Genomic DNA, 119,999 nt, shown 5'->3' with positions numbered 1-119,999 from the left:
GAGAGAAAAGCCAGGGCAGACAAACTACGCGAAAAGCACACGCAAGACCAAACCGCGGTCTTTGTCGATGCCGCCAACCAGGGATACAACACATACACCCTGAGTGCCGTGGACGGAAAATCTAGAATTGTAAATGTGGCCTCAACTAGAGCCGTATCAATCAAAGAGGCCGAAGTAGTGGCCATAGCGCTGGCCATCATGAACCCAACTACCCATACTGTCCTGAGCGACTCTAAGAGTGCTATTCTCAGCTTTATGAGGGGCAGTGTGGGACTAAATACAGCCAAGATCTTGGAAAACTTTAATCATGACGACAGAACAAAAATCAATCTTGTCTGGGTCCCCGCTCACTCGGGAAATCCCGGTAACGAGGAAGCGCATAGAGTGGCCCGAGGGTTAACAAACCGGGTCGCGCTCTCCTTGGAACCGGACCCCCCGATGGGAGAGGTAGTGACTTCCTACAACGAACTCACCAACCTATACAAAGAGAACAGGAGAATATACCCAATACCACACAGCAACCTTACAAGAGCGCAGGCCACTGTCCTCCGCCGAATTCAAACTAACAGCCTTATCACTCCTCATCGCTTAGCGATCTTCACAGATGGGGAGGTTGACCCAATATGCCAAAACTGCGACAACAATGCCATAGCAAACCAAAGGCACATCCTCTGGGAATGCGAGGGTCTTTCCCCACCCTGAGAGCTTCTGCCAGCTCCCTTTGAAACGACATGGGAGACCCTAATACGGTCTCCTGAAGAAAAGCTACAAAAAGGAATCGTTGCCTGGGCGGAAGAGGTGGCCGCAGACAAGCGGCCACCTACAACGCCCTGAAAATTTTTTTTATAAAGTTGTTTCCTCCTCCTCCCACGGTCAACGAGAACACATACGCATCCTAGTTCCAAGAGACCCACGTTGGCGTGAAAAAAAGGTTAGATACAGGTATACAGATAGACAAAGGAAAGTGGGTGAAGTATTCAAAGAATGCTAATTTCATTAATAGGACTTGTTAGTATTGAGAACGTATAGGAATTATGCGACCGAAAGCAGATACTGTTCATATGGGGGCCACGGACGTGAATATGCGGATATAGCGCAGTTTTGGAGTTAGATCGGAAAGGCATAGACTGCCCAGTCTACTACCCTATACGTAAGCCGTTTGAGATGAGAATGAACGAGAGATGAAGACATGAGTTTAGATTATTTACTTGCACTACACACAAATCGCAGGATGTCTACAGCCGGCCACTCAATTATGTCACCTTCGGGTGCTGTAGAAAAGCTCGTATGACTTTCTTTCCTGATGTGTAGTTAGGCAAGGCTCCCAGGACATTTCATATCTTATTTGTGATAACTAGAGAAGATATAAGCATTATCCATCTGTGAAAAAAGCTTACCTTACCGATTGCCAACTAAACTCGCGACGAATGGACTTACCGAGTCGCACACGGGAGTATCTGCGTGAGAATCAAGGATGAAGGACTGCACAGCTACACAATTTACAAAAACAAAGAGGAAGAAACAAAAAAAAAAAAATAACTTGCGTGTATAGGCACCGGGCGCGGGGTGAGTTTGGACCGGTGGCGCCTTCATGCGGCGGCACCGCGAATGTAATGGCATGTGACGGCCGGGACGGGCGGCAACACTCCAATTGCTAGTGGATGCAGCGTTCGATCGCTGGCGCCACGCTGCGCCGCTCGCGTGTACCGCGTTTCTAGGTGGTTTCTTTCGTCGAGGGCGCTCGAACGCAATCATATGGTTCGCATGAATGCGAGCCTTGGAAGCGTGGCTGTATGGCTAGTGCACAGCACCATCTTACAGCACGCACTGCAGACGAACATGTCTGCACCGAAATACCTGCAACTAAGCGCCCTGCATCGTGCAACACGGTTACGAGTGAAGAAAGTGACTCAACAAGCGGTCCTAGACAGTCACGTCGTCGGAGAACATCAAAGCATTCTGGGAAGTGCAGACGCTCGAGATCAAGGAGACCTGGAGTTGGTACGGGGGAGGATTCGCCTCCGCCTTCCCCGCCAGATCAACGCATGCAGTAATGAGGCATACCTTGTAGTTACCATGGCGCTGTCCCATCAACTTATTTTTGCAACGGTTAGCGTATGTGGCCTCCGGTCCCGCCAGAAACAGGTGCAGCTACGCCGGTTGCTGTTCAGCAGATACTTTGACTTTGTAGCCGTTCAAGAAACGAAGATAGACAGCGATGAGGACACTGAGAAGGCTTTGAAGCCATTTCTCTCTGTATTTCATGTATTTGTGTCACATGCTGTGGGCCTTTCGGCGGGCTGCCTTTTGTTTCTCAGGAAGAGTTTCCCATATTCTGCTGTCGCATTTAATGTTGACAGTGAGCGTCGATTTATACAATGCGATTTTATGTTGTATGGCTTGCCATGGTGGCTAATCAATGTATATGCCTTTAATGATGCACCGCGACGCATTAATCTTTTTGAGAACATAGCTACCTTCCTTGACTGTGACCGTAATGTTGTGTTCATGGGCGATTTCAATTGTGTGTGCAATCGAAATGACCGTACTGGGCCTAGTCGTAGTGATAGGAGTGCTGAAGTGTTGTCTCTTATAGTTGAGAAGGCTGGACTGATAGACACAGGGGCATCGAGTAGCCTACCCTCTTATACACATGCACAAGGAAGTACCCACACACGACTTGATCACATTTATGTTTCATCGGTTCTTATATCCCCTGAAATATCCTGTAAAGCAGAACCTGTTTCTTTTTCAGATCACTGGATTGTTACCACGCAGATTGGAAAAAACACTCGTTCAAATTTCAGACCGAACTGGGCGCTCTGGAAACTTAACTCTTCACTTGTGAATGATGGGGACTTCATTTCTCGTGTGCGGGTGGCACTCAAAACTTGTTTGGCAGCTGATATGCCTTTATTTGCCTCTTGGGAGCTTTTCAAAGAAGACGTTCGGTCAATCGCGATAGAAATCGGGTCTGTGAGGTCGTTCTATAGAAAATTAGAAGAAAATACTTTACTGAAAAGTCTTAATAATCTCTCTGATCTAGAATGTGAGGCACCTGGCTCTTATGTGGACGAAATTACTAAAGCTAAATTTGCACTTCAGGAATATGACGCATTACGTTACAGAGGTGCCCGTGTTCGATCGCGTAATAATCGTACTTTACATTCTGAGGAACCCACACGTCAAACTTTACTTGATGAATACCGCAATGCAAAAAGCAGGCTAATACCAGATATTTATTCGAACGGGTGTCTGGTCTCTAATACAAAGAAAATAATGTCGGAACTTGAGTTTTACTACACGGCATTGTTTAACGCCCCTTCTGATAAACAAAATGATAATGTGGTAAGACGCTTTGTATACTTTGTAACCCCTTTAACTGAAGAAGAGTGTTCTGTCATTAGTGGTTCTTTTACTCAACAAGAAATAGAATTAGCTATTGACCAATTACCGATATCAAAGACGCCGGGTCTGGATGACATTTCTGGCGAGTTTTATAAAGCCTTTAAATTCCTACTTTCTCCCGTGTTACTCAAGATTTTCAAACTTGCTTTTGATCTGGATACTATTCCTCAGTCATTCACTAGAAGCCGCACTGTGTTCATTCCAAAATACACTGACAGAGAGAAACTGCGATCTGTTGAAGGCTACAGACCTATTACACTGTCTAATGTATACTATAAAATTTTTGCAAAGGTATTATTAAACAGACTACAATTTGCAATGTCTATTCTTATTGGTTCTCACCAAACCTGCGGCCTGAAAGGCCGCTCAATACAAACAAACATACACATCGCCCGTACAGTATTGGAACATTGTTCCAGTTCTTATGATCAGCCAGCAATGCTACAAGTAGACTTAGCTAAGGCTTTGGACAGGGTTCGTCATTCTTTTCTCTTTTCTCTTCTCGAGCATGCTAACGTAGGCTCCATTATATTTAAAGGTGTGAAATTGTGTTATAATGATTGTTCAACTCGTTTGATTGTCAATGGTCACCTGTCCAAGCCTGTGTCAATTCATTCCTCTGTGAAGCAAGGTTGTCCCTTGTCGCCATTGCTTTTTGCCCTTTACTTGGAACCAGTTTGTTTAAACGTTATTCACTCTACTAATATTCATGGTTTCAGTGTTTTTGGAACAGAGGTGAAAGTGCTGGCATATGCAGACGACCTCGCTTTCTTTTGCACGGACAAGCCCAGTATCACAAATGTGGTGTCTAAAATAGAGGAATTTGGAGCAATTCCTGGTGCACGAATGAACTGTGCTAAAAGTTTGGGGCTTTGGTTTGGCTCATGGGTCTTTAAACCGACATATTTTGCTGGCATTCAGTGGACTTGTCAACCACCAAAATACCTGGGCGTTCCATTGGATGCATATAAGTCAAGTGCACATTAGTGGAGAGAACGTGTACCAACCATAAGACGCTATGCCCAAACATTCGTTCCACATAATCTCTCAGTATTTGGCAGAGCTAAAGCGTGCAATTTATTTTTGGCAACAAAACTCTTCTATGTGCTGTAAATAATTCATTGTTCCAGGGTTTACATACAGCAGTTTCACCGAATATTTGCAACCTTTATTTGGTCATCATCTTATGAGCCAATGAGGCGCGACAATATTTTCAGACCGGTTAGTGCAGGCGGTCTTGGCCTGTTTCACCTTTATGTTAGACAATTAGTGTCTCGTTTCATCTTTTTCCGAGACTGTTCTCATCCATTACTTCGGGAATTCTTGCAAGTTAATCTCGTCAACGTTTTACCAAATTTAGTAACTTCGACAAATTTTGCTTCACATCCATATTTGCAGGGATTCATGCGTGAAGTGTGCCTCTCAGTGCATTCTCTTGCAGTGCGGTTCTGAAATGAGCACTTATTCTCTATCTCAAGTAAAAATCTGTATAAAGATCTAATTGATATGCTTTTTAAACCTCCGTTATACCGATCGCTGTACATCGGCTTACCTGGAGATGACGTCCTTACACGGGTCTGTAAAATGCCTATTCCTCCTCACACTAAAACATTCTTCTTCAAAGTGCACACTGAAACGTTACCTGTTAAAACCTGGTTAAATAGGAAAGGAATCTTTGTATCTTCGATAAACTGTCGTCTCTGTAATGTACCGGAAACCATAGAACACTGTTTTATTGATTGCAAGGATGCCATATTGTTTTGGGACGTTCTCCAAAGGACTTTAAAAAGTGATCTTGATATAAATGCTTATACAATACGATATCTGATACCACCTCAATGTGACGATGTGCTTTTTGATATGCACAGTTTATGGAAAACTCGCATGCTAGATCGGAATGCAGAACCAATTGTATCTTCGAAGTCACATTTCATTCAGATGATTTCACAGCTGAAAGACTTTTATGATCAGAGAGACTCCCAACCAGAGTGGTATCCGTTGTTGTTGAAGTGTATCCTTTTGCCTCCCTTTTAGAGAACTCTTACCCTAATAATTGTACTGTCAGGTGTTTGTTTTGTGCTTGTAGACGCGGCTGACTGTTTTGGCCGCTATGGAAATATCTTACGTATTCGTAATAAATACCGTGAAAGAAAAAAAAAAAGTCGCTGTATGGCTGAGTGGTTACGACGCTCGCTTCGGGATCGCGCGTTCGCTGGTTCGAATTCCGCTCCAGCTGGATTTTTTTCTTAATATCACGCTTTTTCTTTTTTTCCCTCTGTTTGCCAGCGCGGTCGTTTGAACCCTGGTGCCACGGCGGCAGCCGTGGTGCCGGGCGCCGACGCGAAGCGGCGGTTGTTAGGCTGTTGCGGAGCGCAGCGTAGCAACATCCCAAATAAAAAAATACTGCTCTAGTCAGGTAGACTGCTCCCTACCTGATAGTGAGATTATATTTGGATCATTAAAACAGTGATGCGTTTATAATACCACCGATCCCAACAGCAGGCTAGCCACCACCAGCCCAGTGTTTTCTCCGTCAACGCCTCCTCCGTTCCAACGGCGGCGGCTAGAAACATGGTACGCGCGAGCGGCGCAGCGTGGCGCCAGCGGTCGAGCGCTGTATCTACTAGCAATTGGAAATACGGGTGTAACAAAGGCCATCGGGTGTAACAAATGCGGCCATTACACGGTCCAGGTGGTCGACAGAAATCGGCGAATATCCTGAGCGGAGGTCGGTGGATGAGAAGTAGGTAGATCCGTGAAGACTGTCGAGGGCGTCATCAATACGTGGCAGTGGGTAGACGCCCTTACGTGTTACTTTGTTCAAGTGACGCTAGTCGACGCAGAAGCGCCAGCTGCCATCCTTCTTCTTCACTAGGAGGATAGGTGGTTCCCAGGGACTACAGGAAGATTCAATGACGTTTTTGGCGTGCATCTTGTCGACCTCGTGCTGAGTAACTTGCTGCTCAGCATGGGACACGCGGCAAGGACGTCGTCGGATGGGGCTGGCGTCTCCAGTATGAATCCGATGAGTTAAAACGGATGTCTGACCCAAAGGGCGGTCATCCGCTGCTCTAGAAAAGCAAGTAGCACAGCCGTGGAGCGGTCGGTGACACATATGCGCACTGAGCACATCCCAAGGACAGGAAGTGTTCCACCATCGGCGACATGGACTGTTGATAACGAGGGCGGTGGGAGGACTTTCTTCAAGCGATGACGAAGCTCTGAAAACATCACAGGTGTCTGTGCGCCCTTGTCAACGAGAGCAGCGACAAGTACACCGTCAACTTCAACGTCAATTAAGTTGGGTCTAGTCGGCAAAGTTGTCAGAGGATTTTGTAGGCCAGTCGTCAATGCGGCTTCACGTCCGGGAGCTACATCGTCTAGTTTTCCGGAGGCAGGCGTGCAGTCGGCGATTGAGGGCGGCAGAATTGTGGGGAGCGAGACGATGGGCGACGAGACAACAGCGAACGGAACTGGTCACCACGCGGAGATGGGGTAAGACGGTACGACATGGTTGGAGCGTCTTTACCGTTGTTCTGAGGGGACTCGCGAAAAGGCTGGATGCGGTCAGGATCGGTTGGAGGGTGAAGGTTATGAGCATAGGGCGCATGAGGCCAAGACCATCGGTTAAGTCAATAGCGGGCGACATGACCAACCCGAGGGCAATTAAAGCAAATCGGCTGGTCGTCAGCAGTCCTCCACTCGGCTGGATTGCGGGTACACAGCCTCTGACCTTGGGTATACGAAACTGGGAAACGGTCAATCGGGCGGAAGGAAGCGATGGCGCGCACCGAGTCGAGGCCAGCATTGGATAGCTCCTGACGGACGATGGCTTGAACAAACGGTACCTATATAGAGCTAGACTCACAGATGCGGGATCACGGAGAAGCAGGTGACAATGCCTCATGTCACGCCGTATGATCTTCCTGACGTGTTCCACGGTTAGCGGCAGCTGTGGCGCATGTCGATGGTGCTGCCGTGTGGGGAAGTCGAGTGAACTGATGGGTAATACGTCTACTCTTGGCATTTTCAAAACGCTTGCACTTCCTTATAATAGTATCTACTTTGTCACAGTCCTTGGAGATTAGCAGGTTGAACGCATCATCTGCTATTCCTTTTAGAACGTGTCGTACTTCTTCCGACTCGGCCATAGTGTAATCCGCTTTGCGGCAAAGGGCCAGCACATGCTGTATGCAAGACAGGTAAGATTCCGTCGAGGTTTGGGCACGTGATGCTAGCTCCTTCTTCGCCGCGATTATTCGACTAAGAGACTTGCCGAACAGAGCACGCATCTTTTCTTTGCAAGTATCCCAGCTTCCAAATTCCTCTTCGGGATTCTGGAACCACACCCTTGCTGTCCCTTGAAGATAAAATAGGATGTTGGCCAAATGATGGTATGATCCCATCAGTTGTTCTTACTTGCACGCTCGTAGATCGCCAACCGCTATTCGACGTTGACATCTTCAGTCCCACAAAACATGCATGGATCTCTGGTCTGGACAACGAAAACCGTTAACGTTGCCACAGTTGCGATGGGAATCGTCTCTTTGGTTATTGTGGAAAGAGCCAGGCGTAGGCCGCTGCGGAGCTCCGTTGTATCGAGTTGATACCCCGCACCTCCACCAACAATGGAACGGGGATAATAGTAAGCAAATCAAAAGGCAAAATGTATTGACGGGATATATGCAGAGCGAAGCCGAGATGGCGGAACAACAACCACATGAGCACTTCTTCTATCGTCATCTTAATCCCTTTGCTGGCGCCTTCTCCAATGTAAGGGAATGGCTTGTAACAATAAGAAATATCTGAAATTCAGCATTGCCAATAGTACAGTCAACGACACACTCTACCACAGTACTCATTTCTTGTGTGTTAAACATCTCCAGCATGCAGACGCTAAAGCATTCTTTATGTCTTCGATGACCTGTTCCGCTCTTTCTGTTGCCCCGCTAGCGAGAGGGTGCGACCGTTCTGGGATACAAACTGGCAATGTCAACATGACAGTCATAAAGAGCCCTGAGCGTGGAAATGCGATATTTGCTGAGTGCCGTAAAGCATTAGGCCTTACAAGACAGATAGTTTCTAGCTACCTAACCACGTACGCCTAGCTGTGCAAACGCATACTCGCGACTTCACGCTTGAGTCTGCAAATGCGTGCAATGAGTGGTGTGGCGGCGACTTGTCGGCGTCGTCATTTGTCGTGTAGTTTTTTTTCTATATGTGCCAACCTATGTTTGTACACTGGATGCGGCTACGGAACGGAAGGCTACAGACTTGGTCGCTATTTGCGACCTCGAAGCCGTTGCCAAAATGATGACTCCGCGCACGCTCGTCCAGAGAACGATTCAGAGCGCGTGGCAAGGCGAACGGACACTGATCCGGTATCTAAAATTGCAGAACCAGTAAATAGAAGGCTCCGAATAGAGTGGGAGTGGACCGCACGAATACATATACAGAAGCGAGTACTTGCTCTTAACAGGTTTCGCAGTGACAGCAAAGCATGTGCAAAATTGGGCATTTCACCGAGGCGTTTATGAATAGTTGGGTCGCATGCTAATGGCGTTCCTACAAATAGGGAAAATGGTGAATTAATTTTATAACCGCTAATTTCAGGGGAGCTGTAGTGTGCTTAAAAATCCTTCAGAACAATATAGCCCGCGGCAGTGGACGCGGATGACGATTAATAATAAAAAAAGAACTTCAGTTTTGTTGTGTGTTAATTCAGCCGCAAATTGAACATTGAGATGCCCCTGCGTAAACGGATGCCGAGTAGCGCGTGTGATATCACTTTGTGTTGTTTCTAAACTAAGAAACATTTACGAAAAAGTTGGTGCTCTAAGCGAGACCAAAATTTTTCAAGTGGTCCCCACGAGCCTCAAATATGCATCTTGCGGCGTTTTCCCCGCTTGGCGCCAAATACAAATTGCATGGAATGAAGGCTACCTGCGCCGCTCGAAGGGTGTCTATAGGAAGTGTACATCGCTTCTAAGTTGTTTCCTTCATCACTTCAGGTGTTACGAACCACCTGAGTGCAGCAGAACTATACTGGATTGTACTTAGCCACATGTCGCTGTCTGTTGTGGGCATGCTTGGCGTCTTCCCAGGGCGGCACCGGGAAGCGCTTCGACGTCCATGTGTTCACTATATGACTATGTTCGGTACAACCGTAAGAACTGGAAGGACGCAATAATTAACCAAAATTCAGAGCCCTTCCCCTGTCGAGAAAATGGGGGTAAGCCAACACCACCTAGATAGGACAGGCCTACGCACTCCGATCTATGACATCATGCTATCTGGCCCGAAATCTCCATTGCCAAGGCTGGCGTGACGAAAGTGGTGACGTCAAAATCACTGTTGCTTGCGCGGTAGTATCCTATTAGATTCTATGGCTGTCGGGCTAGTTAGCCACAGTTGGATCGTCATGGATCGGAGTGCGTAGGCCTCGTTCTATCTAGGTGGTATTGGGTAAGCAAAGCTTTTGGTAAGACTACACTGTCATAGGCGTTCCGCTTCGTTTGCCCTAAACTCTTAGTCGGCGGCTCTTCGCCTATGTTTCGCCTCAACATCGCGCTCCCACAACTCGGGGTCCGCAGCTCTTCGATGACGTTTCGTCTGGGCATCTGAAGCGTTCACGCTAGAATCGGACGACAAGCTTCGCTTACCCTCATTTCTCGACAGGGGAAGGGCAGGTGATTTTGTCTTTTTGGGTCCTACGTGTGACAAGGGTAGTTCAAGGGCGCGGTACAGGTCCCCGAGTCCATGAGGGGGGGGGGGGGGTGCAATTGAGCTTGGACCCTTTCTGCACTATCACCAGGATCGGCCCACGTATCAGCTTTTTCAGCCTGACACCACCACCACCGCCGACACTTGTGAGCGTATACACTTCGCTTAAAGAAGAAAGATTAGATGACTAATTGTAGGAGTCAACACAGTTTCGCAGACTGTGTTGATTTCATAAGTTAGTATAGTAACGGCGCAGCCCTTGTTATACTAACTATCGACATCCCGCATGTTCAGTGTATGACTATGACCCGCCGCGGGGGCTCAGTCAGCTAAGGCATTGCGCTGCTGAGCACGAGTTCGCGGGATCGATTCCCGGCCGCGGCGGCCGCATTTAGATGGAGGCGAAATGCAGAAACGCCCGTCTGCTTGCATTGTAGTGCACGTTAAAGAACCCCAGGTGGTCAAAATTAATCCGGAGCCCTCCACTACGGCGTGCCTCATAATCAGAACTGGTTTTGGCACGTAAAACCCCAGAAAGAAAAAGTATATGACTATGTTCGCTACAATAGTAAGAACTGGAAAGGACGCAATAATTAACAAAAAAAATGAGATGACTGATTGTTGGAGTCAATGGAGACAGCCTCGCAGACTGTGTCGATTTCATAAGTTATAGTATAACAAGGGCGGTGCCCTTGTTCCCATTTGTTCTTTTTGTGTCAGGTGCCGAAGACAATTTCCGCGAATAGCAGAAAACATCGCTTAAGCAGTGAACTCAGTGCATCTGTAGTAATCTACGTATGGTTCAATGCCTGATGAGAAACACGTGTCTCCTTTTTATAAAGGAGTATAGCGCTCGAGATGTCACCCGTCCCGTGATGTGAATTTCTCACGCGCTAAGTTATCGCGAAGCACAGGCGTAGTAAGAGCGGTGTCCCCGACTTCCTTGCGCTGCTCCCCGAAATGTCCGTTATGGGCGCCTTTGCCCGAGCCGCAGTTGGGTCGGGATTCTGGTCTTCATCGTAAAATCTGTCGCGAGACTGATGTTTCCCGTCCCTCTTTACGACCGCGTCGGGGACGCGCTGCACGACCATTCTCACGTGGGGCGCGTGCACGTGGACGATTTGATTCGTTGCGTTTTTATATCGTAATAATGCATATATACCGTAGATGCTCAATGTACTCCCTAGCTGTACGCCGTTTCGACGCCTCCGGTTACCAGTCCAAACAGATGAGAAATCCGCGGTCTTGAACGTGGGAGTCCGCGAAAAGCCGCTGATGACGTATAGCGAGGCCTCAGGAACAACCGTAGCATGAGAAAAGAGGGTCGCAAACTCTTTAGGATCCGCTGGCGGATATTTCCGGCGCAGAAATTTAGTGCTTTAGAAGGATGAGTGCAACCACCCTAAGGACGACACCTAGTTTAGTGGAGCCCACGGGCTTCACCCTCTCTCTTTGCTGAATAAACGTTTTCAACACCACCACTCCAGTGAAAAGGACGAGGACCAGCTGTCAATTATAACAGACCTGCGCTGCACTTGTGAATATTGCTTTGTAAGTAGTATTTAGTGTAATTAGTACCCTGCTAGCGTAATATTTTGTGGAGGTACGCATCGCCAATCCTCCCATTGGAAATGCACTAACTCTAAACAAATATAGATTCAGAGAAGAAACATCTTGTTAATATGCAAATGTATTTAGTTGGTGATTTTATTTATATATAATCTCACAGACGAAGCTTTAGATTGAGGTGCCGGGGCGTTTAAGGTGAATTACAAATAGAGAAGCCACGTTATGTGAAGACTACACAAGAATACAAAAAAATACATGTTAGTAATGGTTTGTTCAAAAGAAGTTTAAAATTATCGGCGCTGAAAATGAAGTTCCTCCGCAAGTAGTCAAGTGCGCAGTTTGCGTTCATGGCAATATAGACAGCAGCAACTTGCCAGAAAGCTATCAGATATGCTAACATTGAGTTGTTGTAGGAGCTTAAACTGACTCAAACGAACGCTCTTATATGAATACAAGGCACATTGTGAAAGATTCAAGGTGACACTCTCATGGCTTGCACTTAGTAGTGCTTATTTCGTTGCATATGAATTACCCCATGCCGAAATATTAACGAAGTCGGACTCTTGAGCAATGTCGTGAAATTAATGTTTCATCTAAGTTAATTGAGTTGCGATAATCCAAATAAATGAAAAAAAGGTATAAGTACAGTGTTATTTCTGAGCACACATCACACATTTGCACCTCACATTGGAAAGATACCATAAACTTCCTCACGGCTGTTTTTCTAGCTTTGCAAGTTAGCATTTCTTTTGGGTATGTTGATTTTAACTTGACGGCGTTAAGGGCCCCTTGTCGCAGAAAATCCGGCGTCAACGTCGGCGTCCACCGTCGGCGGTGTTGTCCGTCAAAAAAAAAAAAAATCATCTCGAACCACAACCACGCAGACCATCCGCGTGGCGCAGAGGCGTTACTGAACTAATTGAATATCTCAAATTAAAATGCGTCAGAAAATTCGTAAGTACGACTTAGACACAAACTACAGACATGATAGTGTCGGATTGTCATTTGACTAGGCGGGAAATGATGTTTCTGTTACGCGGAAACTCACACAAAATCCCCTTCTTGCTTGCAAAGTGTCACTGCTTACGTCCCTGCTTACGTCACTGCCTTACGGGGGTATGAGCCATTGATTGCTTCTCCCTGCACTACAGCCGGGGTCGGCCCACCACTGTTTTCTGTCGACGTTACATAAAGAAATTCCGGGATCCTAGCCACAGACAGCTGCGCTTTGAAAAGAAAGGAAGCTGGGCCTGCAGGCCATGTAATGCGTAGGGCAGATAACCGGTGGACCATTAGAGTTACAGAACGGATGTCAAGAGAAGGGAAGCACATTCAAGGACTGCAGAAAGTTTGGGGGTGGGGATGACACGAAGTAATTCGCAAGCTCAACTTGTAACCACCTATCGCAATACTATCGCGTTCCACTCTTCAAGGCGAAGCTTTAGTGTCCTTTCAGTTCTTATTCTTAGAATTGCTTTCTATACAATCAGAACGGCGAAAAAAATTGGTAGTCTCAGACGAAGGGCGAAGCATTGACAGCGATTTCAAGGCTTAGCGTTGCGCTTGAACGTCTCACAACGCTGTCGTGGTGAGGAGCGCTGCCAGTAGATTTCACATGGTCGCATCTCGTTGGCGCTATATATTTATATAGAGATTAGTTCGACTGGAAACCGTTGATTTGAGCCAGTGCCCAGCGAAATATTAGGATAGTTGTCGAGCGCGTACATCGTGCTCGAAAATTATCTAATATTTCCCCTGGCGCTCCCACAGCCGAACGCACACTGCTTTATTTCCATTACTCTCCGATGCAGGCCCACGTGTGAGGCAATTAACACAGGTGTGTTACGTGAGGGCCTGCGATTTTGGTGGCCCCAGGCTCGCACTCACGTGGTCTTGACGCTCTCCGCGGAGAACACCTGGTGGCATATATCAGAATAATAATGTCATGCTTCACGGCCTACACACCGAGGCTCAGCAGTAAGGCTAGCGTGCTTATAGTGGGCGTGCGCACAACTTTCATATTTAGGTACGTTCATGATCGCTTCTCTTTGGCACTGAGCAAGGCAAAATAGTCGTACTTGTATCATTGAATTCAGAGTTTCGAGTTCCTTTCACCGAAGCAGAATTGTTGCGCGGGAATGTATAGTTATTTTTGCATTTAATTCTTACTGGGAGCCTCTAATTTCCCGGTATTAGTCATAATACCATTTTTTCTAGCAATGATTATTTAGAAAGCAGCTCTTAGACGCCTGTTCCTGCGGTGAACGTCAGCGTCCCTCGTAACCGAGCGAACGAGCACACTGGAGGATGAAAGACGGCGATAGCGGAGAGAGCACCGAGAGGAAAGCGGAGGAGGATTGTATAGCTAATGCGTGAAAAGAAAAGCGTAGTGCCACGAAAGATGGGCTTTGCGGTGACGATGGCTACGAGATCGTGGCGGAGTAGCTCGCGTCGTCTGTATTGAAACAAAGTGGTGCTTTAGCGGAGGTTGTATGTGTCGGCTGCTGATAATCGGGCCCACGCGTCACCCACGAGCTGCCGCTCGCGATCTCCCAATTAGCGAGGCAGTCGCGCCACACTTCGCTCCGTTTACAACGTGGCGCGCAAGACAGATTGTACGCGCCAGCCAACATACGGCCAAATGAAAACACGTATAGAGCTGAGCTAAAAGTTCGCATTAGGGGGTATCCTAATTGTTTTTGATTTTTCATTGCGTTTTTATATTTCTTTGGCACAGACGTATCTAATTTTGTTTAAGTACTGCACAACAATAATAATTGTTCCTTATGTAGTTTTTTTCTTAAATAAGAGGTCACATGTAAGAAAAATTCACGTTTTGTAATAATTGAGTCGAAAGTAAAATCAAACCTTTATTATCCCCTTTTACTTTACTAAAAGCATAGTGAGACACCTGTTTTAGTAGCTATCGGGCACATAATCGTCTATATGGTTAATTTTCCTTTCCTGTGCTTCCTGTGTGGCTATCCGGGCCTATTTTGTCATCAGTCGTGCCGCCCACTCAGCAAAGCAGAGTCGGCGCCGGCCACTCGTTGTCAACCATTGCGCTCTTAAGCGGCCTGGTAAAGTGCCCGTGGTTCACGGAGCTGTATTTACAAGCTGTAACTTTGAAAGATGCCAAAATGAACGACGCAGCACCTCACAAGCAACGTTATAGCAACGCGCTCCATGCACTTTTTGCTGCATTTCGAGCTTGGCAGTTACTTTCTTATCAAAATCTCGTTTTATGCATTGAAGCACAAAAGTAACTGGAACGCCAATGCATTTCTCTGCAAAGTTCGGGAATTAATATCTCGAAAGTGGTGTCCCCCTGAGAATTTGTTCCAAGTGGATCCGCCTTGCGAACTCCACGGCTATAATTCGTAAGTTGCAATATGGGCCATAAGGTAATTAGTTAAAAACCTAATTAGTGAGTTTTTGTTAATTAGTCGATTATGCATTTCAATTTTTTGTGGACGTAATGTCCGCCTCTTCGAGTAGACCAGCTTATGAACTAGAATTGTGCTATCTGCCAAAGGCAACCTTTAAAAATATTTGAAAGTGTATGATGAAACACCCGTATTTATACGTATGCTGAAACGCCCGGTATATATACGATAGAGTCAAGGTGGTTGACTAAAGATGTAGATGTAGATGTAGAGCCTAGATGGTAGTAGCACATACCCACTCTGGGGTATTGGCCAATAACCGGGTAGTTCGATATAACAATAGAAAAAAAGAATTATAAGGTAATGCAAACAAGATTTGGGAATAGGTACGTATATGAGAATAGATCGTCGTCTTCTTCAGTGTCGTCTTCTTCCTTCATCGCTCCGTAACAGGACCTCTGCGGGCTGGTCTCGGCGCAAGTCAGGCGAGGAGCTAAGTATGGCTGCAGCTGTGAAACGTGTCACCTCGTGGCGAACTCGAGGAAGAGATGAACTGCAACCGGGAAGTCGTTTAATTTGCATCGTTAACTTGGAGTAAGATTGTGTAGCGCCCTGTATAACGCGGCAGGAGTTTCTTGGAGACCGACACGACGATATGGCTACCCAAGGAGAACCCAGGATCCTGGAGTCAACGTAACGTTGCAATGCTGACAATCATAACGGACCTGTCCTGCATCCTGTCTAGCATCCTTCGCCGACCCAGTGGCCCAAGCTGTCTATCCGCTTGGACCACTAAGTATGTGCCAGTAGCCATGATGCCGTCGTGGTCTTTCTATCGTCGTCAATAAACTTTCGTCATGTGACTCTCGTAAAGTAGTCGTCGTCACGCCTTCTACGTCGATCCATTGGCCCAAGTTGTCTAATACCTTTGGCCGCTAGTTATGTGCTTGTGGCCGGGATGGCGTCGTGCGTGGTCATTGCGTTGTAGTCCTTCCAGGTTTGTCTTCTGACTCTCGTCGTGCCGTCACCGCCACGCAATCGTCGGCATGCAGTCGTCATGCATTCTTTGTCGTGCCATCGTCTTGAGACCGTCGATGTCTTTTATCGTCGTCATCAAAGTTTGCTGTTCTAACTCTCGACATGCAGTCGCCGTCACGCCTTCTATGCAGACACAGTGACCCAAGTTGTCTAATAGCTCGGGCCACTAGATATGGGCTCGTGATTGCAATGCCATTGTAGTCGTTGCGTTGTTGTCATTCCAGGTTTCTCATCCAACTCCCGTCTTGCATCGTCGTTATACTATCATCGTTATGCAGTCGTCGTGCATTCGTTGTCATATACCGTCACCGCGAGGCCATCCTGGTTGTTTCACCGTTGTAACTCCAGCTTCGACATTCGACTCTTGTCATGCCGTCGTCATTATGCCACCGTCGTCATCCTAGTGGCAAGCCATGAGCGTCATTGCGTCCCCACCATACAGTCTTCATCATGGATTCGGGGTCATACCATCGGCGTTACGTCATCGTGGTCGTTCTGCCGTCGTCATTCAAGTTTCGTCATTTCGTCGTCATCATGCCATTGTCGTCACAAAGCCATCGTCATGTCATTGTCTTCAAAGCCGTCGTCATGCCATTGTCCTCAGGGCGTCGTTATCACGCGATCCTTTTTTTCTCATTGTTATCACATCAGGAACGTATTACAATATAGCGAACATGCCGTTGTCGTTATAACACCTTTGTCGTTCTATCGACGACGTTCCTTCTTGGTAACCCGCCGTGGTTGCTCAGTGGCTATGGTGTTGGGCTGCTGAGCACGAGGTCGCGGGATCGAACCCCGGCCACGGCGGCCGCATTTCGATGGGGGCGAAATGCGAAAACACCCGCGTGTACTTATTAAGTGCACGTTAAAGAACCCCAGGTGGTCTAAATTTCCGGAGTCCCCCACTACGGCGTGCCTCATAATCAGAACTGGTTTTGGCACGTAAAACCCCATAATTTTTTCCTCCTTCTTGGTAACTCTGTCACAATCATGCTGTCGTCATCAGACGTGATTATGTTGCTCTTGCCTTGTCATCTTTATCAGACAATAGCTGTCATGCATCCGTCGTCATAACATCGTGATCATGCCATCGTCGCCATTCCAGATTCGTCATCCGGTTGTTGCCACGACATCTTCATCATACGTACGATGCACGTATGATGAAGGGGATGGCGACGACTGTACAGTCGTCGCCATCCCCTTGTCTTCACGGCGTCGTCGTCACGCTGTCATCGTATAATAAACAGCGTCATTTCATAATCGTCATGTCATGGTCATCATGCCGTCGTCGTCACAGCGCCTTTGTTATTCTATTGACGTCATTTCGTCACTGTGCCGCCATCATGCTCATGGGCCACCTTGGCAAGCGAGCACCATAGCGAAGTGCACTGATACCGGAGACAGTGTATACGTCGCAAGCAGCTGAAGCAACGCAAGTCTAAGAATGACCACTACTGATTTTAAATAAACGTCACTTTTGCAATACGGTGCGTCGCTACATTGCTTCACGTGCTAATCACATTGCTTTCGACAGTCATCGTGGGATGGGTCCTGCCGTATTTTTCAGCACTGTCGTTAAACATGGACAACTTTCGGCGCGTGCTGCCTCCACTTTCCTGCACGCGCACGATATGCACTGAAAGAAAGCCGATGCGACGGGAAATCAACATCAACAAATACAGCACGCAGTAGAACAACACTGTTAGGCCTACCGTTTCAGGGATGACCAAAAAATTTGCGTAGTTTAGCACTGAGTCTTCGTGAAATATCTTCCGTAACATTGTGTGAATTTTATTCACAATTACTCTATTCATCAGATTTTAATGAGTTTCAGTTCTGTTATAGTGTAACAAAGGTCACAATTACACTACAACAGGATGCTGCTGTAAGGAAAGAGAAATATTGCTTTCCACAGAACGATGAAGGTATTGACAACAATGACATAAAAGGTCGTTGTTTTTTGTGACTTCTCGTCAAGTGTGACAGTGAAATCATTATTTTTTTCTTCACACACGACATGTTTTGAGTTCACAATTTGTCTGGCGCATTATCCCTGTTTCTTCACTCACAAAAACTGATGGTGCGTGAGAAGTGGAAGAATCCCAACGCGTATAAAGTAGCTGACACTTGTTTCCAGTGTGTCGTAGTCGTGAGCAAAGATTTTGTTTTCGAAATGGCTTTAATACTTTCCTTGATGCACCCGTAAACAACCCAAGTAGAGCGTGCTGGCGCGAGTCTCTACCAATAAATCATTTTTCTCTCTCTCTCTCTCTTTCTCTCCAAAAGTTCGATGGTCAGCTATAAACTGAGGCACCTTTTTTCAACTTTCTGTTTAAGCTATTGATTTTACTTTGTTCACAATGATCGATCGTGAACTAGGAAATGCAGTAATGAGTGCAGTTACTGCTTTTAGATCAAGTGATCCGCACCGAAAGAAAACGCGAATAACAAAGTCATTAGTTCGATTTTGGCTGCCTTCGTGAGAGGAGTCCAGTTCGGGGAAAATTTCAGGGCTACTCTGCGATCGTTAGCAAGGCACCCGTAGTCACGGATAATGATCTCTCAAATCAGCATCGATCTCAGACACACAAAAAAAATCAATACAGCGTTAAAGCCAGGAGCGTATTTAAATCAAGAACAGGCCCGCTGCAACCCCATGGTTGGCTCGTACGTACAGGTTTTTAAGTGCGTTCGTATTTTTGTAGGTTCTCTGTTTTTTTTCTCTCTTTTTACTGAATTGTCCAGTCAAATGGGATGTTTTGGTAGCACACTCGTGAAGGGGACCCTTCTTCGATATTCGCTTGAATAAGACTTTAAATTGTGGGGTTTTACGTGCCAAAACTACCATCTGATTATGAGGCTAGTGGACTCCGGATTAATTTCGACCACCTGGGGTTCTTTAACGTGCACCTAAATCTAAGTACACGGGCGTTTTCTGCATTCGCCCCCATGGAAATGCGGCCGCCGTGGCCGGGATTCGATCCCGCGACCTCGTCCTCCGCAGCCCAACACCATAACCACTGAGCAACCACGGCGGGTTTGAGTAAGACTTTACATGTCAAGTTGTCTTCTATAAGTAAACTCCATCGTTGTTGATACTTAACCTTCGTTTGTATTGCCATTTCTCTCGCTGACCAATAGGAACAGGTGTCGTTGATCGAGGGACAGCATCCGTCAGGATCCCCTTTAGAGCGCTTTGTGTGAGGAACACATTTGATGAGCTTTCTCGGTGGCCTTGATGTGCTCACTTCATCGCAAGACAAATTTAACACAGCGTTACCGCGTTACCATTACCGTTTACAATATTAGCGTCCGCGACCACGCCTGTGCGGACTTATCGGGGTTCCGGTAAGTTCACCGGAGCGGCTCCCGTCGGCTGCCGTGACAGCGTAAAAACATGGCCTTGCCCAGGATTCCCGTTCCGACCCTTATTCAACCGTGTTACTTGCTTTCCGTCTTAACATCAAGACATAAATTATAAAATGAGCCAGGCACGTTATAGAACCCCAGGTGGTCCAAATTTGTGGAGTCCCCCACTACGGCGTGCCTCATAATCAGATCGTGGTTTTGGCACGTAAAACCCCATAATTAAAATAAAATGAGCCATCTCCCAGTCTTGTCTCAAGACGAGGACGAAATATAAGCGCGGATTTGTTGTTATTACTAAGATCAGTTGCTTGTTTTAGCGCTGTTAGGCCTTGAAAAACGGTGCCGAGGTTGGGAATTGGGTTGATTTTCACTTAACAGATGGCAGCACCACCCTGCACAGTGTTTATGAACGCTAAATGCACCTGTATTCACAAAATCTACGGACTGTACCTTGTTTATTGAGCGCAGTGGAAACAAAATTTTAACGGCCATGATTTTATGTAGGGATATGAATATTAAACAAAGATACCTATACCCCCTATATTGACTTTAAATTGTGCCTATGAAAGAGAGAGAGGGAAAAATGAATAATAGAAACGCAGGGAGGTTAACCAGGGGTAGTTTTGATTGCTATACGTTGCACGGGGCAAATTCTGAATACGCCAGTTCTCGTGCATATATGCATGCAAGATGGCACGCAAAGTCTTCCCTAATCGCCTTTCGTGATCTGTTCCATGCACCGTATGTCTGTCCCATACAAATGGCCATTTATATATTCCGTATAGTTGTATATTCCGTTCTAACAGAAAAAAGTCAGCAATTTGCTATGTATAGCTTCTCATCCGTACATATTTCACTGCATAACGAGAGGGTAGTATAGTTAAAGATTTCAAAGTGATTATCACAAACCGCACCGCCATTCTGTAGGTCACTAGCCATTATCAAGGGACGTCGTGGGGCAGCGCCGATATGCCAAAGTTGCCGCTCTAGCGGGAGCCGCTGGAACGTTCTGGCGTATTGCTGTTAATTGTTTTCGCCGCTCATTATACTGTACATATATATACAAGAGAAAAATGCTAGACAGGCCCTTCACAGACACCAAGCGCTGCGCTTTCTGAATCCCTCCCGCGATCCTAACATTCCACGTCGTTCTTGCAGACTCTGGCTTCCTAACGCGTAACGCGCACACCGAAAAGCATACACCCGAGATCCGTGCGGTTATTAACGCGTCTCATGTGGCTCGTGTGCGCAGAAAGAATGGAACGCCTGCGGCCGTAATTATCATTAGCGCGAGCAGCAGCGAAGGTCTCGTCTCTTCGTTTCCATATTGCGCGGTGTCCCGCCCCTTTCAAGAGTCGTTTCGTACACCCGGCCTCCGCATATTACCCCGCGGAAAGCAAATAATAATAAAAAAATTGAAGAGAACTGCCGCTCTTTTGATGTGCGCTTGCTTGCTACACGGACTCTATTACGCGAGAAGAGGCCGCCGCCCCGCTACTCATTCGCTGGCTCATGCACGGATATTTCTGCGCGCGAGAGATTCCTTTGGCGCCAACGACGCGCCGAGGCGCGAAAGATGAGAGTACGGACGCGCGACCGTCGAGCCATCGTCATAACTGAGGCCGGGATAAAAAGCGTGGAAACGTTACAGCGACGCACGCGGTCGCATTGCTCTCTGTGAATCCCGCGCTTTGATTAGTTATTTCTTTTTTTTTTGTCTTGCAGCTTGGTTGTACGAATCGAAGCTCCAAACGATCGACGCGACAGAGCTAACAATCAAAGATTCTTTGTCGACGCGTTCTTGCTTCTAGGAGCCGCGGTGATTGCATTAGGTGGAGATGGGCGTGAAGGAATTTTTTCCCCCATATGATGTTACCTTCTCCCATATATATTTTCATTTGCTTCTAGCAGTGGAAACTTATGGTCCGCCAATGCAGATAAGCGCAATGACATTCTACAAAATGGAACCTTACAATTATCGGTGTTTACTTTATTATCGAGGTAAATGTATGATACTAGTAATGCAAACAATGTTCTGGAAGCTCAAGTCTCATTTTAAAAATGTGGTCAAATTGAACGTCGATGATGAAATAAGGATATATGACTATGATTGTAGTCACATGCGCTGCTCGAGCTGCCATTACGGTGTTACACATTATAAAGGAAGCAGTTCACCCGCGCGCTGACTAAGCCTCAATCCAGTTAAGTTACGGCATATTGTCACGTTTAATGAAGAGGCGACTTCTAAAAGAGGCCGTTAAGGTAAGTCCGAGTCGCCAAAGGGGCAGCGCAGCACCGACAAAAGACCAAGGCGCTAGCTCGTGCACAAGACTGTCCTCGTCTTCTTCTGGGAGCAAGTGGCACAAGCGCGTGGCATTACCCCTCCTCCCAGAAGAGCATCGACTCGATGCTAAACAAAGCATGGACGGGCAGAAAGACTTGTCCCAGGAGAAACGTAATTGTCCGGAAACCACGACTATTGTGGTGTGCAATATGGTTTTAACCGCACTACGTGCACAATCTCGGGCCGCGGTTGTCGGCGTCGTGCTGGCTGGGTGCCAGTCAGGAAGGACTTCATAATTGAGGTCACTTACTCGCCGAAGCACTTTGTAAGGGCCGAAGTACCGACTGATAAGTTTTTCCGAAAGGCCTTTACGGCGGACGGGGGTCCAAACTAGCACTTGGTCACCCGGTTGGTACTCAACTTGTCGGTGGCGAAGGTTGTAGTGTCGCGCGTCAATACACTGTTGTTTCCTGATGTTCACGCGAGCCAGTTGGCGTGCTTCCTCGGCACGTTGCACGAAACGCTCAGTGTCTTCATCAAGATTGTCAGAAGTGTCACATGGTAACATGGCTTCTAACATCGTCTGCACTTCACGACCGTAAACAAGAGCAAAAGGCGTGAAGCGTGTGGTCTCTTGCGTAGCGGTGTTGTACGCAAACGTGACGTATGGTAGGACTTCGTCCCACGTCTTATGCTGCACGTCTATGTACATCGACAGCATGTCGGTCATTGTTTTGTTAAGCCTTTCAGTCAAGCCATTTGCTTGAGGGTGATAGGCAGTCGTCTTTCGGTGCGTGGTGTAACTCAGCTGAAAAACTTCTTCAAGCAGCCTTGCCGTAAACGCCGCTCCTCGATCCGTGATGACACAGGATGGGGCGCCATGACGTAGTACGATGTTCTGTACGAAAAACTGTGCAACCTCAGAAGCTGTGCCTTTAGGAAGAGCCTTTGTTTCAGCATAGCGGGTTAAATAGTCCGTGGCGATAATTATCCACTTGTTTCCGGAAGTAGACAACGGAAACGGGCCCAGGAGGTCCATGCCGACTTGATCGAAGGGCCCTCGAGGCGGTTCGATAGGATTCAGCAATCCCGCAGGCTTCACATTCGGCGACTTTCGGCGTTGGCATTCACGGCAGGCTTGGACGTATCGTTTAACACAAGTGGCGAGTTTCGGCCAGTAGTACGATTTTCGTACCCTGGCAAGGGTTCGAGTGAAACCCAAGTGGCCAGAAGCAGGCTCGTCGTGGCATGCGAACAGGATTTCATCACGAAGCTCTGTGGGTACGACCAAAAGATAGGTGTTGTTGCTGGCAGCAGAATTCTTCTTGTATAGGATGCCCTGCCGTAAACAAAACGACGACAAACCTCGAGCAATTTGCGGGGGCAGAGTGACGTTGCGGCCTTCTAGATGTTCAATTATGGGGCGCAATTCACAGTCTGCTCGCTGCCGTGTCGATACGTCTGTCCCGCTTATGGCGCCAAGAAAAGCGCTGTCGTCTTCGATGTGTTGATCGGCAGATTCAACAGGTGCGCGCGACAATGTGTCGGCATCGTCGTGTGTGCGGCCGGACTTGTACACGATGGTCACGTCGTATTCCTGCAGGCGCAGGCTCCACCGTGCCAGTCGTCCAGAAGGGTCTCTTAGGTTTGCCAGCCAGCATAAGGAGTGATGATCCGTCACGACCTTGAATGGGCGGCCATAGAGGTAAGGTCGAAACTTGGCAAGTGCCCATACGACGGCAAGACACTCTTTCTCCGTGGTAGTGTAATTGGACTCGGGTCGTGATAGGGTGCGACTGGCGTAAGCTATGACCCTTTCGTCGTTCTCCTGCCGCTGTACGAGCACCGCACCCAGACCGACGTTACTGGCGTCGGTATGAATTTCTGTTTCGGCGTCCTCGTCGAAATGTCCAAGAACCGGGGGTGATGCCAGGCGATGTCGAAGCTCGGCGAAAGCTGCTTCTTGTTCAGAGCTCCAGATGAACGGCGTGTCGTCTCTAGTGAGACGAGTAAGTGGTGCAGCAATTTTAGAGAAATTGCGTATAAAGCGCCGGTAGTATGCGCACAATCCCAGGAAGCGTCGAACGCTTTTCTTGTCTGTAGGAGTCGGAAAAGCAGCTACAGCGGCAGTTTTCTCGGGATCGGGACGGACGCCTTCTGCGCTCACGACATGACCAAGAAACTTCAATTCTTCATAACCGAAGTGACATTTCTGAGGCTTTAACGTGAGGTTAGCCGATCGGATTGCCTCGAGCACTTGCCGCAGTCGCTTAAGATGTCCGGAGAAGCTGCCTGAAAATACGACCACATCATCCAGGTAGACGAGACAGGTTTGCCATTTTAGGTCAGCGAGCACCGTGTCCATCATCCGTTGGAAGGTTGCCGGAGCAGAGCACAACCCGAACGGAAGTACTCGGAACTCGTAAAGTCCATCCGGAGTGACAAAGGCTGTTTTCTCCCGGTCACGCTCGTCTACCTCTATTTGCCAGTACCCACTTTTCAAGTCAAGGGAGGAAAAATACTTGGCTCGCCGTAGCCGGTCAAGAGAGTCATCTATGCGCGGCAACGGATAAACGTCCTTCTTTGTGACGTTGTTGAGTTTTCTGTAATCAACACAGAAGCGGAGAGTGCCGTCCTTCTTCTTTACCAGGACAACCGGTGACGACCACGGACTGTTTGAAGGCTGGATGACGCCATCGTCAATCATTTCCTTGACTTGTCGTTGAATTGCTTCTCGTTCTTTCTGCGAAACACGATATGGCTGCTGGTGAATAGGACGTGCATCCTCGTAAGTAATTATCCTATGCTGCGTGATGGGTGTCTGACTGATTTTCGACGATCGAGCAAAGCAGTCCTTGAATTCACGCAACAGTCCCCGCAGTGCCGCCTTATTGTCCTCCGACAGCTCGTTATTGATGTCGATATCTGGGACGCATTCTTCATCGCTGTCGCTTTCTTCACACGCGAAACACTCAATGACGTCCTCCCAGGCTTCAGCGTAAGCGACGGCAGTGCCCTGGAAGAGGTGTCGGTGCTCATTTGTGAAATTGGTGATCAAGACGTCAGCTTGGCCATCCCTAACGTCAATGATTCCTCGAGCCACGCTAATTCCGAGCGTAAGTAGAAGGGAGACGTTACACTCTGCGAGGACTTCGCCTTCACGTATGCCCTCGGACGTTACCGCAATCATTACACTAGCACGAGGTGGTATCGTGACGCTGTCGTCGGAAATTCGAAGAGCGGCTGTGCGGCGGCTGGCATCTCGTGTCGTCGCTTTCTTTGTAGAGAAAGAGATACAGCGTCGGCGGAGGTCGATGATGGCGCCATACTCTCGAAGAAAGTCTATGCCGAGTATTAATTCACGGGAGCATTCTCGGAGAACAAGGGAGCTGATCGGAAATGTAGAATTTTGAATTTGCACCCGAGAAGTGCACACACCAAGCGGTTTGACGACATGTCCGCCAGCTGTCCGTACGTGCGTCCCTGTCCACGGCGTAATGACTTTCTTTAAATGGCTTGACAGTTTTCCGCTGATAATCGAATAGTCAGCGCCAGTGTCGATTAAGGCAGTAACATTTCGACCGTCGATCAGCACAGGTATGTTCATGGAGAAGTCTCCAGCCTGAGATACTGGCGTCGTCAAGTCTCCGTCGGTCTGAGGTCGCTTCGATTGGAGGTCTTCGGCACGTCCAGTATCAGCGGCCTCGCCTCGAAAGGTCGCTGACGTTAGTTTTCCAGGCGAGGGCTCGGAGATCGTCCTTGCGACATCCGCCTTGCACCTCCCGAATAGGATGGTCGTGGTGACGGCGATCGCGACTGGCGCCTTGATGACGGTGGCGCACGCTGTCGGGCGAGAAAATCTTCAATCTCGGGTGGCCGTTGTCCGAAACGGGGTCGGGGTGAATTGACAGGAAACCCCTGGAGTCCAAGGCGGCGGTACTGGCACTCTCGGTATAAATGTCCCGCCTCACCACAGTGGTAACAGAGCGGTCGACGATCAGGCATGCGCCAAATGTCCGATTTACGCGCGGATGGCCGAGCCTCTCCAAAATAAGGAACCGCCTGCGCTGACTGAAGCGTCGCATACGGGGTGACGGCAGGTAGGGGCGCTGGTGCAGGGATAGGGGGCCTGAATGCGTCGGCATAAGCCGCACGCTGGTAGTCGCTCATGGTAGGAGGCGTCACCGGCGACGGGGCGGTGCATCTTAAAACGTCAGCGTATGTTGCCCGTCGAGGTTCACTTGATGTTGTGAAGGCCTCAACTGGTGGAGCGGCCTGAAGTGCTGCTTCGTAACGTGGTGCGCCGAGCGCATGCTGCACTTCGTCACGCACGACGCTAGCGATGAAGTTGGCTGAAGGCTGTTGCGTCTGATGCAGCTGTCGCAGCTCGTCGCGGACTACCGCTCGGATAATCTCGCGAAGCGACTCGACGTCGGTCGTGAGAGCTCCTAGGCCACTGGTAGCAGAGGAGAGATTCACTTGCCGATCGTATTGGTGCGAGCGCTGGTGCAGGGCCTTCTCCATGGCGACGGCGTCAGTGAGAAACTCCGCAACCGTTTTGGGCGGACTACGAACGAGTCCACCAAAAAGCTGCTCTTTCACTCCGCGCATCAAGTGACGCAGCTTCTTGTCTTCCGACATGGTAGGGTCAGCTCGCCTGAAGAGACGCACCATGTCTTCCACGTACATAGCCACACTCTCGTTGGGTTTCTGAATGCGAGACTGGAGGGCCCATTCTGCTCGTTCTCGACGATCGGAGCTGGCGTAGGTGTCCAAGAGCCTGCGACAGAACTCACGCCATGATGTCAGGATGCCTTCGCGGTTCTGGAACCACGTGCGAGCACCATCCAAAAGACAGAAATAAACGTTTTTGAGCTTCGCCTCGTCGGCCCATCCATTGAACTCTGCTACGCGCTCGAAGTCCGCGAGCCAGTCTTCCACGTCTTCTAGAAGGTCGCCATGGAAGGGACTTGGCACCCGCGGTTTTTGCAGCGTGTAATGAGGAGGTACCGGAGGTACCGGAGTAGCCGTCGCAGGGTTTGTCGAGGTAGTAGCGGATGTAGCATCCATACCTGCCGACGTTGTCGTTGTCCTCTCAGGTAGCGGCTCAAACTCGGGGGCCAATCCCTGGATTCTCCGGCTGGCGCGATGTACTGGCGTGAGCACCGGTAGCGATCTAGCGTTCCTGCTGCTAGGAGGGGTCTGTTGCATGGGTCGAGAATACCCAGCACCTCCACCAGAAAAATGTCACGTTTAATGAAGAGGCGACTTCTAAAAGAGGCCGTTAAGGTAAGTCCGAGTCGCCAAAGGGGCAGCGCCGCACCGACAAAAGACCAAGGCGCTAGCTCGTGCACAAGACTGTCCTCGTCTTCTTCTGGGAGCAAGTGGCACAAGCGCGTGGCAATATATATCCCGGCAGTACAGGGGACGTGCCAGTGGTGTGATGAGTTTTCTTTCACACCGTTCTTTTCCTTTGAGACGAATATCAATTAAAACAAACACTACGAACACGACAGTCTTGGCGTTTACATAAACGCGACAAAAGCGCGTCGAGTCGGCTTGTCGGGCTTGAATCGGCCTCTCGAACTCGTGAAAACACTGTCCTGTCGCATTGAGTGGTTGTCGAGTCGGGCTGAGAGAGCCTGGTCACATGGATTAGGTTGACCTAACTCGACCCACCTGATGTACCCGTGTAAACGCGGGCGTGTCGGACTATATATAGCACAGACTTGCGCGAGAGCACTGAGACATGATCGTTCTTATATATGCTGGCCGCGGGAACGGTATCAGGACGAGGCAAAGGGGTTGCACTATGCGATGCAGCTTCATTCTTGTAACGATATGTGTCATGAAGAATAGCTGTTGGAGATGGCTGTCGGAACCGGAAGTCTTATTTGAACGCGTTGATGCCTCTTCTCGACGCTGTGTGTCGCCACTGTCTGGAACCGTCAGAAGCTAGTTCTTGGAAACGCGGTTCACGTCGGGCTCTGTCAGCCCGAATTATTTGTTCGTACAATACTGCCAGCTGCCCCCTGGCAGCAGAGGCAGGAATGGTTAGCAATGAAACAATAACCAACGTTGAGCAATACAGTATAGTAAAGGCTAAAAAAAAAAGGAAGAAAAAAGGCATTCAAGTGCACAGTCAAAGCCTATTCAGGCCAAAAGGAAAGTACTTGAACCTAAGGGTGAGCAAAAACAGTGATAACAATTATCAACGCACAACAGCCGATCAAATGGCACGGGTTCACGACCTAGGAAATGAGAAAAGTAGATTGAGGTAAAATCACTCGAAGAGCCCACGTCCGTTTCCTGTAAGCGACTGCTCCAGACACGCTTTACACATAGATGGAAGCTGGACCGAGAGCTACACTCAATTAAACCTCACCGACTATTCTCAGCCGCTAAATTGGTGGGCCCTTGGCCATCGAAAACAACACAGCGTAAAGCATATCCAGCGCACCCGAACATTTTTTCAATGATACCGGCATATACGGGGTGAACATTTGTAAGTTTTCCGGAATTCTTAAAAATTGTCCCTGAGCTGGATTATTTGAAGAGGCGGACATTACAACCACAAGAACTCGAAAAACAGTCAAACAATTAAAGACCATTCACTACTTATCCTGTTATTAATTATTTTATGGCACATATTGCAATTTACGAATTGTAGCCGGTGAGTTGGCAAGATGTATCCGCTTGAAATGAATCTCGAGGATGACACCAGTTTAGAGATATCATTTCCCAAAGTATGGGACGATATACACGCGCTTACCAGTTAATTTTGTGCTTCAATGTATAAAAGAGCGTTTTGTTTAAAAAGTAAGTGGAAGAACAGTCCATTTTTACGGAGGATTTGTTGGCGCATACTTCCAGACTGGTGTCATTCTGGAAGTTCATTCTAAGTGGATACGCTTTGCAAACTCACAGGCTACAATTCGTAGTTTGAATTATGCGACATGAAGTAATTAATTTATTAAACTACAGATTTTTTATTTATTTAATATGTGTTGTGATTACTCGTGAAAGCAATGTCCGAATTTCACAATAATCCTGCTCAAGGGCTCAAGGACTGGAATTATGTTGTCTGCAACAGGCGATGTTTAAGAATTCTGGAAAACCTAAAAATCATCACTCCATATACTTAATGTGTACTATAGCTACCTCACTGCACAGTAACCACAATGTAACCGCAACCGACTTCTGTTAATTGTGTTTAAGTATGCGTATCACAGTCAATATTTCTTTTTTTCGTATTCTATGATGACGCTCGCTTGTGACTGTCGTATCTCTATGCGTGCATTATTTCAACTATGCATCTTCCTCATCGGTGCACCTGCTCATCTCAGACTGCATAACGGCTTCACGTAGGTGTTTGGAACTTTGCAGTGTGGTGCATCTGTTTGTTTGTGCACGTTATATGGTCTAGAGTTCTCAACCCTATGGCGTTCCTTCTTATCTTAGCATATTAAAAGAATATAATTACTACTAATATGCGAAAAGCAGTAGGCGTTATTATTAGATGGTCACTAGATCTCTTTCTGGTTTCATTTTTCATTTGAATAAACAAAAGTCAATGAAAGGCACTGGAGCACTTCTATTGGTGATGTAGTGCCTTTATAAAATTTCAAAAGAAAAAAAAATTACCAAAGTTTGAGGCCATGTGTGGCTTTAGCGTGTCACTTTATGCCAGACAGCACCCGTTGCGATAAAGTACTCATGGGGGGAAAACAGCCATCCCACTGTTTGAAGTGCAAAAGCTGTAATGTCACGGCTACAACGGACTTCCTCTCCTGCGAACGGTCAAGTCTTATTCCACGCAAGCATCAGTGCTGAATTAGTCTGTCTTGCATAAGCCGATGGCAGCAACATTTCACTTTGGCTACATTGGTTACCAAATTACTAGTATGTGGAGGGTGCCCCTGCCAACATTCGCCAAGGTTTAAAATTATGCCGCAGCACTGTAGGGGGACGCAACCAAATGCATGTTGTGGACAATTGTATGGAGCAAGTCACATTATTTTGTTAAATTATACGGAATTGCATCATTATAGTGAATACTAATTGACAAACTTCACAAGTATTAACTATAGGGCAGAATATATAGATAAAAAAGAGCACTAAACATGCCCGCTTACCCTTCACGACTGCAATGCCTCTTAAACAGGTCACTTAAGAACGATCAGCGCATTCAGCCTAGTCTGCTGCTTCTGAACCTGCGCCGCTGCCATGTCCCGTTCTAAGCGTAAGCACACAATGCTAAATACGCTGTTCATTTATGCGTGACCCATTTGAGATGCACTGCAGTCGTTAAGCGGAAGTGGGCATGTCGCGTGCTCTTTTTTTTATCTATGCGCGAGCTTTCTTTAGGAGTCAGAAAAAAATACATAGCCAGAAATTTCAGACGTTGCCTCTTCAGTCACCTGTCGAACTTCACCGCAAGGCACCCATATAGCTGAATGAGCTGCATTTTGAAAAAAAAAAAAAAGAACATGTTTCGGAACATCGGCTCAAATTCAAGAAGTTTCAGCTAGCCCCTTTGAGAAGGCAGTCCCGTTTTATAACACATGCATTTACGGCACTTCATCGTAACTTCCTTGCTGCGTACAGAACCAATTTGATTTTGGCGAAAATGCTGTTATAACGCAGCAACCAAATTGCGCCAAAGTGCCATAAATGTCTTAGAATAGAGCACCCTCGCGGCGTTGCTAGCTAGAATGGGTTGGATTCGGCCGATCCCTTCAAGTATGTTTTTTTTTTAAATGCTGTCCATTGAGTAAAGTTGTTGCATTGCGGTCAAGTTCAACCAATGCCCGAAGGGACGATGTCGGAAATTCCAGGATATGAATTAGTTCATAACTAGGATGTGAGAAGCTACTGAATTAGGTGTTTCCTAGAACGCTCTACAACTTTCTCATTGAAGTTGCGCCCTAATGTAATACTTGTGAAGTTGGTTGGCTTATAATCTTGAATGTTTTTGCAATAAGGCAGCGTACAACAACAAAGTGTGGATTCCTTAATGCAGTAGCCAACAACATCAATTTCCTCGCCTCCTCTGAGAGTGCTACGGATTAAATGTAAACCTTCGCTAAAGTTAGCTGGGACACTCTCTCTTTCTATATATATATATATATATATATATATATACATTGGCAAAAGAGTACTGAGGAAGTCGGCAAGGTGGCGGCAGTTTCATTAAAGAGAGGAATGGTTATCCGTACGAGAGTATGAAGCTACGAAAGATGTCTACATGGGTTTCTCAGCAAGAGAGTCTGCTGTTGAAGAGAAAAAAAAAAAAAAAACTTCAGGACGCTTAAGCTTCGCCGTTAAGAGTGGAACGCAATAGCCTTCAAAGATCCCTAGCTGACAGCTCCGCACGCTTCCCGGCGCAGTTTATGTAACCGTAATGTTTACCAGGAAACGCTGGCGGTGAACGCTATGCTCGAAGGCGAGCTTTCTATAGTATACATGTCTATAGAAACGGGGCCTCTTGCTGGGTCGATTCCGGAGACTTTGTATATCTGTGCCAAAAAATTACATAATTTTCAGGTTTCTGTTATTGTTTGGTACTTTTAATATTTCAGTCTGAGAAGCGTTAACGTAAAAGGCATGGGCGGTCCATATTTTGTTTCACGACATTTGTTTGTGGACTGTCATTCTGAAAATCTGTAAAGAATGTAACACAAGGTATGAGCAACTTTAGTGATAGAATGGTGTGGCAATATAACCCGCATATACCAAATGTCATATAGCAAGGCATGGAATATACATATACCTAAATATATTCAGAAATTCTCGCTCACGGGGCGCCAATACCAACATCGACACCGGAATTTCTGCGACACGTGGCCCTTAACGCTTTCGCGCTGAAAACATTCTGCAGGTAAAACTCCCATGATCGAATCTCACAAGCGAAACTTTCGAGAAGGGGTTAAAACAATGTCATGCATCTGATTATATTTCGCACAGCGTTTTGCGTCATAGCGAATATTTACTTGCCAGTGAAGATGGTAAGACGCGGAGACCTCCACCACGTAACTCACGTGACCATGCATTATACGGTATCCAGTATTAGCTCCCCCTACTATGGCACTGTATCCAGAGTCGGCGCGCCGAATACAGCAGGTCGATCATGGAGATACTGCAACAGTAAACTACACTTCACTAGGCGAAACATCGACCAAGCAAATGAGCCAAACACCAAGCACTAAGAAACTAGGCATAAAAGGGTTTTCTCTCTTGAACGAATTGTGCTCCTTATGACGTATATTTATTGCAATGAAGATATTTACGTATTATTTGTTTTATCACTGAATATAATTCCGTACAAAACAAGTTCCGGCGTACAAGACCACAGTGAGGGTGGAAAATATGGTAGTGCCCTCCTGCTTGAGCTATTCAGCAAGAGAGCAGCAGCAGCCACGGCGAAAAAATTGGGTTCTGACGCTGCTGCACACCGCTAAACTTATGAAAGGGTGCCGTACTAGTATAAGTAGGGCTATACCGAGAGCCTAAAATGATCGTTTACGAGCTTTGAAGGAATACGTCTCTGATTTTCAATAACCTTGTGTATTAGAACAGAATGCCGAATCTGCTCACTGATTACCTTGCAGTGCAAGAAAGGCCGTGGAAATAGCTTCAACAAAAGCACGTGGAATATTGTTGCCGAGATATCACTACACATCTAGACCACCGCATTCTTCAGACTTTCGCAGGTGAACTCCATCGTTCCCTTAAGGACAATTAGTCTAATGACTACTGTCACTTACCTCACCCCTCTTCGGCCCACAAGGCACTCAAACCCCTTTTTCGTACATGCAAGAGAATTGCGCGCGCGAGCGCATTTCAGTGTTGGGCATTTGTCGTGGACGTATCGACCAAGTATTTTTTCGTCTCCTCAGTTCATCTTCATATTTTCCTGCTGTGCTTCACCAGTGTTATCTCACGAGCCTATTTTATATACTGGTTACCACCTTTCGAATTCCTATTTTATTGTTTCTCTTTCTCATGTCAACCTTTCTCACATGTCTGGGAACATTTACTGCTTCGTTTTTCCGTTGGTTCTTTTAAGCAATGGATAAAGCCGGCCAATTGTAGTGCAAGTTATTACTTACAGTACAAAGCAGTGAGCAGCGACCTAGATGCAGGTATGATACAAGACGAGGGAATTTATTTATGGCGAAAGTTATCAAAGCGAGATTAAAAGAACGACACGTGGCACTGGTTTAGGTGCCAAACTATCAAGGATAGTCCAATGTGACAACTATCACTTTCCTTTTGAGATTTGTAATTTCAATTCCCCCCCCCCCCCCAAAAAAAAAAAAGAAGAGAGAGACAGAGGAAAAAAGCGCCTGTATGCACATCCACGTCCACACAGGTGCTCTCTAAAAGAAATAGAAAAGGAAATGCAAGATATTTTTATTGTATCTATTCCTACCGAAGCAGTTCAGAGCCTCATTATTCATGTTTCATCTGGTGAATTGCATCGGTAGTAATACTATTTTTTCTACACATTGAACCAAATTGGAGCCGTTACTAATCACTCAGCCGATTTTAGCAATACCATAACCAACACCTTAACATCTGACTCGTGCAGAATATTTAATGTCACATATTTAGGATTTATTGTGCTCTGATGTTGTGAGCAATGAGTACAGCCCACAAGAGGGCTCCATGACCAGAGGTGCGCCGGAGATCCAAGTCCGTTCTTGATGCTTTTACTAGAGTTGTCACTTACACGCGTCTGCGAAAATTTTTCTAGTTACATGCTGCAGACGCAGTGCACCCCCATACATAGCTAGCTTTTACCTTTTAATTTTGTATAAAAAGCCAGAGCTGGCCCCCCGATAACCATCGTTTGAGTGTCATGACTCGGAGAGACTCTCAGCGCCCTGAACAGTACTGTTCTCTTTCTCTGTAACCACGCGCACTGTAAAGCTTGTTTCTCCGGAGTGCCTGCGCGTCCCTGCCTTAGCGAGCGCACCGCCCTCAAGCGACGGGTGCCCGGCGCTCGGTCCACGGGAGCAATGGAGACGATGAACGCCCAGCATCTTCCGCCTCCGGGATCCTGTTTGTTCTCCGGTCCCCTTTCCCTCTCCCGCAAGCAGCGGCGGCCTATTGGCTAGCTTGAATCATGACGTCAGCGCCGATTAGCCAGTCCCCGCCTCCGCTCGCTCCGCCCTTTCCTCCCGAGCTCTCACCGAATCGCGCCGTCCCGTGGTGGAGGCGTTTCGCTCGCGAACCCGCCGAACAGGCTCGGAGCGCACGACAAAACCTGGCCGGCTGCCGGTGGCGTGCAAATGGTGAGAGGTCGCTTGTAGCAAAAGGGAGCACGCTGTTGGTTCGGTCGTGGCGTGGACGGTGCAAGTTTCTGGTTCGAACGAGATCTGAACGTGGATTTGTGAGTGCGTGATTGGTGTGTCGTGCCCTGACAACCGCTGAGTGCTGGCTCTCGCTCAGTCCCGTATCGTCTGAGAAGCCTCGCGTTTTCTCAGCTTTGAGGAAGCATCACCACAGCCGCTCTGTCTCGCGTAATGAACGAGCCTGAATTTGACCTTCGTTGTGTTGCCTCCAGTGTTATCAGTGGCAGCGCTGCATGAAAAGCAATCGTGGCTCCTCCTGCCTTTGCAGCAGATGAAGCAAAGCCAACCGTAGGGAGCGCAAACCCTGTGCCTCACTCGCCAAAATCTCGAAGCTCTCTCTTGAGAAAACAGAGCCGCACGACACCCGCAGGACAACCTTCGAAGCGAGTCATCCGGAACTGTCCGACGAACATCAGAGGCTGATAAGAAGACGATCTCCTGCGTTAGCAGGCTTGATCGTATAGGGAAATCGACGTACGCGACCCCGGGCTTCCAAGTGCTGATAGGTCGTGTCGCGTGCTTCACAGACGACCGTGCTCCGAGGGAAGGCGTGGGAGGCTGACCCCGGCGTCGCTGCAGCCTCCCGCGGTCGTCGCTGTCGTCGTACCCTTGGCCCGGGCCCACGGGTCCCAGCGGCAGCGTGGGTTGGTGGGAGTCTGATGCGACGGCGGCGGCGGCAGCCAGGATGAGCTGCACCGAGGTCATGTACCAGCCTTACTCGCCCTACTTTCCCTACCACCAGCGGGCGGCCGCCGCCGCCGCCTCGTGCCCCGGCGCTGGAACCGCGTCCGGCATCGCGGCCGCCCAGGCCGCCTGCCTCGACTACAAGGTGAGCACGCCGGCAGAATGCTACATATATACATATAGGTGGGAGTACAGGGTACTCGATAGGGTTATTGGATCGTAAAATGGGCATGTTCGACCTTCATAAGCAAATGCTGGCAGGCTGGTCGCTTTGTCATGGTTGCGTGCAGGCTGTCCCGCGTAGCTAGAACCAAACTTTAAAGATATGCAGAGGCCACGTAGCATGGAAAGAACGAAAGTAATGTTGTTGGCCGTCGCTTGGAAATACTCAGATTCTTTCGTGTATTACATATTTAATTATTCAGCTTCTCAAATATTATAATCAGATGAAGTGTCAATGAGATGATTCTAGTGCAACATTAGAAACTCCTGATGCAGCTTTCTGTTGCTCGATACGTGCTACATAAAAGTGTTTTCCGAGCGTGAAAGAAGCCCGCGGATACACGCATATAGTGCTTCGAGGGGCCAGTCGCACGTCAATTTCGCGGCCTATAGATGTATATCTTTACCCTACACAAATGCTTCGTTCGTTGTTTGTATACAAGCTATATAAGGTACGTAATCAAGTTGAAACGAGTTCGTATTGCTCGTTTGTCTGGGGACTATCACTGAGGGAAGGAATCGACTAACGCGAGCGTCTGTCCGTTCACTGGCGTTTATTACAATGACAAGAAAATTTGAGTTCTGTAGAGTTGAAGTTATCATTAGAAATGGAGTAGTGCAGTAACCTTAGCGAAAACAAATTTACCTTTTGGAATCTGTGCGGATCCCTTGTTCACAAAAGGAGGCCATGTAAACAGAAGGTTACAGAAGGTTACAGTAAACATAAGTAAACAGAAGAACTGAGCGCATTACTCAGTGTTCCATTGTAACGCGACGGGGACTGCCAGTGTATCTGCAAAATATACTTTTTGTGTCAATTTAATCATTAAGTATTCAAATTTGAGCCAGTTATGACTCAATCTTACAAATTGGTGATGACTGAGATGACAAAATCGGCAAAACCAATAACTACTCTTTTAAGCAATAAACGAAGCATATGCTTAGCGTATATTTTTCTTCGAAGGTGTAGTAATTTTTTATTATTTTCCTCTTGTAAGTTTACCTGTGCGTGTTGTAAAGGCGATGTTAATACTCGGGATTCGTGCCATACATTTCCATTGTTCGTTTGAAATTAGCATGTACGCTTTACATTACGAATGAATTGGAATAGGGCTTCGTTTGTGAATCAGAATTAAAAGAGGGGTAGAATGATAAGCGTGCATGCTGCGACTTATTGCGCAAATTAAATTAAATTCTGCTGTTTCACTTTACATCGCCACGATCTTATTTAGCAGTGGGGTATTCCAGGTTACTTTTGACCACCTGGGGTTCTTTGATGGATTCCTGAACCTAAGTACAGTAGCATTTTTTTGCATTCCGCCCCCACCGGGGTCGAACCCGACACCTCGAGCTCAGCAGCGCAACGCCATTGCCACTGATCGACCGATGCTAGTAAATTTAGTGTAGGACGCACAAGACGATAGATAAAGGGACAGACAAACGCTGATGTTGAATTCTTTACAGACAGATAGCGTGTCGGTTTGTCCTCTTTGTCTCCCGTCCGGTGTTCAGCTTCTTCTTCTTCTTTCTGGGGTTTAACGTGCCAAAACCAGTTCTGATTATGAGGCCGGTGTTCAGCGCCACGTAAGTCGCACCGGAGACTGTGCTCGCATTACAGAAACGGTTCATTTCCTGAAGGTGGGCAGTCTGGAAAACGAAGCAATCCGTACGTTCACTGCACCCATGTATTGTTCAGACGAAAGCTTTATTTTACGGCGAAAGCAGTCCACATAGCTCTAAAAGTGATTTGCTCTGTCAATATGTTCATCCATTCCGTTACGCGGATGATGACTGGGACTCGAATTCGTAGCGATGCCTTCCGCTCTATTTTGCATGCAACTTTTACAACGCAATACCTGCATATGTGTGGCGCTAATAGGTGACACTATAAAACCCACAGACCCAATCAACGATTACATGTAGAGATGGAGCACCTCCAAGTTATTCGAATGCATCAGATCTTTCATACAAATGTGGGCAAAACGTGGTAGGGTAGACACATAAACGCTTAAAACAAAACCTTGATGTACCACCGCCGCTGCTGGGATTGGAACTCAAGCAAGCAGGTTGGTAGTCGGTCTAGTTGCGTAATTTTCATAACAGACAAGTCTGGAATCGATCTCATGCCATCGCAGCAATTGCAGCATTGTGCACTGAGTAATCGAACGCGTTAAACCAAAGAGCTATCGCGCGAAATTGCTATTCTTCGTATTTCGGCAAGATTTCGCGATTCCCACGGACTCTGAGAGAGTTGCTGTCGCTACTTGTATTTCGCAGGACACAGCAGTCATTTGGACTAGGATGACTTTAAGCATATTGCATAGCAAATTGCTATTAAAATATGACAGCGTATTGACGAGTAATTCACTGCCATGGTAGTGAAATCAGCCTGGTGGCATAAATTGGCGTACATGACAACGGGGATGATCAGTCTCAAACATGATCCACACCCAGAATTATGACACATACCCATGTTATGACACATACCCAGAACAGGCGTTTCGCGGAAAGCAACGTCGAAAGCATCATAGGTATTACTGCCAACCACGAATTCACAATGACAGCACCACAATGTTTTTCGCATAGTAGTTCCCACGATTCACAGAGGCCAAAGGCTCTTCAATTGAGCACAGCAAATGTATTTAATCTTGTTCTTCTTTCTCGTAAGTGGCACGGCATTCTACCACTCGTGACATTCATTCTAACAGTTATTGCCGTCAAGGCACGTGATTCCTAGCCGGGGAAATCGAAACGACTCATCGTGGTTGAACAATACGTCATATAGATTAATGCCGTGTATCAAAATCATCTGAATGAGTGAGTGAAATAACTTTATTTTGGTCCAGAGAAGACGCAGACGAGACCCCGTGTCACCCGGCTAGGCCCATGTAGATATATACCATATTCTCATATGCATGGTTTATTGCTACATAATCACACCTAAACATAGTTGCGCGCGCCGTAAAGAAGAATTTGCACCATGATTTCCTTAAACAACAATTTCTATTCCTTGATATCCCTAATCTTTTTCAAACATTTCATTTTAGACATTTCTTTCATTTTGACACATTGAATGAAACACGTCTTCCCCAACAGCCCTATATATAAGCGCTTGCTGTTTAGCGTTTTCCACGCAGCGGATGAGGCAAAATATTTGAGGTGCAATCAAGCAACGAAATAATATGGTCATTTTCCGTGCGATAGAAAGCTCCTGTCGCAGTGAGTTCAGAGCACAAGAAACCGTCGAAGTCTGCTGTTTTTGCTGTCTTGGTTACAGGCACAGCTCAAGATAACGGCATAGCCAGGAGATATTAGAGGTCGGGGACCATATTCACGAAGCTTGTCGTTCTAATAAGAGCCGTTTTAATTACTACTAGCTGGCTGCCATCACTATAGCATTACGTTCGAAATGACGAGTGGCTGGCGCACCGCTCTCTCACCGAAAAATTTAGCGTAATAACTCATTTTGTATGCTGGCACTGTTTCATTTTTTAATCCTATAGCATCCGTCACGCCAAGTGGTTGATCCTGGGGAATATGGAAGCGCGTCGACGTTCATTCCAGTGGCGAATGTCAATTATAGAGCCGAGGTTGCTAATCTTTGACAGCTATCTTGGAACGCGATTATATTTCGAGGCCGACGTAAGGATCTGCAGTCGCTGCTGTTGTATATTCTGCCGACGGGTATGCATAAGTTGAGTGCTCACAAGTTTCGTGCTTGTCGGTTCAATACAGTCTTCGCGACGTTCGTATGGAAGGCGCGCAACACATATATCTTGCAGAAAGCATGTGTACAGTTTGCCTGCACAAGCTTTGTACGCAAGCATGTGTACTTCACGTTGCTTTAAGGCTTTGAAAAATGCCTATCTGGAGGCATCGTGTTGAAGAAAAAAAGAAAGCAACGGCAGAAACGGAAACATACGTCGAAACAGTGCAACATTGCTAAAGTGGCATTGTAAAGAAAAATAATTGAAATTGTATTGGTAAATTGCTCTTTTGCTATTTAAAAAGAAGGACACTGTCACCGTAAGAAGAGGCTCGGTATGCGACAGAAAAGACGCAAAAGCTAAAGACAGATTGCGACACCGCATTCCAGTTCACACACCGTTTCTGAGTGGCATCGTGGATTCTGACGGCGCCTGATTTGGCTTAGTGAAAGTTTTATCGGTAAAGATAAACTACATTCTATTATAAAGCAGTAAAAATTGAACTCAGCTGAATACAAGAACGTTTGCCGAGCGCCGCATCGGCCCGAGTAGAAAAATATATTTTAAATCTGTGACATCACACTGACGTACCGGCACCGCAGGTTTTCAAGAAATTGAACCTTGACCTTCATTTTCTCTTAGGATAAGCAAGCTCTTAGGCGCAATGAACTAATCTACTGTTCTGAAAGAATTCTGTATACCACAACCTAAAGTGATATTATGTTCATCTTCGGGTCCGGTTGAAATAGTTGAGTTATAGCTACGTGCATCATTAAGCAAGGAATATAATGCAACATGCTGGATCATTGCTGTTAAAAGCCGGCTGGATACGGTAAAAATAAAGTCGGGGGTTTTATGCGCCACAAACCACGATATGATCATGCGGCACGCGGGATTAAGTTTGACTACCTGGGGCTCTTTAATGTGCACCTAAACCGAAATTCACAAGCGTTTTTTTATTTTATTATTTTTTATTATGCCTCATCGAAATGCGGCAGCCACGCCCGAGATTGCACCTGTCACCCGCAGCTCATTAGCGAGACCCGATAGCCACTGTACTACCACGGCGGGTGTAAAGTAGAACAATGTCTTCAAATGGCAAGGACTAAGCCTGCCGTTTACAATTATATGTCACAGGCACAAAACTGATACGATAATGATATTTCGTTCAATTTCCGCAAAGGGTGTGGGTACAAACTCTGCAGATAAGAGCACAAATGTGATTGCCTCAGTTCTATTACCGTCACCCGTCATATTATGACGTTTTTTCAGCACTTATCTTTCAAACAATCAGAAGCACAAGAGAAAAAAAGAAAGGAAAAAGAAAACACTTTCGTATGTTTTCATCCTTCATCTGATATCAATAAACCACTAACAAGATGAGACGCACTGCAAATCAACAAACTTGTTCGCGTGTTTGTTTATTAATTTACGCATATGTCTGTGATGTATTTATTTCACATGTGGCAGCAAAATTATATCCCAGCAGTGGGTGACGTCATGCAAGGTCACAAGGTGTGTGGCATCATTTCGCGTAAAGCTTTTGTGAATAAATATGACAATTCTGTTGCGTGGTTTCAGATTGACTTTATGTCACGTATGCATTTTCTAGAGAACGTATTATTCGAAGCGGTGGTATAGCCAGGGCTTAAATTCGGAGGATTGTTTTCCGTGGGTGAAAGTTTCATAAAATAGTTAGCGAAGCTGATAAGGACATATACAGATGAGACATTTGCCAGAAAAGTAAGACTTTTCTATAGCATGGAGCGCATTTACGAGATATCTTTCCAAGAAGTCAAGGTTAAATTTCGCGATGTAAAGGTAAAAAACAACAAATTCAAGGCCTCCAGCAAGCGATATCTATTGGAGGGCAGTACACGATTTCTCGTTGCGGTACGCGCTGTATTCAAGGAATGTATGTTGCACTGTTAATTACTACTAGCTGGCTGCCATCAATGTGTTGTGCAATCAGACACACCATCACAGTTATCTCAGAGATGGGATCGGTTGTTCGCCGTATGCGGTAGAGATAACTGCTCATGAAAGCTACACTTTCAGTCCGTTCAGTCAAATTCAATGATTCAGTGCTCCCGACTAAATGAATAGCTATATAAAGTAGCCGTGGAAGGATTTGATATGAGGTCTGGGTCGTCTAAGTGCAGGATTTCCTCCCGCTGTCTTCTTACACAAATTTATGAAGTTTCGTTTGAATTTCTATAACGTACAAACACCGCCCATGAATAAGTAACTGTTTTTCGTATACCTCAGGGTGAAAGATACTTAAGTGAAAGCTAGGCTCACGCCTCCTTCACCCCTTAACAGCGAAACATCAGCATGGCTATGCAATGTACATACGGTGCGGTCAACGCACTCGCATCCTTTAGTTTTATTTGTTAGAGGCTGAACGAGTGATATGATGCACAAGTGACAGCCCTGTGATATATTCGTTTCGACTCTTACTTTCGCTGCCTCTGCGAAGGACTCATTATTTCGTTTCTCCAGGCCACCTTTCAAAGGCGAGTATGCTGATGGCTCCAATTGCGCGGGAAAGTTTTTTTTAGGTGACCGCCAATAATGATACAGCTATCGGGCATTAATATTAACACAGACCAGAACCGTTCCTCGTTCCCTCATTATTAGCTCCTACAGTTAGCAACCCACAATACCCCTTTGAGGAGTCTCTTCCCGATGATTTTAGGACATCTTGCTTGAATGGAGCAACAGGGAGCATAAATTTGGGCGAGTTTGAATTGCGAATCGATGGCAGCTCTCAGCGGATCATTGACAAAGATTGAGAGCAGAACGACACAATCGCACATAGATCGAATAAGATGTAGACCGAAAAAGTACTGCGAGACACAGCTCCGCTCGTGTCTGACTTGCACATTGATAAAGCTGTTTGTCGTTGCGGCTTCCCACCGTGGCAGTCCCGCTGCATGACTCAGAGGGAAGTTTCGGACCTTTCCGAGGCCTATACAGACAAGACGCTTCCGCTTGCTTGATAAGGGCGACTCGCGCAGTCTCGTCGCTCGTTTGGTTGGTGAAGGACGCGTGAAAGAATCCGGACGGTCTGCCGGCCGCACAGGCGTGCATTAGGAGGACTCTTCTTATCGGAATCTGATATCAAGGACCACATAGCTGAAGGTGAGATTTCCAGTCGGCGCTGTGTGTAGCATCTACGTAACATCGGCCGTTTTCTTGTTCGCTTCAGCGATGTATGCCCGTTGATTGGGTACTTTCAAGTATACTTCAGTTCAGAGTGATGAGAGGTTTAGGGGGAGCAGCTGTAAGAAATAAACTTCGAACAAAAATTACCGCTAATAGCTGATATTGCAAAGCAAATTGGTTGCTACTGAATTTGAGGTATCCCTAAAATCAGACACCGGCTGCAGACACGGCCCATAACTTAGCATATACGTATATGCGATGACACTGTTTTTTGCTTTTTAATATTCAGTCAAAAGAAATGGGCTATAGAGGGAGGGCATTTTTGAACGTTCTCCATCGAAGTACGCTTTCTTCTGGTCGCAGATCAGCCACAGAAATGTGAGTGGTTGCTCAGATAAGCGGATCAAAAACGAGGTGCATGACCCTGATGCGCACACGCAAGTTCAATGTGCGTTTTGACAAAACTATCAGACCCGAATCAAACGTGTCTGTGCAGTCATGAAGACCTAACATCGAGAGTACATGTATACGTATAAGGAGCTGCTCAATGTACATGCATTAGGAGTGGCTATATAAGATACGAAAATATGTATACAACGCTACCGCTTTTCAACCTGGTAGAAACATCACGAACGTTGTGTTGACTTGTAGAGAAACTTCTCGCGCTCTACTTATACCTCATTTTTTTATCTTTTACGTTTGTCTCTTATTTTAACGAGTGTATACTATATAGGTACAGCGTGAGGAAGACCAGGTGAACAGGAGCAACAAAGCCCTATCGATTTTGTCTTCCTCACGTCCGACCACCGTCATGAACCACCAACAAGCCTAACTTTCCTCTCTTTTGGTGACTGTACAAACTGCTTTTTTTTTCTTGTTGACTGATGTAAATGAATTCAAGGCTGGTACAATATAGCAATTTCTTCCGCTCGATTCTATGCCACTCTTGCCATCCACTGTCCAGGCACGGCTGATGACGTTCACGACGCAGGCGCGCGGAGCGCCGCTCTGACCACTGGCAATTAGCCCTACAAGAAATGACATTGGAACAGAATCGTTGCATTATCCCGGTGATGGTTACTGCCATGGTTCAAGGAGATAATTTCAAGCTAAGATGAGGCGGTAAAATCAAGCTCAAGTGTCGCCTGATGTGCATTGCGAGTATCGCTTTGACAGTGCAAAGCAAAACGTTTTCCTCGTCGACGTAGTTCAGAAGATCACTTGAGGTGCCAGGTTGATTAATTAATTTATGACTAGGGTATAAGGAATTACTGAGCGAATGCAGAGAAGCATAGCTGCACGCAAGAAGACACACCGAAACATTTGAAGCACCTACACTATCTCTGTGTTTCCTCTTCTGTGCTGTCTCTCTTGTTGAACGTCCGAGCAGTAATTCCTTACCGCAGTAATTCGTAACTCTGTGTGCGTTTCACTACACTCAATAATGTCACTAAACTTCACAAATGAATGTTTAATTAATTGCTCTGCGACACATATTGCAATTTACGAATCGAAGTTCGCAAGGCCGAATTCTCAGTCCAAGTGGATTGTAAGTATTCACTTCTGAGAAAGATTCTCAGTGTTCACTTCCTTCTCGGAATATCATTTGCGTCATATTCCGCCTCACGTCCACTGGTCGCAGTTCCCGTCAGACCGATGTCATTCTCGTCCCCTGTCTGAAGCCTCGGAATTCCGAGTTATAATACTCGCCCGATGGCATGATCTTCGTCGGTGAAATTGCAATGTTACATGGGGGCGACGGGTAAAAGAAGGGAACGATGTTGGCCTGGACTTTTGACGATCCTTTATCTAAGACTTCCGTAATCATCGGTTCACGCTCTCATTTTTAGATAGTAGCCCACAACATTTACACCACCAAATGTCAAATATAGCAGCACTGAAAGTGTAAAGAAAAGAAAAAGCGTTTTGCCCAAACCTCGTAGTTGGTCCTGTGCCATTTCGCTCATGAAATCAGTTGTAGCAGTTTTGGTCTTAGAGTTGATTAATCTCCAGACGAGACCTTCAAAACTACTCATCGCGCAAGAAAAGCAAGAATCCTTCAATACAGCAACCGCTTCATCGCCGGCAGCTTAAACATCGTAGTTTAATTTCAAAAACAGAACTTAGTTTCACAAAACTGAATTCACAAACGAAAACACTGAATTTAGAAAATGGTGTAAGGAAACTCCTATATCAAGGCCATTTCAAATGCTAGACAGGCGACATGTGAAACAGGTTAATACTTGGACGCGGCCTTCCTGACGCATGGAAAAATAAAACACCAAATGCGTACAAAAGTGCTCGAAACTTATTACACTGACCACCATACAACTTCACAATGATAGCCGACAAATGAATAAAAGTTGCGTACATCACAGAGAAGGTAAATTCTCAACTTATTTATCTCAACAACACCATTTTCCCTAACATCAGCGAAGTTGCAATCGTCATTGTTATCATTGTTACTTGCAACCTTGATAAATTATTTTCCGACCGCGCTGCCCCCCCCCCCCCCCCCTTTCCCAAGCAACAGATCTGAAACAACTGCCTTCTTGTCCATCGCCCCGCAGAGGTTGAGCACCATTATATGAGGGAAAAGTGGACAAGTAAAGTAAGGTCCATGGTCGTCATCACTGGGGAAGAGTGCTGCTCTATCAGTGAATGGGTTCAGAGCGGAAGAAATCGCCGAATTAAGCATGTTGTGGTTTATCATATACTCTTATGGTGTTTAACTGGAGCTTTACATCGAAAGCGTTAGCTCGAATGCAAGACTTCGAGAAAAAGTCTTGTTGTTGATTCCACAATACCTTTTCTGATGCTTCTGATGCTTTCCTTGTTCTGTCATGCACTATTCTACAGGTCTCCCTTCCCATGAATGTTTGCCTTACTGAGAACTCATCGTGCAAGCGCTTGATTACGTGATTTTCTTCCATTTTCGACCATCGCCGCACAGTCATTGCCTCCTTTTTTTACGATGGGTGGGACGTTGGCAGTCGGTGCTGTTAATGCCTTCACGATGCAGTTTTTTGAGTCTGTGCACAGGGTCCGCGCGCCTTTACAGATGACCTTTTTTTGTACTGACCCGATGGTTGACTGTACTTAGGCACCTAGTCCTAGTTATCGTACATTAACCAGGTATGATATAGCGATTCGTTTAGTTTTATTCTATCCCTTTATTGTCATCCACCGCTCACGACCGGCTGATACGGATGCTAAAGTATACGCCTACGTTACAGTGGCGAGCCAAGGATATATATATATATATATATATATATATATATATATATATATATATAGTATATATATATATATATAGTGTGTGTGTGTGTGTGTGTGTGTGTGTGTGAGTTGACACTGATGACATGAGTGCGATTCACATAAAAGCTCCTGATAGTTTCTTCAACCTTCGATATGAATTTCATTGATTTCCGTAGCGAACTGAAACAACGTCTTATTAGGTACCGTAAGCAAAATTTAGGAATTGCACAACACAAATAGGCCGGTTCTTCCGACCCGCTTTTGGTCCTAAGAACAACAACAAACAATTATTGAATATCGCTCAAGCACGCATCAACAATGCTTGTAGCTATCGCAATACACCTCCAAGCGTGATAATTACGGCTTTAAACATTTAACTGATTAATCAACGTGCCGGAATATTCTCAGCCGGGGATCGAGGCTTAACGTAAAATTTCATACAGCAACCTTTTTTCACTTGTGCAGTCAGATAAGGATGATTCGCATTAGCTACATTAGGTTCACTTCACCAGTTCCCAGTTATTCCCCCTAGTGCACGCAATAAGGCAGTTCCGTATGTGACTCAGTATCTTAGTTTGAATGTCACGTTTCTCTAGCAAATTTCGGCGCGATATCAAGTGCAAGGTAAAATAGTCATGTTAACTCAGGCGCATGCGTCAGTCAGACTTCTATCTCTCTGCATGATAAACAAACCAAGTTTTTCAATGGCAAGATAGGCGGAGACCCTTTCACCACTTCTACGCGTCACGTGATGTCATTGTGTATATTTGATATTTGTTTGATAAAATAAACCAGTTGTCAGTCTGCACTCGTATCGTCTACTTCCTTTTTCTTTCGTCCGGTTTGCCTGCCCAGTCCTAACAACACGTTCAGTTACCAACTCGTCCAGCTTGCTGCGTTAATTCAGCAAAATAGTCTCTTCAAACTTGTCTCGTTCTGCATCCTAAATGGCATGCCGTGGCGCTTAGACGCTATAGTGCAGCAATGACTATTTCTGCTTGCACCTCCAGCATTCAATCATTCTCGTCGTAAAAATAGTCTAACAATCCTGCAAGAGATTAAGTTACTATGCAGTGGACCTTTGTTTAGAAAAACGAATGCGATTTAGGAGCATAACCTCCTGGCCAACTTACGATAACTACTCAAAGTACCGACAACACAAGGTCAAAGCTATATGCGGAAGGGATTCACACATTAGGCAAAATGTGTAATTTCGAAGCGAAGAACATTTCTACCGTCTCAGTGCAGAACGTCCTTGAAGAACAGCAGCGCGCTGCCGAGGACGCGCGCAGCCACATCACAATAGCGAGTTATAAGATTGCCAGAATTCCTTCGCGACTTCCATATAAAGAGACCCCGCCAACCTTGTGGCGCGTACAATGGACGCGAGTCCATAAACGCCAGAGATCCAGGACAAATCGCTATACGCCCTTTCTATAGACTACTTTGCTGATAGGCAGGGAGGAGGGCAAGCTCATATTCCTTTGGCGCCGTCACAACTTGAGACGAATAACGATATAGTACCTTTGCCCGGGATCTCTCCATACGTGGGACCGGAGGCGCTCATAACAGTCGGAGACGCGCGCTCACTTATATACGTCGCATTCAGAGAGACAGACCAATATATGTGAGCCCGCACCGGCGGTCCAGTTCGTTCTATCGTCTAGAGACGCACGCAGGCAGTGGTGTTCCCGCGAAAGTAATAGCACGCGGGGTGGGCAGCACAGCGAACAGTGTGGCGGGCCTAACGTCACCCCGACCAATCCTGTCTCGGCCCCTCCGACGCTCGCAATAAGCGGCAGTGACCCGGTCCGTTGCTTCGTGCGATGCGTGGGCTTTCAGACGGCCGGCGCAGTCACGAGAGGAAAAGCTGGCGACCCCCGGTAGTCGGCTTCTCTTGGAGCAAAATGGGAAGAACAGAGACGCAGAGTGGGAAGAAGGGGGACGGTGCCGTCTTCTTTGCCGCGTATTCGCGGCGACTTTATTGCCAGGTTTATTGCGAGCCGTCGGTATAAAGCGCGCTGATGAAAAGACCCTGTAGAAAGCGTGCATGGCGGTGTGGGACGACGCAGAGTTGGATAGTATATAGTGCCGGTCACGCGGTCGCCTTTTTTTTCTTCGGGCGCATAAAAGCGGCGAGAAAGCGTGTTACGAGGATATGTGTGTCGTGAAGAGATGACGAAAAAAAAAAGAAAAGGAAGAATCCGTGCTGTAGTTATATCGGCTATCAATATAATAACTTTTCTTTGCGGTGATCATCTGTAGTATACTCACCAGTCTTTGAGCCTTTAACAGCCATGTGCGACGTCGTATGAGCAGGACGTATCTAGACAAGGTTCAGAGTTTACCGCTGAAGTAAAGAAAAAAAAAACGAAAGAATACTCATGCGCACATATATAATTTCTTCGAATTTGTTTGTATGCGGAAAATCAAGTATATTGAAGCGATTTACAGAAGAGCGAAAATGGGCCCGTGTAGGCATTATGTTAAATAAATAAATAATGCAGGTCTTAGCGTTTTTTCCCCGCAGAAAGGAACTATTATTCTGAACATTATTCGGGCAAATGAATCCAAATTACGCAATTGTTGACTGCTGTCAGGTATGATAAGCTATAGTTAAATTGCAGCACTGATACGGACGGAAATTAAATCAATTTGTTTTAATTCTTGGCGTCAAGGCAAGTGAAGGCTCCTGCATATCCGTATGAACTCTCCTCTAATACTAGATTAAATTTTTACTACGCAAGCACTTAGCGGTATAGATAAACTAATTTGTGGCCGCCTTTTTGAATCATCAGATTTCTTTGCATAGTCTGCACTATATGGCAGCTTCATAAGCCTCACGACACCGCGATAATTAACCCTACTGCATTATCATCATCGTCATTAGCCTCTATATATGCCCACTGCACGACGAAGGTCTCTCCCTGCGATCTCCAATTACCCCTGTCTTGTGATAGCTAATTCCAACTTGCGCCTGCAAATTTCCTAACTTCATCACCTCACCTAGTATTCTGCCGTCCTCGACTGCGCTTCCCTTCTCTTTGTATCAATTTTGTAACTGCAGTGGTCCACCGGTTATCCATCCTACGCATTACATGGCCTCCCCAGCTCCATTTTTTTCCCTCTTAATGTCAACCCTACTGTGTAAGTGCATTTTTACTACGCAAGCACTTAGCGGTATAGTTAAACTAATTTGTGGCCGCCTTTTTGAATCATCAGATTTCTTTGCATAGTCTGCACTAAATGGCAGCTTCATAAGCCTCACGACACCACGATCTCTATTTTAAGAAACAAAGGTTGCCGAACCACGGTCTTAAGCATCACAGTTTCAGAAATGACCTTCCCTCAGTGATAAAAATGCTCAAAAACAATAACTGCAACAAGAGCTGTATACTTCCGTAAGTACTAGTATACAACACAACATTTTTTCCTAAAAGAAGGTGTCACATAAAAATGCCACTGAACGTCCATGTGAAAATACAGGGACCTTATTTGGAAAAAAGAAGAGAGAACGTTACAACAGCTCGTAAGAACAAACACGAGCAAATCATGATGTTGGACATATTAACAGAGCAGACAGCCGGTCAATAACAGACAGCCCTTACGGACAATAGGCTTCGTAAATTCCGCCTCTTGGTCTGTATATACAAAAAAAAGGTCTTACGTTCGAATTTTTTCATAAAAGCAAAGTGCCGCCAATTGTGATGCTGACACCTCATCAGCGAAGGCGACACACCAATAGCAAAGAGAACTAGGGAAAGAAAAATTGGTTAAATTTGGCCGAATTTATAACGCTGTTTCCTTTCATCAGTGTCAGTGCAGCCATCCAGCCCGCTGTGCATATGTATAACACGTCCCTTCCCGTGACACTTCACTTTTTAGGTCATCTTATCCAGAACATTGTCAGTTTTAGAAATCGACGATTTGAACCGTTTCAGCGTCTGAGTTATGTCACTATTGATGGCGCAAGAATACTATTCAGCCTCCTTGAGCACATCTTAGTGTGACGCATATCGCTCACGGCGGTATTCAGGTGACATGGATGACAGCGCAAAGTGTGAAACTCGCGCAAGTTACCAAAATACGTTTAGTATTTTGTCCACAAATAGTCATTTACTAATCACTCAAGAACCTACTTCTGTGTAATGTATAGCTTCAAGCTCGGTATCTACCAACATTCCCACTTCGTCCAAAGAAAGTTTTTTTTTTATCTTGAAAAGCAGATATTCAATCTGAAAAATGAATTCCCAGTAAGTTTGAATCGTATGTGTGATTGCGTGTGTGCACTCATTCGCGAAATTAACATGCGGATTTGTCTTCCTAACGTCTCACAGTGCGAAACAATTAAAGCAAACTAATGTGGAATGCAATGCACAACACACTGTAAAAAGAAAGGAGTTGACACTAATGACCCTTAATAAAACATACCCCTGAAGGCGGTCTTTCGCTTCATACTGCATAAACCCCCTGCAAACACTCCAGGGATCGTCGAAGCCGCTCATATGATGTCTTTTTTTTTTGCGCAGGGACAATTAAAATACGCACAATCTTTTTTCTATAACGGATGCATTCGCGTCGTATTTACTAACTAACCATTACAATGCTAATCACAATGTTGCGCTGTTTATTTACCACTGGCGCATAGTCAACCTCACAGTCAATATTTAGGCCCCAGTGCTTTTCTGAAAAGGCTTCAGCCAAAGCAAATCCCGCCGTACCTCATCGCAACGACATACGATTACCCATACCAGGAATGTCACCCGGTCGAATACGTGCACGGACTCACAGTGACACATAAACAGATTGCTCGCGCCTTCAGTATAACTTTCACAACGACTTTCTTTTTGCAAACAAGTCTGGCATCGCAACACATTGCAACTGCACTGGCGTCTTAATACCCATGCCACGCATACCGCTCAACCGCCGCGTAACACAGGCCGCAATATAGTGGCAAGGCGATCGCAATCATCAAATGCCTGCTACGCAGGGAGAGGCCGGCTACTTATATATACTTTCGAATACTTTGAACGCCACAAGCCTGCGACAACTAAAGCAAGCTCACAAGCAAGAAACGCCACAGCTACATGCGTACAGAAGTTACTTCGATGATCCGACTCGCTCGATCAGTTAGCGCGCGATGATGTACGCCGTGCCGAGCGCCCGGCGCCACCGCTTCGGGTGTATCGCGACCGGTCATCTGGCGGGGTGAAGAGGCGGTGTAGCCTTTGAAGAAGACGACGCCGAAGCGCTTTACCCGCGACCGCCGCTAACAATGGCCGTGACCTTGCACCGCGTCGCGCATCGCTTGAAGGTCAAAACCAACAAGACGAGGGTGAGCTTCGGCGGCGCTCCACGCGCGAACGAGTACGTGGCCAGGGTACCGTGTCGTGCAAATCCGGTATCGTTCGGTGCTCATGCAGTTTACGAACCTTCGCGTGCACATCGGCGTGAGGTGGACCGCCAGGCATCTTTGAATTCCTCTCTTCTCCGTTTTCTTGCATTTTATTTTTTCTTGTACCTCGAAGCATGCGCTTAAATCGCGAAAATCATGTTTAACACGTAGTTGAAGAAAACGCGGAAATGCGAGGAAGCCACTGATAACTATATCTAGTCAGCGCTTGACCACCACTTTCAGAAACCTATAAAGTGTGTGACTGTTGGGTGACACTTGTACTCAAATATCTGGCCTTTTCTCGTCGCTGTTTATGTGAAATACAGGCATCATTCTGCCAATCCTACGATCCTAATAGGCGTGAAATTTCGAGCCCACTTCTCAGTAGGCTTTCCTAAGGAATACCATCATAAGTTCTCGTAACTTTTACATAATCACTGGCAAAACATTCACAACAGTGTCACAATCATCCATGCTTCCTAACAGCTGCGAGGCAAGGCTCACTAAATTTGTACCGAAAAGCCCCGGGTGGCAAGGTCGGCTGGTGCTGTCGCCCGTGCTAGATTTACTGCAGACTGTACAAGAACCGCAATGCCTCATTTCTACGACTCAGACCTCTGCGTTCTTGCACGCCGACTGACCCCTTCGTTGACTGAGGTGCCAAATGAATGCGCGCATCTGGGGCTGCCTATAGCATACTCACAAACGGTCACTGAGGGAAGGTCATTTCTGAAACTGTGACAATGCCAACGCTTTGTGTGCTTGCGATGCTTAAGACCGTGGTTCGGCAACCTTTGTTTCTTAAAATGGGATATTCACCGCGAGATGGAGCTGCATGCAGTCGGCGGCGCGCATTCAAATACACACTGCAGCGCTTCGCTGCTGGCGATTTCAGCCGATTGTGTGCTAATAAAACGCGCTGGCTGCAATGAACTGGGAGTATAATGACCTCCAGTTCCACATTTTTGCAAGAAACGCATTGAGCATTCTTATTTTGCGTGAAAGAAGCGCAAACAGTGATTCAACGGAGCACTCACTCTTGGCCACACGGTCTGCTCGATCCGGCACTTCTTTGGTGCTTTTCTTTTTGTGATTGTTCTGCTTGCGTTCTACGTACTCCTCTGGTATTTATTTTGCGCAACTCTACTGATCCAGAATTTCTTGCTAATTTTGCACCTGTACTTATTTTAAAAGATACGACAACGTGTTAACTGTGCACTTTATTTCTTCGCTTAAACGAATCGTTTTTTGTTTTTGTTTTTCTCATGAAGTCCTCAACCGCTACTATTACCAGCAAACAAGCAATGTCACCGCGTATGGTAGCGCGTTAGCTCCATCGCCGTATTGCTTCACACGCTATTATTTCTTTCGCAGTAACAGTAAAAACATTGCAATTAAGCACAAAGCTGTCCTTGCCTATGGTCACGTGCACGACAGTTGTAGGGAATGTTCCAAGTATACTTTAAGGGCCTCTATATTGTTGTGTTTCCTTTATTTAGGTAAATATTTGCCACTACCCTACGTCCAGCTAGCAACGTGAGACTAAAGAGCGCATACAATAATAGCCGCCGGCAAATCACTGTTATGGAATCCTGCGTCTATAGCGATGGTCATGTCACACATTATCTACCTTCTGTGCCAGGAAATCAAAGTATCAAAGTGCCACAATTCACCTCCAAGGCAAAAAGATTTCTTCGTATTAAATTCAGAACAACATAATAAAAGGGAGGCTGAGTTGCAAATAATGTTTTCGGTGGTACCTCTAAGTGACAGTCACGCAATTATGCGCCTAAGATGAAGTGCACCCGTTGATAAAATTTGAGTATGCTTTCATACCTTAGGGTACTTTTTTTTCTGTTTCCTGGGTGATCTTCACGCGACTTCAGTTTTGTGGTATCACAAAGATTGCGGAATCACCAGACAGAACGACAGTAAGTCGCTAAACCAAAGCACTCACGTCTCACTGCGACCATTTCATTTGCTTGGAACGACGTGAAATGCCTTTTCTGATGTGCTTCAAACGCAACGCGGTGACAAAATTGCAAAATTGCAATCATTTTGCCAAACGGAGGGTGCCACGATCACATATCGCGCGCTCGACACGTACAAATATCTATGTTATCATAGAGCGACTACAGTGGAATGCCAAATGCATCTCTGCATCGTCAAAATGCGTATCCAGCACTTACGACAGCGCAACAACTAAGGAACAAATAGTATTTAGACAATATGCACGCCATAAGCGCACAAGAAGCACGCAGTAACTAGCAGATGACACGGTGCACCATCCATACTATGCAGGGTTCAGGTAGTGTCCGCCAGGCGCCGACTTCGCTCGATCAAGCGGCCAATAGATACGGACAAACACACGACCAGACACCATGGAGACCAGACAGGCACTTCCTTTTCGTTGCCTTTTGCTGCGTGTAAAAGTACGTGCACAAGCTCACTGCCAATCTTACCCTTTGCATACATCCTCCTCATGCTCAGGATGCTATAATAAAGTTTTTTAAATGCTGTAGAGGTCACTTAAATAGGCCCTCCAAACAAAGTCCGAAGATCGTCGTAGTCAGTGTCATATCGACGATAGAAACACAACACGTGTTCGAGTGTCTCTTCAGATATGCAAAAGTCGCACATGGGGTCATCGGTCATTCCAATAAGGTACCAGTATAAGATTTCGTAAAATCCACTTGTATAGCCATATTGGCAGAACAGTAAAATTGCATCGAACCGGAGAAATGCTCAGTGGCATTTGACGCTTTAACGATGGGTCAATTCTGTTGAAGCGACAGTTCGAGACGCTCGGTGTCATAACCAGCTTGCATCTTGGTGTGAGAAAGGAAATAACGATCCTTCGCAACCTCCGTTGTTCACAGTGGTATTGGAACTTTCTGGATTGCTTGAGTTTAGCTCGACGGTATCAGCAAAATGTTTAATTACGATACCACAAAGGCCGGACTACTTGCAGTCAAGGCTGGTAATTGCACCTAGAATCAACAAACTATATGCTAGCGTTCTCGCTCAATGCTGGCACAATGGCAGACAGGCCAATCATGACCGAAGAAAGTGTGTATCTGTTCATGTGCTCCTGCTCGCGTGGCTGTTCCAGAAATAGTCGACGTATAATGCGTCTTCGCACATACTCTCTACATGTTGAGATTTTTGTGGTTCCTTCATTGCGTGCATGCTTTTTCCATGTCGCAAGGCTAATCCGCCTCTTACCCTGGTACATCATGTCGTATCTCTCATTTCTTCTTTTTTTTCTTTTTCTTGGGCAGCGGTTCGTGAGCCCCAAGATGCACGACCTGTTGGCCGGCAGCGCCGCCATGGCCGCGTCCTCTCCCGCGACGCCGCCTTCGTCGCTGCAGTCCCTGGGTCCGCCGCGTTCCACGTCGTCCGCGGGCTCTTCCTCTTCGTCGCACCACTCGCGGAACCACCACCACAACCACCACAGCGGGAGCACCGCCGCCAATAACAGCGTGAACAGCGGCGGCAACTCCTCGGGCCATCACGGTTCCAGTGGTCGTTCTTCGTCTTCCTCGTCGGCATGTGCCGTGGCGGCGTCGTCGTCGCCTTCGACTCCCCTGGCGGCCAGGAGCCCCGACCGGGAGGAGTCCTCCGTTCAGGCGAGCAAGGCCACGTCGTCGTCTTCACTGCCCGGAGGACACACTACAGCGGCACAGGCGGTAGTGACGGGAGGAGGCGGCTCGTCCCCTTCTTCGGCGGTGGTGACAGGCGGAACATCGGCGTCGCCCGGAGACGCGCATTACGTGTCGGCCAACTGTGTGGTGTTCACGTACTATAGCGGCGACATCTCGTCCGTGGTGGACGAGCACTTCTCGCGAGCACTGAGCGAGTCCGGGGCGTACGACGGCACGGCGGGGTCTTCCTGCAAGTCCGGCGCATCCCAACTCAAAGGTCGGTTCTCGTTCGACCCATTGCATATCGCTGCCTTTTATTCTATAGTCATGGCGCCATAATAGTTCGCGAAGTTACATATCATGTTTGCTGATATGTGTCTCGTATGGCCTCTCACAAAGTTCGCTCACTACTGTGTGGTGCACGCGAATTTTTGTTTTCTTCACACCTTCGCTTCATTTTACGGCCTCTCCACGGCAGAGTATAGCCAAAGGGACGCTTATCTGGTGAACTTTTTTACTCTCCCGCGCTTTCTTATCTGTGTGCATAGTTCAGCGACCCATGAGTGCACAATAATCATCGAACAGTATAGTTATGGAGCACGAATGGTCCTACGTAATTATGAGATCGATAGATGCCATCATTGGTGGCAGGGGGATTATTTTTATGAGGTTGTGCGTAAATGCCCTCAGATCACAGTATCGCGATCAATCCAGATGTTCAGCATGCATACGTGGATGACGCACGAGTAGTGGCAACGGAGCCAAACATGCGATACTGAAGTGAATCTTGCTTTGCTTTCTTCAACCATGCTTTTTTTTTTCAGTGAAAATAATCGCCGTTCTTGGCTTTAATTAGGGATGTTCCAGCAATAACGCGGCCCGGTCACTTCAATAAGTGCGTCTTAATGTGGTACGGGAAGAAATCTTAGCCGCTACAGCCTCAATCTCTAGAGGTAGATCCCAAGAGTTGTGATCATTGTGATAGCCTGCGCTTATTTACAAAAGTACCCTTAAGGCAGATGTGGCCAAACGCCACCTTTGCCTGAGAACTTCGGTCTGGAGAGGAAAGTTGCTTGCGAACTAGCGCCCCCTAAAAAACAAAATCACGCCATCAGAGGCAATTTAGGCTGAAAGAGTCGGTGGTCGTCACTCTGAACGACACGCTTAAATGCCAGCCTGCATTCAGAGTGTGCCACCAAAATTTAATGTTGACCAGTGGTCATCGAAAGAACTCTGGAACTTAAGCCATGCATCGCGAATAATCTGACAGGACAGGCATGCTGATATGAAAGCGGGTACAACATTCATGCTGTAACAATGCTTTGACCAAACAACGATAACCTGATAACGCTGAAGGTATGCGAAAAACGAAACCGCCATGAAAAAGAGTATGCACACGTGGCAATACACATCAAATTAACTTTTCCCTGCCAGGATTACTAGGGATGTATTTGGCATTATTATTTGTGTGCGTCTTGACGGTTCAAATTAGACAGGCAATAATGCTGAGCAGAATATCCGTGTTAAGTTCTTCCTTAAGAATATTATTATCCTCGTGATTTCTTAGACTTCTTGGAAGTAATTTGTCAGCAATAGTTCGTCATGCAAGAATGTTTAGACATGCGTAAACCTCCAAGTCTTTTCAGGTCATCACAGTTAAAAAGAATACAAAGTGCAAAAGAGAGAGAGAGAGTGAACTTTAATGAAAAGGATGGCTCAATGACCTAAGCAGGGGTAAGTGTAAAAAAATATATCTCAACGAGCTTGGTGAACGCAGCAGCAGAAATATCATGTAGATTCGTATCTTAACGGGCCACATACCCAGTCGCCCACATTGAGAAAAAGAAAACACATCGGGACAAGGGCACACAAAGCATCGCAAACTATTTCATTGCTAAATATGACGAAAGAGAAAGAATGCGTTGCATGATACCAGCTCTTACGTTATAAGGGAAGTAACCGGGGTAAGAACACCTACGTCGGGTCAGTCAGCTTCCGGGTGGGGAGGCTATTCAGACATTGTCGAGTTCTAGTGCACCTTCACACGGCGAGGAAGCAGAGAGACGTAGAAAAAAAAAAGAAAGAAAGAGACGGTGAATCAGCTAGAGCGCGACGTCCACACATACACCAGGAGTAGCACGAAGTCATTCGTGCAGGACCAAATACCGCAGGGAGTAAAGTAGTGCATTCATATCCTTCATTGCATACGCCACCACACCGCAGGGCACAGAGCATGACGGTCTAAGACCGCGGCAGGAATATCCGTGTAGGAAAGTGCGTGCCAGGCGACTTAGCTGCGCGTAGAATTAGACGCGGTAGCGGTGTGCGCTAGGCGCTAGTGACCCGAAGAGCCTAGGACTGGGGTGTTTTCGACTCGGATGGTTCCCAAGGGCGTAGTGTGAGCGAAAACGGAATTTATTCAGCTAGAGAAAGACAGACACCGACACGAGCTCGCGCGCCCTGACCTATTACATTCAACTGGGACAACGGAAAAGATGACAACAGAGAAATTAAGGATAATAGGCGTGTCAATTGAACAGTGTATGAGGATACTGGGGGTCAACACAGTGACATTCGTCAGGTTTCTAATTCTTTTTAAGAACGAAGCACACCAACATGAATATGATCACAGTTGCGACGACGTCGTCATCATCATCTGGTATGACTCGCGTGAAAAACGAAGGCCGAAGAACGTACACAGAGTGATCTGTCAGACGAAGGAAAAAGCGCCTGACATCTCGCACCTACACGCAGAGTACGAGAGAGGAGGCGAGATTTTCATGCCGTCACGTGACTTCCGCAAAGGCGCACCGCCAATCGGTGTGGCTTCACTGCCGCAGCATCGTTTTACCGCCGGCAGTCCACCTCGTGCGTTTTTCCTCCGGTGTGGCTGGTTCTTTACTGCTCGGTCGAACGTACAAAAACTGCTGCAACTGCATTTTCTTGAGAAAGCCTACTTCTCAGAGGCTGCTCGCATGGAACCTGCGCATTGTTCTGAAATTTATACGTTACGTTTCTTTGCACTTAGGAAACGGCAACTGGAAACCAAACGGTAAACCATTACGTACAGAAAACACGAGGACCATTGATATGATGGTATCACCGTCCACGCTGAGCCTAACAAGCACGGCAGGGTTGCCTACTTTATTTCATGGATACGTCAAAGTCTCAACGTATGCAAGTAGTTTGCATCTCACTTACTATCCCTATAGGGCTATCTTTCAAAGAAATCCAGTCACTCTAAGCGAATGATTCAATCTTTTAGATGTCAGGAAAGGCTTTGTCTGTCCATATCATATATATACACACAGAAACAAACACCATGCGCGGAGAAAAGTAGATGATGTAGTGGAACCGCAAAAACAATCGTGTACCATACGTTGTTGTTGTGACGCTTTTATTCATTCAGCTTTCGACAACCACCCTTTAAGACTGTGATTTGTGATGGATACGTGACAATAAAGATTTTATTATTTTTAGTAGACGATAAGGTGTGCAGTTAAGTTCTTTACAGCTTCACTCGTTGTTTTTACAACTAATCAGCATTGGGATGCTACACATGCGCCTGTAGCGAGGGCACTGATGTCAGGTTCTATTTGAAGGCATTCAGCGTCAGCCACGTGCGTCGCTTTCTATTCGCTTTCAATCAATGCAAAGAACGCTGCTTCACGTAGGTCGTAGCTAATGTTCTAGCCAGTCTGTGATCCAGAGGCGTCCACGAAGGGCGTTCAGCTCTCTCGAAGTGTTCACGGTGCAGCACTTTGAGAAACGCAACTCCACGTCAGCGTCACTCGATATCTACTTCCTAGAGAAGAAAACCTTTCGGTTCACTTCAGCACCAGGCTGTTATACACCGTGTGCACGAGCTAACGATATTGGAGCGGCTTATCAAGAAAAAAAAAATACAAAACACGGTGGAAATTACGAATATAAGACCTACGGTGCCCGGCTGTCAAATAACCGTATCTTGGTCATATAACCGTATCTTGCATCGTGTATTTTAAATCGTTTATTTCTTTTAGCAGCTTAGCTAACGTTAGCTGGGACACCCTATAAATTAAATTCCCCGAAAACTTCTTCCGGCGGCATATTGCAAGCAAGCCTGCGTAGGAGAGAAAGAGTTTAAGGAAAATTGAAAATGTCAGCCCTGCTATATGCAGGGCTTGCTGCTTGTAATTCGGGTGATCGAAATGTCTAGGAGACAAGAAAATAAACTGAACGAAATTGAAAAATAATAAACAATATAATGCCCAGATGACAAATGGTGAAAAAAAAAATACGCTGCAAGGCCTGACGACATGAAGGAAGTATAAACACGTGAACTGCCTTCTCAAAGAACGTTGCCTCATTGTCCGCGGTATCCAACGGTGGCTCTCGCTGTCACTGCGCGCCCCGACCGCGTACACTAGGCTTCACGCACGCGCACACATGTGCCTCTATCAAGCGCTCCGCATAGAGGAGCTACTTCCGCGAAACGGCAGCTCACTTCCGGCTACTAGGAGTATACTTGGGCCCTGCTGGCACCTGGGAGAACGGGACGGATTTTTGCAAGGAAAGCGGTTGTTCTCCGTGATAGTTTTTCTCGCTCGGTCTCCGAAAGTCAAGGAAACAAAAGAACACACGAGGAGGAAAGCGGGGGAGGGGGGGGGGGGAGGGGCGCAAAGCTGTACAAAGAAGGATACGAGGAATTTCCCGCTGTGACTTTTCCTCTGGGAAGTATACCAGAACACCTTGGTAAAGAGGGATCGCGAACGATATCGAGGGTGTGCCAAAGATTGCGTATAAAGAACTGAAGCGTTGGTTTTAACGTCCTGACATATGCGCAGTGAACACAGACATTATAACATCATTAGGGATGCATAGAGGGCGCTTTGTCTGTCCTATAGTTAACACCATCACCCTTAAGCGGTAGGATCGAACGGTTAATGGGCACAAATGAAGTCTTTAAGGGCGACTCTTAGGGGTAAATAAATATGATAGAGCTGGGACAGACGACACAAACACTGCATGAAATAATCTCTAGTAACTATTGCGGTCACACATATATATATATATATATATATATATATTCGGTTTACGTCTGCTGGTTTTAATTTATTATATAATAGAGTTTTCAACTACGGCTTCTCGTTTACAGATGTAGTGTAGCGCGTTGTTGTGTACAATGCAAAATTTTATAGCCTCATGTGACAAACCCCCACCACCAAGGGTGTAAGAAATGTTTAGTGTGATGTGCTTAGAGGAACGGCTGTAGAGTGGAGGGACGTTGCGAATGCGGCAGTATATAAAAAGGAGTAAGGGGACAAGTGTAAAGTTTAGTAAAAGGAGAGAGACTGCGCGGAAGTTAAGCATGTGTCGGACGCGAATGCCGATAAAAAGGGCAACCTGGCGCCCTCGCGATCCTCGCTGCACCCGCATCGTTATGGAGACGCCATTTGACAAACTTTTTGTTGGCGCACAACAAGCACATGATGCTGGGGTGATATTTTTTGGAGGCTTACAGTTGCCTTAGAGAATGTACGTGCGGTGGGACCTGCAGTGTAATGGACATGTTGTTCAATTCAGTGTTTCGCGTAGCGTCTTTGAAATACTTAAATTCATTTGGTTTTACGTAGGTGCTCACCGTTTTTCTCAAATCAATTATATTTCCTTTTTCGAGCGTACACGTAGGTATTTTTCCTGAAAAGCGAACGTAAAGGCGCGAAGTATATACATATAAGCCCAGGCAATGGCGTTTCTTTTCTCTTACTCGTTATGTCTCACAGCTCTAGGCTCCTTGCTTCCGCATGACTTTCTTCAGCGGTACACAAATTCATTACGTTGTGGGTGGTTCAGTGTTCGATGCCATGCCGTAGTAGGGTTACTATCTTCATAAATGTCAACGAGCCGACATAGTTTTTGTATACTGCTACGCGGAACTACTGGAACGGCGAGGAGAGCGAGGTGGTGGATAATGAAGCAAGCAAAAACAAAGCAGTTCCGTGCTCCACGTGTTTCCGAGTAGCGGGCGTCGGTTGAAGGGGACGGGAGAGTCAGTTGCTTTCTCCTTCGAGTAGGGTCAGGTCAAGTCGCTTCCGGAGAGCACGATGCAAGTAAACAGGTTCATATACGCTCACACGTGCGACAGTCTCGCGGAGGGAGCACTTGCGAAAGACGTACACACAAGCACGTGGCGCCGAAGTGAACGAGAGGAAAGAATAGCTCTCCCGCAATAACTTTCAGCCACGTTAGACTGCAGCGCTAGACACACGCACGCCCGCAGTCTGTTCGAGTATAGCCCCCCAGACAGTTCATTAGTCAAACGAGACCTCTACTCTGGCTAACCGCCGACTTTTGTCACGGCATATATTGTCTCATGCCGTTCAGTTGGCTGAGTAGCTCCTGTCTAACTGGCGCGGTGGTGAAAAATTGCGAGAACTATTTCTCTTGGCGCTGCCCGTGGTCATTCGTCAACTTTAAAGCTAGCACTGCGATGACAGAAGTTCTCTCGAAAATGCGACACCACAAGACTCGATCGGCGAGCAGTGTACGTGCGAGTGATAGAGTGAGCCAGAAGTGCGTGGTTGTCGTGTTCAGTGAAGCATTGCTGCAGTGTTGCACTTCAGACACATAATGTTTAAAACATTGTTATCTTCTATAATAAGCGGAGCAGTTTAATTGTCAATGTGACGTACCCTAGCGTAACGAATTTCTGAATGTAATCACTCTGCATAATTAGCATCTTCCATCGATTCATTGGTGACGAAACATAAAACGGTTTGAAGGAACCTAATGAGACAGGAATAAACGATGGAGTTAAACATCGTGGGTATATCGTCTACAGACTGAACGACCGCAAAGTGGATTACGAACGAGTCAAACGCGAATCAATAATATGCTAGTTCTGATTACACTTAAAAAAAAAGAAAGGAGAGAGAGAGACATGCACGGACAACACTGCGGAGTCGAAGGCGCTCGCACAATCCAGACTTTCTCAGAAAGCGCAAAAGTGCCTTCACTACCTTCTGAGACGATCATCGGTGGGGACGGTGTTCTAGTACTGTCTGTGCACTCAGACGACCATCGTATAGTGTCGCTGAATGCATTGGACACGGATTATCTTTGTGCTTCAAATTGAGGCGAGTGGCACAATAGGTGGTCAATGTTCTCCTCGTAGCCGCAGGCATCACAGGCAGGACGGTCAGCCATTTCAATTATTGCTGAATAAGCATTCATGAAGGCAACTCCTAACTACAACCGATACAGAAGAGACGCTTCGCGTCGGTGCAGTCCGACCGGAGCTCCGAGTTGCAGCAAAGGGTTTAGTCTGTGCAGCCAAGTGCACCCAGTATGTGCGGTATTCCACTCAACTCATGAGAGTGTGCGTGCTAGAATGCGAAGCTGTCTCGCAGCGTCTGCCTTTGAGAGAGGAATGGAGACGCAGTGGGCTCCTTTGTGTGACGTCCGAGCTGTGTTACCTGCGACATCATTTACAATGATACCGCAATGGCCTGGCCTGGTATTCATCGAAAATAGATATCCTTGCCTTTTCATCTCAAGTGAGGGATAAGTTCCACGATTTCACATGTCAGTTGACCGTGAGTTACGTGTCGGAGAAACGAATGCGTACATTGCAAGGCCGGTCTTGAATTGCACAAGACTGCACATTTTACAGGACTCTCTGTATTAATCATATGAAGCGCACCAGGCGGAGCGCCGCGAGCTAAGTTTTGAAAAGCACATCAAAAGCAAACTTTCATCAAAATGGGATGCAAGGTTACCATCGCCTGCAAATATTTTGGTCATCTCAAATTCTCTAAAGCGAGTTTCGTCATATAGATATTTCTCTATCCCTTAACTGTGCGACTTCATAGAGAAAAAGACAAGCGCTACAGTTTACCAGCCTGTGATGCTGCAAAAAGCCGCGTGCATGTTTATCTCGTGAGCATGCTCAAATAATAAATAATGTGAAAGAGGAAAGATAACTCGGTGCTCGAATGACCCATTGAGCGAAATGCAGCTCAACTAACGCGAAACTTTGGGAGGTGCGAAGCATGCAGTGATGCACCACTAATGGGCTCATACTGCCTTAAGCAATTGCTCATAACCCCGTAAACGCGGCCTCCCCATTACGACGACAGAACAGAAGTGAAATTCTACGCTGGAATGATGACTGGCAACGCAGCTATAGCTGTGGAAGACAACGACGACGAACTCGGGAGCGCTCGGCACGAACGCGTGCCGAGCGGGAGCACGAGCCGCTTGCTTACCGTGACTACGACGACGATTACGACAGGAGACGCCGACAGCCCGGAGGCATAAGGTGCTTCGCACCTAAAACAAAAAAAAAAAAAAAACGTTTACACCCTTTGATGCGTGTCTTGTCCCCAAACAATAATGGTCATCTGTCTTGTCCGCATTTCCTTTCTTTAACGCTGCGAGACCGGAACTTCCTAGTCACGATCGAAAGGCTTGCGCGTTATTTGCGTGAAACAGCATTCTCGGCAGGAAAGTAGCGAGCGCTGAGTTTTCAAGAAAGGAAACGCAAGCAACGCAGATGACGATTATTGTATGGGGACAAGATACGGCCCAAAGGGAGTAAACTTTTTTTAGAGTGTAGGAGGAAACATTGCAGTGGGGCAGATATTATGGGTGCCACAGATTCTATGTGGCCCATCAGGAGGAGGATGAACTTATAGCAGATTGTGGCCGAGAGAGCGAAGCGCGACTGTTAGCACGATTTGATCAGCCATGACTTGCAGGCATCCGCGTAGCGCTCGTGATGTTTGCTTTTCTTGCATCATATATAAGCTATCGTTGGACAGCATAGGCAGAGCACCGTTACAGCGTTATGCTTTAGCACTGTCAAGACCCTGTGCCGAAACATCACACTTTCGAGTACGTGTGCCAGATGTACAGGTCTAGCACTGCATCCCATAGACGCTGAAGCCTTAGGATGTACTGAGAGCGAAGTGCAACACAAGAGTGAAGCACCGGCTGTCAACTGTGTTGTCAGAAAAGTGCAAAGCAAAACCTAAGCGAACAAAGTGAAGGTTTTTGTCGAAGGACTTCGCGGCACGCTGAGGAGGCAACTTCGAATTACTTTATGTGTAATTTTCTTTCTTGGCACCCTTTGTAATTTGCTCACTCCATGCGAAGTAAGCGGTAATGGTGTCCTCTACAGGGGACCCCAGCTTCTTTTGTGGCGTCGCTGGAGTGGTCGACATTCCTTGCCAGCTCGTTAATCTCTACGCCTTCTCTCCTAAGGAGAGAGAGAAAGAAAGCTAGAGTGGGCGCCTAAGGCACTTCGCTCATTTAAGTGCTTTCTTTTCTTTTTTATATACCCTGAAGTTTCTTGTTCAAAAGAATACCCTATATTTGCGTTCGTAGCACATTTTGTCTTTTTTGTTTAAACTAGACCTCTGTCGTGCGTGGTCCTCTAGGCAAAGGACACTTGAATGGCGTCAGGGAGGGGGAAAAAGAGCTAGTCATTCCAAAAACTTGCAGAGTTCACCCTCTCAGTGCTAAATTCACATCGTGCAGTTAACCATCTCATCACTCCCCCAAGGCATGGCCGGGGCCGAAATGCGTGGCACAGTCTTAATTCGTTCCTTGCGCACACTTCGTTTTATTTACGCGTGTCCCTCATTCTATTTCACATCTCTCCTTGTGCCATTTCTTTTCTCTCGCTGCCTTTTAAATACCGCAAGCGGATCGAGGAGCTTGCTTCTCTTGTCCTAGTACGATGTTGCTGGAGGCAAGAGGCGAATGTGCTCGTGATTTATGGTGTTTGCCTCTTGCCTCTACACTTAGTATGCATTAAATCTTCCTGTGTGACGTCTGGTGTGTGTTTTTTTTTTCTGTCGACCACAAACTAGTTCGAGGCTGCTTGGGCAAAAAACGGTGCGGTCAACCCCGCTGGGTGAAACGACAAGGAAACGCGATAATGCGTTTTACGTGTGGCCTGTGCGTAAGGCACTCCGTCGAGTGTTGTTAACGGGCGGCAGGCGCCGATTTCTAAGCCATTTCACTCGACCGTTTCGAGGGACATGCCTCTGATTTTTTTTCTCTCTTGTGATATTATTGTTGCACGTTTCTTTGGTTTATTTTGCTTGTTTAGGGCTGCGTTAGTGAGACTTTATTTCGGCTTGTCATAGGGTAATATTTGGACGTGTCGTATGCCAAGTGAGTTTCATATCAAACCTTTATTTTTTTTCAGAAGATCATTTTGATGAACTAATTTGACTTTTACGCAATCTGTGCGCATTTGCGTTTAAAACATATTTCCCTTAGTTCACCAAATGACTTTGGTTTTTTTTTTACCACAGGGACTATATTTACCACAGGGATTATATTATGCACCAATAGGAATTGAAGCATTCTCTTACGCAAACGGGGTGAGCAAGACTCTCGCTTTTAGTTTGTAACTTGAATGTTCGAATTTTCAAAGCCCTTGTTTTGAGGTGCAATTAGACGCACTCTGATTTTAGAGCAAGTGTAGAGCAGCACCATACAATGTTATGCACCTGCCAGCAGTTCTCGTTTTTCTATCCTGCTACGAACATATCTATTCAGGGCGTCACAAAGAAACCCAGACTATACGCCTTATCCCTTATGTCAGCGCCCTATTCCCTCTATAGCTGTTGTAGGTGGGTGTTTCCCCCACCCGGATTAGTGCGCCGCTTGAGATAAGCGTCGGCTGCCTGCGATCACTTGCCGACGAGGCCTAACTAGGCCTAACGAGGCCGACCTTATAGCTGGTTCACGAGAATCCACGTCTCTGTTTGTCCACACGTTGATGAAGCTCGCAACGCCGCTCGACAGTTCGTTTCAGTAGACACGACAGTGCACATGTGTTCTTCGACGGGGAGACGGGAGGGCCGCTTCTCTGTGATTAGCATCGCCGCTTGGCAAGGGCGCACTCGCGAGCGCTTCTCGGGCTGAAGCCTCCATCGCCTGGCATGCAGAGATGCCTCGTTTAGAGGCGAGATACGACAGAAACCTGCTTGAGCATCGTCGTATCGCTATATCGTCGAGTCGGTTGTGAGGCGACACTTTATTAGGCATGAGAGCGCTCGCTCTCCAGTTGCAACAAGATCCGATCACCATCGGCATGCTCGTGACGACAAGCTTGTATACACGAGCCAAGCGCTTTGAATCGCGATGCGACTTTCTTTCCATGTTAGCGCTTTTGTTATCATGCAGAGAAAGATATCATAGCACTTCCTGCAAAGCACATTTTTTTTCCTGCCTTTAAGTAAAACATGGGCAGGTAATTCAGGCACGTAAAGTAAAATTATGAAATTGCGGTTAATTTGGACGACGAAAAAAGTTGGTTACTTTAAACCGCCACATTTTTGGTAGCACTTGTGACAATCATCTTCAACAGAGCCTACGGTATAGACTGCCGTCGAGTTGTTCGTTAGTTCTTTTGTGTTATGTGCGCATGCATGCCCGTTTCCTTTTTATGTCTGATAAGTATAGGTAACCTATTGACAGTTGTTTTCGGTGCCATGCATGTTGCCACTGGCAAGCATTTTCCATTGAACGAGAATTTGAATACCGAAGTTGCCGTATGCATGGGCTGTGCATTGTATATACGCAAGACAATGTCGGGCACGATGTCCTTTTATTCGCTATTTCAAATTGCTACTGGTAATACAGCTACTACCGTTTCCTATGATTATGCGCGTGAAAATCTGTGCGTGGACTGCTCGCTTGATGGCTACATAGTGAGATATTCTAACGTCTGAAGCGTAGCGTCGTGTATGGCATAGATTAGCGGTGCGCGACAATATGGCACGACGCATTATCGGCATAACGTATACTTCGCCGCTGCGAAATGTGTCCCTAGCCACGAAACGATGCATCCGTCGAGGACAAATGCCGCCGGAGCAAGTTCATGCCAGTGACACATTCCCAGTCCGAGCAGCGCTCTTAACGAAGTGCGGCCGTATAACGACAGTCCCTATTAGACGGTCGGCGGCGAGCGCTGCTTCTGCTTCCCGGGGGACCCGACGCAAATCAAAGGGCGCACCGCCGCAAAACGGTCCTGCGTCGCCATGTCATTTGTCAGCCGCGGCTGCAGCGTGCACTGTTCTCCCACAACACCGCCGCGGAGCTAGCGCCGCGCGTCGTTTTCTCGCTGACGAACCGTGCCCGCGGAACACAGGCCCTGCACTGGCGGCGGACGCCCGCGACCAACGAAGCGACCAACATCTCTTTGGCCTCGGGGCCTTTTATTTTGAGCCCCGCGGTGGGCGCGACGGTGCAATCTAGGAGCCCCCACGTTGTGCCCCAGCTGGAGAGGAGGGCAGAGAGAGAAGTCCTCGAGCAAAGCCTGAAGCCTGCTTAGAGTCGTCAGCGCAGAGGGGGGAAGAGGGATCGTCAAACGGGAGCAAAACGCGGATCTCCAGGTTCCCTTTGAGATAAGAGGCCGCTTCGGAGAGTGCGCCGTCATTAAGGCGGGCGGAAAAACACGTGCGGCGGATGCTTGCTGGCATCGTTTTTCTCCCTCGCCCATTGTGCCACGCTTTCTCTAGCGGTTGTCACCCATTCGCGATGGTTGTGACGGCGGAAAGCAGTGACTCGTACACATGGGGCTCTGCGTTGCCGAGTTCGGCGTGCGAGCTTTTGTGTAACGCCGACAGTGCGGATTGCGCTTTCCCACTGCGGGTTGGTCCTCTGTTTTATTACTAGTACTGAGTTTTTACTTTGCGGTGTTCCTGCATCGTCGTAAAGTTATTGTCTTGACAGATGTCATTAGAACACGAATGGCGGACAGTGTAGACATGTTTTTTTTTATGAATGCAGCGGCCGCGCATATCTTGTGTTGGTGTTCTGTGCGAATATCCGATAGTTTGTGCGGATAGTAGGTGTCAAGCGGACACCGAGCCGATAGAATTAGAAACCAATTAAAGCTCGTTCTTGTATGGGATCCTTGGTACATGTTTCACTCAAAAAAGGGTAAAAGCAAGGCATACCCGCTACAGAGCAACTTATGTGAAAAAGAGGTGCATTGTGGTCTAACTCAGTGACCGGTCCTGTGAGTTGAAACAATTCTCCGTGCAGAAGAATGACCCGGAACCGGAATTTAAGGTCTGTCCTTGTGTTGTTTTGAGGTTCAGGAGTTGGCTTAACAGCGCGCATTTGAAGCGTTCTGTTCAAACTCGTCTGCTGGCATCGGCTTTTCTGCCTAAAATACCAAGTCACCGAAGTTATACCACACTTTGGAATGCTTCCTGTGGTAGCCGTATTTCTTGTCGCATTTGGACCTTTCGTAAAAGCGTCAGAAAGGACTATAATTTTTATTTCAGATCACATTTTGCATGGTCCGATATGCTTCTTTTCGTAGGTATATGACGATTCCATAGCAAATCGTGCATTCCGCGGGGCTAACATCATGACCGAGGAAAACTTAGCAGCACAGTTTGGCAGTACTCTTGCACATGAACATTATAATTTTTAAATGAACGGAACCCTTTTGCGCCCAGTGTAATTTTGAAATACAGCACCATTTCAATTTTAAAATAAATGAAGAAGCATACGGTTTTTCTCAGCATGCCATTTTGTTAGAAATAGCCTTGCCAAGAAAAACTGTTTGTAGGTTTTCCCAGTTTCATGATGTCGCCAAAGTTGGAGAAGTGCTAAACGTAGCAAGTACTGCTGCGTGCACAACTTTTTTTTTTATCATGCGTACTATTTATTTCTCGAAGTCAACTTTTTGTGTAAGTTTGGGAAAGGAATGCCGTAAATGATGACTGCATGACATAGCACACATATGGAATGATTTTTATGCTGTCATAAGAAAATGCATGCACGTGTACTTTATAAAGTATGCCGCTGAGCCTATGTGTATGCTAGAAGGGTTTGCTTGTTCTCAAAATACATATAACGGACCTGTATTTTGGAAAAAATATTTTTGCTGGGGCGCTATAACGTAAAATGATTCCAAACTGTTTTGATTCCACACTCCTGACGTCAAATTTACGTAACCACCGACGCAACATAGGGCGGTGACCCGCAGCGTTGTCTGAATAACCAAACACAACACTCTCCTCGTTTTTAGGATGTCACCTTTGTTCGCTTTCAAAACCAATAACATTGTCGACACTCAGCGGTTTTTCTTATATAATTGACTGACAAGAGGCGAGAAGCACCCTCTAGTGGAGAGGGTTTCGATGGGGCCGAGCCAGCACAGTGAAAATCGATAACCGAATGAAGAGGGTGGTGTGGGCTTCTCCGATTGGTCCGCTTCGCCTTACTTAGCTTGCTGTGGCTGGTTGAAACTCGCGGCGGCGTGCAACGGAAGGATAATAATGCCGCTAAAATGGATCCTCAGCAAGGAAGAGTTGGCAGAGCGATGTCGTATGCATGCCGAAAGGGCTCGATAACGTTTTACTGCCACGCAAAAAGGTTTATCATGCGCAAAGAAATACATGCTCACCGGCAGGGGCGAGTTGCGAGGGCCTGAGTGATCGGCGGGCAGCCATCTTCTATTCCTTTCGGAACGGGGCAATCTGGCTATTCAGAAAATATTTCAGTTTTGTTCGGCATAATAATGCATTTTCTCGCGTACACGTCACTTGGACGTGGTGAGTTTTCGCGGTTTTGTGAGGTCGCGGGACAGACAGGCGAAGTGGGCGTAGCCAGAAAACATTGGACCAATTGCAGATGGCCAATGGTGAAAAGGCGTCGAATCAGGAATGATTATTTTTCTTTTGTGTGGTTTAATCATGCATAATCAGTGTGTACGCGTTATATCAGATGGGGAGCTATCGCGGTTTTCGTGACGTCGCGTGACCGACAGGCGAAGTTGGGAGTGGCCCGAAAATGTTTTGACCAGTCGTGGAGGCTGATTGCAGAAATTGGGACCAAAACTGTTTGGAATCATGCTACGTTATAGCATCCCTGGCTACAAAAATTTGAGGTTGCAAGTATAAATAGAGAATAGCAATAGCCTAGTAAACGTGCGGCTCTGCATTGCCGAATTCGGCGCGCGTGCCCTTTGTGCAGCGCCGACACTGCGGATAGCACTCTCCCACAGCGGGTTGTTTTTCGGTTTTATTACTCGTATTGCGTTGTAATTGTAGTGTTTTCCTTGTGTCAGTTCATGTCCTACCGCCGACTAAATGGCAATGCTCTTGTCATCACTTGTAAGTTTCGACAAATAAAACTGTTTAGATATTTTGTGAACTCTTTTTCAATAAATAGCGGTGATTTGTGCACAATTTTATACAGATTTCAAAGTAAGTGGTAGAGAACAGAAACCACAAATACAATGTATATTGCTATTGTGAACGAGATGAGCTATGGAATAAGAATAAGGCAAGCTGCATTCTGGAGCCCGATACGGACACCATTTATAATTGGTCAGAAACTTCTAACAGAGATGCCACTAAGAGAATTATGCAAGATGATTAAAATGGAAGAAATCGGCGGTCATCACAAGAAAGCTCACCATTATGTTGCATCTTTCAAGCAACATTGAACCAGGTGGGGAATGCTTTACTCCTGTACGCGTGCATCAATCGTTGAATATAATGTCATCATCTATATAAATTATTGTATTAGCACTGCGTGCGCCTGGGAAAACAACACCGACGCCCTGGCCTATTAAATACCGAACTCCAAGTGTTACACACTTGAATAGTAAACCCTCCTCCCAAACAAAGAATAATTGACACTAAAGTGCTAGTTTTGCCATCGGAAATCTAAGCGGGCCTTTATAAAGTTTCATTTGACCGTTCGGTGTTAGTCATTTCATTTTAAAAAGTCCTAAACTATAGCATACCTTTGAAGACCTGCGGCCGGTTTCGCTCCCATAAAGGCACTGCGTACTTTATAAAGTACACCATCGTAGCGTAGGAAGTAATACAGCACAATTCCTGAATTTTGGATAGTGGTGTTGGTGTAAAAAGACCATTGGATGCCAAAATCCCTAAAGTTTGGCTGGTAGTTTGTTCTTGGGCATTATGAGGTTAAAACCAATATTTCGGCAAGAATCCTTACCTGCCAGAATAACGACAAACGCTTCCATGTATTTTTAATACTATACTACTAGAAATACTTTGAGCGTTTTCCGAAGTACATTTTCGATAACTATGTATAGTTGTGGGAACCCACTCAATGGAAAAACTATGCACCGCATTCGCCTTGAGCCATCAAGTCTTCACTGTATCATACTTGTCATCGGCCTATTTAGGTCCACTACAGGACAAAGGTCTCTCCTGTCGGTCTCGAATTACCCCTATCTTGCGTGAGCTCATCCCATCTTAACCGTCATAATTTCATAATTTCATGACACCCTCTATAATTCTCTGGCATCCTCGACTGCGCTTAACTTTTCTTGGCACCCTTTCCGTAACTCCAATAAGCCACCGGTTATTGTCCTACGCATTGCATGGCGTGCCCAGTCAAAATTTTTCCTCTTAATGTCGTCTACGATACCGCCTATCCCCGTTTACTGTCAATACACATCGCTATGTTCTTTTGCCTTGATGTTACACCTATTATTTCTCATTCCGTCACTCATTGTGCAGTCCTTAACTTCTTCACAAGCTTGTTTGTCAACATACCAAGTTGCTTCCCCATATGTTAGTGGTTAGTGCCGGTAGAATGCAATGACTGTGCACTTTTCGTTTCAAGCATGGCGGTAAGCTGCTTGTCAAAACTTTGTAGTGTCTGCCGTTTGCCCTATAGCCCATCTTTAGTGTTCTGTAAATTTAATTCTCATGACCGAAATACACTACGGAATTGGCCTAGAAAAACACAATCTTTCACAGTTTCTACACGCTGACTGCCAGTCATGAATTATCGTTATCTTGACACGCTGTTGAACATTACCTTCTTTTTTGCATATTAATCTTCAATGCTGCTCTTACATTTAATGATGGACGACCTTTGTCGACAAAGTGTAAGTCATGTAAAGCGTTTCTGAACAGGGTCGACAATGTGATCTGCAAACGGCAGGTTGATGAAATATTCGCAGTTGACCCTAATCCTTCCTACTCTAATAGTTTAAAATATTTCTGACATGCGGTGAATAGCAATGAAGAGGTCGTGTGTCCTAGCCTGACGTCTTTCTTTATTGTTATTTCGTGGGAAGAATTAGGCTCAGCGTAAAATCTTTAGAAATATTTGGCAATATATTCACGTAGGTTTCCTGTGCTCTTTGGATAGACAGTGCCTCCGTGATTGCTGATGTCTGTTTTGAATTGAATGCCTTTTCCTAATCTATGAAAGCCATTTAGAGATGTTGGTAGTAGTATGCAGATCTCTCAATTACGTGTTTGATGACACGGATGTGATCCGCTACTGAATGCCCCTTCCTGAAGCCAGCCCGTTCTCGGCGTTCACTGAATGGTCGGTATGGCATCTATTGGAAATTACCTTGGTGAATATGTTGTACCATACTGATATGAAGCTAATGGGGTGATATTTATTCAGTTATTTAATGTCTCCATTCTTATCGACTAATATGATGCTGGTATTCTCCCAACCATCTGATGCACTAGACTTCGTGAGGCATTTTGAATAAAGTGTTGGAAGATTTGTCAGTGTACTATCTCCTCCCTATTTTCTCAAATTGGCTGTTATTACATCTTCTCCTGCCGCTTTGCACTGGGCAAATCTTGCAAAGCCCTTCTAACCTCATCGCTAGTTACACATGTAACTCATGTGCCCTGCTCGTCACCAATGGAGGCTACTTGGCTGCTCTGAGTACTGCACAGTTCAACATAGAATTCCCATGATGCCTTTAGTATATATAAAAATCGTCAAAATTGCTGATGGCATTGCCCTGCTCTAATTTCACTGCATACGTCTTGTTTTTTTCATCAAAGTTCCCACTGGATATTTGTGCTGTTTTTCAATGCTTATTCAACAGAAAATGAAGATTCAATTTCTAAGGGGATTCTTACTTCAGAAATGTAGCTCCTGTTACTTATATGCTGAGTTTCAGCGTCACCCCACACTCTTGCTCAATGGAAACGAGGTTCTGCTGCTGATAAAATGTTCGCTGGTTAATTTTTCAGCAGCGGCTACCATTGAGTCAACATTGAGTTCCATCATTCTGCCAACATCGAGTTGTTGTTGTTGTTGCCTCAAAACATCAACAACAACTCAATGTGTTCCATCAGCTATTAGTTGCAGCGTCCTCATCTTCATTTCAGTTCTGGCCAATCTTTTCTACCCATATTCAAGCTAAGGTGTTTTAGGGGCCCTAGAATCCCGTGCTTGAACATTTGTTTCTTGTCAGCTTTGATTATGTGAAAAATTAGACAATAAATACTTTCTTTTCCTGTAATATAGTCTTGAATAATACCACGCACCATGTCTCTGCATCATTGATAATTAACATTCCGTAGCGGTTTTTTTTCCGCCTAATGTTGCTTCACAGTCTCACGCGCGTTGTGTTGAAGTTTTATTAAACACTTTCGAACCAAATTATCCACCCCACAGTTTCTCAATGGGCTCAACAACGCTGCTTGAATATATCTAATTACCTTCTATCCTATTTCTTCTACCACGCTGGATGATCCTGCGTTCTAGTGCGGAAGCTGCGTGTATGCCTCAGCTCAGTATATCAATGTTTATTATAGGATAACATAAACTCTTCCTGAGCAACTATCTGTGCAGCACTCTAAGAGGAGCCAACGTCTCTTCTGACACAAATAACAAGAACTGAAACAAGTAAAAAAAGTACCACACGTCGTACCACACGCATGTACAGTCGGACAGGAAACTAGGAGTTCCTCGCCCCGTGTCTTCTTTAATCAGGGTTCTTCTCGGAAGTTCGAAGACGATGTCCGCGTGGATCGCGACATGGAGCCTGACAAGCAAACCCTCAGACGCTATTTTGGGACATTCCCGCTCATCGAGCAGTGGTGTTCTCTCGGCGCACGTTCAGAGGAATAGGACTCGTTGATCGTTCTTCACTGAGTCAGGCTCCTTTTTGCTCAGAATAGGCAACAATTCTTGCGCCATCAGGTCAGAGGCATTTCTTGAAATTAAAATCAGCTCCATCCACTGGTGAAACAACATGAAAGGTTTGTAATAATGCAAGCTGGAAATAGTAATAAAAATATATCGATAAAAATATTGCCCTGTAATAATTATTATCAGTGATAGCTCTATGGAATTCCGGTATGGTACGATGACACTATTTTTCAAACATCTAACGCCATGGCAATGCAGGGAAATTCCACAAAGCTCTCGCTGACTTTGGTAATAGTCGGAATTGATTTCTACTGAAATGTTCTTCAGTCGGCGCTTATTGACCATCTCGTGACAACATGCGCCGTTATACAGCGTATACAATGTTGCTTTTGTTACAATGTGCACCGCACGTTTCTTGACAGGTTCTTGTCCATTTGCTTTGAGAGTTAAGAAGCGGGAGGCATAACTGCGTGATAGTTGTAGCTTAATGTAACAAATCAACCTAGTGGGTGTGATAGGCGCCTTACTAGGTTATTGCGACGTAATTTGAACCACCGTAAGATCTTTATTGTGTACCCTATGCGTAAAGTGCCATTGCACTATTGAAATGTGCATACCTTAGCCTGCAGTTGATTCCCTGACTGAGTTAACTATGAAGAAAAAGGTATTAACCATGAATCACTGTGGAGGGCTATCTATAGAAATAAGATACGTATGAGCAGTTGACGTGCACGTTGGTCTGACACGATAATGAATATATCTAAGATCCAGGCCTTGCTAGGAACACTTCTTTTTTTAAAACCACAACACGTTAGACTACATGTTTAGCTTTATTATATATATGACCCTGAAATATGAAACATTTGGCTAAAGTTCAACAAATTCACTTTGAAGCTCTGCAGCGTCCTTGTCGGTGAGTGCTCAGGTGTCACTCATGATGCTCACGCTTCATTATTCAGCTACATAAAATTCACCATTGACGGCTTTTATCTCAAGTACCACAGCCCAACGCACTGTCGTATTGAAATGGACTATTGCCACAGGACGGGGTGGACAAAAAACTGCAGATTGTTCTATGGACACTTTAATTTAGTACTTGTGCTTTGAAGGAGTCCACACCTCTTACTCAGTACTAGCGGTTTGTGCAATACACATGCGATTACCAAGGTCCATAGCGCCCTCTAGACGCCCGTGTCGGTCGCCCGCACAGACGTCAGCAGAGTGAGTAGTTCCAGCGGCTCCGTATCGATCACTCGGCGATCGCAATGCCGCGTGGCCAGTCTGCATCCTCCGCTGACCGGTGTCCCGCACAACGTCCTCTCTCCGTCCCTCGATCCGTCAGCCAGGCATCGAGCGCCCGCTCGGTCGCACAGAAGGGCAGTAGAACAGGCAGCGTCAGGAGAGAACACGCGACGGCTCCCACAGCTGGCGCGCCTGAAGCTCTTTCTAACAGATATATCCAAGAAGACGCCGGCATGTGCTATTCGAACGCAAGATTTCACCGCAAGAGAAATGTCGCGAACGTCAGAGTTCTTGTCGGGATGAACAATAACAAAGTATGGAAAGAGAGTGAGAGAGACAGACTTAGCAAGTACAGAAGGGAGTTAGGTGATGAAAGGGTGGCACAGAGAGGCTCGGAAGCGCGCAAAACACGTACAAAACAGGGCGTACCCAGACGGCGAGCAGCGTGGAGGACCGACCGTACTCCGAGCGAAGCTCTGAGGGAAGGAGGAAAGGAAGAAAGCTCCGGCTGGATCGATGAAAAATCAATAGCGTCACGGCCGCGAAAACAGCCCAAGCGGCATGGCAGTGTGGCGTACACTACCATATACGTATATGTAAGGCAAGTCTGGCGTGCCTCTCTCCTTTCCCTCCTACCACGGATAAAAGGAGGCGGGGAGAGCGAGGCGAGCGTGTGTACTTCAACGACGCCCCGGCACTCTTGCTGCTTTCTCCCTACAGCGCAGCCGCCAGAGAAAGAAGGGGAAGCGGTTTAGGGAAATGAAGGAAACGCAAAAGAGAGCAGGGAATAGAAAAATGAAACGGAGGCGGAGGCCAGCAGCACGCCGGCGAGCAGATAGTAAGAGACGCGTCCCCCGGACTTCCTCGCGTTGTGTGGGTGGTGGTCTGATATCCCCTGGTGGCGGATCCCTCCTTGGACTTCTCTTTCTCCTGCGCTCGCCGTCTCGAACGTCCCCATCGATCTGGCTTCGACGTGAGCGACGGTCGTATCGCCCTCCCTCGCTCCCTATTTCTTCCTACACTCTGAAGCGCCGCCCTTTCCAGCCGCCGTCAGCATCCCGCGTTTCACTCCCTCCTTCATCCTCTCCCCCCCCCCCCCTCACTTCGTCTCCCTTGCGTAACGACCAGGCTCGCTCCTGTTCTCGTTCGTGATGCTCTCCTCTTAAGCAATATCTCTCCTGCTGAGCCGCTGAAGCTGAGGGAGAAGCTATAGCTGCAGTTTCGCTTCCTTTTGCACCATATACTGTTATTTTTATTAAATTGCTACCGGTGGTTAGGATTCCCTGCCGGGCGCACGGCCATTTGCTGTCACTAGTTTGCGCGCTGCTGTAGTAAACGAGATTGTTAACCTTTTCGATCCTCCAGAGGCTCTGCTTTATTTGCGAGAGTTGTGTGGGAGCGGTCACTGGCTTGTAGAACAGGGGCAGAGCGACATTGTCTAACCATGTCCACCACGTGTTGGCAATTGCCTCGTTCATTCACCCTTACAAAAGCAGACAAATTTAGTGCTGCAGATAATATATTAAGAAAAATCGCCGTTCCCTAATGAACCGATGGTATGGGCTGCGTTCGAATGAACGTTGGCGAAGTTAGCGTTACGGAAAGGGGGGGGGGGGGGGCTGTGACAAGCCTTCGACCATCAGGTGTGCAGCTATTCAGGGTTCTCTGTATTTACTTGTCCTGCTCTGAAATATTTTTCATTGCTGTGAACCACGCAAAGCGGAGGAAGAATAATACACAAATACTGCGAGTTCCGCAAGTTAAAAAAGCGTGTTCTACGAGATGAAAAACTCAATAAACTCAATAATTAACAACAGTTCATGATACAGCTCGGGTACTGTAAGCCTCAAAGCCCAACAGGACTTATCTTTTCTCCGCATCTTCAAAGGATGCAAGCTGCTCTCGCTGTCTCCGAGTTCCTTTGGAGTTGACTAGCCAGGAATTGCCGGTATCTACCTTTCTTGGCGTAGCCATGCTATGGGGTTCCCAAAGTTATTGGTTCCGAAAGTGGCATTCCCAAACCTTGAGATTATTTGCCTTGGTAAATATTCAGGACAAAACATTGTCGCGTGTCCTCGTGTTTTAGACAGTCAGATGTCGCCGTCTGTAAATTTTGCTGGATTTTTAGAATGATCTTGAAAGAGATGCTTATGTGCACACTTGTTATTTGGCGCATACTTTTTGCTATACGTTCATACTTGTTATGTGCAAATTTTTTTGCTGCACATCTCCACACTTTCTCGAACGGGAAATGAAATTTGTCACAGTTTCTATAATGCACTCCTATCACGCACATTATCATAATACCTTGTCTGTCGCCATTAGTGCTTCACCCTTCGGTTGTACCAAGTTTTACTATTCCCCCATCCACCCCCCCCCCAAAAAAAAAAAAGATCGTCATGTTGAATTTCAAATGTAGTATACTCATCAGTGCTGAAAAGTACGTATCGCTGATGAAAATATTAGAAGAGCTAACGGCAATGTCAGAGGCATTAACCTCGCGCCATCATTACCTGCGCCAACGCTTTTTTTTGTAGTTTACATTACAGAGCAATGTTTTGACACGTGTGGCCCCACCCACATCAATGTGCACACATATCGACGTGCTTAGAACCGGCAAACAAGGCGTTGTTTGAAAGTTACCACCTGTAAAAACCTATATAAAAGTCTGTGTTAACAATGGCGCCAACGTTGAAGAGTAGAGTGATATTACTGACTGATCTAGCCGTGTAAACATAGCCGACACCATGCTACAGTCGGGACACTGTGTTTATCCAGCAATCGTAAATAATTGTGGATGCACCCATTCATACTTCACATTGAGCACGCATAAAAAGCCGGAGACGCGTTGCGGTTCCTGACATAAAAAAAAGGAAATGCTTTGCTGCACTGCTGTTCGTAAGCATTGGTCCATTACACCTTGATTGGCCATTTCCAGTGTAAGAAATTCCTGATTCAGTCGAGTACTGCAAGGCTTAAACAGTCTCTTCATTACAGCATATCTAAAATCGAATTTATTTAAAGTGCTCTTAACTCAGTACCGGCAATCGTATTTGTGGCATTTATTATATTTTTTTTATTATCGGAAGCAATTGTACTAAAACGCCACCCAACGTTGACTTTATCGCAGGGTTACCCCTTTAAGGTCGATCTTAGATAGCCATGCCCCTTAAAGAAATCTAACTAAGAGAACGTAAGTGAATCTATGCCTCTTCATAGAGAAAAACACCGTTGCCTAGATTTAGTGGCCACTATTATAGCCAGCGAAGACGCACGCGAGTCAGCTCTATCAGCAAGGAGAGAGCTCACTGCAATCCCAGCGATGTCCCAGCGCCACGCGTCAGCTGCACCCTCACGCGCGCACGCGCGACCGACGCCTCGGGCCCAGCATCGGCGCTCGCTCGGTGCCACGGCGTGGAAGAAAGATGGCCGCTCGCCGGGGCCAAGCAGCCTCCCTCTCGCTCCTGCTCCCGGTCCATTTGTCAACGGGCGCGGGCGCCGTGGCAGCAAGTGCCGCGTCGAGCCAGGTTTCGAGCCGCGACTGAGCCCGAGCTTTGAGCTTTTACTTCGGACCCTTGGCGGCCGCCCCGGACTCGAGCCGCGGCACAGCGGCGCACCTGATGACGATGATGGAACGCCGCGTCCCGCTGTGTCTAGGCCCGCCCCGGGACTTTCTCGCACAGCCGAGCGGAACGGGGACTGCTTGATGCGCGCTTTGCTTACTTGCTGTTGCCGTGTCTTTCTCAAGGGAGCTTCTGCGCGTGCGACCGGCTTCGTCTTGGACCGGGGAACTCAGACGCCGCACGCTTTTTCGCCGAGGGGTTCCGAGGACGTCACGGCAGGAGAGAGTGCGGCGCCTCGGGCAAGCACATGTGCGCGTGCGTAATGCATTTGGCGTCGTAGGCGGCACACATCTGTGAGCCTCGCAGAACCTGCGCGGAGTCGAATGCTCTATAATCGAGGCAAGAGCCGAAGTAGGACGTTCGGAGTTGGCGTCCCATTTCGACCCCGGAACGAATGACCCGCACGTTTTTTAGTGTTTCTTATGTGGCTCCTTCGAGTCCACTAGGGGAAAGAATTCGCGCAAAAAGGAAACATGGCGAACCTGCGTGTTTTCTGAAGTGACACACGTGGCAAAGAAATAGGGGCAGCCAGTGTATTCCAGGCTTCTGGTTGCCGAACTGAATTCCTTTGAGACGTACGGCACGCGACACCGCTCATTTCGCGCGTCTCCTCGTCGGAGGCGCTGAATGGAACTGTTGATGCCTTTTTATCAGTGATGCGTTGGTTCAGAGTTTGGACACGTGCAGCGCCAGCAGGCTGCTCGACATGGATGCTGGCGCAGAAAATGCTCGTGTGTCTTCCGGTGCGCAAGGCTACGGGAAGCTTGCGGCAAGCTCTCCGTTTCGTCTCGGCAGTCCGGTTGAAACGTTCCGTCTCGGAGCGCGAGCACTACTTTTAGCACGTGGTGCGGCGCGCTACACGCGAACATGATGGCGCGTTCCTCGAGTGCTATATGTGCGCGTTCGGTAGAGTGTTGCCAGCGCATACCTTCGCGTGTGTGAATTCTCCCTCTCCACCGCTTTTTCTGCCACCCGAAGTCGTCTGACTGTCGCGCTGGAGCTGCGTTGTTTGTGTAGCTGGCGGCGAGACAACTGGTTCTGTCGTTGAGTGGTGGCGGGAGGCAGAGGGGGGGATAGGGCTGGAGGCGCAGGGGTAGGACCCGTCCGTTTTCGCGCTTGACGTCCTCCATCGTCACGTTATTGATTGGAACGCGCTGACGGCATTTGCTGCGACGAGAGTTGCTTAATTGCCCCCCCCCCCTCCCCTTCTCCGTCATCCCAACCCACCCGGTCATAGTTGTCACGTGACCTGGCGTCTGGTGGGTTTAACAGATGTCTTTTTAGAAATGCGCGATTCTCCAGAGGTTTGCAACTCTGCTTTTACGCTGCGCAGACCAGAAGCAGTAGTCATGCAAAGATGAGCGTATAAGCCACAAAATAAAATTGTCGGCGGGCACATATTCCCCTTTCTATCTCCCTTTCTCAAAAAAAAAAAAAAAAACACAGATGCATGCTGACAACGCATTGAAGCACTTTCACTAGAATAATAATAATAATAATAAAAAAAACGTTAAGTGCACCTTTAAAGTTGCACTGGACCATCTCCAAGCTACAAGTGATCGAGCGTGCACGCTTATTGTATCTTTCGCGCTATCTTTGGAAGGGACAGGCTGGCATTGCCACAACATTAGGTATAGCGTTGTCTCTTTCACGGGTCACAAATGAACGATAATATGCGCAGCCTACAAGAATATAGCTTGGTGGGCTTATATAAAAAATATGTTGCATTCCGGTAAAGTGTAATCTGATCCAGTTATTTGCGCTTGCGACCTCAAAGCATCATTTTTATGAACATAATAAAACTCTTCCGGTAAGCAGTGCGTTCGCACAGCTGCCCGCGTCGCACCGACTGTTTACAAAAAAGGAAGCCTTCTGATCCTTAGGCAGGGTTTAATGAAATTTTATGTGAATTCCCTTAAACTGCACAAAATAATGTTTCTTGCGGCTATTGGGCAGCACGTTTTTACCCACTTCCCTCTGTATTGCCATTGGTCTTGAGAGTGATACAAAATGGACAAATTCGCACTAACGACAATTAACCAAACCTGCTGCACTGCCCATACCGCGAGCACTAACCTCGGTGCAGGAGAAACAGAATAGCCTGTCTTGAAGATCGTGGCATTCGCTATTCGTCTACCTGCCTCGCTGTTCCCGTGTGCCTCATTACGCATAACTTACAAATTGAACAGTCGAGGATGACAAGATGATGAACTTGCTTAATGTAGCCGACAAAACAGACAACCACAGGTGGTACCCGCCACTGTGAGCGGTAAATGTAGGATTGCTGTCTGGTGCAATTGTTTCGCCTATTTATGCCCGCAATCAGGCTGGAAACAGCAAAAATAGACCAGCGTGAAGGAGTAACCAGATTTGTAAGCGCTCATAGGTCGTTATCACTTTTGCAACATAGAAGAACGTGGTTACCACTAGACGTTCAACCACTTCAAGCTTTGCAATGAGTAAACTTTAACCTTTCGCAAGCCGGCAAGCGGCTTACCGAGATATCATGTCGAATATTTTCCTCGTTCGGGAGAAACATGTGTGCAACCAATACGCATTCGCCTTTCGCGCGTTTTGGTGTTCACTGGAAGAAGTGCACGTAAGAGGGGAAATGAGCATTCTTGATAATTTTGTTCTTTCCTGGAACCAGGAAAGCCGTCAGTGTTGTTTCTTCCCACGACGTGGCGCGACGTTTGTGACCCATTTTCAAGGAGCTGCACGAGAGCCATTGCTTTCGAAAGAACGAAGCACTCGTCTCTCGACTGAACGGCTGGCTTACATGGCATTTTTGCTTTGTTTTTTAAAGCCAGAATGTGAAGGGCGATCTGTAGAAGGTTGAGCATTAAAAAAGAAACGAAAAAGCTACGCAGCGTAACGAAATAATAGAGTGAATATATGGAGAACGCGACAGAGCTGGAAACATGCTAGTCTGAAGGAAACTTCGCTCCCTTTAATTTAATGTTATTTTTGTTGCTTTCGAAAGAACACATTTGTTTCTCTATCTTTAGCACACTCTCGGGCGGGCACCGGTTTCGAGCGCTTGCTAAGACATCGTCATCGCCAGCCGCGCGATCCCACTACATACACCGCAGAAAACAAGGGCGCACCGCTCTTAAGTAGAAATCGACCGCGACGATCTTCAGAAAGGAGAGGAGTTCGGAATAAGAAAGAAACAAGCTAAGGCGGCTTTGCTCATAGCCCGTGAAGAGCGCGCACCCTCAAGTCGAAGGAAAAGCAAGAAATATGCGAAGGAACGGTGGTGGTGACACGTAGCGGGCATGGCGTCGTGCAGCCTCGGCGGGGAAAAGAAAAAGAGAGAGCCGAGAGCAGTCGCACTAGTACGTGCGGCGCGGCAGAACGGCCGCCAGGGGGCGAGGGTGTAGTGTACGCGAAAAGTCTGGTAGCGCCGATGCAAAGACGTGCCGCACGACGCGGCTTCGGCGTGGTTCTTCTGACTCGATCTCTCCCTCTCCGACTCGTTAATTCGTCCTTTGCAGATGGCCATCTGCCGAAAAGCAAGTAAGCACTAGTGCGAGCGTACGTATAGCGGCAGGCAAAGCTGGGGCCTCCTTTTTTTTCGGAGGCCGGAGGTATTACCTAATCCGTTTCTTTCCAGTCGGGGCGGCCACCGTTTGTCACGCCAGGTCTTTTCTGTCGTTGCTACTACTCCTACGGGGGGCTTCCTCTCTGGCTTTGTTGGAATCTCTCGCCGTGGGTTATAATATTGTCGCAGTGTGCGTGATCGCGATCTTATTCGACGTATCGAATGCTGAAACCCGCAGGAGCCGTTTGCTTAGCGTTCTTCTGTGGAACAAAGTGTGCTTCGCGAACCACGAGCTGCTTGCGCTGATCAAGCATACAGCGCCCTTTCGGCGAGTGATATGATCTGGGGATTATCTGCAGATGGTAGGAGCGAAGTACGCACAACGGCTAAAAACACTGTGACCTGTGGCTTATTTACTTTTTAGGCCTGCTGCGCGACATTGTTCTGCAGAACACACGTAAGGAAAAGCTGCAGATTTTTCGGAGCCACTGTGTGTTTATCAGGATTTCTGCAAACCGCGTTAGTAACAATAACTGATGATATTCAACGTCCGTAGTCTCAACCTAGTCTATGACGGAAGACGCTGTAGAAAGGTGCCGGTTGATATAGACGACTAACAATTGGTTTCGGGCATGGTGTTTTCTGTTCGCGTTTTTTTCCTCTCACTTTTATCACCATAAGACAGTAACACAATATACTCTTATGGTACTCTTGTAGCTCGTTTCAGCCTTAAAAGAAAGCAGCTGAAAGCACGGTGTGAAGGAACGACAATCGTATTGTGGCTTGATACAATTTCATGTCGTTCTCTCTCCTTTTTTTTTTCTCGCTGTGCTCTCTTGGAAGAAGGTGGGCACTTTTCTTCATGCAGACTAATACACTACGCAAAATAAAAGGGGAAATATTCTGGGGTACTTCATTCTTTTCACTTTTTTTTCACACATTCTCTTTTGCACCGAGAGGATCATGAGGACACTCGCACGGAGAAGTGGACAAACCATAAATACGGTCCTACGAATGATAGTGGTGGCCTTCCAATGATTTTTTCGGATGTTTAAAAATAGATTAAGGTTCTGTAATGTATCGTTGCCAAGATAAGCAACTGGCACACCTTTTTCTGAGCTCCTGAAAACTGGTCTCTTGCTATTGCCCTGGGGATATGTGGTGGTCGCGAGTGAAGGGAAAATATTATGATCTCGACACGATGCTCTAGCTTGATAGAGTGGTTTCATTAGCAGCAGCGATACGGACTAACGCGCTAGTCATTGGAAGGTTTTCATCCATGTGGTGTATAACTTGCACGTGCAGTTGATGTCTGATGGCATCTGTCTGTTATTACCACTTCTGTACGGATTAGTCTTCACCGAAAATCAAGGAGACTGCGGGTATGCTGTCATATGTTACAGTTCTGGAAGCCTATGGAGACAACGAACGTAAGAGTTAATAAAGCCTTTGGGAAATAAGGCCTCAGTATTAACTGAATGTAAATGCAAAGCACAATGCAAAACACAATTTTCATACTATATCAGCAATTAAGCGCTATTTTGTTAGTGATTAGCCTGAAAATATTTCATTTTCTACCGTTTATTGACTGGTTCTTTGTGCGCAGATACAGCCCAAATGATATAGCACCCAATAAAATGTCGCCTAAAAAAGACGCGTGCCCTAGCCCAAGCACTTTATCTTTTTAGTCTATTGCTCGTGCCGTCTGTGCACTTGTATATAACAACATAACTCCCCATGGCGTGTGAGTCGGGACTGCACCGTGCTAAGTCAACTGCTAAAACTTCACTGTTGTTCTCTGGCCTTTTTTCCTAATTCTTCAATGCTGACGTGGACCTTCACTATTGTGAGGCAGATTTCAAGTCTGCCTCACAAAGTCTTGACATTCGTAGACGCTATAGTCTCGATTTCGTATATCTCGATGAAGTGGTGTATTCGCCAGTCGACGCTTTTCCAGGTTTTCATTTTCATTCTAGAAGCAAGCACATTTTCATAAACGTGCAAATTTTCTGCCGCCTGTCCAAGAGAAGTCGATCGCTTTTCTTCATGATCTCATGAATCTCCAAGTGCATAAATAACAGAGACCGACGCCATAGCTACCGCGATCTTCTTCCTTTATTGCCAACTAGTCATAATGGAGATGGAACGCCGCGCAGCCCTCGTCCTCTTCTATTTTCAACATCCACTTCAATTTTTAACTGAATTTAACGGCAGTCACATTACATATGTACAATTGTAGACCACTTTATGAAATTACATTCTAAGAAACCACGATATGATTATGAGGTACGCCGTAGTGGGGGACTCCGAATTAATTTAGACCACCTGGGGTTCTTTAACGAGCACCAATGTACGGTACATGGGTGTTTTTCATTTCGCCCCCATCGTAATGCGGCCGCCGCGGCCAGGATTCGAACTCGCAACCTCGGGCTTAGCTGCCCAACACCACAACTACTACGCCACCACGGCGGGTTCTCCACACCACAGTAAACAAGTGCTTAAATCGCAGCCTTTTAAAACCATTTAGCTCTCATTGGGAACTAACCGCGATTTTTCATGTCTAGCCGTTAACGTGGTCCTATCCCGAAGATAGTGTAGTCTAACACAGCGGTAAAACCACACGCTGGTACCGCCGGTAGTAAGGGGAGCGCTTTCTCATTCTTCCCTCGTGACAGCTAGTGTTTTTAGACGCTGCTGTTGAGACACTGCACCTGTGGTCGAAGACGCAGATGCTGCCATTTGAGGAGCTGCGCCTTAGTATGCTACGTGTCTGCGACCGTGCACAGTCTCCTGAACTGATCCTTGAGAAAGTGGCACTCGAAGTACCTGTTGTCTCTCGCCTACAGATAATGCACGCTGGTAAGGGTAGAGCCGCCCGTAACACATAGTGCAAAATAGTGCCACAAACAGCCACCTCCCAATGCATGGTAAACGCATTCTTGCAAAGCAACCGGGATTGGTTCTTCATAATTTTTCACTGCGGTGAAGCTTTCAAGCACAGCTGCTTCAAGAACGGTTTCACAGTTTTCACACCAACCACGGTTTCAAGCACAGCTGCTGTTTGCTGAAGACGAAGGAGGAAGTCCAGCAACACGTAAGCGTTGTCGTCCGCATCATAACTATGTAAAAACCTTCCACGATCAATTCCGCGATGTTGCACAAGCTTGCATGAGAATGCTACATGTAAGCCCTTTTACGGTTGGTTATGAACATTGGCGCTGTTTCCGGCTCTGTCATACGTATACACTCTGCAGCTAAATATTTTAGGCTTTGAGGTTTACCTTTCAGGTAAATCTCAAACTATCTGACACGCAGAAGAGAAGCCGAAAAAGAGCTAAGATTTTATCCTGAGGGGAATGGCCTGCTTCCAAATAGGCCCACATTCTTGACGACACGAATCGCTGGTTTCATAGCGCGGTTTTATTAGGAGCAGCGATCCCGAGTGGCTATTTCGAATCCGAGTCCCAACAACCGCCCACGTGCTGTGGGACATTGTGCCTTTTATCCAGGCGCCATGAATGTGGCATCAAGCAATAGGGTTCATAAGCAGCTCATCCAGCGCTTCTGCACAACCTCACTCTTCACGCTCAAGGCACAGCCGCACCGTATAGAAAGCTCAAGCACCCCGCAGAAATACGTTTCGTTTGCCACATCTCTCGAGCGTAGTGGCTACAGTTCCAGCGACAACGGCGTCATCACAACACATCCGCAGGCACCCCAAATTGTTCTTGATCAATTATAGCTGGTGGTTAAACGATAGTGCAGGCTTGCTATTGCTACAGTTATATCCTATGAAAGATGTGCACATCGGGAATATCGGTAAGTCACCGGGAGTGCTACCAAACACCAAAGCAAACGCTTTGAACACCTTGAAAGTTGACGCCAGCGAGCACTGCGTTTCCGAGACCACTCCGGCTTCACAAAGTCTCTAGTCCGATAAAACTAACTATCTGCCAGTTGTGGGCGATCGCACAAGCTGTTTGATAGGTACGTGTGTGAGAAACAGAGCTGTAGGCTCAGATAATTTCTTCGCAGTGACGCTTAGGTACTTAAGAAAGTGACGAGAGCGCCCATCGACTAACACGCGTGCCGAAGCGACGTCTGATCGTGCGCGAACTCTTTTTTTTTCACCTAGTTACCAGCACACGGTAATCCGTTTACGCTCAAGGTTCTTCTTTCAATGACGGTTTTTTTTTCTCTCACGTCTGTGCTGTCCTTCCAGCGTCCCTGTCGGCGAAAGTGCGGGCCGCCGCACGCCTGACGGGAATGCCGGCGGCTTACTCATGGAGAACGTGAAACGAGCATTCCAGAGCGGCGGCAAATGGAGAACGAAAAAAAAAAAAAAAAAAAAAACATAGTAAACGTCCGAGTCGCGCGCGCCGCGCGTTGTTGGCGGGAGACGAGATATTGCGTCATCAAGCGCCCCTCTCCCTTTCCTCGCACACTCTCCTCTCTTTCCCGTCTGTGGTGCTTCCCAGCGTCTCTGATGCCATTCCTCACCGTTCGGTCGCCCACGAAATTGCTCGAAAAAAAAAAAAGTGCCAGCTTAATGCCTTAAAATGCGGAAGTGTCACGTTAAGCTGCCGACAGATTAGACCAGTTAAAATGGCTTCTCTCCCTCATCTTGCTTGCTTCTTTCCAGCAGGCCGTATCAAATTTGTCTCTATGTCGGCGAGCACTAAACGGCGTTGAAGTGCCGATGAGCGCACACCGCTAGCGCATTAGCTCGAGGAATGGCGTGCACAAAGTCACAGGCCGAATCCACGAATAGTGAACTTGCCGAATCGAATCGAACAACGAATATTTGAGAAAGACGGCCTTGGAATATCGAATCGAATACCCAATAGATGATGTGGGGTGTTTTATGGCGCAAGGGCCAGTTATGGCCAATAGTTTCGCACTTCTAAACAAAGTGAAACAATGAAAGAGTCCATTTAAAAAGGGTCATTTTCATTCGATATGTGTATGTAATTCAGCTATAAACTGGACGTCCAGTCAATCGAAGAGTTTGTATAACTGCTTTAAGTTATCTGGTGCACCACAGCAATGACAGTGATGAAAGAAGGGAAGGTCACTTCATCGGAAACACGTAGAGTGTCGCTCTCGTTAAAAGCGAGAAGTGTCAAGCTGTATTGCCACGTATAGTTTTAAGGGGAAACCATATGTTGTACGAGTGCCAAAATAAAACAAGAATTGTCTTGCGTAAATTGAGACAACGGATTCCTAGCTGGGCAAAGCGAGGAATTTTAATTGAATGAAAGGAAATTATTGCCGGGAAGGTATTTCGTTCAGAAACTGGCACCTCTGAGCAAAAACCGTGGCTCAACTGCAATAGAATCTTCAACGGTCTCTATTTGCATTGTTCATCTTTCCCCCAGACGTCTGCAAATGTTGTCATCCCCCATATTCTAACGGTAACGAATATCAGGAAACTTCGAATACAGAAGTCTAGAATCGACATTCGTAACTGAAATTTGCAATATTCGCGTAGTTCCGACTTTTAAAGATTCTTGAGCGAGAACTTCAGCGAAGTTGAGCAGCATGCACAGCCTAAGGCTCCAAATATGCCTATGCGCAGTGTAACGAGTACTACATACTATGCAGGGCTTCACGATTGGCTCTGCAGTGTTTACCATTAGGCTCACCATTGGATCTGCAGTGTTTAGAAGCGCCTCGGTACCTGAAAATAAAATGCAATTTTGTGCAGTTCAGTTCGCGCTGAGCACATTTGTTCGCACCTTCGCGCAAATCATTTCAACATTGCCTGCCATAAGCGAAGCTTGTGTGCTGTCAATGAAGCAATAGAGTTGCATAATGTGAAAAGGTTAGTGAAGCAAAAAATGTTGGTGGGAAGCTTTTCTTTTTCAGGTTAATATAGATAGATAGATTTTATTGATAGGACAGACAGAGAGGTCGACCTGAGCTAGTGTGTTCTAGTCTGCTACTCTGTACTGGGGAAGAGCAGTGAAAGTACTGGGATGAATGATGACGATAAGAGGAGTGGTGAGTGCTTATGTAGATTAGGTGGTGGCCCTACTATAGCCGCTTGTCAAGCATCGTGACCTGCAGAAACTTAAACAGCGCTTTAGTTGCCCGCATTGAAGCTACGGTGTCAGGCCATGGGCGGAAAATGGTGTCCTCCGACAGTGATCGCCTGCCAACGCTGGCTAGGGAACCTTCCAACGTCCTTCGCTCCATAATATATGCTGGGCAATCGCCCAACATGTGTTCCAGCGTTTCAGGCGTCTGGCAGTGTTCACAATCAGGGCTGTTCGACTGGCCGATGAGGTGTGCGTAGCGACGGGTGATAGCAACGCCCAGCCGAATCCTGTGTAGCAATGATGCTTTGCTCCGCGTAACCTTCGGGGGCAAACAGAATTTACCGTCTGGGTCGATCATATGTAGGCGTCTGTGGACTGTTGTCAGCATGGGCTCTGTATGCCTTCGTAAGGCCCTGCATGAGTGCCTTGATCACACTGAGTTGGTGTCAGGTCGCGAGTAGGCACTGTGTACTTCATCAGAGGAAGAGAATGCCGATCTTGCCTCACTGTCATCGAGTTCATTCCCAATCACACCACAATGACCAGGCACCCATTGAAAAGTGATCACGTGGCCACCTAGCTCAGCTCTGTGATGAAGTTTAGCGATTTCTAGCGCGAGGAGGTAATATGGACATTCGTTTTAAAAAGAATTTTAGCGCCTGTAGCGCTGATTTGCAATCGCAGAACACCATTCATTTATAAGGCTTTTCACGTTAATATTGAAGCTTTTACCCGTCAGGGAAATGATAAATCATGTTACAACGCTCGTTGCATAATTTATGTTTGATTGGTTGATCGAATGTTCCGCACTGTCCGTTCACAGTCATAATAGCAACGAAAGAAGCCGCAATATCTGAGATGTAGAAACCGCGATATACGAAATTCAATGCGTGACTTCCTCGGCCCATGTTTCAGGGTATTCCAAGTTAAACTAACAGTAATTTTAATTAAAACGCGATACTGGCTGTGCCAAATGTGCTCGCACAGGTGGCTTATGCGCTATGGTGGACAAAATATTCGTGAACAATCTATTTATTTAGTATACCCTCAGGGCCAAATGCATTACAGCGGGGAGTGATTATAGAATCAACAAGACACAGTGAAATGCGTAGCATGTTAAAGTATATACAAAACGTTTGGCAGCTAATACGACGTTAGCTAACTATAATTAAAGAATATAAGGTTAACGCAAATCATATGGTAATAAACAATATAATAAGGATATGCAGTGGGTAGTACAAATAATAACTACTTACACCGTGTTAGCTAATGCTTGGTTAAAGGCAATGAAGTGAGTCATCAAACGTGCAATTACCGAAAAAATGCTAATTAACTTTCTTCCTATCACGATTGTTCTATATGTTTTTATTAGAAGCGTCAAGACAATCGTATTTGAAGGCAACTTCACTTTCTATGACTCCCATGGAGAGTGCTCCCATTTTGAGATCGTCAACATCAAGTTTGACAGTCATTCAGTTGATTTTGCATTCAGAAGCGTGGATCTCGACACAACATCAAGCCGTGTGGAAACGGCAACGTGTGCTAAAGAGAAAAATCAGCCATTGCTTGTTTTCCGCCAGCCGCAAACAAGAGTGCAACTATTATCAGCTTCGACCAGCTTGCCAATGATATGCCACACGCAGTAAGCTACGTCAGAATGGAGGCCTGACGTTATGTAGAGATGACGTCATGCCCCTGAATGCAAGATTAACTGAAGGAGTTTCAAGTTTGACGATGTATATCTCAAAATAGACGAAGTCGAGTAGAATCAAACAAAGTGAATTTGTCCTAAAACAAGATTGTCGTAAAGTTTCAAATATAAACACATATATGCCACAATCGCTATAGGAAGAAAATTAATGAGGAAGTGTTTTGTTAATAATGGGTTTGGTGACTCGAATTGATCTCCAAAATTGTGTCTGCGACAGCACATAAGCGCCTCCTGTGCAAGCAGAGTTTGCGTAGCTAGCATAGCATTTTCATTAAAATTACTGGCAGTTTAACTTTGAAGGACTGCATATGCATGAAAACTGTAAACGGAAACGAATACGATTTCACTTTTGTAATATTTTTTATTTGGCTGTGAGCTGGGAACTCGAGCTCACACTTGGCAGTGATTCATGGTACAGCGTGTACAAATGAACCTTAAGAACTTATTAGGCTTTCTTTCTGTCTCTTCGTTTCTTTTTTCAAAGTGCTATAACAACGATCTGGAGGCGGTATAGCGCAGTCAGTATGAACTGAGAATATGTGTAGCCTTTAATTACTGTGACGAGAAGGTGTCCCCATACAGTAATCATACATAAAAACCTTCCTGTGCACTCTTCGTTACTCGATGTCGAAGGGTCGTGTGACACTATACTTGATAAGCTTAGAGTATACATTGCGAGAATATTACGCCACCTAAACAAAACCAATTTCAAGTCATTAAACCACTAAATCCTATGGCACTAGCACAATTAGGACGTTTTTCTCAGAAACAACGCACTACACGGACACACGGAGCGTCATAATAGGAGTGTCACTATAAAGGGAATGGTTTACCCTTCTGCATCTCTCTGACGGCTTGTTGGGAACGAACTTCTCACGGCGAAAAATACGCAAAACCATGTGAAGAAGCGACCGGACAGAGAACAGCGTCACTCGTAACCGTCCAGACATTTCATCACATGCACTGCGCATTGTTTCTACCGTAAGAAGTATGAAGAAACTATAGCCGAGCGACAAGTAAGAGGAACGAACATTCAAGCGCAAGACAATATGGATGCAAGGCCGACGAACTGATCTAGCTTAATGAAACCATGGTTCATAGGTTCCCTCCATAGCAGTCCATATAGACTAATTGAAGCTGATCATCCAGTTCACAGCCTTCGAAGGAAGTATCAGTAGACACACGGTGAAAGCATAGACGTTTCGTTGCAGTCGATTATGCTTATGACAAAACGATACTCTTATGTGGGTTAGATCTGTAAAACTGACTCTTCACCAAGGAATGAGCCCTCCGAGAACTTTCAAACTTCGCGAAGGGTTGCAGCTGAGAGACTTCGGTGGTCTCCATGCGTCCACCGTTCCGAGACGCGGGCTCCTCGCTTCTAACGGCACATTTGGGCTTGAAGCCAAGGCAGCTTCTCTCCCCACCTTCCGGAGTGTGAGCCTTCCCCTCCACGAAGCGCTCTTGGGCTCCTGATTTATGGCACGCCTTTCTCGACCACGCCGCGAAGATGAGCGCAGGCCTGCTTCCACATACCCAGGGCTTTACGAGCGCTGTCTAAGAAAAAAAAATGCTCCTCGCGTACTACGTCGCTTGTTTCTCGCACTCCGGACCACCGACGGCGGAGACTGTAGCCTTGCGGGCTTCCGTGGTGTCGAGCCTGCGGTGCTTAAGCGCTGATGGCTAGGCAGCTCACTAGAAGCAAGTTAGCGGGGCGTATACTTGTCGCCTGATGGGTGGCTCGCCAATCTTGCGACCAAGCCAAGCTGCTCAAAGAAGAGCAGGAAGCGAACGCGGGCAAAGCTGTGGGCCAACCTTGAGAAAAAGTTATTGCACTTCTCGAAGCAGGTAGGAGCTGCTGTTTAGAACCACATGCTTCTCTTGCTGTTAATTTCGGTTTTGCTTTGTCCTTTTGGTCTGCGATATGGCATCATGTTCCCACGTGAGTTAAACGAAAATCTGGAGTGCCGCCGCTTCTGCTCACAATAAATGTAAAAAAAAGTAAGCGGACTTTTCTAAGACAGGAAGTTGCCTAGACAGTACTACCAATGCAAACTACAATTTACACTTGCGTTTTAGTAGGCATATTCAGCTACACGCTTTATTTCTATCGTGCCTTACAAAGCCGCTCTTCTCAGGAAGTTTCAGTCGATCACACGAGACGCGCATGTCTTCCTGCTTGAAATCCTTTCTGTCGCAGCGATTCTCACTAAAAGAGCGAAACCTCAAGAACGAGTGGCCATTGCCTGGTTTCTACCGCCCTAGTTATAACTTTCTGACTGCAGTCGAACCCGGATATACCGCATCTGAAGGGAAACAGAAAAAAGTTCGATATATAAGAAATTCGATAGAAAAAATAAAAAATTGTGCGGGAAATTACACGGGAATTTTACAGCTGTTCCATATACAGAATAATGCGGTATATGTGGGTTCCATATATCCGGCTTTGACTGTATAACTAATGTATTTTAGGACGCAGTTTTCTAAAATTGGCATGATCATCATAACCATAAACAAAACAACAACAAATGAGCAAACCTTGGCTGATTTCCAATAGCGGTAATATTTACATTAGCGTATTTTTTCTATCATACACTTAATCAGTGTATGCTCAATGCAGCGTAGGTTCCCCTTCAATATCCCTTAACTAATCTCCGTTTTATAACTGCTACGCAAGTCTGCCCCACGTCTGCTTCTTCCATCAAATATTGCAGTTGTTCTTCGCAAAGTGTCATTTGTCTTCTTGTGTTCACGGCACCATAATGCATTTTTTTCCTTTCCCACACTGATTTCGCAGTTTGGTATTGGCTTCATAAGCTCCACCAAGTCCTTGCTCTCCTATAGGCGACTACACTTGCAGAATACGTTGCTCAACATTACCCCTAATAAGCACGACTACCTAACTCTGTTATCTTCCTTTCCGTGTATACTTGCAGACGCGCCACCCATGTCGCAGCGCAACTTCCCGGCCTCGTTCTGGGACTGCCACCAGTCGGGTGGCTCGCCCAGCCACGGCATGTCCGCGGCGGGCGGCAGCGCCGGCGCCGCGGTGTCGAGCCCCGTGGACCTGTATGCGGGCAGCGAGGCGCACCCTTACCACCACGCGCATCACCACGCCGCGTCGGCAGCCAACGCCGCTGCCCTTCACGCCAGTTTGCAGAGTGACCCGTGGCACTACGCTCTCACGGCGCCCCAGGCTGGACCGTACAGGTACGGTACCTTCATACCGCGCGTTGACCCATGTATAGACAATATTCCAAATTACAAAGTGCGCTTCTGCGCATATCATGTCTGCGTAAACCATGATAGCAGAAATCAGGCTAGAGTCGCCCATGGGGTATCAGAGTGCGTCACAAGCCACCCCTTGCGCCCTCAGTTGTTCGCGTTATTTAAGGCTTCAGAATGTGTTTCTCCGTTTCAAGAGTGCTATAGCTGTATGTCGGCCATGCTTAGATACGTGGTAAAGCCCATCCTATACGCAAATTTCGCGATCTCGTAACTTTATCTAACACTCTGCTGCTGTGAGCTATGTCCCTGCTCTTGACAGTGCTATGTTGTTCTTAGAGTCTGGTCCTCAGATGCGCGGTAGAGCCCGTCTTAAACGGAAATTTCGCAATCTCACGACATGATCTTACTCTCCGCTGCTCTGAGCTGTGTCCCTTCTGTTAACATCGGTCTGTTGTTGTGATAGTCTGTGGTCACCATATTTACATGACCACATGACTTCTCAACACTTTACTTCTTCCTGCTGACGACAACTAGGAAACCATCTGCCCGTATTTTGTGAATGACGCCGCAGTTCTTCTAACTCTCAAGACACCAAAAAAAAAATCTCCCCAGTGATGCACATCAGCACATGTGTACATAACCCGTTTCCTTAGCGATTTCATGCAGTGGCTTGCGCAAGCCTGGCAATGTGGCGACGGTCAGTATTGCCCACTGGAAACGCGTCTACACACTTGGTCTCGGTCCGCTGCGTCTGCTGCGGCTTGGGCATGTGTCTGCAGCAGAATAAAGAAATCCAGATATGACTGTGCCTGTCGCAATGGACTGCCAAGATATTTACCCCGCCAGAATCATAGAAAAAAATCCACCATTCACAATCGTTCTGGTTTACAGCTTGGCAACGTTAGGGGGGATGTGGGGCTAAAATGACAATCTTTTTCCAGAAGTACTTATTTTCTAATTTTGTTCGCTAGCGTGGCTGTTCGGGTTGTTGGTATGACATGTTTAAGCTTGTAGCGCACAACAAGACGAGGACGAGAAGTATAACATGAAACGCGCGAGACCCACAGCGTTCGTGTGTTTCATGTCTTCTAGCTTCTTGTCCTCGTCTTGTTGTGCGCTTAAAGCTTCAACTAATTTTGTTTGTTTTAGAATTATAGAGTGTAAGGAACTTCCTCATCAAGTTTGACTATGAGCTGCGCGGTAGAAGAGAAGATAATGAACTTCTTATTACGCGTCAGTGGCACGTGTTTTAGGCATGTATTAAAATTTTTAATCGGTTTTGTTAAGTTTGTACTTTTTAGACAATTCGCACTTTTTCGAAAGTCGATTCGAAAGAGCAAGAACAAAAACTGCATGTAAGATTGTTTTATGGCTGAAAATGTGTGAGGAACCAGACAGGAATTTTAAATTGCTTCTGTATAGTAAAATAAATCTTTAAACTTTTGGATCACAGTAACAACCAAAAACCAAACTCAGTTTTCAAGTGTTGCTGCTTCATCAAAAAAAAAGGAAGACACAAAATTGCAAGTGGCCCCTCCTATCCTGTAATATGGGGCGTCGAGCATATTCAGAAAAATGTAACCTAATTTTATAATATTAAAGTACGGTTTTCCTAATGTGACATATACTCATTTGCTCAATGGTATAGTGCACAACTTTTGTTTTTCCGTGTGGGATAGGGTAATGAAATTTACTACACATAAGTAGGACAAGTTTAAATTAGTAGCGAAAACAGAAAAAAAAACACAGGGAAGCGATGGTGCCGGAGTTGTTAGAGGCATAGGTAGCTTTACAAGCTAAGGAATAGGTTCTAAATTGTGGTAGACATAATAAAACCTGGTTACCTCAAGCAGGCTGGATGACTATTGGTCCCCACCCTGTTTCGAACCAGCTCTCACGAGAAATGATCGATCATCAACGCCCTGCCTGCATGCAGCGCCACTGCTTTTCCTCGCAGGTCTTCAGCGATGCACGAGCTGGCGTACTCCGCGGGTGGCGCGGCGCACCGCTTCGGCGCCCAGCAGTACGGCTCTCTGCTGCTGCAGCCGCGCTCTTCGCGACTCGCACCAGCCACGTGCACCGCGCTCGACAAGGGAGACGCGTGGGCTTCCCCCGCCGCCCGCTACCACCACGACCAGCTGACCGGGCACCACGTGGTCGACGCGTCCGGGTACCAGGCGGCCGCGCACCACCACTACGGGTCCATGGGAGCCGCTGCCGCTGCGGCCGCCATGACCGGTGGGCAAAACCTTCTCTCCGTGCATGAACTGTGTTCTTTTTTTCCCCCCCTATACACTATCTTCTTTTGTATTTTTTGTACGCCTACCTGCTTGGTCCTTGGGCTGATGTAGATCGTAAATAAAACAATAGCCATTTCAGAATTCAAGGATACACAAATCTGGACGTCCACGCGTCTTAAATCAAACCTATTACAGAGAAACCTGCCAACTAGAGGCATCAAACTTCGTAAGAATGGCAGAAGAATTATAAAGAAATGACGGAAGTAAAAGTAGTGATATTGACAGAGCGGTGATTGAAATATATTACCGCTTTTTGTTACAGCAAGCTAGAAGCACATCGAGTCTATTGTTTCTGATCATTCACAGGCATATTGTGATAAGGACAGCTAAGTGAACGAATGTTAGAAGCATAAAATTATAATTTTTGTAGAAATTGGCTATCCGTATGTCAAAGGAAGCTTTTGTACGCTGTTCTTCCATTGGCACCTATAGAGATGACAATTAGCATCCGTAACTGGTCAGAACGTTCCTGGCAAACGCCCTGCATAACTTCGTATTATTTATTATCAATTCGATTTATTATCACTTTTTCGTCACACTAGTGTAGCTAAGTCAAGGCTCAAGGAATGTATTAGTTTATCGAAGAATTTTCACGATATGGTATGAATTTCAGTTCTAATGTTTATGTTTGATTGTATTTATGAGTGGCATTTCTGCATTAACAGTTACGATGAATGCACTTATTTGGCATGTTTATAAAATCTTTCTTCGCTTCCCAAGGCGAACGGTAGAACGTGCCTGCATAATGAAGTTATTATTGTGTTACGCATCTGACTTTTAGAGGTATTTGTATGCGTTATTATTGAGAGGACACAAAGACGGAAGTCAAGCATGTCTGGCTTAATGGCAGCGTTGGCGGCTCGAATAAGCAGAATCGCCAGGCTTTCTTTCATGAACACTTGCTTGCAACGGATCTTCATTTTATGGTGGCAAAACATAATAACAAACAAATAAGCATATCGATACTTTCATCTGATAGGCCACAGCATTTCGCGCAAATGTTTGCTCATGGCCGCACTAGTGGCGTGGCAATTTAGCTCAGCCACCCTTTAGCATCGCAGTACGCTCGTACAGCTATTGCTGTTTGCGCGTTTACCACCGCAAAATATGTTGGAAAATTCATCTAAGAATTATTGGCTCCACGTGCTTATGCTTTAGTTAGAAAAGGCTCCATGACTAATAAAGATTAAGGTCAACATATCTGCGGGTGCTCTGAGGGGTCGCAAAGAAACCGAAACTACAGATCGTACTTTGCATCAGTGGGTCACCTGATCACCGCCATGTTTTATCAAAGGATACCTGCGTCAGCAGGCAGCTTCATCATAGTAGCAGCATCCGCTGACGCAACTCACCTATAGTAATGGGTGCAGTGCACTCTGCCGGCGCCTATATCAGCAAGGGTCGTTGACTGCATCTGAAAATGGTTTGAATTCGCATAAAATATGTAATTTAAAAAGTGGCCTTATCTTTGGAGGAGTCAGGCAACATTATCGTTTTGAGGGAGCTCTTTCTATGAGTAATAATTACGTGTACCTTCTTTGGTTGCGCCAAATTGTACATGCATTGTTTACAATTCTCCGACATTCGCACTCTTGTCGTTTAACATGTTCATTTAAGTGTTCTACGCACACGTGACCAGTCGCGGTTGTTTAAGAATTAAGTTCTTGCTCACGGGGTGTTACACTGATGCCTGTTGCCATGTGTACAGTACAAGAGCAGCGTAGTGAGACATTTTGAAGCGAACACGCAAACTGTAAGTAACTTCCTATGCCTAAATTCATGAGCCTAAAAAGCGGTGATTTAATCAATTTGCCATTCGTCCACGGAAAACTATCTCTAAATCTGCTAGCCAATTGAGTTTGACCTTAAACGAACGTACAATGCGCCTTAAACACACAAGGCCGCAAAAGAACGGTGTCTGCGGTGCACAGTGCCAAGACTATAGCTCCGAACTTGCTTACGATACAGTAAAGTTATTTACTTACCAGAAATGGTGAACTGGCGGTTGTCTGCATCGTACTCTGCACCACTGTCTCCAGATCCCAACAGCGGCGGCTACATGCTGGAGTTGTACAAGTTCCAGGCGATGCACGCGTACCGGTGAAAAAACGAAAACGAAAAAAAAAAAAAAAAACCGAACCAACCACCACCGGTGGGTCTACAGCGGGTGACGTCAAGACGACAAAACAAGAGTACGTTTTTTTTTTTCACCGCTTCTGCTGGACTTCCCTGGAATCTCTTTGCTCCTCGCTTGGCATCCCCGAAACTAAATACAAAAATACTCATTTCTGCGCACGCTGGTGCCTTTAGTTTAACCAACTCTCCGGCGCGGGCCTGCATTAACCCGGGCTTCGTTTGCTTGCTGTAACGGTGGTGGTGGGTTTGGTTGCGGTGTGATGTTTCGCATCCCCCTACTCTAACTCCTTGTCCTCTGGTGGCTGGTTCTTTTTCAAAGCTTTCGCTCCACTACTAAGCTATGGCAAAGACAAAGTGTGCACATAAAGAAATGAATACAAAACACCGACCACAAAATGTGTAGTCATGTTAACGTTCTGTCTCCCGCACGGGAGCCTTGTTAACAAATAAAACTATTTTGTGGTCGTGTTCTGTCTTCTTTTCTTCGTGCTCCGTCCCAACCAGGCGGAATTCCGTGCTTCTCTCCATTCCGAACATATTATATGCATACATTTATTGGACGTATGTTTCTCGATAGAACGATGGTAATGACTTCGAATGCTAAGCTATGCTATGGTAAGAAGTATAGCGAATGTTGTCATGATAGTCACAGCGAAACGACGAACATTTCGTTTCGCCTATAGCGTACCTCTGGAGGGACAAATATTTCTCCTCTAAAGCGATCATCCAACAGCACGAAAACATTGTGCGGTCTCGAGTAGGTCACGCTCCATTTCATGAAAACTATCGACACTAATATGTATACATCAATGAACCACCATATGTAAAAATAGAAATTTTCATTCATCTTGGTTGCAAATGTAGATACCGTATAAAAGGCTGAATAATGTGATGTCATATGTGGCTCGGGGCTGCAGGGGGGCTTTTTTGACGGATACCTATAAAATGCTGCGCTGAATATATTGAACTAATGACGCCACACGAATGTGACAACGCGAAAGGAAAACCTGGCATACCGCATGGAACACTGCGAATAAGGCACGCCAAAGGTCACGTGATTTTACTTGAGCTGGAATTGAAAAAAAAAAGAACGCTTGAGTTTGTTCTCGTTATTTACGCGTCAAATATCGCTTTCATATCGTGCGGCTTTTGCCAGTCTAGTTCACTTGGGAGCCAACTCTTGCATAAAGCCAAGTTGGAAATCCTCGAACGTAGTCTTAAAGATCGGTTCATCATCGTTTCATTATTGTAACGGCTGGCCACCGTATAATTTTAGGACATCTTGTGCTGTAGGAAGCAATCTGCTGTTTGAAAACTTTCATACCCCTAGTATTCTCAATTTCATAACACTGTATAATATTCTGTCTAAGAAATGCGGAATCACTGAAGAATTAACAAAGTTTTTTCCCAATAATTATGCAGAAATCACGTAGAATAGTTGGAAAGCTGGTAAACCATTCACCCAGGATTTTGTATCTAGAGTTTTATCCATTGTTGTACAGGCTTAAGTTGACGTTAAATGTCGGCCTAGATGGTTTTTGTAGTGAATTCACCGCGATGAGGAAAAGACAAAAAAGGAAGAAAGAAGGCAGGCGTGTTAACCAGAAAACAATAACCAGAAAAGTGTCTGGTTGGCTAACCCTACTTTCTGGAAGGGAAAAGAGGAACTAAAAGAACGGAGAGAGAGATAGAGGAAAGCGGGTAATGCGTGCACGTGCGCAAACCAACACCGTGCTGTAAAAAAAGGAGAGAAAAAAAAACAGTGGTTTTATTAAAATCAAAGGACGTTAAAACTAAAGGTGACATTAATTAGGTATTTTTGATCTCCGCCAAATGCCACATTTTCCGCATGACTGGCACTGTAGATATCCCACCAGGCCCTTCAGTGGAGACCAACTTCCTGCTTGCACACCCATTTCCCCCGGCCATCAAGCTCAGTCAAGTGTCTGCTTCCGGACACTTGACTGAGCTTGGACTTGACTGTCGCCAAAGGACTGCTTTTGAGAGATGACCTTACATAATGTCCTTAAGACAGCGAAAACTTGCAATGATCAGGTTCAAGTGACAGAAACCTTTTTTTTTTGCAAGGAAGAAATACTAGGTGGTCATATTCTAATCTGAGAATACTAGGCGGTCATATTCTAATCTGAAGCGGAATATATATACTGAACCAGTAGTCTATGAAGTATAAATGTAGTAACGTGTTCAGCTAGAAAAAGTCGGTTATCCGGCATTGAAAGTGTGGCATACATTGGAACGTCGAAGTTCGAGTAGGCCTTCTAACTGAAGTAAATTAGCTTTAACATGAAGCCTTAACCTCCGTGAGTATGGAAGTGAAGCCATGTGAATACGTAAGCTAGTAGTCATAATTTGATCTGCGTCGTAGTTCGTAGACATAAAGACTGAACATCAAAGTTACACGTTTGTCCGTTACCAACTTTGTAGATTAGCGAACTAAGCTATTCGTCGCTCTCTGTAATAGCATCTTGAAACGACTGAGGAGTTTTGAATGTTGTTTGTATCGAAGTGCCATTTGTGGAATCTAGCAGTTTTCACGCTTTCGTCGCTCGGTAAACATTCAGTTTTGAGAAAACAAATGTTCTGTGCTCTAACCGCGTCTCACCGTGGACTAATGTATGACTTCCCAAACATTTTTGCTGCATGATGCGATTTCGTCTAATTGTTTGGAATTAACTGTCAACACAATGGTAGATGTTATATTTGGATTATTTAATCTGCTAGCATACCGTGAATTGCATAGCTTTGCAGGAAATTCAAGTTTAGAGTTTTTCATTATATACATGCTGAACATATTTTATGGCTGATGTTATATCACTTAATAATACTATGTAGTAGATATGATTACATTGAGGTAGAACTTTGGTATATCGAAATTATTTGTTAAACGTTTTTTTTTTTTGTTTAGAGCGAAGCTCTGAAATCGCAACACTTGTAACACTTGTGACGCGATATACTCTGTACTTTCACAAATGGCCGCCATCAAAGGAATGCGCAGCCATTTTTTGTTTTCAGAAAACAGTGTGTAAAATATACAGGCGCCTAAAACCTTGTGCATTATCTATCAGTACCATAGTCGGTTTCAATAAAAGTTGTTGTAATCAAGTTGAATGGCCAGAGTGGATCTTCTCTGTCCTGTTCTCTTTTATGCTCTTAAAATATTATGTTTCTCCAGAAGTGCTGAAAATGCATCAAATTCGCTTTTCCTGCATCAAAAATATCAGCTTTGCTGTTAGTCATCTCAGTTTTTTGTTATAGTTAGGGTGTTGTTTGATTGCTTTTTCTTTCCTTTCTAAGCATACGTATGGATTCTCATCAAAACACAGCGTACCAACGCAGTGACTTGAGGAGTGGTTCAAGTGGCCGATGTTTTATTGTGATGAAGTATTTTTTTAATTGCACTAAGTCACGGCCGGATTACTATTATAATCAATCATTTACTCTTCATTCCCGACTAATATCTTAATTTGTAGATAACAAAAGGCAAACAAAATAAAATGTCAGCTTTTGAACATTTCAAACATCCAGGCGGAAATTACCGTAAAATAGCCAGGCTCATCATACTCGGCAAGAAGAAAGCATTGCAAACATTTTGTCCTGCGAACAAATTGGTGTTCTATTCCTTAACGATAAACGAAGTTAACTTGCAAGCAAGCATTAGAAGGTAACTCCTCCCCCCACATATTACAGGTAAATGAGTTCGGCGTTATCCAGCATCACTCTTGCATACAGGGAACAGTGTGACGTACACCTGTATCCCGAAGGTCATTCAATTTTTTTTGCGCGCTCAGTAATAAAGTAGTTCTGCAGCGGCAGCACTAGAATAACCATCCAGCATCACTGCCTCATTCGCAGCCTTTCATTACAGTTGCAAAGCCGTGCAGATCGCAGGGCGCCTTGCGAAACCCGGGCTCCCTAATTCACCGAGTGATGGCTATGAAACAAGGCTAGCGAAACCGTTAGTCCACCCTGCCTAGCGCTCTTCGCACGCTCGTCCCCGTCTATTTTGCGAGCCGCGGAATCACGATCGCGCCAGAGAAGCGCGAGGGCCTGCGGTGCACACCGGCCTCAATTAAAACGAGTTCGCCTCGCATCCGCCTGGCGGCGCCACCACCGCCGCCTTGGTCCAAACGCTCGCAACGCATCCTGCCGGCGTTTCATCCCGCCGCTTCCCGCGCCCAGAGGGAGCCTCGTTGCAACGCACGCACAGTGGAGCCGCGAGGCGGAGGGTGAGCGGCGTTCAGCGGTATAGTTCGGCGCTCGAATGATGGCGCCGCGCGGTCATTGGCGGAAGTAAATAATGTTTTGCCGGCCAGGAGGAATTGCCGCATTCCTCGTTCCTGATTGGCCGGAAAGCGAGCGGGCTCTCCAGGTCTGGAGCGGGTGGGTAGGGGTTCTCGGGAGAGAGGCGGCGTGGGAGGGGAAAAGGGGAATAGTGGGGGAAAACGGGAGTCGGCGTTATGCGAGGGTGTGGAAAGCGAAAGCCGAGCGTTGAGGTAACGCAGCTCGCGAAGCGCGAGAGAGCTGTTCAGGGAGACCCGCCAGACCCAGGAAAAGCGTGACTCACGGCGTAACTTTCCGGTCGCAGGTCTGGGAAAAGGCGACCGGGACGTTTTTTCTTTCTTTTCTTTTTTTGCCGAGACGCGATCTCTTCCATTTCCAATTTGCCGACTGTCTCCCGGACTTGTTTCTCTCCGCGGAATCACACGTATAGTTACAAACGAGCGGGGGTTTCCCCCGTGCTCGTGTTTTCGTGGAGTTGGTGTCGCTTCTGTTTTGTCGGAGTGTTTTGTATCCAGACGGGGTGGCTGCAGACGCACCCGTTAAACTCAATAAAGCGTCAAAAGCAACTAACACTGTGTGTAGCTGACGTTATTTTGAATGAGCGCTTCGTGGTGACTTCGTAGCGCAGCACTGTAGACCATAGTTTCAGCTGTACTTTCTCGCTGCGCATTAATTTAGGAGCTCTAGAAAAAGACGCAGTCAATTCGCTATTCCATGAAAGACAGGAGCATCTTGCCTAGAGGATGGTAAATAGTGCGTTTCTAGGGTGCTTGTGAACGAGTGGCAAGGTGCCTATTAATGTGAAAGTAATGGGAGCTTCTGTCTTTCTCTCTTTGTACTTGACATATCCCTTAAGTTCACAACTGGAGACGCGTCGAATGAGCGCTTATGATGCAATGCCGTGAATGAAATTCCTCCCAAAGGTCTGTGGCGACTATTTAATAGGACGAATTCCAAGTTAACGAATGCGCACAGTCTACTGGCAAAGCGAAAAGTCGTACGAAAACTTGTTTAATGGCAGATGAGTATCTGTAAACTAGCAACATAGTGACCAATATGAAATCGGAGTATGCGGTGTCATTCAAAGTTGTGAACTAGTGTCTTGCTCAGGTTGGTGTACAAGGTACACGCATAGGGCACTGGAACGCCTGTATAAGTAATTATTCAAGACGTTCTGAAGCGCACACTTTCAAACACGCAACTACTGTTTTATAAGTTTCGGGTTTCTTGGTAAGAAAGATTGGGAAAGGTTGTGAATAATGTTGCTGGGTTTTTACTAAACTAAAATTGAGAAATACTTAGGTCACGTGTCCCAGCTAAAATCGTTCATGTTCTGAAGCATTTGTGAAATGCTGTATCAAAAAGTATGTAATTATCAGTATTGTAAACACAACTAATTTCATCTCGTACTTATTTTTTGCTTGTACTCGTGAAAATGTTGCTTGCCAGAACACAGGGCTTATTACCCTCTATATCACTTCGCTAGATCGAAGACATTTTATTATCCCAGTGAACGAAATTCCTGAAAAAATACTGACAGTCTTTCATTTACGTTTCAAGCAAGTATTACAAATATTTTTAGAATGTAGTTCTCGCAGCTCAAACGTTTAATCAGCGACAGAGTGCTGCACTCTGCAGTTCTCCGTGTATTCTGCGCAAAGAATCTCCCGCATTGTTCCTCTCGGAGGCAAGGGTACTGGGAATTTTAGTGGCTGGCTATCCGTGTTAAAGGTCCCACGACTAAGATCACCGAACTGATGATTCAAGCTAAATGCACATATATGCAAGAAGGGAAAACAAATGATCATTTCGACTGCATCTGGATCAGCTACTCTCCCTGTACCGCTATGGCATCCCAGTTTCACTGCTCTAATTACAGTGGCATCTTCTCAGCATGGCCATGTCGACTCACTTAGAATGGCGATCCTATTCCATGTGGGCTTGGGGCTTTGCCTCTGGGTTGCAAATGACGTCGACATCTTGTGCCTTACAAGGATTGCCATATGGATCGATTTATGACGACACAATACGTGAAGCGAAAGTGTCCTGTTGTTGCTGGCACAGTTTAAGTGACGTGGTAGTAAAAAAAAAGTTTGGCACAACCAACCTTGGGTAGATATCTTTGTAAGCGACTTACGACAAGAGACACGCTGCAGATTTCAATGGCGAATGCCTCCCTCAACCGCCCTGGTAAACCTTGCAGAGAAAGCGGAACATTTATGAGCAATAAAACGTGTTGAACTACAAAACACGACGCACCTGACCGTGTAGAAACGGGAAAAGAAGAAAGAAAATTAAAATGAGAGCCACACACTGAGGGAGAAAGAGCGAGAGAGACAAGACACATACGAACGCACACACATATTCTCTGAACCGATTAAACTAAAACTAAAAGGGGTAGCTCCACTCCACTCCACTGTTCGGTGAAGTAAAATACAAAATTGCAAAGCAACCTGTCTTTCCAAACGCTCAAGCGATTTGGAAATCATAAACAAGATATGTTTAGTGTGTCGCAAAGCATGTTCAACATGCATTGCTATATAGCAAATACTTACCGATCATCAAGACGTGTGATGCGGAAAAATGCATGTGCTTCAATAAGCGCAGTGAATTAACATTTATACACTGAAAACGCTCTCAGAAGGGCCTTATTCAGCCGTGTCTGCGTAACAGCGGACATTGCTTTTGTCACCACTAATTATCTCTTTTCTCATCTATGTCATCTTATGCAATCAAACGCAGGGCTCGATAGTCAAGTTCAAGAGACCGGCAAGGACCTCTACTGGTTCTGATGCGGACCTGTTCGTCACATACCTCCCTGAGCGACGCCCCTGCCTCGCAGTAACGCAGACACGGCAGACGTTCGAAAGGAGTGTGGTTGAGAACGAACTGCGCATGTGCAAGCGAGTGAAGAGTGCGCCGACAGTTATGCATCACGTGACCGGGCGCTTCATTCAGTGAACATTCTGCGATCCCTGCGGAGAAGGACGCCGCGAACAAACTTTGTGTGTCCGCATTTTTTTCTTGTGTTTGTGTGCGTGTGTGTGTGTGTGTGTGTATGTGTACCATTTTATGAGTGTGCATGGCACCTTATACTTTTCGGGCTGCGGTATACCGGTCAACATGGTTAACCTAACCTTTGCGAAACCTCTCGGCCATTGTACATTGAAGCGTTCTTAAGCCTGCAAGTATACTTTACTCGACTGCCCTGATTCGTGACTCATCTTCCAATTTCTTCGTGACTCTTAGCGCATCAATCGTACTCATGCGACGCGACTACGAGACGCAGATCTTCCTGTGAATAACGGTTGAGTCGGAACATCATCTGACGGCGTAGGCGCGACAGATCAAACGCCTTGATTTAGGAGCCGAGAGTACAGTGTCATTTTAAAGGAAAGTTCATGCAAGTTTTCTTTTCTTCTTCAATGAAAGTTGGCCACGTTGGTGACATATTATGGCACCATACGATAAGTTCGACATTGCAAAATGTTGTCTATTAAGCTTTTACGCAGACGGGTTTAAGCATTGTATTTGCTTGTATGGCTTGACACAAGTCTGATGAATTCCTTCAATTTTACGAACGATGCGAGCGAGGCAGGTTTGTGAATGCTCACGTTTATGAGGCGCAATGTACAGGTGGTTGTGTCCTTTCATCGCCCATGTGTGTGTGTGTGTGTGTGTGTGTGTGTGTGTGTGTGTGTGTGTGTGTGTGTGTGTGTGTGTGTGTGTGTGTGTGTGTGTACATGAAACCAGACTGGATGGTATGTGGACAAAATGAAGCCCCGTGTTTTATTCCATCTTCCCACGTTAATTTATTCCTGTAATCGCTTGTAGCTGCACACGCCATCGTGAATAAACACTTTCGGCTGCCCTGCGAAGCCAATTAGTCGGCGTGCGCATTACGAGCTTGAACCCTGTGGACCGGTGTGTTAAGGTTATTTATAAGTTGTGTAGATTATAGACCTACTTAAGGCGTTATCGGCGTCGTATGCGCACAGATATACCTATGAATAAATGAGGAAAGACTACCTACATCAGCGCGCACTGAGCATGCCTGTCTTTTGTGCATAATTTTATTCTCCAGATTTCATGTCCGGGTCACTGTGTCTACGAAGCCTGTATATAAAAGAAGAAATATAATGAGTTCTGTGAGCACTTCACGGTGTTGGTGGCTGACTGTTTCTTGTTTCCTAAGAAAAAATGGAATTACCAAAAGCTCATGCTTCCTCGAACGTTTTCTCAACCTTGAAGAAGCTTTGGTGCCTCACGTGGACATACATGCGGTATAAATGCGGAAAACTATTGGCGTACAAACGCTTTGTCCGCAGACTTCAAACAGGTGAACTCATAGTGCTTTCCATATTTGTATTTAATTGATATTGCTATCAAATGACAGCCGTATGGCTTATTCGCACTACCTTCGGAAGCATTGCAGCCTCGGGGAAGCAGAAAGGATGCGAGGTGCGTTGAAGAATTTGAATTGCCTCATGAGCTGCAGCTATATAGGTAACGACCGCTATATATATATATATATATATATATATATATATATATATATATGGAAAGGCAGGGAGGGGAACCAAAGCCTCGCCCGCTTGGGTACCCTACGCGTGCTGGAGAGAGAAGGCGGAAAGAAAGATAGGAAGTAAATAAAAGTAAAATCGCTGCGCGCTCGTCTAGTCCGGTTGTATGCAAAAAGCGCATTAGCGCTTTGTTAGCATTGTGCATATTATAGATGTCTGTAGCCATCGTCGTAGGATTTTGCTTCCTAGAACGACAGTCTGTAGTGTAAGTGGCTGAGACAAAAGTAAAGAACATGTCGTCGAGAGGCGTAGGTTAGACAGTGGCACAAAATGTGTTCTATAGTCTCATCACGTCCGGAGGAGTTGCGGTACTGTTTCTTTTTTTTTCATTCCGATGACAAATGAATAAGCTTTCGTGAATGCGACGGGCCCAACCACAGGCGGCACACTGCAGTAGTTTTACGACGGGAGATCCCGGGTGGCAGGCGAAGTAGCAGGTGAGAGTTCAGTGAATAATAATCACGAGCTCTTAAAATCGGGCGAATTGCAATGTCGAAGTGTAATGCTACGTGCAAGTCAGTAAAGATGCCGCGCTGCATCCGTTCTCGACAATGGTATTGGTACGCGCTGATCTTGCTGGTAAGCCGAGCGCGTTGTTTCATTCGACCTGTCGCTACCGACAATTCAGCAGTGGTTCGTAGCCGCTGAAATATAATGTCGTAGATGCTCTCGAATGTTTGGTGGCGAGTATGTCTAATTTGATATGCCACCTGTTCATGAGAGCCATGACGCAAAGCTAACTGCAGCGATTGTAAGGTGGCCATAGAATTTCAAAACATTGTCCATCGATTAGGCTGTTGTTGAATCACATAATAGAGGGCACCTTGGAGAGCGGGAAGTGCTGCTGCTGTCGATGTCATAACATGCGAAAACTATAGCTGTGTAAAGATACTGCCCAATGGGACAATCAAGTTCCGATTGAACAGTTGAAACTACTAGAACCGTCTGTGTAGATATATACGCGCTACAAACAGGAATCCTTTATAGGAAAAAGAGACAGCCACTTCAAGGGTAATGGTGAGATGACAGACCTCTTGGCATTCACACAAATTGAGAGGCACACGCGAGGGTGCCGGAGACACCACAACGCAGATGTCAGGTGCTTCGCAGGCTTGAAGCCATGCTCATAGTAAGTCTCGGTGACTGGCCACAACACCGGAGAGCAACGGTTACTTCAAACTCCGTCCCTCATGAAACGACGCGTTCGCTAATAGGTGACATCAGTCCGTTCAATGTCAGAGTGTGCTGACTCGAGAGCTATTAGATGAGTCACAATCGCCTATTAATAATGAGCTACGCCGGTGCAGCCTTCAACCCGCTGAAATGCTGCGACTTTGTCTGATGCGCGTACATTGGGTTCTTCTTAAGAGATGCTGTAAAACATTGGAATAGGGATCCAAGATGGCGCCCGTGACGTCAAAGTCTTAAGCGATTGTGCACATTAAATTATAAGACGGTGGTGACTAGTAAGCATTTATGACGGCAACCTCGGAACGAGAGAAAGCTGACACACGTGCAGGAATGCACTGATATTTGTCTTCTTCCTGCATCCCGTTATTTCTGCACCATGGAGTCTCGCACTACACCAACGACGTCGGAGTATAAGTAAGATGCGAACCTGCATTATTGCTAAATTACGCAGAACTTAAAGAAAGTAAATCAATATAAGCCGCGATGCAATCGAACAGGGACCTAAGTGAGCTGCGACGACCTCTGTCTGTAAATCATTTTTAGTCGTTCGCTTGACGCCCCATTTAGCGACTGCGCTAAGGAGCTCAGCAGAGTGTCTCGCGAACACACAGCGCGCCGATGAGCGATCTGTACGGACGCTTGTCGTCGCATTCCTTTACCTGCGAAAGCTCCGAGACAACCTCTTCTAGGAAATCCAGAGTTGGCCCCTGGTGAAAGCAGGCAAGGAGGATTCGCGTGGAGAGAGTCGTGTCAAAAGGGCGGGGATAAACGAGTCTTTCCACGCCAAGCCAAAAAAAAAAGAAAGACAGAGAGAGCGCAGGACTGATGGACGAGGCAAAAGGAACTGCAACATTCATCGAATCAGGGCGTCGTGTGCCTGCTCGAAGACAAATACGGACATGATTGCCATGTACGTGCTTAAGCGACACATTCGCTGGCATGAGACGCTTGCTGTTATGTAGAGACCTTCAAAGAGCATGGTCTTACAGGAAAGAACGCTGACTAACTTCAGGAAAAGCTGATACACCTGTATTAGTAGAACAGGTCCGATGAACACTCTTAAAATGCGGCCTATTATTATTAACTGTGAATGGTCAGTGCTCCTTTCTGATATTTGCAAGTGCTACGGCTGTTTCAATAAAGTTCGGCAAAAGTTTATTCGATATATGCTTTTTGCACAGCTGTGTACAAGGTTCGGTCGGTGACCGGCTAAATAATAATTCGGTACTTGCCTATAGTACGTCCATTAGAGTTTAGATTTTATATATCGGGATAGTTAGACAGATAAGTACGCAGCTACATTTTAAATGTCGCTTCTGTATAAAAGGTTTAAGGCCATATACACCTTAAGTAATCGCTTGAGTATAGTGCACAATATATCTACATTTTGTAGACATGTGGTTTTGTGAGTTAAATAGGACATTTCGCTAATAAAAGGTTTTCCATAGTTGCACGCAACATCGATCAGTATGCCTGTGAGTACAGAACACATCAATACCGTCGCAAATGTAGGAAATGCACATTCCGCATCAAAAGTTCCTCATAGAATCTTGCATATATATTACCCGCATGTCCCGGACGTACCATAGCAATCTGCGAGCACGCGGATCACATTTCACAACGCTGACCATCTTTCCTAGCACAGTAGAAGGTATTTGCAATTTTAATAAACGCGTGTGTAGGTGACACTGGCATCATCTCCCGTCAGCTCAGAAAGCGAAAAGCGCAGAAAGAAAAAGAAATAAAAAAAGAAGAAGAGCCTTCCTCGATTCCTGGCTCCTCCTGCGGTGTTTGGCTTCAGGAGGAACTCGGGGGAGCGCGTGATGGATGACTAGACGTGCTGCTTGCACCGCTCTCTTTTGCGTCGCCTCTGATCTCTGCGTGCTCACTCGCGCTTCTGCCAGCGCCAGTAGCTAAAAGACAAGGAGCCTCTTGACAGAACTGACTCCCGTCTGAAAAAGAAATGTACAAGAAAATCGCAAGTGAAAGGAGAAGACTATGGCAGTGCATGCACCGAACCTCCAGTTCCTGCTTCGTGGATCACTTCTTTGTGAAACGTCTACATCCCTGTGACTGGTGATGCACTTCGTGTCAAGCTCATTATTCATTTGATCCTCTCCGAAATTACGAGGCATGCTGTTAAACACCACGTGCGAATACAAAGTTTATTTTCAGCTAAAGCTGCTTGAACTACACTTAACAATGATACATTTAAAACGTGGGCAGTATAACGTTTTTCTGCGCCGACTTGTGCATAAAATTCCACTTTGTCATTCTGCCCAATAAAACCATGGTTAGTTTAGGTGCTAAGACGACAAGATAACTAGCCTCAATAGCAGACTTGCCGCAGCTTTATACACGTAGTCACAATTGATTTCATACGCTGAAACGTTCCGAACAGCAAGGCTCTACAGAATCTTGATAGTGAACATTCTACAAGGCCTCTCTCAAAAGTATCCGAAATGAATAGGTTGCCATTCGCCCGTTTTCTCTTCTTCTACAGCTTATTTACTTCAGAGAAAACTGCGCGATGCAGGTTGGCAACACTGTGCGATGTGGGAGGAGAGTCCGTGGCGTCTAGCCTGCAGGTGACCTGTCCTTTAGCTGCGTGTGCTGTTGTGTACAAGCTGTTGTGTTGAGTAGTGTGGTGTCATCTTGGCGCGATTTTGAATGATCAAAATTTACGGAGCAAATTTATCGAAGATACTGGATATATTTATGTGCAACGCTTAGTGATGGCCAAGCAGAAGCAATTGGGATGGCTATGAAGCGGATGAAAATGGGTTACAGCTGCTTCAATAAAGGTCTCTGAAAGTGAACCGCGCTAAGGCAGGCCTTCTATAAGCAATTATGATGCCATGTTTTATATAGTGAGAACCACGGTGAGGACCCACGGGAGGAACCACGGGAGGCTTACTGTCAGTGAGCTTTCTCAGCAGGGGATAGTAACAAAGATTCCATGAATGCCTTTTTAAAGATGATTTGCGTACGCAGCGGGCACCAACAAAATTTTGCCAGGGATTTTGACAGATGAATTCCAAGACCTGGCCACTACAATGGGATGGCGTCCCTATGCGTGCGGCTCACATGAATACGTCTTTTTTGGCACGGCGGAATATTTCAGTGGTTCCTCAATCTCGCTAGTCTCCAGACACAAGACCGTGAGACTTATCTCAATACACAAAAATGCTGAAAAATCAAAAGACGCCTGAAAGAGACGTACTTTCGAAGCCGAGAGGTGATGAAGTGCAACGCGCCTGCTGCCCTAGCAGCACTTGGTGTACAGCAGGAAGGCACTACTTTGAAGGGAGACGACGAAACCACCAGGCGACGCTTCTGTTTTTCCGAAATCATCGTCGGAAACTTTGCAGACAGGCCTTGTATTAGCGAAGGCAACTGGGGACTAACAAGTGATTCTCGTAAAGTAGTTTGAAATTTGCCTCTGCGACAGAAAGTTGATTTGCGAAACTGGGACCAACTGCAGGATCACATAGCGCAGGCTGTATCTGGCCCAAATGCTCGCAAAGGCGTGACAAGTTGAAACCCCGTACTTGCAAAAAAGGCTTAGAAATGAGGTTATATTTGAACGGTTTGTGATATAGAGGATACTTCTGTTAGTTTCAGGTAAGGCTGTGCATTTAGCGTATGGGATATATAATTTATACCGTGGCAAACCTCTTAAAGCATGGCTCCCTCTGAATGATACCGAGTAACAGCAGCTTGTGTATTCGCGGCGGCATTTCATGCCAGTTAGAATTTTGTGCGTTCTTGGAGCTTATGAGGACAAAATAAACAAAACTTGGTAATCTCTTAGTTCATTGTACAATATAAGCTTACTAAAGCCTGTTGTGGATAGGAACGAATTTAGTTCTTGCATGAACCAGAGCCTGTATTCACAAAATTTTGTTACTCTAGAACTCTTCGTAAGAAAAGCAGTTCAGCCAATTGCAGTGCCTGACATATTATTAGCGATGGCAGCTGCTCAATGAGAAAAATCACTCACGAAACAAGCGTTTTCCGAATTCGGCCACAGCGTTTGCTTTGCTGTGAGAGGTCTAAATCCCATTACAATGAAGCAGGTAACACATCAGAAAAGCTGTGCTGCTTCGGCATGCGCGCATGCGAATAAACTGAATCTTGCGCTTCGAATCAATTCCACCAGAGCAACAAATGGGGCTACTTGGTTCTTGTTAATTTTGAGAGCGACCTGACTTGAAAACACACACGAACAATAGAGACCCCCCAGAAACACAATTGCGCGAAGGTGCCCTGCACTTGTGCACACAACAGAGTAATCTACTTTTGTGTTCCTGTCAGTTATTCGAGTTGCGGTTTCCAATCAGCGCACTCTCAAAATTAATTTAATTACTTGAATATAAGTTAACCGCATTGAAAGTGGGGGGACGGTAGACTCTCACGTGTCCTATGATGTTGTTTCCCCTGCATGGCTCTAGTGTCTTCTGTAATCCAGCTTCTCGGCATTGCTAAGCCCTTGCAGCGGGCGGTGGGGTTGCAGATTAGTATGAGAGAGGGCGTGAGTGTTGCGCTGCCAACGCCACCCAACGGCGCCGTTACTCAGACGCAAGCACGTTTGAGACCCCACAAAAGAAATGCATAAGAAAGCATTGGTATGCATCTGTTAGCTTCAGGAAGAAAAAAAATGCAGGACAGTGAGGGCATCAACCAGCAAATTCCGCTTTCCGACGCTATACAAATGGTAAGGTGAAATGTTATTTAAGATAAAAAAAAGGGGGGGGGGAGGTGTCACATGCGCGCAAACGAAAGGATATTTGCATATTGGCGGTCACAACTGCTGATAGGCATTCAGGCCATTACAAACATAAACAACTGTAGTCGCACACGAATAAATTTTGTACCAGCGATAGATGTGGCCACTGTTACCGATGTTCGCCTCTGAAATCTCTGAAAACGCCTCGGAATAGAACAGTTCTGAGGAGGCCTTGTGAGAGAGTGTGCCTCCACAACTTTCGCACGTCAGTATCTCGGCCGTTACAGTGCGGCATAAATAGGCGTTTGCACATGCCACTGAGTAATCGCAAGATTAGTTTTGAATGTAGCAAAGGGTGTTATTTCTCAATAGTTAATCGTACTGTTGATAGTAAGGTGAAAGTCCAATTGGCGCCCGAAGTTAGGATTTGTGAGAACACGGCCCCCGTGCTCGTAGGATTGGTGAGGACACTACCCACGTGCCCATGTTGGCTGGCTCCGGCATAAAGACCTGGATGATAGAGTTTACCTACAAACTGTGCTTATTTACAATGTGCCCTCATTTGAGCACATTGTTTTTGAAAAGTGCACATTCACTACGTCACACACAAGACGCATACATATAAAGAAAAAAAGTACGCAAAAAGATCGGTGATTCATATAGACAGGATACTGCTCTCGAAGGCGTCACGGTATTGACCATGATGCGACCATAAAAAGATACCCCCAGCGGTCGAATCTGCGGAGCGCCTTAAAACGCGTCGTTAAAAAAGGAGCACGCTTGCTATGGCAATGTCTCTTTCAGCTGCGACGCTGGTCTCGAAGTGTGCGCTTTCTCTGTTGCTACGTGGTGCCACAGAATTGCCTGCCCATCGCAAGTTTTCTGTCGACGACTCCGCACGTTGAGGCAAATTAGGCTATGGTTTTAAGTTGTGCTCGGCACTTTCCTTTCCAAGAGGACCTGACCAAGAGGATAGATATCCGGGTTCCAATCGCTGATCGCCCAGACTCATAAATAAGTTTTTACTGCGTCAGAGGTCACGCGATGTCGCTGGCTGCTGACCAGGAGAACAGCTGGGATGGTATCGGCCCTTACGATACAAATTTCGCTGTACTTTCTGTCAGTGCATTAGGTGCGGCTCGAAAGATCGCATCGTGCGCAATGCTGCTAGATCCCTTCATCACGACATGCTCATAAAATTTTATATGCGAAATTGAAAGCACTCTCTATGGCTTCCAAGATCACCAAGTCGGGCATTCCACTTTCTCTGATATATAACTCACAGGAATGGTTCTCCAAGCAACACGAATCAGAGAACCCGAACAACTCAATTTTTTGTAAAAGCCAGATGGATCCACTTGATAATGTACTCAACGATAGCGTAGTGGAAAGTAAATACTTTTTTAATAAAAAATAATTATGAAAGAATATTACATTTTCTATGTGTGGCGTTGGCGCATACGGCTCCCGAAATTGACCAGTTGTATTTCCTCCAACTCTTATTGTCCTTTTCGTTTCCAAACAATAAGATTACAGTAAAACTTAGCCCTCTTCCTGTAATCAATCGTACGTTAGCGAAAAATGAGCTACTTTTCGCTGTGCTTTGCTTGACTTCAATGTATCTTAACTTCCTATCGGAAGTTCCCAGCGTTCCTTTAAGAACGCTGCGTTCTTCGTTTTAAGGAGAAAGTTCCATGCATGTGTTCAAATAAAATTTATCTGAGCTTTGACGAGAAACGTTCTTCTGAACAAGATTAGGGGATATTAATCGGTAATGAAGAGCGACAATGCCTTCTTCAGCACATCAAGAGTAGGCTGTGTCTAAAAAAAACTCAGAAAGGAATCTGAGGACCAGACACTCACGCAAATGATGAATAAAAGACCCAATTGTTTCTTTTAGCCGTTGACACAAAAAGCCCGGAAGTGTTATCTGGACCCTTCATCTTCTTTTGAGTGGTTCTATGATGCTGCAGCACTAAAAAATATTTAAGCCTTTCGCTCTTATATGACGTGAAACAGAAATCCTAACCCACTATTGTTACTGATCGTCTCCCACCTCGCAACAACCGCAGAATTCTCACCCGTATCATGGTATCCCGTGATCTGTTTTACTGTGGTATCCCAAGATGATCATAACAGCAGAAAAAAAGGGATTATGGGGTGATTTAATTATCCCCACGCTTGCATCAGCGGTGATGCTTCGTCTCTGACGACCTTGCACTAAAGAAAGGAGATGACAGTCTTTTTTCATTATTTATTTTTGCTGTCTTCACTCAGATGATAACATAACGTGCATGAAACCCTACGCGGGATACAGAACTACAAGCGACATGAGTGCAATTATCCACGTGCAATATCCGTTTTTGGAACGGTCCAATCGTACATACTCCTCGCCATCGGATCCGTTGCACCATGCCCTTGGCCATGAAGGACATAAGCGTGTCAGATTCGAAGCATGTGTCAGCGTTGCAAAGCTTTCGCCTAGCGCAGAGTATAGCCAGCTAGAGGAGTGAACCTCTGGCCGACCTCTCCGCTGTTTCTCCAAAACATTAGCTACTCATCTCTCTTTTGGAAACCGTCAGTGCTCACACCTGCAGCCTAATTTTTTCACGCATGCAGCACAGAAAGTTGCGAAGACAGTACCTCTACACTGAAATGTCGACACCGTTAGTTCTTTTTTTTTGTATAACTCTGGCCCTTGCAAGGTACTTCTATGGAACCAGTTGAATTATGCACTAAATCAAGCACGCCACAAGACTATAGCGGAGACCGCAAAGGTTTTCACCGAGTGGCAACGTTACGTGCCAACCTGGCGCTTATAACGGGAGCGAATTCCAAGACTCAGGCATTCTGCATGCCCAAGCGCAGAAAATGTTCCCTTGTCACTTTCGATCTGCGCTTCAGACTTCACTGTGGGCCCCACATTGCCTTCTAATTATACGCTCACGTTTACGCTCAGCGCTTCAAGAAGAGCATCCCAGACTCGCGAGAGTGCGATTACACAGCGTGTATGCTTATTTCGTTGATGAACCAAGAAAGAATATCTTTGTCTGTGGCGGCGGCCATGGTTGGCGCGCTTAGGACAGTCGCCAAGGCGTATGTGGGTACGCTGGCCGGAATGTGCATTCTCCATATACACGGCCGCCAGCCACGTCTAACGGAGAAACGAGAGACGAAACTGTGCACTAGCCGACAAAGAACACGGGAGAGTGGAATGAAGTGGGGTGGGGAGGGAAATAGGGTGAAGAAAGTGTAAAGAGCTCAGAACAGAGCCGCCTCGGAAGTTGCGTGCATTGCACCTCGAGGGCCAGTTGTAATGTGCCTTTCGCGTATAGAAGCACAACATTTACATTGTTGTCTCTACGTCGTGTCTCGTTTAACGGCCCGGGCGGAGTATACATGAAGAAATGTTGTTTTACTCATTGATACAGTTGCATCACGCTAGGTAGATATTATCTGAAAGATTGGTCAGGAGTGTAGCTTGCAGGCTACAATTTGAACAAAAAAAAAAAAAAAAAGCAAACAGGGTTCGTGGTTGACGCGGTACAGGCGTTTTCACAAAGGAATTTGCCGGTGTTAGGCCTCGCGAAAGCAAGATTTGTATTGATGGGGATTATTGCACTTACACAAGCGCTCTGTTCTAATAGAACCTGAATGCTTCTTCACCTGTAGAACTGGAAGGTATCTTCACGAGAAACCTTCCAGTTACCTTTGCTAGACCCTACGTACCAGGTGACATGCAAAACACACCAGTCAGACACCGTCACTTAGCAAGACGATCTGTGATGATGGAATACATTATACCCATTAGTATGTTTCAGTTAAGCATATCAGCATTAACAAAAAGAAAACAATAAAAGTACGAAGTCTGAATGTGCGTAAAGCGCCCGGATGGACGACTTGCATGAGTAAACTGGGGGAGTGGGGTTTCGTGTATCACCATTAGTGCTGCGCGAGGAATCAGCGAGTTCAGGGCATCAGTAGGAACGCGCAGGCAACACCAGCTGTACCTAACTATCGGCCAAGCATTTCAACTGCTTCAGCTTCAAGAGCGCTGCACACCAAGCAACCGGTAGGGCGGAGCACAGACGGCGGGAGGGCGCGCGCGAAGAAGACTTGGCCGCACTCCGAAAACCTCAGCGACGCGCGGAATGCGAGGCACGCCGGCCGCAGAAGCTTCTTGGGGCTTACACAGCTCCAGAGCCCGGCGGCCGACGCCGCCGTATACTCGTCGCCGTCGCGTGCCGTCGACGGAAACAGTCCGCCCGGTAGTTCTCTTTTTCCTGGCGGTCGTTTCTCGACGCTCCCGCGGGCCGTGCGGCCCAACATGACGCGAGGAACGCCGAAACGGCGAGTTCGCGAACGTTTCTCGAGCTTGTGTGCCGCACCGCCTTTGGTTTATCTCTTTGGCCGCGCTGGGTACGGTCAGCGCCTTCCTTCCGTTCAGGCTTGGCGGAATTGTAGCGCATCCCAACAGTGTCTAGGCCGTACCTATAGGCGACCTAGGGACAGGAATAACGTAGTTTTTTTGTTCCCAATGCTATACAGAACAGTCCTAAACTATCCTAACAAATGCTATCCCAATGCTTATCCTTTTCGCTTATTTGTACATGCTTTCAGAAACTGTATAGACTGTGACCTAGTAATATTCGAAACGCCTGATGGCTGGTCCTCTATGCCATTTTACGGGAACACCAAACGCTTTCTGGTTTAGGGAGACACATTTTACGGGAACGCCAAACACTTTCTGGTTTAGGGAGAAAGTTTCAAGCTTCGTTCTCGAACATTTGTGCGTGTGGAGAGAGAGAGAGGGGTGCAAGAATGAGGAGAGGGGGAGGGGTTAAGGTGCATTGTTTCAAGTCGACGTGCGTGTTTGTCGCGCAGTGCGATGAAGCCGTGCGCAAATGTAAGACACAACACGTCGTCATGTCGTCGTGGTTGTTCCATCATCCAGCTTTGTCATCAGACTCTCGTCATGCCGTCCTTATCTCGCTATCATAGTCACACAGTCATGCCGTCACTGTCACATTGTCACCGTTATATCATCATCATAATTTAAAAATCGACATCTCATTGTCCTCATGCCGTGGTCGTTATGCCGATTTTGTCGTTTCATGGATTCCGTCTTCATCATTCCATCGTCATTGCGTCGGCGTTATACAGTCCTCGTCATACCGCGACCTTGGCATCTCATGGGCGACCTTGGCAAGCGAGTGCCCAGACAAAGTGGTACGGTGTCGGAACGTGTTTCATATAGCCGAAATGTAATTTGCAAGGGTGGAACAACGGGCATTGTTGATATTGTTGCATGTTTGGTTCGTAGCGCGACGACCGACGTAGGAAGGGAGAGAGGGGACAGGAGAGAGAGAAACAGTGCTCTTTCTTGTCCGTTCGCTCACTTCCTATGTCGGTTGTCGTGCTGCTAGCGAAAGATACAACTGTAGCAACAAAAGTCTCAGAATTACCATTGCAGGCATTAAATACGTAAACGTGACTTCAGAAATAAGGTCTGTCGCTAAATGGCTCGAACTCTATTCGCATTACCGTGGGGAGTCATCGTAAGATGGTTTTGTCAAAACTTTTTTTTATTTGAGAATTCTGTTCTGGCTTTTGACAATGTGCCTTAGCTAATGATTAACGGTAAGTGTTGCGTCAACTGATGACCACTCATGGGTTGAAAAAGCATCGGAGGTCTGTTGGGCACGCAACAGTACACTTACGAGAGCCTATTCGAAAGCCCTCAAGCCAGTGTGCAGCCTTTGGCTTTAACATAGCTCAGGCATCAAATATATGTCCCAAAAGTGTCCCGAGTGGACGCCTGCCGACGAATAGAGTTTAGTGGGTGTAAAAAAAAAAGAACAGCACGCAGCGGCCGTATAATGGTAGGCGATCATGTAGGTACAGCTCTGAGTAATATTTTGTGTCTATGGTAACATCCATATTCTGTGAAAATCAAAGCGCTGCCACAAATACCGGACGCTGCATTAATATGGTGATTCTGAAAGCGGAATATGTGAATAGTTTGCTCATGAATTCTAATTAAAGGCAACATGCATCAAAAATTATTAAAGCACTCTCATATTCAGCAACAAGAATGACATTTCTTTGACTCTTGGACTGCATATTGAGATGTATCTGCCTTCATGGATTAAGGTGGATTACATACAAGTCTAATGTCTCATTTCTTCTCATCACCATCAAAACCGCATAGACTCCTCTATCATAGTAGGACACTGGGCTTTCTAGCAAAGAATTAACTTTTCTTCCTTGCTTTCTACGTTTGCTAATAAGTGTCAAACTCAGGAACGAGTGCCCATACCGCGCACTGACTATTCCAAGTCGAGCGTTCGCATTGGTAGTATAGCGTGTTAGGTAATTTATTAACTTAGTTGTTTGTTTAGAACGATACCAATCACTACGCCAACATTCAGTGAAAAGATTACGATATCATTTTCTATTCAGTGGGGAAGATGGCAAGCCTTCACATTAAAAAAAAAACGTCATTATGCTGGGCAACTGCTACAGCGAACCTTTAGGCGAATTTGTGTGATTTAGGCAAATTCACGTGTGTGATTGGCACATTGCACCCTTTGTTTCGGACGCAGGAAGAACAAGTTTGGAGTATGCAAATAAATATACCAAGGTAATGTATACCGAACTTGGGATGTCAGGCAGTCAATTGTACAGATGAAGTTGAGATACCGCGCATAGGAAGTGGGCCCAGTTGGGAAGGAACAGACGTCACTAGAATGTTCCTCTACTCAGTTGGATAGATTTTTGATGACGATCAAGTTCTGGTAATTATAATATCCACAGCTAGGAGGCTGACGCTTTCGGTTGGTGGCTGATGTGGTTTTAGGGGATCTTCAGCAATTGACAATTCCCAAAACCATTTTATTTATCTCGGAAAGAGCTCCTAAAATTTTAATTATATGATTTTACTTGTCAGAACCCCGATCATGATTATGAGACACGCCGTGGTGGGGGACTCCCGATTCATTTTGACCACTTTGGTTTTTCTAGCGTGAACCTAAATTCTGGTGCATGAGCGCTTTTGCATTTCGACCCCATCATAAGGCGACAGCCGCGGCCAAAAATCAAGCCCGCGAGCTCTTGCGTATATAGCCCCGGAACGTCACAGCAGCTACTAAAGCATCATGGCGGGTGGCGAGAACTTCGGTTTGATATTTAGAGAACTAACAGTCACAAGAACATTGGTTTACAGTAGCCAGCCATATCGAGGATTGAGGCGCATCTAACTGAACTACTGTAGCCTTTTCATCGCTAATCGGGGCCGGTATTTTGTAGCGATGCCTTATGCTTTATTCTATACTAGTCTAGTCATCCACCGCTCACGGCCGGCTGATCCCGTTGATAATGTGAGCGGACCGTCGCTCTGACCAAGCTTCTTCTTTCTGGGGTTTTACGTGCCAAAACCAGTTCTGATTATGAGGCACGCCGTAGTGGAGGGCTCCGGATTAATTTTGACCACCTGGGGTTCTTTAACGTGCACTTCAACGCAAGCACACGGGCGTTTTTGCCTTTCGCCTCCATCGAAATGCGGCCGCCGCGGCCGGGATTCGATCCCGCGACCTCGTGCTCAGCAGCGGAACGCCTTAGCTAACTGAGCCATCGCGGCGGGTGCTGACCAAGCGCGAAAAGCGCGAAAAGGCATTAGCATCGGAAAGCCACCGCTACAAGATACCGGCCCAGGGCCATGCCTTCCACACGAAAGTCAAGCAGGCACTTCAGCGAACCTTTCCCTATGCAATTATTTTTGTTCGGAAGGTCGCCCTTCACAATACACTATTTTAAACATCTGATGCATGCGTCACATGCCAGATCCCGAAGGCAGTGTATAGTCTAACACCGCATCTCGAAGTGCTATCTGTCACGGCAGAACAATAGGAAGAAACTGGCACGTGATGCGTGCTGCAGACGTTTAAATAAGTGACTTCGGCACGATAGACGCATGTGCGATCGTGGCGTAATAGAGCATTGGGTTACTGTGCTGGACGATAGGGGTTCAATCCCAGTATGGTTCCCGCATTTCTTTATAGCATTATATAGGCGGGGTCTTCGCCAACTGGAGGTGTCTAACAGAGAACTCGAGGTGTCATGAAAGGAAAAATTGACATCCACCCGTATAGTGCCCGAAGCTACAAAGAAAAGCCACGCTGGGTTACTGTGCTGGACGATAGGGGTTCAATCCCAGTATGGTTCCCGCATTTCTTTAT

The 119,999-nt window shown here is 46.3% G+C and overlaps 1 protein-coding gene and 1 pseudogene across 4 annotated transcripts; both read left to right on the top strand.

Moving 5' to 3' along the window:
- Positions 1-4,461: 4,461 nt before the first annotated feature.
- Positions 4,462-5,442, top strand: LOC119461592 (uncharacterized; annotated as a pseudogene).
- A 28,569-nt stretch (positions 5,443-34,011) lies between these two features.
- On the top strand, positions 34,012-105,414 carry LOC119461591 (transcription cofactor vestigial-like protein 2). 4 transcript variants are annotated; one of them, XM_049673276.1, is made up of 7 exons: positions 34,012-34,965; positions 53,852-54,491; positions 92,230-92,503; positions 94,479-94,759; positions 96,861-97,013; positions 104,002-104,950; positions 105,013-105,414. In XM_049673276.1, exons 1-5 carry the CDS (start codon positions 34,822-34,824, stop codon positions 96,923-96,925), a joined length of 1,404 nt encoding a protein of 467 aa, XP_049529233.1. In that variant the 5' UTR covers positions 34,012-34,821; the 3' UTR covers positions 96,926-97,013; positions 104,002-104,950; positions 105,013-105,414. The 4 variants fall into 4 exon arrangements, with proteins under 4 accessions (XP_049529233.1, XP_049529231.1, XP_049529232.1 ...); XM_049673274.1 differs by having other exon boundaries at positions 94,458-94,759; XM_049673275.1 differs by having other exon boundaries at positions 94,458-94,759; positions 104,002-104,956.
- Positions 105,415-119,999: the final 14,585 nt, after the last annotated feature.

The sequence above is a fragment of the Dermacentor silvarum genome, chromosome 8 (assembly GCF_013339745.2).
Source record: "Dermacentor silvarum isolate Dsil-2018 chromosome 8, BIME_Dsil_1.4, whole genome shotgun sequence".
Taxonomy (NCBI): Eukaryota; Metazoa; Arthropoda; class Arachnida; order Ixodida; family Ixodidae; genus Dermacentor; species Dermacentor silvarum.
This window is presented reverse-complemented; position numbering and strand designations above follow the sequence as displayed.

Coding starts and splice junctions, on each gene's coding strand:
- LOC119461591 (XM_049673274.1), top strand. CDS start 34,822: ATGAGCTGCACCGAGGTCATGTACCAGCCTTACTCGCCCTACTTTCCC. Junction 34,966..53,851: donor CCGCCTGCCTCGACTACAAG/GTGAGCACGCCG, acceptor TTTCTTGGGCAG/CGGTTCGTGAGCCCCAAGAT. Junction 94,760..96,860: donor CGCTGCGGCCGCCATGACCG/GTGGGCAAAACC, acceptor CACTGTCTCCAG/ATCCCAACAGCGGCGGCTAC.